Consider the following 144,179-nt stretch of genomic DNA (forward strand, 5'->3'; position numbering starts at 1 on the left):
CACCAACGTTAATAGTCACTTTGTTGCCAGTTCCCGGAACTATTTTAGAAATTCCGATGGAATGTTATCTATCCATTTTGTCTTATGTGATGTTAAGTCGTCCAAAGTTCTTCTAACTTCCTATTTTAATACACGGTCCCATGTTTTTTTTTTAATCTGTTGACTCCTGTTTCTTCTTCCATTACGTCATTAGACAAGGCTTTCTGCACGATGAGACCTTCAGTATGCTCTTTCCACCTATATGCGATGACCGTTTTTCCCGCCCTGGAGACTTTACCACACTTTCCTCTACCGATCCGAAAATTAATTGGTATTCTACAAAAACTAGTATGTTACATTAATTAATAACAGTAATTACAAAATGAGATACGATCACAGATGCTTACCAAATGATTTGAATACCATTCTTGTTCTACTCATTGCATTCTATTAAAGCAGCCTTAATTTGAGTTCATGTTATTTACTATAAACACCTCCTGATGCACCATATTCGAATATGACCGTCTGCATATTGCGCGTTCACGAATCCACGTTACTTCCAAATGACTTTTATGCCGTAGCAGCTGATCGGTAAGAGTTGCGCATGTTCGTGATTTGTCAGCATTGGAAGACAAACAATAAAATATTCCCCCTCTCACTTCTACTATCCACTCGCAGTGGCCGCCCTGCTTACAGGACTGCCCTTGAAGTAGGTGGCAAGTTGCAATAAGCATATCATTGTAAAATACAGCTGTGAACCGCAGTTCGCAGGAATGCTTGATTAGGGTTGCATGTGGCTCTCGGACCGCATTTTGACGACCACTGTATTAGACAGTGGTTAAGGGCAACAGGTCCGTGTTAACGGCTTACGGTGTTGCCACATTTACTGAATCCAGGATGTGTGCGGTAGTGGGTGTGTCAGCGCTGGACAGCTGCGGGAACTGCTTCTGCATACAGTGGTCGCACGTACGAGTCTGTCTGCTTCACAAAGTGCTAAGCACGTGTTAGGAGTCACGCCACACACCAGACATCTGTGATTGTTCAGGTGTTGTTACTGGAATGATGTTCATTCAAGCAGTACACGTGGCACATGTGCCACAATGTGGAACTACGTTAAGTAAAACAACGAGTAGTTGACTGAAGGACTGTTTGAACAGATACCAGTGCCAAAACCGGTAGCGCAGTGGAACACAAGTCACGCAACACACGTAACTGCGCAGATAGTGTGACGAAAATAGGTAAATCACAGTACATAAATCACATTCTCTTCTAATTTTTTTCAGCATTTGAGAGTTCATCAGAAGTATTTCTGCTAACTTCTGCTCCTTACATCGTTCTATGTTCGTTATTTCCGATTTATTTGGAAGAAAATATGCATCACTGAACAATATCAGTCCAATAGCAAACGTTTTATTGCCAAGCAAGGAGCTACAGGGCACAATAAAATAGTGGCATGCAATCTCAACTTATTCTTTTTTTTAGGAATTTTAAAACGTTTCACCTAGGAACTCAGCAAGAAGTTAGTTTCGATAAACCTTAAGAAATTTAGTCATACAGATAGAGGATCACAGAAATGTCGGATGCTTTCTTGGGAGACGCTACGTCCAGTTTACATCTAAATTCAGATGAACTAATTTGTGTCAGGTACTTATTATTGTAGTGTATAATAACGTTTCCTCTGTCCAACCTATTACTCATTTCATTTTGTGGCATAGCAGTACGTAGGTCAGTCTTAAATGGAATTCTGAGCCTCTGTAGGTGCGATCTGGAGAAGTGTGCTGGTGGCTTCTTCCAACACTACTCAAAGGCTCGTCCAGTGTGCTGTAATACACGCATATATAGAGACAAACTAAATCATATATCAGCCTGTGATTCCTCTTTAATTAATTAATATGGTTCATTACTACAATTGTACAGCTGCACTATACAAATACTCGTATGTAGAAATATCAATTCACCATACAAATTTCAAGCCAACGTGTTTCATTGTTCTGGAGGTACAGAAGTTTTCTTCACACACAAATTATTTAAGAGATAAATATAATTACAATTGCCATTTTATTAGAATGTGTGTGAACTGAGTGCCAATCGTGCATGAAGACTGCATCTTCGGTTTGTGTGCAACTGAGAATGTCTTTGTGTGTGAAAAAACGTTGTGCAATTGTGAAGTGAGTCACGTACACCAACTCAAAGGCAAAATGTGAAAACAGCCGGTAATTATATTGGAGAAATAATAATTTACGCCGGTCCATAACAAAAGTCAGAATTTAAGTGTTACAAGTTCATCAGACATTTTGGAATTAATATTTTGACTACTGGCATAAATTCTGTGTAAGAGATATAATTAGTCAGTTATGGGGATTGTCTTAGTTACATGAGAACAAGTACAATTCTCACAGGCCATATCTAGAGCCAGAAAATCGGAGAAGCACACGTTACAGTATTTTGAAGGGAGGCGGTTTACTGCTCAGGCTGAAATCGGAGATAAACAGTGCTTAAAATTGTAACTCTTCCGGCTTTCCCGGCGAGATCTTGACATGTGTAGTAATCGGGTCTACAGCCGGATGTTTGTGTCGCTCTGGCACAATATTTCGGCCACATAACTTGTTGCCTTCTTCAGGTGCTACCTGAGACTGCCGTGTTGGAGGATCTTGTCCAGTATTTATGCCCAGAGGGCGCGGGCGTCCGTCGGAGCACCAGGGGTGTGCCAACACCTCGGGAGCAGCGCCAAGGGGGCGCGGACCACGAACGGAACGCCACATGCGGGTCCGGCCCCAGACAACTGCCACGACCACAGATGGTGGACGAGCCGGGCGCGGACGTCCGAGGGAACACCGGGGAAGAGACAACACATTACAAGCAGCGCCAGGCGGGCGCGGACGGCAAAGAGAGCACCCAGCGCCCTCTGGGCATAAATACTGGACAAGATCCTCCAACACGGCAGTCTCAGGTAGCACCTGAAGAAGGCAACGAGTTACGTGGCCGAAATATTGTGCCAGAGCGACACATACATCCGGCAGTAGACCCGGACACATGTCAGTGCTTAAAATGGTTTCCACAGTGGCTACCGTGATTTCGTTAAGTCTCTCTAAGGACGTTTTGAAGAGAACCAAAAGAAATCTAACAGTGAAAGTTGAAGATATTTTGGATAACCAATTTCAGTAACAGTTCGGGTAAGTTCATTTGATGAAGTGTTTCAGTACACGTCGTAGCTTCTCGTGACGTGTTACGAAGAAGTTGCTTTTAAGTTAAGTTAGAGGTTATGTGGTATCTTTGGCAAGCCTAATTAAAAATTGAATGTTGAGTGAAACAAAGGCAGTTTGTAAACTGATTACTTTGACGTTTAGTAACAGAATGTCGTCGGTTCGATGTAACTATTTGCTGTTACTTTGAATGTCACATGTGAAATTACAACTGAAACTTAAATAGAAACAGTGCATCAGAGATTTGGAGTTGGACTCAGGGTTGGACTTTTTCTTTTGTGAACCTGGCTATTCAGATAATATATGCAATTTTTTCTTTAAAACACTAAATTCATTATTAGCAAACGAAATTCTGAACTGTAAAATTAGCGCAGCATTGTCGTAGTTTTTCACAGCTTTCCATGGCTAAGTAGCAGAGTGTATCGCCCTAGATCAGACAGCTAGATGTGTGGAGCTTACAAGGGCGCCGCCATACCACAACCCCCCAATCTACACGATAGTTACGAATGTTATGTAGGGAGTGGAAGGATACGAATGGAGTTGGCTCTTAAAGATGTTTCTTAAAGTTTTTTGTTAGGTTCGTCTTAGTTAAGTACTGCGAGGATCCTCCACGTAAGATTCTTCGTTATTTCTGCTTTTCTCCCTCATCAGTCAGTAAAGAACGTGACCATTAATAACGCTGTAATTTGTAAACTATTCATCGTACCTGTCAGTACCATCATATATAGTTCCAATATAACTGAGCTGTTTTCAAGTATGAGTCGCACAGGAGTTTAGTATGCAGTGTCCTTCATGAGAACATTCTACATCTGTAGGAACAGGAATAGCTCTTTGAGGCGGTAAGTTCGTTTTTTCTGTCAGTACTGCTGTATGTGCTCAATAAAAGTATTTTCATTGTGATGTGTTAGTTCTTATCATGACATGAAGGCTTTCATGGCCGGGCTAAGAGGCCGTGGTCGAACAGTAGAAATTCTTTCTCCTGACGTTACGTTCCCAACTGGGGGCAACATCTTTCGAGATGGGTCAACGTTTACTCACCTCGGAAGATGTTGCCCGCAGTCATGAACGAAACGTCAGGAGGAAGAATTCCTACTATTCGACCATGGCCTCTTACTGCGGAAGTTCTAATTAATCTGTTTGTTCTTGTTAACGACTCTGCTGTTGTAAGTGGTACTTGATGAGAGATACTATGCGACATAGTTTTATAGAGTAGTGACATCGGCGTCTCTCCAGTAAGGCTGTGAATACGTATACAGTCTAAGAGCAAAAAAAAAAAAAAAATTCAGACAAAGAAAGGATTAAAATTTCAAAATTTCTGATAAATTCTAAATTCTATCATTTATTCAAGCCAATCAACTTCAAAAACAGAGCAAGTCAATAACACATTGGTTGACCTTTGGCCCTTATGCAAGCAGTAATTCTGTTTGGAATTGATTGACAGAGTTGTTGGATTCCTCCTAAGAGATATCGTGCCAAATTCTGTCCAGTTGGTGTTTTAGATAGTCAAAATCCCGATTTGGTTGGAGTGCCCTGCTTATAATGGTTCAAATGGCTCTGACCACTATGGGACTTAACATCTGAGGTCATCATCGATCCTGCTTGTCGGGCGGTACAGCAGAATGCAGGCCGCTTAGAATTGAGCAACGATGACCAACGAATATGTGTCTGGAAACGTCCCGTACAGCCCTTCATGCCAAGCCATCCTCGGCTTACATTTCAATACGATAAAACCTGCTCCCATATGGTGCGACTCCCTACTGCTTGTTTTCGTGCTTTCCAAACCCTACCTTGGCAGCAAGTTCGCCAGGCCTTTCCCCAATTCCCAACAGCGAAAGTCTGGAATATTATGGGCAGGATCCTCAAACCATCTAGGGATTTTGACGATATTACGCGACAGCTGTACAGAATGTAGTACGATATCCCTCAGAAGGACACCAAAAACTCTGCATATCAATCCCAAGCCGAATTAGTGCTTACATAAGGCCAAGGCTGGGCCAATGCGTTATTGATTTGGCCGGTTTGTGGATTTCTTTCTCTTGAATAAATCGTTCACTTTTTCTGAAACTGTAATTATTGTTCGTGTCTACATGTACATCACATCTACAGATTTCCACCCCCATTCGGATAAGTCCTTCGCGGTACCACTTAGAGTATACTAGCTTTTCTTACAGACCGCACTGTCAGACTACTAACAAATGTATTAATTAGATTAGTGAGATGCACATTAGGTATCCAGCAGTGAACTGAAATGATCGTACGGCACCGATGGCCGGGATGCCCCACCTGGAGAAGTTCGGCCACCTAGTTGGAAATCTTCGCAGTTCACGCCACATGTGGCAGCTTTCGTGTCGATGATGGCGCAGTACCACTCAGCTAAGGAGACGGACATCCAGTAGGGATTTCGAGAGACGCATTGTAAGGAGGAGGAGGAGGAGGAGGAGGAGAGGGAGATTAGTGTTTAATGTCCCGTCGACAACGATGTCATTATAGACGGAGCACCAGCTCGTATTAGGGAAGCATGGGGAAGGAAGTCGGCCATGACCTTTCAAATGAACCATCCTGGCATTTGCCTGAAGCGATTTAGGGAAATCACGGAAAACCTAAATCAGGATGGCCGGAACAGGATTTGAACCGACGTCCTCCCGAATGCGAGTCCAGTGTGATAACCTTTGCACCACCTCGCTCGGTAGACACAGTGTAGGATACGACCAAAATTTGTAAAGGGATTCGACATAATCGCTAAAGACCACAGCTGGGATGAAATGGAGTGCTTTGGTCGGTACAGTCCAGCACTGGTTTGAAAACAACGTAACTCTAGAGAACATGGGCAAAAACAATTGAAAAATAGAGGACACAGCCTACAGACGACGCCACAGTCGCATAAAGAGTGTTTTGGCACTTTTCACAAAGTGAACAGCAATATGACGGAAGCCGTTAAGGCTTCATTCCTAATCAAGGTGGTGGAAATTTATGTCAATCCGCCGCTTATTTTACAGCAAGTCACTAAAACACTAAAAAATTGAGGCTGCGTACTAGAAAACAACGTCAAACAGGCAGTCAAGACCGTCAGGGCACCTCGTATTTAATACGGCAAACAGCAGTGTGTTTACATTTTGCGGCGTGCACTGCAGCTGTAGCGGTTATAAGCTAAGTACTGACAAACTTATTTGTGCTCTGTAATACAGTTATTAAATTTAATAGATTTCAGCGGTGTTGCGTGCCGTTTGTGGCGAAATAACGACTTAATAAACTTTTGTAATCGTTCGCTCGCTGTGTTTTAGAGAGTTTTCAGTGTTTTGAAGTCGTTAGTAATTTTCGTGCTTTAGTTTTCAACTGACGTTTATTATTCTTTCTAGTGAAATATTTCAGTAAAATCTTCATATAGTGTTTTAACTTCGCTTAGTGTTACAGTGGTAGTTTTAATTTTTTGGTTGTAGCTAATAATTTTGTGAAGTTTTGCTGGTATTGGTATCGGCTGTGTTGTAGCAGTATTAATACAATTAGCTGCTTTCTTAGTAGGCAGAGAATTTCGAGACCATTATTGTTAGTTCTTAAATAGTTCTACTGGTGTAACTGAACTTTGGTAACGTAGACGTATAGTTTTTTTTCAGTAACTGTAAAATTTACCATGAGTGAAAAGTGTGGGCTCTGTCGTAGGTTTGTGAGGATTACGGTGTTGGATTTGTTCAAAGTATTTTCATTGGGGGGAATGCAGTGGGGAAGCCAGTTGTCATTTTAGGGAGATCCTCTCCTGGGAATCTGTAGTAGAAACAAGTTAATAGAGGAGCAGGAGCGTAAGATCTGTGCCCTTCAGGTGCAGTTACAATGCGCAAAGGAGGAACTAGATAGGTTGAGGAGGGTGAAGGGTGGTGGGGAATGGGAACTGGCAGTTGGCAAGAAGGTAGCTAGGAAGAGGAGGTACTCAGACAGTTTCACTTTGCATACATGCAGCAGATACGACCAACTGTCAGAGTTGAGTGGAGAGGAGCCTCGTGTAGCCGTAGATGTAGGTAACTTGCAGCAGTCCTCAGCAATTAGGAGGCCTAGGTTAGTTGCAAAGTCTAGCAGAATGAAAGTTCTGCTGCTAGGTAGTTCCCACGGTAGAGGTGTGGGCCAGCAGTTGCAGGAAGTGTTGGGGAGTGAGTACCAGATCACCGGCATTGTGAAGCCTAGTGCAGGGTTGGCTCAGGTGACTGAAAGCATAGGGGAGTTATGTAAGAATTTTACGAAAGAGGATCAGGTAGCGATAGTGGGTGGGGCAGGGAACAGTCTCGATAGGGACGGGGAATATGATGTCAGTGGTGACTTGGTTAAGATAGCTACTCAAACTGGTGGTACCAATGTGCATTTCGTGCAACTGTTTCAGCGTCATGATCGGCCTCACCTTAATGCGGCTGTTAGGCGCGTTAATGTGGGGCTGGGGAGGGCACTGATGGCGGAGGACATGGATCACATCTCAGTGGCGCCAGTTGGGTCTGTCAGTAGATGGGGTTTCACTAAGCATGACCTGCACCTTAATAGGTATGGGAAGGGGAGGCTGGCTAAGCTTATAGGTGACAGTGTAGTGGGTGGTGGTGGTAGTGGTATCACTCATGGAAAAATTCCTATAGTAGTTGGTGTTAGAGCTGCACCTTTTTTAGACTGAAGTCAGCTGATAGGTATACCTGCTTAAAGGAAGTGCCTCTAACTAAGGGCTCACCTCCAGAGGATGTAATGTTTCCAAGTAGAGAAGGAATTAGCATATTTCATCAAAATATAAGAGGTATTAGAGATAAAGTTAGTGAACTGCTAATAGATGCTAACTCTGAAATTATTGGTATATCAGAGCACCACTTAAATAATTTGATAATTCAGAGGCTTCCTTTACCAGGCTACAGATTAGCTGGCTGTTTCTCAAGGAGTTCCTTGCGGGGTGGGGGAGTGGCTCTGTACGTAAAAAACAGTATTTCATTTGAGTCCATAGACGTATCACGACACTGCACTGAACAGGTATTTGAAAGTTGTGCAGCATTAGTTGAATTTAGTGAAACTAAACCTCTAATTGCTGTTGTTTATAGGTCCCCTAAATCCGACTTCAGAGCATTTTTGCTTAAGCTAGACAGGGTTCTTGATTCACTTTGTAGGAAGTACCAGAAAGTAGTTCTATGTGGTGACTTCAATATTAATTTTGTACATGATTGTGCAAGAAAAAGGATGTTGGTAGATGTCCTAAATTCATATGATCTGATGCAAACTGTGTTTTTTCCAACTAGGGTGCAGGGGTACAGTAGCGCAGTCATAGCCAATATTTCTATTCATTCTTCATTACTAGATGGGCGTTCTGTTAGTAAATGGCCTTTCAGACCATGATGCACAAATTTTAACACTAAAAGGTTTTTGTACTCTAACCAATGTCGTATTTAAATACAAACTATGTAGGAAAGTTAATCCAACAGCAATAGAGAGTTTTTCAAAACTTGTCAGGGAACAAGAGTGGCAAGATGTTCCAACTCCAATTACAGTTATAAAAATAGTTTTAAAAGAACAATAATCAAAACGTCACTGACAGAATACAATTGTATAATCACAATTTTAAGACAAGTAACACTCACAGCTGAAGGTCTTAGTGAAAACAAATTCAAACCATTTCTCGGCTGAAGGCCCCAATAGTAATAATTTAAAACCGTTCCACGGCTGAAGGCGTGAATAGAAATGTTTTAAGAACCAGTTAAACAACTTCAAACTTGAAATTAAAGTTATCAACATTTTTTTAAACAAGCCTCAAATCCGACAAAACCAAGGAGTAGGGGGGGGGGGGTGGGGGGGGACGACGACATGGGAAAGTCCCTCAAAACTTTGCAAGCGATGAGACAGGCAGCGAAGCTTTGAATTCACTTCAAGAGATGGTAACTCAGACTAGTGGCAGTTTAAACGCATGAACAGTAATCATTTGCCGAATCTAACTAACGTCCGATGACCAACTGACCAATGCAACGATGGAATAGCACACTCAAGCCGGAACCGGCGGCCAGCACTACGTCTTCAGATTCCGATGTTTAGAGCATCCGGAAGCAGAAAGAAACCACTATTATCACAGTAGGGAAAAAAAGCACACCACCCGGCCGACAAACCAAGGAAGCTGTCGAACTACACGCCTTACCGGACAGCAGTGGCAAGGCGGGGAAAAGTACACTGCCGTAACATACACTAAGCTCCAGGGCAGGTAACTGGGGCGTTAGCGGCCACTAGGCAGGAAAAATACCACTGCTTGAACTTCACAAGTAATAACATATAGAATCCAACAATTAATAACAAGAAGTGGAGGAAGGCTGATTGGGTTCGCCTCCCCAAACGCTCCACTCGCTGATCTTCGTCTCGGCGACACTGCGAGCGGCAACACGAAATGGTGGAGGTTTCACTTCTTGAATTAAGGTCCACTCAACTTGCTGGGTCCGGTTGACAACGAGGTTATACTCCTCGCGACTACAGCCCTTCCATCCGGCAGTGCATGCGTGCCGCCGGTGGTCCTGGTGTGTTCGCGCGCTGTGCGGACCTGGCTGCTCGTCCGTCCCCAACCCGAACTGCCGACTCACACCAGCCGGAAACACCACAACGTCACCCCAAAGACAGTACCACCGTTACTAGATATCGATAACAGCCGCTGCTGACACTAGCGGACAGACAGCGCTTGCAAACCGAGTAGCGCCAATGAAGACAAGAAGAAGACAACAGCCGTAACTATACCAACTAAACGATGCGAACCTAGCAACGACACCAATGGGAGCCGCAGCACGGGTCAGTGGCATCACTGCATTTTTTACCTCACAGTATTTTCTCATACAATATAGTCCACAGTCAACGAAAAGTTGGAGAGTGTTACTTATACTACTTCCTAACTCACTAACGTATGACATAAACAACAACAACCCCATTACGCTCCCTTGAAGGTACATATGCTCCACGTTTGTAGATGAACCTCCATCCCGGGCAACGTTTTGTCCAGCCCGTCAGGATATTTCTAATATAGTTGCATCCTATGGGAATGTATTTGCTATGGTAGATTTAGACCTATATCTGAATCAAATCCTTCTCAAAAGTCTACAATATCAACCTGGTTACTTGTACCCTTGGTTCTGAGGATATCTTGCGAGAAGTATGCAGTTTGCAATTCACAACTTCAACTTTCCTCTTTATCTTTCTCCCAGTAATGCAAGTCTAACACCTGCGTGGAGCTTATACACTGAGGCGAGAAAAGACATTATACAGGGTGTTACAAAAAGGTACGGCCAAACTTTCAGGAAACATTCCTCACACGCAAAGAAAGAAAATACGTTTGTGGACATGTGTCCGGAAACGCTTACTTTCCATGTTAGAGCTCATTTTATTACTTCTCTTCAAATCACATTAATCATGAAATGGAAACACACAGCAACAGAACGTACCAGCGTGACTTCAAACACCTTGTTACAGGAAATGTTCAAAATGTCCTCCGTTAGCGAGGATACATGTATCCACCCTCAGTCGCATGGAATCCCTCATGCGCTGATGCCGCCCTGGAGAATGGCGTATTGTAGCACAGCCGTCTACAATACGAGCACGAACAGTCTCTACATTTGGTACCGGGGTTGCGTAGACAAGAGCTTTCAAATGCCCCCATAAATGAAAGTCAAGAGGGTTGAGGTCAGGAGAGCGTGGAGGCCATGGAATTGGTCCGCCTCTACCAATCCATCGGTCACCGAATCTGTTGTTGAGAAGCGTACGAACAGTTCGACTGAAATGTGCAGGAGCTCCATCGTGCATGAACCACATGTTGTGTCGTACTTGTAAAGTCACATGTTCTAGCAGCACAGGTAGAGTATCCCGTATGAAATCATGATAACGTGCTCCATTGAGCTTAGGTGGAAGAACATGGGGCCCAATCACGACATCACCAACAATGCCTGCCCAAAAGTTCACAGAAAATCTGTGTTGATGACGTGATTGCACAATTGCGTGCGGATTCACGTCAGCCCACACATGTTGATTGTGAAAATTTGTGATTTGATCACGGTGGAATGAAGCCTCATCCGTAAAAGAACATTTGCAGTGAAATGAGGATTGACACATTGTTGGATGAACCATTCGCAGAAGTGTAACCGTGGAGGCCAATCAGCTGCTGATAGTGCCTGCACACGCTGTACATGGCACGAAAACAACTGGTTCTCCCGTAGCACTCTCCATACAGTGACGTTGTCAACGTTACCCTGTACAGCAGCAACTTCTCTGACACTGACATTAGGGTTATCGTCAACTGCACGAAGAATTGCCTCGTCCATTGCAGGTGTCCTCGTCGTTCTAGGTCTTCCGCAGTCGCGAGTCATAGGCTGGAATGTTCCGTGCTCCCTACGACGCCGATCAATTGCTTCGAACGTCTTCCTGTCGAGACACCTTCGTTCTGGAAATCAGTCTCGATACAAACGTACCGCGCCCCGTGCTAATCCATACATCAAATGGGCATCTGTCACCTCCGCATTTGTAAACATTGCACTAACTGCAAAACCACGATCGTGATGAACACTAACCTGTTGATGCTACGTACTGATGTGCGTGATGCTAGTACTGTAGAGCAATGAGTCGCATGTCAACACAAGCACCAAAGTCAACATTACCTTCCTTCAATTGGGCCAACTGGTGGGGAATCGAGGAAGTACAGTACATACCGACGAAACTAAAATGAGCTCTAACATGGAAATTAAGCGTTTCCGGACACATGTCCACATAACATCTTTTCTTTATTTGTGCGTGAGGAATGTTTCCTGAAAGTTTGTCCGTACCTCTTTGTAACACCCTGTATAGATAGCGTGGTCCATTGATAGTGACCGGGCCTAATGTCTCACGAAACAAGCATCGAACGAAATAACTAAAAAGAACGAAACTGTCTAGCTTGAGGAGAAAACCAGATGGCGCTATGGTTGGCCAGCTGCCATAGGTCAAGCGGAAATCAACTGTTTTTTTTGTTTTTTTTTTGTTTTTCTTTTAATAAGAACCCCCATTTTTATTACATATTCGTGTAGTAAGTAAAGAAATATGAATGTTTTAGTTGGACAACTTTTTTCGCTTTGTGATACATGGCGCTGTAATAGTCACAAACGTAAAAGTACGTGGTATCACGTAACATTCCGCCAGTGCAAACGGTTTTGCTTCGTGGTACATTTCCCGTCGCCAGTACGGACAGTATTTGCTTCGCAATACATTACCCGTCTTAAAATGAACCGTTTACCAATTGCGGAAAAGGTCGATATCGTGTGATCAAAGTGTCCAACGGGCGTGTGCTAGTATGCTGCTTGGTATCCTGGACGACATCATCAAAGTGTCCGGGGCGTTCACCGGATAGTTACGTTATTTAAGGACACAGGAAGTGTTCAGCCACATGTGAAACGTCACCCACGACCTGCAACAAATGCTGATGCCCAAGCAGGTGTTTTAGCTGCTGTCCCGGCTAATCCGCACGTCAGTAGCAGACAAACTGCGTGAGAATCAGGAATCTCAAAAACGTCGGTGTTGAGAATGCTACATGAACATCGATTGCACCCGTACCATATTTCTATGCACCAGGAATTTTATGGCGACCACTTTGAACGTCGTATACAGTTCTGCCACTGGGCACAAGAGAAATTACGGGACGATGACAGATTTTTTGCCCGCGGTCTATTTAGCGACGAAGCCTCATTCACTAACAGCGGTAACGTAAACCGACATAATATGCACTATTGGGCAACGGAAAACCCACGATGGTTGCGACAAGTGGAACATCAGCGACCTTGGCGGGTTAATGTACGGTGCGACATTTCGGGTGGAAGGAAAATTGGCTCCCATTTCATCGATGGAAATCGAAATGGTGCTGATTTCCTACGTAATGTTTTCCCGAAGTTACTACAAGGTGTTTCACTGCATGAGAGAATGGCGATGTACTTCCAAAATGATGGATGTCCGGCACATAGCTCGCGTGCGGTTGAAGCGGTATTGAATAGCATATTTCATGACAGGTGGATTGGTCGTCGAAGCACCATACCATGCCCCGCACGTTCACCGTATCTGACTTCCCCGGATTTCTTTCTGTGGGGAACGTTAAAGGATATTTGCTATCGTGATTCACCGACAACGCCTGATAACTTGCGTCAGCGCATTGTCAATGCATGTGCGAACAATACGGAAGGCGAACTATTCGCTGTTGAGAGGAATGTCGTTACACGTATTGCCAAATGCATTGAGGTTGACGGTCATCATTTGGGGATTTATTGCATTAATGTGGTACTTAGAGGTAACCACGCTGTAACAGCATGCGTTCTCAGAAATGATAAGTTCACAAAGGTACGTGTATCACATTGGAACATTCGAAATAAAATGTTCAAACGTACCTACGTTCTGTATGTTAATTTAAAAAACCTCCCTGTTACCAACTGTTCGTCTATAATTGTGAGCCATGTGTTTGTGACTATTACAGCGCCATCTATCACAAAGCGAAAAAAATGGTCCAACTAAAACATTCATATTTCTTTACGTACTACACGAATATGTAATAAAAAATGAGGGTTCCCATTAAAAAAAAAACGCAGTTGATATCCGTTTGACCTATGGCAGCGCCATCTAGTGGGCCAACCGTAGCGCCATCTGGTTTCCCCCTTCAAGCTAGACAAGTTTCGTTGTTTGTAGTTTTTTCGGTTGACGCTTATTTTGTGAGATATTTGACCCGGTCACGATCAATGGACCACTCTGTATATATTATCACATGCAGTAATGTATATTACTCCTTAGTTCTATTGTCGTTAGTTTCACAAGTGGAGGACAAAATACGACATTGTTCAGTTCTTAAATTCTGATAACTACATTTGTTGAGTTACTCCATCGGATTCCCAGAAGCAGGTAATTTATAACCCGAGTTCACGATAATTCATCAGTGGGACGACTGCGATTTATTTCTGTTGTAGGTAAAATATTACTTTTTTTATCTATTCCTGGAAAGTACAAGCACAGCTGTAAACATTTGTGGTATGTTTTAAAATATAAATATCATAACGTGATGTTTTTAATAATATTCATGAATAAATATAGTTACACTACTATCCATTAAAATGATAAACGGGTGTTCATCGGAAAATATATTATACTAGAACTGACATGTGATTACATTTTCACGCAATGTGGGTACATAGATCCTGAGAAATCAGTACCCAGGCCGGCCGAAGTGGCCTTGCGGTTCTAGGCGCTGCAGTATGGAACCGCAAGACCACTACGGTCGCAGGTTAGAATCCTGCCTCGGGCATGGATGTGTGTGATGTCCTTAGGTTAGTTAGGTTTACCTAGTTCTAAGTTCTAGGGGACTAATGAGCTGAGAAGTTGAGTCCCATTGTGCTCAGAGCCATTTGAACCATTTTTTTTCAGTACCCAGAACAACCACCTCTGGCCGTAATAACGGCCTTGATACGCCTGGGCATTGAGTTAAACAGAGCTTGAATGGTGTGTACAGGTACAGGTGCCCATGCAGCTTCAACACAATACCACAGTTTATCAATAGAAGTGACTGGCGTATTGTGACGAGCCAGTTGCTCGGCCAACATTGACCAGACGTTTTCAGTTGGTGAGACATCTGGAGAATGTGCTGGCCAGGGCAGCAGTTGAACATTTTCTGTATCCAGAAAGGCCCGTACAGGACCTGCAACATGCGTTCGTGTATTATCCTGCTGAAATGTAGGGTTTCGCGGGGATCGAATGAAGGATAGAGTAACGGGTCCTAGCACATCTGAAATGTAACGTTCACTGTTCAAAGTGCCGTCAATACGAACAAGAGGTGACCGAGACGTGTAACCAATGGCACCCCATACCATCACGCCGGGTGATACGCCAGAATGGCGAAGACGAATACACGTTTGCAATGTGCGTTCAGCGCGATGTCGCCAAACACGGATGCGACCATCATGATGCTGTAAACAGAACCTGGATTCATCCGAAAAAATGACGTTTTGGCCTTCGTGCACCCAGGTTCGTCGTTGAGTACACCATCGCAGGCGCTCCTGTCTGTGATGCAGTGTCAAGGGTAACTGCAGCCATGGTCTCCGATCTGTTAGTCCATGCTGCTGCAAACGTCGTCGAACTGTTCGTGCACATGGTTGTTGTCTTGCAAGCGTCCCCATCTGTTGGCTCAGGGATCGAGACGTGGCTGCACGATCCGTTACAGCCATGCGGATAAGATGCCTGTCATCTCGACTGGTAGTGACACGAGGCCGTTGGGATCCAGCACGGCATTCTGTATTACCCTCCTGAACCCACCGATTCCATATTCTGCTCACAGTCATTGGATCTCGACCAACGCGAGCAGCAATGTCGCGATTCCATAAACCGCAATCGCGATAGGCTACAATCCGACCTTTATCAAAGTCGGAAACGTGATGGTACGCATTTCTCCTCCAACACGAGGCATCACAATAACGTTTCACAAGGCAACGCCGGTCAACTGCTGTTTGTGTATGAGAAATCGGTTGGAAACTTTCCTCATGTCAGCACGTTGTAGGTTTCGCCACCGGCGCCATCCTTGTGTTAATGGTCTGAAAAGCTAATCATTTGCATATCACAGCATCTTCTTCCTGTCGGTTAAATTTCGAGTCTGTAGCACGTCATCTTCGTGGTGTAGCAATTTTAATGGCCAGTAGTGTATAAATATCATAGTGTATAAATATCATAGCGTGATCGTTTTAATAATATTCATAAATAAATATTGTTATTTATACTATTAAACGATCAAAATTTTTATGATTACATCTGAGATTTCGAAGACGGGCTGGGAGCAGACGCCGAGGCGAGCGGACCCGCCGGCAGCGGTAGCAGCGGCAGCATTTGCCTGACACACAGTAATTTGGTTCAGTTTCGGTTTTTTTTTTTCGTCTCGTGCTTATGCAAAGGAGTGGACTGTACCTCTGTGTAGACCAGTGGTTAGCAAATTACTGTCTTTGTTTTTGCGTGCATATCCTTGTGCGAGGCGGCTTCCTAGTGGAACTTTTCCGCCTCGTCACACGTCACGCAACTCAGTTTGAATCAGGGGCCGTGGACTACAGGGCTCCCGCGGTCACTGTCCCGGCAGACGCCGAGCCGTGCGGACGCGCCAGCAGCAGCAGCAGCAGCAGCAGAATTTGCCTGATACACAGTAATGTAGTTCAGTTTCTGTCTTTTTTTCACATGTTTCTGCAAAGGAGTGATCTGTACCTGCGATTTTACTGCGTAGCCTAGGGTTTAGCAAATTAGGCAGCTTCCTAGTGTAATTACCGTCACGTCACACCACTAAGTTTAAATCTCATGTTAGTACACAGCATCTAGTTTAGAACAGTGCATTCTAGTTTGTATACTTATTTCGTGCAGTAGCTTTCTGGTAAGCAGAGTTTATAATAACAGATAACTGTAAATACACCCACTTCAGTAGAGTAATTTATTTCTGTTTAGGAGTTTGCCGTCTCAGGGCGTAGTGAGAAATCTGCAGAGCAGGTTTTAGTGTTGCTTTATTCTCCTCGTTATATTTTGTGTACATTCCGAACTCAGTACCGTCATTTGAGACCTTGTATCTATCTTTAGACACCATAAGATGACTATGAACTGTACTTGCCGTGAGTAGACACAAAGAGAATTGGCCGCTGTTCGTAAACAGCTGGAACCATCGTCAGCTACCGTCGACATGCTTCTGGCTAATGTCCAGAGTTGTGACGGCATCGGGGCTTTGGGTACGAGACCTGGTGCCTTTGGAATCCCCTGGTGACCCAGATGTCGCTGCATCTTCTGATTCGCAACATCTGACCGGTCTGTCTTCACAAGAACAGACCACAGTCTGCCACTCGAGAGTGGATCGCAGACTGTGATGGTTTCGTGTGTCACTCAAACGAAGGCGAAAGAGGGAGCAGATCGCTCGGCTGGCTCCCTACTCTTCGCAACAGATACGCAGGGATGATGATAACCCTGAACCAGCACGGGATTCCTCTCCTGTTGGGCCAGCAGCCGATTTTCCTGCGCTGTCCGAACAAGTTCAGAGGGTGGGTATGCTTGTCACTGAGGCTCCACTCTTAGGCGTGTGATGGACCCCTCAGGGAAATAGCAGGCGAAAAAGAATACCAGCGGGCACTGGGTATGTTTTGCCACGGTGTTTCGTCCCTGATGTCGAAGAGTCCATGCCGGCACTTATCGAGCGCACTGGGTGCTTACGTCGCCTGCGCTTGGGTTCTGAGGCGTTCTCGGTTCCTTTTGGCCGGGTGGCTGATTTGGTGAAGGCAACTAGCACCACACACTGGGTGCAGACTAAGCTCTTTATTTGCAGCATCGTCCTCAGAGTTGATCGCGGTCCTCTGCTTTGGAGCAGAGTGGAAGTTCTGAACTAGACGCTCACTCGACTCTGCGACGGTGTCGGATGCGAATTTCTCTATCTCCGCTATCGGGTACAGAAATTTTCAAGATTCCCCTTAGTAAGTCAGGCACGCACTAGACGCAGGAAGCGGTTACTAGAACAGCGGAGCAGGTGTGGCGTGCACACGGGCTTTTTTAGGTTAGGGAAACCCTCCCCTGGGTTCAAAAACGATTTGTTTGAAGAATTAGTCACAATGTCCTCAGAGAAAGTTCGTCGCCGCAGATCAGAGACAGAAATGATTTATGTGACTTTTTTAGTAAACTGCAGGAACATCCAAGGAAAGGTCCCGGAGTTAATAGCCCTCACTGAAGGTTATAAAGCACGTATAGCATTAGGAACAGAAAGTTGGTTCAAACCGGACGTTAATGACAACGAAACCCTAAGTTCTGATTGGAATATTTATCGTGAGAATAGGTTGGTCGCCAATGGTGGCGGCGTGTTTATTGCAGTAATGAATTCGACAAAATCTGTGGAGGTTATCACGGATTACGATTACGAATTAATCAGGGTGGAGTTAAGTATCAAAGATTAGTCAAAAATAGTAATCAGATCCTTTTATAGACGGGCTGGGTCAGGAAATCTAGTGGGAGAGCGCTTTAGACAGAACTTGCAGAATATCGTTAGTAATTTTCCTGATAAGGGGGTGACTTCATCTTGCCAGGTGTAGATTGGGAGGGTCATGGTATCAAAACTGCTGCCAGGAACAGGGATTCGTGTGACACTGATCTGCATGTGTTGTTCGAAAATTACTTTGAGCAGATAGTTAGAGAACGAACTCGTGAGGTTAACGTCTTAGACCTCCTGGCAAAAAACAGACCAGAACTTCTCGAATCCTTTAACGTATAGGAAGTTATCAGTGATCATAAGGCTGTGATAGCATCTATGGCTACTGGTGTGGCAAAGAATGTTAAGAAGGAAGATATTTCTGCTTAGCAGGAGTAACACTATACAAATTTCAGAGTACCGGAGCAGTCAGCATCAAATATTCGCTGATGAGGACAGATGGAAAAAAATTAATATGTTCCGAGTAAGGTCTTAAGGAATGGGAAAGACCCACCAGGGTATAATAGCCGTGATAGAAAACTGCTACGTAAACAAAGATAACTTCACCTAAGAATGAAGAGAAGTAAAAACCTAGCTGACAAACAAAAGCTGAACGAAACGAAAGGAGCGTAAGGACGGCAATGAGAGAAGCGTAAATGACTTTCAAAGTAAAACTTTGTCAACCGATCTCAGTAAAAATCCTAAGTAGTTTTGGTCGCATGTAAAATCAGTAAGTGGGTCGAAATCATCTATTCATTCACTCAGTGACAACACTAGCATCGAAGCGGAAGATGACCGAGAGAGAGCCGAAATACTGAATTAGGTCTTCCAAAACTGTTTCCCGCCGAAGATCGCAACACGGTCCCTCCTTACAGTCTACATCTACATCTACATTTATACTCCGCAAGCCACCCAACGGTGTGTGGCGGAGGGCACTTTACGTGCCACTGTCAATATCTCCCTTTCCTGTTCCAGTCGCGTATGGTTCGCGGGAAGAACGACTGTCTGAAAGCCTCTGTGCGCGCTCTAATCTCTCTAATTTTACATTCGTGATCTCCTCGGGAGGTATAAGTAGGGGGAAGCAATATATTCGATACCTCATCCAGAAACGCACCCTCTCGAAACCTGGCGAGCAAGCTACACCGCGATGCAGAGCGCCTCTCTTGCAGAGTCTGCCACTTGAGTTTGTTAAACATCTCCGTAACGCTATCACGGTTACCAAATAACCCTGTGACGAAACGCGCCGCTCTTCTTTGGATCTTCTCTATCTCCTCCGTCAACCCGATCTGGTACGGATCCCACACTGATGAGCAATACTCAAGTATAGGTCGAACGAGTGTTTTGTAAGCCACCTCCTTTGTTGATGGACTACATTTTCTAAGGACTCTCCCAATGAATCTCAACCTGGTACCCGCCTTACCAACAATTAATTTTATATGATCATTCCACTTCAAATCGTTCCGCACGCATACTCCCAGATATTTTACAGAAGTAACTGCTACCAGTGTTTGTTCCGCTATCATATAATCATACAATAAAGGATCCTTCTTTCTATGTATTCGCAATACATTACATTTGTCTATGTTAAGGGTCAGTTGCCACTCCCTGCACCAAGTGCCTATCCGCTGCAGATCTTCCTGCATTTCGCTACAATTTTCTAATGCTGCAACTTCTCTGTATACTACAGCATCATCCGCGAAAAGCCGCATGGAACTTCCGACACTATCTACTAGGTCATTTATATATATTGTGAAAAGCAATGGTCCCATAACACTCCCCTGTGGCACGCCAGAGGTTACTTTAACGTCTGTAGATGTCTCTCCATTGAGAACAACATGCTGTGTTCTGTTTGCTAAAAACTCTTCAATCCAGCCACACAGCTGGTCTGATATTCCGTAGGCTCTTACTTTGTTTATCAGACGACAGTGCGGAACTGTATCGAACGCCTTCCGGAAGTCAAGGAAAATGGCATCTACCTGGGAGCCTGTATCTAATATTTTCTGGGTTTCATGAACAAATAATGCGAGTTGGGTTTCACACGATCGCTGTTTCCGGAATCCATGTTGATTCCTACATAGTAGATTCTGAGTTTCCAAAAACGACATGATACTCGAGCAAAAGACATGTTCTAAAATTCTACAACAGATCGACGTCAGAGAGATAGGTCTATAGTTTTGCGCATCTGCTCGACGACCCTTCTTGAAGACTGGGACTACCTGTGCTCTTTTCCAATCATTTGGAACCTTCTGTTCCTCTAGAGACTTGCGGTACACGGCTGTTAGAAGGGGGGCAAGTTCTTTCGCGTACTCTGTGTAGAATCGAATTGGTATCCCGTCAGGTCCAGTGGACTTTCCTCTGTTGAGTGATTCCAATTGCTTTTCTATTCCTTGGACACTTATTTCAATGTCAGCCATTTTTTCGTTGGTGCGAGGATTTAGAGAAGGAACTGCAGTGCGGTCTTCCTCTGTGAAACAGCTTTGGAAAAAGGTGTTTAGTATTTCAGCTTTACGCTTGTCATCCTCTGTTTCAATGCCATCATCATCCCAGAGTGTCTGGACATGATGTTTCGAGCCACTTACTGATTTAACGTAAGACCAGAACTTCCTAGGATTTTCTGTCAAGTCGGTACCTAGTATTTTACTTTCGAATTCACTGAACGCTTCACGCATAGCCCTCCTTACGCTAACTTTGACATCGTTTAGCTTCTGTTTGTCTGAGAGGTTTTGGCTGCGTTTAAACTTGGAGTGAAGCTCTCTTTGCTTTCGCAGTAGTTTCCTAACTTTGTTGTTGTACCACGGTGGGTTTTTCCCGTCCCTCACAGTTTTGCTCGGCACGTACCTGTCTAAAACGCATTTAACGCTTGCCTTGAACTTTTTCCATAAACACTCAACATTGTCAGTGTCGGAACAGAAATTTTCGTTTTGATCTGTTAGGTAGTCTGAAATCTGCCTTCTATTACTCTTGCTAAACAGATAAACCTTCCTCCCTTTTTTTATATTCCTATTAACTTCCATATTCAGGGATGCTGCAACGGCCTTATGATCACTGATTCCCTGTTCTGCACTTACAGAGTCGAAAAGTTCGGGTCTGTTTGTTATCAGTAGGTCCAAGATGTTATCTCCACGAGTCGGTTCTCTGTTTAATTGCTCGAGGTAATTTTCGGATAGTGCACTCAGTATAATGTCACTCGATGCTCTGTCCCTACCACCCGTCCTAAACATCTGAGTGTCCCAGTCTATATCTGGTAAATTAAAATCTCCACCTAAGACCATAACATGCTGAGAAAATTTATGTGAAATGTATTCCAAATTTTCTCTCAGTTGTTCTGCCACTAATGCTGCTGAGTCGGGGGTTTGTAAAAGGAGCCAATTATTAACCTTGCTCGGTTGTTGAGTGTAACCTCCACCCATAATAATTCACAGGAACTATCCACTTCTACTTCACTACAGGATAAACTACTACTAACAGCGACGAACACTCCGCCACCGGTTGCATGCAATCTATCCTTTCTAAACACCGTCTGTGCCTTTGTAAAAATTTCGGCAGAATTTATCTCTGGCTTCAGCTATAACGATTTCAGCTTCGGTGCTTTCTATCAGCGCTTGAAGTTCCGGTACTTTACCAACGCAGCTTCGACAGTTTACAATTACAATACCGATTGCTGCTTGGTCCCCGCATGTCCTGACTTTGCCCCGCACCCGTTGAGGCTGTTGCCCTTTCTGCACTTGCCCGAAGCCATCTAACCTAAAAAACCGCCCAGCCCACGCCACACAACCCCTGCTACCCGTGTAGCCGCTTGTTGCGTGTAGTGGACTCCTGACCTATCCAGCGGAACCCGAAACCCCACCACCCTATGGCGCAAGTCGAGGAATCTGCAGCCCACATGGTCGCAGAACCGTCTCAACCTCTGATTCAGACCCTCCACTCGGCTCTGTACCAAAGGTCCGCAGTCAGTCCTGTCGACGATGCTGCAGATGGTGAGCTCTGCTTTCATCCCGCTAGCGAGACTGGCAGTCTTCACCAAATCAGATAGCCGCCGGAAGCCAGAGAGGATTTCCTCCGATCCATAGCGACACACATCATTGGTGCCGACATGAGCGACCACCCGCAGATGGGTGCACCCTGTACCCTTCATGGCATCCGGAAGGACCCTTTCCACATCTGGAATGACTCCCCCCGGTATGCACACGGAGTGCACTTTGGTTTTCTTCCCCTCCCTTGCTGCCATATCCCTAAGGGGCCCCATTACGCGCCTGACGTTGGAGCTCCCAACTACCAGTAAGCCCACCCTCTGCGACTGCCCGGATCTTGCAGACTGAGAGGCAACCTCTGGAACAGGACAAGCAGCCATGTCAGGCTGAAGATCAGTATCAGCCTGAGACAGAGCCTGAAACCGGTTCGTCAGACAAACTGGAGAGGCCTTCCGTTCAGCCCTCCGGAATGTCTTTCGCCCCCTGCCACACCTTGAGACGACCTCCCACTCTACCACAGGTGAGGGATCAGCCTCAATGCGGGCAGTATCCCGGGCAACCACAGTCGTAGTCCGATCGGGGGATGCGTGGGACGAGCTGGCCGTCCCCGACAAACCCCCATCCGGACCCCCACAGTGATGCCCATTGGCAACAGCCTCAAGCTGTGTGACCGAAGCCAACACTGCCTGAAGCTGGGAGCGAAGGGATGCCAACTCAGCCTGCATCCGAACACAGCAGTTGCAGTCCCTATCCATGCTAAAAACTGTGCAAAGAACGTCTGAACTAATCTACAGAGAGCGCAAACAAAACGACACAAAATTGAAGCGGTTATTAAAATACAAGATTGCCTAGTAAATGCAGTAATGCTGCCACTTGTGCACTGCTGACACACTGCTCGGCGGAAGGAGACTACGCGATTTAACACTATTCGAGTACTAAAACGCCGAAATGACGGCCATGGAGGTAACCGATAGCGAAATAGGAATACAACTGCAACTGCTTAGTAGTGGAAAGGCGTCAGGGCCAGACGAGGAACTTACAAGATTTCACAATGGTTTTCAGAAAGGATTTTCTCTCTTTGTAGCAGTAATGTATCGTAGATCGCTTGACCAACGATGGGTAACTATCGACTGGAAGAAAGCGCAGGTCATTCCTGTTTTTAAGAAGGTCCATGGGACAGATCCACCCAATTATAAACCTATATCGTTGACGTCAATCTGGTAGAATAATGGAACATGTTTTATACTCAAGAATTATTGCATTCCTGAAGAAGTCTCCACTATAAAAGTCAACATGGATTGCTCAAACACACATCCTACGAAAATCAGCTTGCTCTGTACCTCCATGAGATCCACGGGGCCTTAGACAATGGTGCACAGTTCGACACCGTGTTCCTTGACTTCAGGAAGGCATTTGACACCGTCCCGCAATGCCGTTTAGTGAAAGAAATACCAGTTTATCGAGTACTGCAACAGAGTTGACACTGGCTTCAAGACTTCATTGCAGGCAGAACTCAACACGTCCCTCTTATCGAAACAAATTCGACAGATATAAAGGTGATTTCCGGTGTACCCCAAGGAAATGTGATAGGACCGTTACTGTCTACAATATTCATATAAATGTAGAAAGTATCGGATGCTCTATAAGGCTACTCGCAGATTACGCGGTAGACTACAACAAAGTACCAACGCCAGAGGATAGTAACGATTTGCAGAATGACCTCCAGAGATTGCATGGATGATGCAGGGTTTGGCTGTTGACAGTGAACGTAAATAAATGTAATATATTGTGCATACACAGGAAAAGAAATCCACTACTCTACAGCTACAGTATTAATGACAAATCGCTGCAAACAGTATCTGCCGTAAAATATTTAGGAATAACTGTCCGGAGCGACCTTAAGTGAAATGACCATATAAAACAAATAGTGGGAAAGCAGATTCCAGACACAGACTCATAGGAAGAATCTTAAGAAAACGTAACTCATCCACGAAGTAAGTGACTTATACGGCACTTGTTCGACCCATTATCGATTATTGTTCAACTATGTGGGATCCCTACCAGGTAGGACCGATAAAGAGATACAGATGATCCAACGAAGAGCAACACGTTTCGTCATAGGGTCGTTTAGCGGGCACGAGAGCCTTATGGAGATGCTAAACAAACTCCAATGGCAGAAGTTAAAAGAGAGACGTTCTGAATCACGGAGATATTTACCACTGAAATTTCGAAAGAGCACTTTGCGGGAAGAGTCGGGCAACATATTACTTCCCCCCTACACACGTGAGGAGAAAATTCTGCCGATTCGACTGACGAAATGTGTTATTAACGGAGTTCGTGAAATAACGCACCCTTGGTGGCCGGCCGCTGTGGACGAGCGGTTCTAGGCGCTTCAGCCCTTAGGTTAGTTAGGTTTAAGTAGTTCTAGGTGTAGGGGACTGATGACCTCAGATGTTAAGTCCCATAGTGCTTAGAGCCATTTGACCCATTTTTTAGAAAATTCGGGAAATTAAAGCCAATATAGAGGCTTACCGAAAATCATTCTTCTCGCGCGCTATTCGCAACAGGGTTGGAGGTCTCAGAGGTACAGAAAGTACCATTCGCCACACCCCATTAGGTGGCACGCGTAATATGATGTTGATGCAGATGTAGACGTGGAGCTAATGTGTGTAATAGTCTTCCTATAATATTCTTACTTCTGTATTGTATGAGTAAAGCATGTTACCGACATTCATCACATTGTAATATTACTTCATTCCTCTGCTTTAGTTTCTGCTACCTGTATACTATGTTATATCTTAGGTTGTGTTTTTACTTGCATGCAGTATTAATAAAAAACTTGTTTTTTCTAAAGGAGAAATGGAGTCTCATCACCCGCTTGTGTTTTGAGTGCATTGTTTGTTATCATCATACATAAATTTTTTATGTTTCATTGCGCAAACCAACGAGGTATAGAGACTGTGGATATGATATGTAAGAGAAATTGTATTCTGACACTATGACGAGAAAGGAAATTAACAGTTAGTGGTCCTGCAAAGTCTCGAATTGGAAACTACTTCCAGCTTTCCTTGGATGTCCAAACACGTGTTTTAATACCTAAGAGGCAATAGTCTGAACATGCTCTTGTCAATTACAACTATCGAGTCAGATTACAATTGCCACCGACGTTGTACACCTTGGCAATAACATCGTTTAACTAGTAATACTGTCAAGAGGTGTCGACGATTGTTACAATTGAGTCGTATGACTGGAAAAGTCTCATAATTGCATCACAAAGTGCTGTTAAGTGATGCGTTCACATTTGTATCCATATGTAAACAGTAAAAAAGTCTACTATTTAAAGCCGCGTAGGATTAGCCGAGCGGTCTAGGGCGCTGCAGTCATGGACTGCCGGCCGCGGTGGCTGTGCGGTTCTGGCGCTGCAGTCCGGAACCGCGGGACTGCTACGGTCGCAGGTTCGAATCCTGCCTCGGGCATGGGTGTGTGTGATGCCCTTAGGTTAGCTAGGTTTAAGTAGTTCTAAGTTCTAGGGGACTTATGACCTAAGATGTTGAGTCCCATAGTGCTCAGTGCCATTTGAACCATTTTTGAAGTCATGGACTGTACGGCTGGTCCCGGCGGAGGTTCGAGTCGTCCGTCGGGCATGGGTGTGTGTGTGTGTGTGTGTGTTTTTGTGCTTAGGATAATTTAGGTTAAGTAGTGTGTAAGCTTAGGGACTGATGACTTTGGCAGTTAAGTCCCATAAAATTTCACACACATTTGAACATTTTTTACTATTTAAAGTATTTAAAGTAAGTAACTGAGTTCAGCTTGTTGCATAGTGTGAAAGAATTCAGTAAATAACTACTTTGTTCTTTTGTCTTCATTTAGCTTTATCAACGTATAAACGTGCTAAATTTCAGAGACGTATTTCAAAAGCGTTGTGAATGCTACACCGCTACACTAAACTCATCACGAAAAAAAAATGAAAGAAGGGAAAGAAAAGATTGGCGCTTCAGCCAAAACAGGTTTTCATACATGAATTTATCTCACACATTTGCTTCAAGAAACTATATATCCCAAACTACGTCGCGATCATAATATCCTTCCTAAAAACGATGCCGATTTCATGATAAACAAAGTGTTTATCCAAGAGTGAACTGAAAATGCGGTTCAGCAGTCATTACTCGATTTGCCAAAGGAGACTTCTGCAGAGACACTTCAGCATAGCTGTGGCGTTACAAGGTATAATGAGATATCTAGAACTTTTGGAAGGTTTGTGTTAATAAATACAGATTCGAGTAATATGATAAGCTACCTTAAATATTAGAAAATTCAGCTTGATAGTGTTCGTATGTTAACCAGGGAAATATTAATATTCATCCGAAACGTGATAAATCCTTCACTTTTATATTTGCATTTTATGAACACTGTAATATACAGATTTATAGGGTTTTGTGCCCCCCCCATGAACCATGGACCTTGCCGTTGGTGGGGAGGCTTGCGTGCCTCAGCGATACAGATAGCCGTACCGTAGGTACAACCACAACAGAGGGGTATATGTTGAGAGGCCAGACAAACGTGTGGTTCCTGAAGAGGGGCAGCAGCCTTTTCAGTAGTTGCAAGGGCAACAGTCTGGATGATTGACTGATCTGGCCTTGTAACAATAACCAAAACGGCCTTGCTGTGCTGGTACTGCGAACGGCTGAAAGCAAGGGGAAACTACGGCCGTAATTTTTCCCGAGGGCATGCAGCTTTACTGTATGATTAAATGATGATGGCGTCCTCTTGGGTAAAATATTCCGGAGGTAAAATAGTCCCCCATTCGGATCTCCGGGCGGGGACTACTCAAGAGGATGTCGTTATTAGGAGAAAGAAAACTGGCGTTCTACGGATCGGAGCGTGGAATGTCAGATCCCTTAATCGGGCAGGTAGGTTAGAAAATTTAAAAAGGGAAATGGATAGGTTAAAGTTAGATATAGTGGGAATTAGTGAAGTTCGGTGGCAGGAGGAACAAGACTTCTTGTCAGGTGATTACAGGGTTATAAACACAAAGTCAAATAGGGGTAATGCAGGAGTAGGTTTAATAATGAATAGGAAAATAGGAATGCGGGTAAGCTACTACAAACAGCATAGTGAACGCATTATTGTGGCCAAGATAGATACGAAGCCCACACCTACTACAGTAGTACAAGTTTATATGCCAACTAGCTCTGCAGATGACGAAGAAATTGAAGAAATGTATGATGAAATAAAAGAAATTATTCAGATAGTGAAGGGAGACGAAAATTTAATAGTCATGGGTGACTGGAATTCGAGTGTAGGAAAAGGGAGAGAAGGAATCGTAGTAGGTGAATATGGATTGGGGCTAAGAAATGAAAGAGGAAGCCGCCTGATAGAATTTTGCACAGAGCACAACTTAATCATAGCTAACACTTGGTTTAAGAATCATGATAGAAGGTTGTATACATGGAAGAACCCTGGAGATACTAAAAGGTATCAGATAGATTATATACTGGTAAGACAGAGATTTAGGAACCAGGTTTTAAATTATAAGACATTTCCAGGGGCAGATGTGGACTCGGACCACAATCTATTGGTTATGACCTGTAGATTAAAACTGAAGAAACTGCAAAAAGGTGGGAATTTAAGGGGATGGGACCTGGATAAACAGAAAGAACCAGAGGTTGTACAGAGTTTCAGGGAGAGCATAAGGGAACAATTGACAGGAATGGGGGAAAGAAATACAGTAGAAGACGAATGGGTAGCTCTGAGGGATGAGGTAGTGAAGGCAGCAGAGGATCAAGTAGGTAAAAAGAAGAGGGTTAGTAGAAATCCTTGGGTAACAGAAGAAACATTGAATTTAATTGATGAAAGGAGAAAATATAAAAATGCAGTAAATGAAGCAGGCAAAAAGGAATACAAACGTCTCAAAAATGAGATCGACAGGAAGTGCAAAATGGCTAAGCAGGGATGGCTAGAGGACAAATGTAAGGATGTAGAGGCTTATCTCACTAGGGGTAAGATAGATACAGCCTACAGGAAAATTAAAGAGACCTTTGGAGATAAGAGAACCACATGTATGAACATCATGAGCTCAGATGGAAACCCAGTTCTAAGCAAAGAAGGGAAAGCAGAAAGGTGGAAGGGCGATGTTCTTGAGGACAATATTATGGAAATGATGTAGATGAAGATGAAATGGGAGATACGATACTGCGTGAAGAGTTTGACAGAGTACTGAAAGACCTGAGTCGAAACAAGGCCCCTGGAGTAGACAACATTCCATTGGAATTACTGACGGCCTTGGGAGAGCCAGTCCTGACAAAACTATACCACCTGGTGAGCAAGAAAGATTAAGGAAAGGCAAACCTACGATTCTAGCATTTGTAGACTTAGAGAAAGCTTTTGACAATGTTGACTGGAATACTCTCTTTCAAATTCTAAAGGTGGCAGGGGTAAAATACAGGGAGCGAAAGGCTATTTACAACTTGTACAGAAACCAGATGGCAGTTATAAGAGTTGAAGGACATGAAAGGGAAGCATTGGTTGGGAAGGGAGTAAGACAGGGTTGTACCCTCTCCCCGATGTTATTCAATCTCTATATTGAGCAAGCAGTAAAGGAAACAAAAGAAAAATTTGGAGTAGGTATTAAAATCCATGGAGAAGAAATAAAATCTTTGAGGTTCGCCGATGACATTGTAATTCTGTCAGAGGCAGCAAAGGACTTGGAAGAGCAGTTGAACGGAATGGACAGTGTCTTGAAGGGAGGATATAAGATGAACATCAACAAAAGCAAAACGAGGATAATGGAATGTAGTCAAATTAATTCGGGTGATGCTGAGGGAATTAGATTAGGAAATGAGACACTTAAAATAGTAAAGGAGTTTTGCTATTTGGGGAGCAAAATAACTGATGATGGTCGAAGTAATGAGGATATAAAATGTGGACTGGCAATGGCAAGGAAAGCGTTTCTGAAGAAGAGAAATTTGTTAACATCGAGTATAGATTTAAGTGTCAGGAAGTCATTTCTGAAAGTATTTGTATGGAGTGTAGCCATGTATGGAAGTGAAACATGGACGGTAAATAGTTTGGACAAGAAGAGAATAGAAGCTTTTGAAATGTGGTGCTATAGAAGAATGCTGAAGATTAGATGGGTAGATCACATAACTAATGAGGGAGTATTGAATAGGATTGGGGAGAAGAGAAGTTTGTGGCACAACTTGACCAGAAGAAGGGATCGGTTGGTAGGACATGTTCTGAGGCATCAAGGGATCACCAATTTAGTATTGGAGGGCAGCGTGGAGGGTAAAAATCGTAGAAGGAGACCAAGAGATGAATACACTAAGCAGATTCAGAAGGATGTAGGTTGCAGTAGGTACTGGGAGATGAAGAAGCTTGCACAGGATAGAGTAGCATGGAGAGCTGCATCAAACCAGTCTCAGGACTGAAGACCACAACAACAACAACAGGGTTTTGTGTTCCGCATCCTGTGCGAAGAATTTGACCATACAGCGTTCCTTCTTCATTTTGTGTGCAGGGTTTTAGTGTGTTGTTGTATCACACATCTACAGCCATAATAACTCAATAAAACAATGTTGTGTGTCTGTTTGAACACACTTCTCCGAAACCGCTAAAAGGATTTTCACGGGGTTTCCGCCGTTAACTCGAGGATATCTTGGGGCAACAGTATAGGCTTTATTTCATCAAAATCAGATATCGAAAAAGATACCGGGATTTAAATTTATATATGAAACCATCGTGTCTCTCTGTTCCAACACGCCAGTCTATTTCAAGTTAGTTTCGTCTTGGGCGTAGTCTGGGATACCTACAGTCTTTCTATCATCAAAATCTGATCGTGGGAGAAACTACACAGTAATTGAAAGTTTTATCCCTACTAATATCATAAATCTGAAAGTAACTCTGTTGCGTTTCCAGACTAGCTCGCTGAACCGAATCTGATGAAATTTGCTGTGGGTAGCCTGAACCGTGAGGAACAACACAGGCTACTTCAGAGTCTGTATAAAACTATACTCTATAGAAATCATTAAACCTGGTTAACAATGACATTTTCATAATTATTAGCACAGAACTGGAATTCATCACTAATATAATGGGAAAAAGTGGGATATTCACAGATTATGTGTCAAAAGCACCAACACTAGAATTAAGGCCACACTGAAATTCAATATAAAATGTATTAGTGAATTCCATTCGCCACTTACGTATGCGCCAAAATAGTGGAAACTTACAAGATACACACTGCCCCGAGGAATATCACGCTAACTGTGAAAAAATAATTATTCTTTTAGAAAGCTGTATTTATTTTTGGCTTTCCGTCTTTATTACATTTACGAAACTACATTCGTTGGTTGATACATTCCACGTGATACGATTAAAGGAAATTAATACGATGCTTACACAATCTTCGTTGTGTTGAATCCACACTTCGACAATATTTGTTGCGTAATATTGACATTGTATATTGTATAGCTGAGGATATAAAATGTAGACGCAGTGGCAAGGAAAGCGTTTCTGAAGAAACGAAATCTGTTAACATCGAATATAGATTTAAATGTCAGGAAGTCGTTTCTGAATGTATTTGTATGGAGTGTGGCCATGTATAGCTGAGAATATAAAATGTAGACTGGCAGTGGCAAGGAAAGCGATTCTGAAGAAAGGAAATTTGTTAACATCGAGTATAGATTTGTCAGGCAGTCGTTGCTGAAAGTATTTGTATGGAGTGTAGCCATGTATGGAAGTGAAACGTGGACGATAAATAGTTTAGACAAGAAGAGTATAGAAGCATTTGAAATGTGGTGCTACAGAAGAATGCTGAAGATTAGATGGGTAGAGCACATAACTAATGAGGAGGTATTGAATAGAATTGGAGAGAAGAGAAATTTGTGGCACAACTTGACTTGAAGAAGGGATCGCTTGATAGGACATATTCTGAGGCATCAAGGGATCACCAGTTTAGTACTGGAGGGCAACGTCGAGGGTAAAAATCGTAGAAGGAGACCAAGAAATGAATACACTAAACAGATTCAGAAGGATTAGGATGCACTAGGTACTGGGAAATGAAGAAGCTTACACAAGATAGAGTAGCATGGAGAGCTGCATCAAACCAGTTTCTGGACTGAAGACCACAACAACAACAACATTGTACACCTTCTTCAGTAGCGCGATACATAGATGTGTGTTCCTGGCCATATTCGTCTGTATACACTGCTCTTATGTGACGCTTCACATGCCGATGCAGTATGTGTTGGGACATATTAGGACGGAGAAAGGCGGGGGGCACATTATGAGGTAAAGCCCTAACAGGCAGTCACGTGAGGGCAGATGGTATTATTGGACGTACAGTTACTATACTTACTCACCACCACTTACCGTAACAAAACCCCTGATATGCAAGCACAGCCGACGCTACCAGCTAGACAATAATAAATTCGTTAACTTGCTTAGCAGAAATCGCTGATCTCGATACTTTCAAGGAGTTTTGAAATCGCCCCCTGCCGTCTGCGGCCTTGCTACCTTAGCGCAAATTATAAAAGGAATTTTCCACCGTTATGGAAACCTACTGTTGTACTCGACCTGATACTCTCGTTGATCGACTCTTTGCATAAATTACAGCTTCGAATGGGGGCATGTGTATTAACTGATCTCAGTTATCGACTTGAAAGACGAAAAAAGTTCATATCACTTTGTTCACAGTACTTTGTCAAGTTGATTCTCATTTATAGGTATATGTTAGCTGTGCCACGACTTATGGACAAACCTAGTACGTCTCTGAGGCAAAGATTCTGGTGCGCAAAACGGATCAGCGAATGGGAGCGCATGTGCTGGAAATGGCGATCAGTGCTGGAGCCACTCCTGTTCCTTTTTTATATAAAGTACATGCCCTCTAGTATTAGTGGTAACTCTAAAATATTTCTGTTTGCTGATGACACTGGCCTGGCTGTAAAAGATGTCGTAAGCAACTTTGACACTGTTTCAAATAGTGCAGTTCATGACATACCTTCATGGCTTTTAGAAAGTAAACTAACGCTAAATCACAGTAAACTAACTTTTTATAGTTTCTAACACGCAATTCAACAAAACACAGAATGGGCATATGATAAGTGAAACTGAGCAGTTCGAATTTTTAGGTGTTCAGATAGACAGTAAACTGTCGTGGAAAACCCACGTTCAGGATCTTGTTCAAAGACTTAATGCTGCCATTTTTACTATTCGAACGGTATCTGATGTAAGTGATAGTTCGACACGAAAAGTAGTCTACTTTGCTTATTTTCATTCGATTGTGACATATGGTATTTTAGTTCGGGCAACTCTTCCAATTCTCAAAGGATAATTTTGGCTCAGAAATGGGCGCATCGGGCAGTGAGTGGTGTAAGTTCACGAACTTCTTGTCAACCCCTGTTCACTAGTCTGGGTGTTCTGACATTGGCCTCTCAATATTTATATTCTTTACTATGGTTTCTTGATAACAACATCAGGTTATTCCCAAAAATTGGCAGCTGTCGCTCAGTTAATACCAGGCAGATATCGAATCTGCATTTGGATCGCACTTCCTTGACCCTCGTGCAGAAAAGTGTGCAGTATACTGCTCTATCCGTTTTCAGTAAACTTGTACCAGAATTCAAAAATTTTAGAGTTTCGTCATGGGTCACTCCTTCTATTCTGTCGAGGACTTCCTTAAAAAATTAAGCTGATTCCTGTGTTGTTGGTTGCGTTTAATCAAACTTATGGCCTGTGTTTTTTTTTTGGGGGGGGGGGGTTCATAAACATTTTATTTTATCTGTTATTACTTTTATGTTGTTATTTCATGTACGTTCCATTACCTAGGAATTTGCTTCTCAATTTGATCCTACGGAACTAGACGGGTAAGATAACTAAAAAATTAATAAATACATTACGGGGAGGGGGTGCGGTGGGATGTTCCGGGGGGGGGGGGGCGGAGCTGCCAGGGGTGGGTGAATTATGAATTATCTCAGAGCCCTCTGGCTTGCAACGCTCCCGGGCCCTATAGAGCATCCGTCTTAGGTTATTTGCAGATGACGCTGCCGTTTGCCGACAAAGTCATCAGAAGATCCAAAAAATTGCAAAACGATTTAGAAAAGATATCTGAATGGTGCAGAAAGGGGCAGTTGACCCTAAATAACGAAAAGTGCGAGGTCATCCACACCAGTGCTAAAAGGAATCCGTTAAACTTCAGTTACATGATAAATCAGTCAAATCTAAAGGCTGGTAATTGAACTAAATACCTAGGAATTACAAATATGAACAACTTGAGTTGGAAGGAACACATAGAAGATATTGTGGGGAAGGCTAACCAAAGACTGCATTTTACTGACAGAACACTTGGAAAATGTAACAGAGCTGCTAAGGAGGCTGCCTACATTACGCTTGTCCATCCTCTTTTAGAATACTGCTGCGCGGTGTGGGATCCTTACCAGATAGGAGTGACGGAAAACAACGAAAAAATTCAAAGAGGGGCAGCACGTTTTGTATTATCGCAAAATATGAGAAAGAGTGTCATTGAAATGATTCAGAATTAGGGCTGGACAGCATTAAAGCAAAGGCGTCTTTCGTTGCGGTGGAATCTTCTCACTAAATTCCAATCACCAACTTTCTCCTCCGAATGCAAAAATATTTTGTTGACACCGACCATCATAGGAAGAAACAATCAGCACGATAAAATAAGGGAAATCAGAGCTCGTACGGAACGATATATGCGTTCGTTCTTTCCTCGCGCTATACGAGGTTGGAATAATAGAAAATTGTGAAGGTGGTTCAATGAACCTTCCACCAGGCACTTAAATGTGATTTGCAGAGTGTCCATGTAGATATAGATGTAGTGGTAGCAGACGTCGTAGTTAGACAAGACGCAGGACGTGGAGAGTGTGACACTGGTTTGGACGTCAGACTGGAACTCAGCAGAGTGGTCCGAAGGGTCTGGTCTGTTTGCAGTAGGATCGGGTGTTGGGAAGTGTGACATGTTGGAATTGCGCCCGCTGACTTTCGTGCTGCCGCTACCCAGATCGGCTGTCTTCAACATCAACCAAGAATCCACTCGGTGTGGAATCTTTCAAATACTCTTCCGTTCCTGTGGTGCATTTAAGTGGTGGTTGATAAAGATTAGTTCCAACTACTAGTCCGTGGTTCCGCAGAAACGGTCCTGCTGGAATCACAGCGTCGCCAGCTGTACTGCCGAAAGCCGATAGTTTGCCTAGTCCTATAGAGTGGGGCTGCTCAGTGGCCCTGTGTTAACTGTTCCCGGGTTAGAGGTACTTGTGTCCAGTTTGAGATATTCCGTGTATGATAGAACACAATGCCCGGGCCTTCATGGACGTTAACCTGCGGATGCCGTTAGTGTTACCGTTGCTGATTATTTTCTGTGTAAGGCATTAATGCCATGGATATCGATTTTGATGTTCCAATTGTGCATCTTAAACTGTGAAAACGAAAGGTCTTATTTGATCGTGGGTACTGAATTGTGTAAACTACTTCTTTTTCGCGGGAGGATTAAAGTGCAAATCAGCCGGTAGAATAGTATTGCATTCGTCCCGGGGTTTGCTTGTTCAATTTTAGCAGCAGTGTGAACGAGCATACTTATACAATCCTGGAAATGGAAAAAAGAACACATTGACACCGGTGTGTCAGACACACCATACTTGCTCCGGACACTGCGAGAGGGCTGTACAAGCAATGATCACACGCACGGCACAGGGGACACACCAGGAACCGCGGTGTTGGCCGTCGAATGGCGCTAGCTGCGCAGCATTTGTGCACCGCCGCCGTCAGTGTCAGCCAGTTTGCCGTGGCATACGGAGCTCCATCGCAGTCTTTAACACTGGTAGCATGCCGCGACAGCGTGGACGTGAACCGTATGTGCAGTTGACGGACTTTGAGCGAGGGCGTATAGTGGGCATGCGGGAGGCCGGGTGGACGTACCGCCGAATTGCTCAACACGTGGGGCGTGAGGTCTCCACAGTACATCGATGTTGTCGCCAGTGGTCGGCGGAAGGTGCACGTGCCCGTCGACCTGGGACCGGACCGCAGCGACGCACGGATGCACGCCAAGACCGTAGGATCCTACGCAGTGCCGTAGGGGACCGCACCGCCACTTCCCAGCAAATTAGGGACACTGTTGCTCCTGGGGTATCGGCGAGGACCATTCGCAACCGTCTCCATGAAGCTGGGCTACGGTCCCGCACACCGTTAGGCCGTCTTCCACTCACGCCCCAACATCGTGCAGCCCGCCTCCAGTGGTGTCGCGACAGGCGTGAATGGAGGGACGATTGGAGACGTGTCGTCTTCAGCGATGAGAGTCGCTTCTGCCTTGGTGCCAATGATGGTCGTATGCGTGTTTGGCGCCGTGCAGGTGAGCGCCACAATCAGGACTGCATACGACCGAGGCACACAGGGCCAACACCCGGCATTATGGTGTGGGGAGCGATCTCCTACACTGGCCGTACACCACTGGTGATCGTCGAGGGGACACTGAATAGCGCACGGTACATCCAAACCGTCATCGAACCCATCGTTCTACCATTCCTAGACCGGCAATGGAACTTGCTGTTCCAACGGGACAATGCACGTCCGCATGTATCCCGTGCCACCCAACGTGCTCTAGAAGGTGTAAGTCAACTACCCTGGCCAGCAAGATCTCCGGATCTGTCCCCCATTGAGCATGCTTGAGACTGGATGAAGCGTCGTCTCACGCGGTCTGCACGTCCAGCACGAACGCTGGTCCAACTGAGGCGCCAGGTGGAAATGGCATGGCAAGCCGTTCCACAGGACTACATCCAGCATCTCTACGATCGTCTCCATGGGAGAATAGCAGCCTGCATTGCTGCGAAGGTTGGATATACACTGTACTAGTGCCGACATTTTGCATGCTCTGTTGCCTGTGTCTATGTGCCTGTGGTTCTGCCAGTGTGATCATGTGATGTATCTGACCCCAGGAATGTGTCAATAAAGTTTCCCCTTCCTGGGACAATGAATTCACGGTGTTCTTATTTCAATTTCCAGGAGTGTATTTTCTGGCGCTTCCCGCTACTTTTGTGCGCTGTCTTGTCCAGTGTTAAATTTTGTCATTAGCTTAACCTGACTTCTTTCTTCAGCTCCTCGCGATTTGTTCACTATTACAGGGCAAGGAGAGGCACATATCATCTTAACACTAACTATTCTTTGCGTTATTACGTCGCTCACCTGAAGTTTTTGTTTCATCGATCTGCTCTAAGTTGAACTCACACTTGATATTGCGGTCGGAGACTTGCATTGGTAATTAATTTTTATGTGTGTTTCTAACAGAATGTTTCGTGAGTTAGAGACATGGCCTGCTTCTGTGGGAAGCCTAAATGTCAGTGTGGCGGGTCGGCTGGCCAGTGGGAGTCGGACGTGATAGTGTATTCCCGCCTGGGCGGCTAAGACAGTTTGCACTAATTCTGATGTTCCTGTATTTATGATGCCGCTGTTATTCAGTTAATGCCCTTGTTGGCAAAATTTTACTTTAACTTTGCTACGTCGCTTGGAGCACTTGTTGTTTCTGTGGTGTCCACCACTATTAAATCTCCTCTCCGAGCACTGGCGTGCTATTACGCGCGGCCGAGAAATGCAATGCCGGCCTCACTTCTCCTTGCACAGGTCGCTGCTTGCACCGCAGTCCTCCTTCGCGCGCTTCGAAAGACAGCGACTGGCCGCCCAGAATATACAGCGACACCAGCCGTCGGCTCCATTAACTGTAGAGCCTTGTTTAACGCCGCTGTTGACGTCTACAAGCCAGTTTTCATAGTGCTGTGTTCTGCTCCACAAGTCGGAACTGCTACGCTGCGGGGGACCTGCTGTTCGACGTTGATTCAGCTGCGCTATGGCTTAGAATCTGAATGCTATAGTAGAACTTCAACGTTCACTTGGCTTAGTATCTCAACGAACTTGTGATTCCCGCCGGAATTCTGCATTTCACTTGCATTTCCTGCACACTGGTATAGCTACTACCAATGTACACAATTTCCACATAATGTTCATCTACGAATTGGCGCCTGGTAACAGAATTATTTTGTTTCAGTGTTTTGTCAATAAACCGTAGAACGGTGATATATTTACTGTGTTACTCCTGATCATAATACAATAAAAATGGCGTCGAGCCAGCATCCACCTGCAGTGGAAGCTCTACCCATGCAACCTATTCATCAGCAGGGCGAGAACCAGAAGCTGCTGCTGAACACCCTCCAACCATTTCTTGAAGGCGTACTGCAGACGAAAGCAACTAAGCAAGTGCCCACTTTTCCTTCCTTTCGTTCAAATGGTTCAAATGGCTCTGAGCACTATGGGACTTAACTGCTAAGGTCATCAGTCCCCTAGAACTTAGAACTACTTAAACCTAACTAACCTAAGGACATCACACATACCCATGCCCGAGGCAGAATTCGAACCTGCGAGCGTAGCGGCCGCGCGGTTCCAGCCTGTAGCGCCTAGAACCGCTCGGCCAATCTGGCCGGTCTTCCTTCCTTTGATGAGACCTTAGAGGATAGGGAAACCTACGGATAAATATTACTTTGACATTTCCAAACGTTCAAGGTATCGGACTCCAGCCATATGAAACCTTTGTTTCCGTCTTGGTCAAAACCTGAGTTTTACAGGCTACTGTGCAAATTGCCTCCCTTATTTTAACCTTCAGAGCTCACCTTTCCAAATGTTCGTCCGTTACTGACAAAATATTACCAGTAGCATACCCATTTTATTAGCTTCCGGATAGCATTTTACCAGTGCAAGAAACAGTCAAACCAGACTCATAGAGATGGGCCGCCGAGTTGCAAGTATTAGGCAGAAAATATTTTGCTACCCCTGAAAGTAAGGAATCTTACGCAGAAGAAATGATCAGGAATATGATTATCCAGGGTAATCCCCACAGGGCTTTCCGGCACGAGACACTTTAGCTCGAAGGTCCGTCATTAGGCGAAGTTTTGCACTTAACACAAAGCTTCGAAGTAAGCCGAGCAGCGGGCATGGAACTAGTCGTAGATCGACATAGCAGCCGTTACCGTAACCGCATCCGAGCCAGCAGCCAACAGCCACACTAGTGGCGATTTGGACGTAGCAACAGTACAGGACGGACGCCGTAGCATCAGCCAACAACGTCCTCCACCCTGCTCGAGACGATCAACCCGGTGTTGCGTTCCGAAACGATTGCTTTCTTGTCCGGATTGCTTAAAAAAATCAACGTAAATTCTCTCCTGACAGATGGGCCTATTGCCAACACTACACTTACAACGGCAATTTAGTTTCTGCGTATCTTAAGTCTAGTCAGGCAAGACAGCCTCCTGCCCAACAGATGGATGTTAATCTGGCAGCCACTATAGACCATCAAGAGATCTCCAATAAGTTTTTCGTAGAAGTGCAAATTGCATAAAAACCACTTCAATTACAAGTCGACACTGACGCAGCCTTGTAAGAAGGAAAGAGTTGTCTAATATTATATATTAAACATACTATCCCATTATGCGATCAGGTCGAACTGCCAACGACATATCATAACGTCATCCGCCACACTATCTCCGCAGTTGATCACAGTGATTCCGCTGAGAACTTGATGGGACTGGACTCTTTTCAGAAATTTCGATTTTGAGTAGACGACTCTGAGAATTTGGTATCTAAAGATGTTCCGTACTCGATCCTAGAGATACTTTGCCAGGATTATAAGGACCTCTTAACTCCAGAACTCATCACCGTAAAGGATTTTTGAGGCGCACATCGCACTGAAACATAATGCACAGCCATCGGGGAAGATTTTAAAGTAACTGTCAACGGCCAATCAGAGATTGAGACATATGCTATTCCTAAGCCGAAAGAATTATTGTCAAAATTAAAAGGTGGAAATTTCTCAGCTAAAATATCTTCCCCTTGATGCAGACTAACTTGTATTATGAAATAATGACCATGAGTGCTCAAATAGGATGGCTCCAAACACTATGGGACTTAACATCTGATGTCATCAGTCCCCTAGACTTAGAACTACTTAAACCTAACTAGCCTAAGGACATCACACGCATCCATGCCCGAGGCAGCATTCGAACCAGCGATCACAGCAGCAGCGCGGTTCCGGACTGAACCGCCCAGAACATCCCGGCCACAGCGGCAGGCCACCATGGGTGCGTTATTTCACGAAGTCCGTTAATAGCACCTTTCATCAGTCGAATATCCTTGACAATTCTATTTCATTACAGTGAACTGAATTTCATCACCATAAAACTCCATCAACAGTGGCCTTATTAGACCTTGGACTCTTGCTCTCACAGTATTATCACAGAGGTGTTAGAGTGCCCCTACTTTCGCCTGGTGCGGCAACCAAGAAAGCTGCGCGGCTTTCGAAGTTGCATACCCGAAGGCGTTAGAGCCAATCACTTATGGAGATTACTTTCGTCACGGTTTTAAAAAGAATTTATACCCCTCAGAGAGCAATAATTGCATCTGAAATGATTTCTCTACTGAGAAAAGAAATAACATTTTAGCTCGATGCAGGATCTCAACAATTTCTTACACTTAACGCGCCTCACGAATTTATCGTTTGAAACGCTTAATGTTTGGTACAGCAAGTGTCCGTGCCATTTACCAACGGCTTTTGGAACATTTGGTACTCGAATTGGATGGATGGATTAACTGGTTAGACGACATCATTGTAACAGGGGGAACCACTGAGGAACACCTCCGCGATCTAAACTCTTTATTCAGCGTCTTAAGGGAGGCTGGTCTAAAATGCACAAAAGTAAAATGATTTTTCCAGCCGGAGATTGAGTACCTAGGCCACATCATTTCCAGCTGAGGCATTCATCCACTGGATAAACATGTCGAAGCCATAATCAAACTTCCCAGAACCACAACGCTTAAGAAACTTCATACTACCGAAAGTTCTTGCCCGCAGCCACAATAGAAAACGCTCCCTTGTCCCAGTTATGTAAAAAAGGACTGCCTTGTGAGCGCCCCTTGCATAGACTGAAATCCCAGTAGTTGACGGAGCCGTGCCTCGCACATTTTGACCCAAAAAACAGGTAGTTATTACAACCCGACGCATCTGATAGAGGCGTTGGAGCGGTCCTGGCACCGAGGAAGGCGGATGGCTCCGAGCACCCTGTGGTCTATGGATCGAAAACATTGTCTGACAAACGACGCAGGTATTCCCAAGCGCTGGCCATCATCTTCGCATTAAAAAAATCCAACGTTTCAGTTTAAGGCGCAAAGTTTCACCTCGGCAGAGACCATATACCACTGATCTCCTTATTCTGTCCAACAGCAAAGATTCCAAGCCGGACTGTTCACCGCCTCCAGCGCTGGGCTTTATTTTTGGCGCGCTACCAGTGTGATTTAATAATGAATAAAAAAATAGGAGTGCGGGTAAGCTACTACAAACAGCATAGTGAACGTATTATAGTGGCCAAGATAGACACGAAGCCCATGCCTAATACAGTAGTACAAGTTTATATGCCAACTAGCTCTGCAGATGACGAAGAAATTCAAGAAATGTATGATGAGTAAAAGAAATTATTCAGGTAGTGAAGGGAGACGAAAATTTAATAGTCATGGGTGACTGGAGTTCGACAGTAGGAAAAGGGAGAGAAGGAAACATAGTAGGTGAATAGGGATTGGGGCTAATAAATGAAAGAGGAAGCCGTCTGTTAGAATTTTGCACAGAGCATAACTTATTCATAGCTAACACTTGGTTCAAGAATCATAAAAGAAGGTATTGTACATGGATGAATCCAGGAGATCCTGAAAGGTATCAGATAGATTATATAATGGTAAGACCAAAATTTAGGAACCAGGTTTTAAATTGTAGAACATTTCCAGGGGCAGATGTGAAATCTGACCACAATCTATTGGTTATGAACTGTAGATTAAAACTGAAGAAATTGCAAAAAGGTGGGAATTTAAGGAGATGGGACCTGGATAAACTGACTAAACCAGAGGTTGTACAGAGTTTCAGGGACAACATAAGGGAACAATTGACAGGAATGGGGGAAAGAAATACAGTAGAAGAAGAATGGGTAGCTCTGAGGGATGAAGTAGTGAAGGAAGCAGAGGATCAAGTAGGTAAAAAGACGAGGGCTAAGAGAAATCCTTGGATAACAGAAGAAAAATTGAATTTAATTGATGAAAGGAGAAAATATAAAAATGCAGTAAATAAAGCAGGCAAAAAGGACGTCTCAAAAATGAGATCCAAAGCAAGTGCAAAATCGCTAAGCAGGCATGGCTAGAGGAAAAATGTAAGGATGTAGAGGCTTATCTCACTAGGGGTAAGATAGATACAGCCTACAGGAAAATTAAATAGACCTTTGGAGAAAAGAGAGCCACTTGTATGAATATCAGGAGCTCAGATGGAAACCCAGTTCTAAGCAAAGAGAGGAAAGCAGAAAGGTGGAAGAAGTATATAGAGGGTCTATAAAAGGGCGATGTACTTGAGGACAATATTATGGAAATGGAAGAGGATGTAGAAGAAGATGAAATGGGAGATACGATACTGCGTGAAGAGTTTGACAGAGCACTGAAAGACCTGAGTCAAAACAAGGCCCCGGGAGTAGACAACATTCCATTAGAACTACTGACGGCCTTGGGAGAGCCAGTCCTGAAAAAACTCTATCATCTGGTGAGCAAGATGTACGAGACAGGCGAAATACCCTCAGACTTAAAGAAGAATATAATAATTGCAATCCCAAAGAAAGAAGGTGTTGACAGATGTGAAAATTACCGAACTATCAGTTTAATAAGTCACTGCTGCAAAATACTAACGCGAATTATTTACAGACGAATGGAAAAACTGGTAGAATCCGACCTCGGGGAAGATCAGTTTGGATTCCGTAGAAATGTTGGAACACGTGAGGCAATACTGACCTTACGACTTATCTTAGAAGAAAGATTAAGGAAAGGCAAACTTACGTTTCTAGCATTTGTAGACTTAGAGAAAGCCTTTGACAATGTTGACTGGAATATTCTCTTTCAAATTCTAAAGGTGGCAGGGGTAAAATACAGGGAGCGAAAGGCTATTTACAATTTGTACAGAAACCAGATGGCAGTTATAAGAGTCGAGGGGCATGAAAGGGAAGCAGTGGTTGGGAAGGGAGTGGGACAGGGTTGTAGCCTGTCCCCGATGTTATTCAATCTGTATATGGAGCAAGCAGTGAAGGAAACAAAAGAAAAGTTTGGAGCAGGTATTAAAATCCAGGGAGAAGAAATAAAAACTTTGAGGTTCGCAGATGACATTGTAATCCTGTCGGAGACAGCAAAGGACTTGGAAGAGCAGTTGAGCGGAATGGACAGTGTCTTGAAAGGAGGATATAAGATGAACATCAACAAAAGGAAAACGAGGATAATGGAATGTAGTCGAATTAAGTCGGGTGATGCTGAGGGAATTAGATTAGGAAATGAGACACTCAAAGTAGTAAAGGAGTTTTGTTATTTGGGGAGCAAAATAACTGATTATGGTCGAAGTAGAGGGGATATAAAATGTAGACAGGCAATGGCAAGGAAAGCGTTTCTGAAGAAGAGAAATTTGTTAACATCGAGTATAGATTTAAGTGTCAGGAAGTCGTTTCTGAAAGTATTTGTATGGAGTGTAGCCATGTATGGAAGTGAAACATGGACAATAACTAGTTTGGACAAGAAGAGAATAGAAGCTTTCGAAATGTGGTGTAACAGAAGAATGTTGAAGATTAGGTGGGTAGATCACGTGACTAAAGAGGAGGTATTGTATAGGATTGGGGAGAAGAGAAGTTTGTGGCACAACTTGACTAGAAGAAGGGATCGGTTGGTAGGACGTATCCTGAAGCATCAAGGAATCACCAATTTAGAATTGGAGGGCAGCACGGAGGGTAAAAATTGTAGAGTAGACTGTAACCTCCCCCTCACTTACCGACCTTAATGACAGTGAAAAATGAAACCGCGTGTACCTAATGGGAGTTTTGGAAAAGGAATCGTCACCGAAGTTAACCTGTCGGTAAAGAGGGAGGAAAGGGTTACATCTAAATGAAAGGAAATGTGCTAATGAAACTGGTGGAAATTAATTTTGAAAAGTGGTAAAGTTAATAAAGAAAGTAAATGTGCAGCCGTTACGTTAACAATTAACTAGCGGTAATTAGGTATTTGAGATTTGGGGGAAATCACGGTCGCCAGTAGTAAGGACAATTAGTATAGTAACTGAAAAAGAAAGGTTATTACACATATAATTAGCACTAGAAGCGTGGCAACTGAAGGTTGACACGTGTAGTGTGAAAACTGAAAGTTTGTCAGAAGTAATAAATTTCGCTACACCCTGACTTAATTTAGCAAAAGAATTAATAAAATCAGAAAATCGAAAGTTAATTTAGTGACTGAAGTTAATAGTGAGCTTTCTTTCTGAAGCACATCGAAATTCAGTAAAATACGGTTAGTCTTGGACTACCTCAACAATCATTTCAAGAACTACTTGAATCTACGCAATTTAGAAATAAGAGATTTAACTTTGAACTTGAATTAAATGATTCCGAACAATTAACAATAGTAAAATTTAGTACGTACCAAGCTGAGCTGCAGTCACAGGTAAGCTAAAATATGGTAACAAAACTCGCACTCTTAATTTGTGCTTGTGTAATCTAAATAGTGTAGCCAGCTATAAATACTTTAACCGAATTTTGAAATTAAATCAGTGAAAACGAGTTAGCTATATTACTTTAATGCTGGCGTTTGAATTTCAACGACACTCGGGTTCATTTCGGAAAAGGAAGGGACTCTGCTTGGTAATGCAATTGGGACAATGAGCAACAAACGTTCATGCTAAGTTGCTGTAATTATAGTGACAAAAATGGAACAGTTTGAAAAGCTGAGGTCTGCCATACAGTTCTAAAACTTTACGTGCGTCCAGTCTTCCTTGTCGGTTGATTGAAGGTTTGAAGCCGTCGGTCGAGGAGGTGGCGACAGTCACTCATTGTCGGCCGTCGCTGTTGCAGAAGCTGGATGTTGGCGCGCCTTCTTCTCGACACGGTCACCAGACGAAACGGGCTCTTGATGTGCGCTAGTTAATGTTTCCCGTCGGCGACACCATGTCAGAAACTATCATCGCAAGTCGAGCGCAATTACATGCTGCCAAACCCCGAAAGCGCGGCAACTCGCGGGAGCTTCGCACAACACACCTGCTCCACTCGCTACTCCAGCCAGACCCCCTCTGCCTCTGCCCGCGCTCCACGCGACAGAGTTAACACTACCAAAGATCCTACACACTTTGATTCTTCACACGACCTATCGACGTAATCGTTCGATAGCAGTTTTCCCTAGGCAAGACCCAGCGTAAAAATACAAATAATATTTACGAAACAAACCAATTATACATCGACATAAATGCATAAATATACAAATAGTAAAACAATTACAATATACAAAGAGACAGAAATGTCATATCTTGAGGTAACAAAGCAAGGAAAGAAAATAATAGCACAATAGATGGAAATAGGAGGATATGCATTTCCGGCGTTACAAGACCAAGAGATGAATACACTAAATAGATTCAGAAGGATGTAGGTTTGCGGTAGGTACTGGGAGATGAAGAATCTTGCACAGGATAGAGTAGCATGGAGAGCTGCATCAAACCAGTCTCAGTACTGAAGACCACAAAAACAACAACCTGTGTGATTCAGTTCCACGACACGACTGAGCATGCCAACGCTGACGCACTCTCCCGTTTCCATGAGGACCCGATCCAGAATTTTCAAAGAAGAAATTCTGTGTTTTCACATCTACGAACAATCAGAAGAAGCCAAAATTAATTTCCCATTACCAGCTCGCGTTTCGCAGACGCAGTCGGTAACAACGGTACTCCAACAATTCCAGAGTCACATACTTCATGGATGGCCAGAACGACAGTCTCCAAAGGCTTCTGCTGCATTCCGTCAGTTCCTTAATGCCCACCATCAGCACATGCTGATCGACGGAGTAATTCTATTCGTTTCCGACGAGGGTCACTCCCAAGTAGTAATTGCTTTTCTTTACGTCTGCACGTCCTACATATATTGCACCAAGGTCACTGGTTTGTACCCCGAACTAAACTTCTGGCTTGCAGATTCACTTACTGGCCGGACATGAATCAGGATATTGAAAGAATCACCGGAGCGTTTCCGTCGTGTCAAAGCCAGCCGGCAGCCAAATGACTTTCATTTGCTTCTTTGTCACCATGTGCGTGCCCTTGGGTGCGGGTACACATAGATTTTACCTGGCCAGTATTTAACACCACTTTCTTGATAGTGGTTTAAGCTTACTCCAGATTTCCGCACATTGTCCGATGCTATGTCATGTCAACCACTGACATAATCCCAGCCTTAGAAAAAAAAATTTGCAATTGGATGTCTGCCGGAAGTTCTCGTAATTGATAACGTCCACAATTCCGTAGGAGAAGTTTCGCGCTTTCTGTGCCCAGCGTGTCATTCACCACATTCCAGCGCGCCCTTCGATCCACATCTAATTGAGGAGCCGAGAGGATGGTTCGCACTTTCAAAACTCAGATGAAGAAATACTTCCAGGATCACTCCACACCGATGCAACTCTTTTTTGAGCAATTATAGTTCCACCCCCTATGGGGACAAAACTCCAGCGGAACTTATCCACGGATGCCAGCCCCGGATCCTCTAGAGCCTATTCTTGCCAACGACACACCCAGCACCACCATTGCCTACTTCCAAGTTCCACCCTGGGACCTTGGTGTGAGCGAAAGGATTTGGCCAGCAACCAGCCTGGATTCCGGAAACAATCGTCCAGCGTCGGGGTCAGAAAGTTTTCAGGGTGCATCTTCCGGACCGGGAAGGTCTGCGACATGACAATCAATATCGTCTCCAAACAGTTACCGAACAATTTCTTCCATACTCCTCACCACACCATCGTTACCAGCCCCCTATTTCCCATCCTGCCCCAAGCCACCCAAACACTTTATCGGTAACACCAGACTTTTGTATGGCTTTTGCCCACAGCTAGCTGACCAACACCACACCCCGACAAGAGCGACTTACCTCAGATGTTCCTCAGCCCCACAGGACTACGAAATGTCACCCTTATCAGACGAAAACAAGCTGCTGGCTCTTCCTGCTCCACGCCGACGTCCACACCTTACAATCATCGTCTCGTTCCACGGCGTTTCCGTCCGTATCCACCCATGTGCCGAGTAACTAACAACGTTGATGACTCGGAGGAGGATCCCAGGGATGTGGCGTTAATTCGCAGCAAATACTTCCCCGCTTACATAAGCGGGAAGGGGTGTGGTGTTGATCAGTATTAGTAAATCTCCGCACCGAGCAGAGCCGCGCCACTACGCACGGCCAAGAAACATATCGTTGGCCGAACTTCCGCGTACGCGGCACGCAGCTAGCATCGGAAGGCCGCGATCGTGCTCGCGCTCTTCAGACCACAGCGATTGGCCACCCATAATAATCACGACTGGCCACCCAGAATATACAGTCATCCCAACCGACGGCTTCATGAACTATACAGTTTTATTTAACGCCGTTACTGACGCTTACAAGCCAGTTCTTATAGTGGTATATTCTATTCCAGAACTAGGAAGTGCTGCGCTGCGTTGGGCATGCTGTTCGATGTTGATTTGGCTGCGCTCTGGGCTTAGAAACCGTGCGCTATACTTAGACTTCAGTGTTCACTAGGCTTAGTATGTCAATGGGCTTGTGATTTCTGCCAGAATTTTGCATTTCACTTGCACTTCCTGAACATTGGCGTAACCACCATCGATTCATATAATTTCAAATAATTCTTCATCTGCAACTTGGTGCTTCGTAACTGAATTATTTGTATCAGTGTCAATAAACCGTAGAACGGAGATATAGGCAAAATATACACAAAATATACAGAAAATTGGAATAGAGATAAACATAAACATCATTTCCGCCCTTTTTATTGCTCATGAAGACCACACATCGCCTGTTGTACCACAATACAGCGAGACCTTCAGAGGTGGTGGTCCAGATTGCTGTACACATCGGTACCTCAAATACCCAGTAGCTCGTCCTCTTGCATCGATGCAAGCCTGTATTCGTCGTGACATGCTAGCCCCATTTTTGTCGAGGCACTGTTGGTCCAGATTGCCCCACTAGTCAACGGCGATTCGGCGTAAATGCCTCAGAGTGGTTGGTGGGTCACGTCGTCCATAAACAGCATGTTCGATAGGGTTCATGTCTGGTGAACATGCTGGCCTTTCTAGTCGAGTGATGTCGTTATCCTGAAGGAAGTCGTTCACAAGATGTGCACGATGAAGGCGCGAATGCCTCGCCAATGTGCTGCTGATATGATTGTGAAATGTCCCCTTAGAACAATTTTAGAATTACTGTGCTGATAAACCTCTTACATTATATGCTTTTCAAACAGCTGAGCAAAACTAAACGTACTCAAATATTCACTAAAGTGACACACAATATTTTTAGCGCAACGCAATCTGACTTTCAAAAATCCCTACAAAAGAATGGCCCCGACTAACATTAACCTATACCCTTCACAAACCACTTACCTCACAAAAATCTTCGTTACTCAAGCTACAACAATACAGCGAGCGCCACTACTGCCAGCTAAATAACAGATTCAAACTACGCAAGGCACTAACTACTGATAGGCATAGTTAGCAAATGAAAGATTTTAATAGATAACAAACATTGTATTTACCTTAATAGTCATAATATATATAGCAGTTTATGACATCCATTCTTACAAATATCAAAACTCCGCCATTTCTCTCCCCACATCCGCCACTGCTGGCGGCTCACCTCCAACTGCGCAACGCTACGCGCTGTTCACATCCAGCTGCCCAACACTACAATGGCAGACAACAATGCAAACTAGCCACAGACTGCACACAGAACAGCCAGTGATTTTCATACAGAGCGCTACGTGGCGTTACCAATAAGAAAACCTAAACAGCCTACTTACAGTTGCACTATCGGTATCGGTATCGGTATCGTAGAGCCATTACGGCGCCTTCCATGACTACCAGCGGCGTACGTCGGCCCCACATAATGTCACCCCAAAACAGCAGGGAACCTCCTACCTGCTGCACTCGCTGGACAGTATGTCTAAGGAGTTCAGCCTGACCCGGTTGCCTCCAAACACGTCTCCGACGATTGTCCGGTTGAAGGCGTATGCCACGCTCATCGGTGAAGAGAACATGATGCCAATCCTGAGCAGTCCATTTGGCATGTTGTTTGGTCCATCTGTACAGCTGTGCATGGTGTCTTGGTTGCAAAGATGGACCTCGCCGTGGACGTTGGGAATGACGCTACACATCATGCAGCCTATTGCTCGAAGTTTGAGGCGTAACACGACGTCCTGTGGCTGCATGAAAAGCTTTATTCAACATGATGGCGTTGCTGTCAGTGTTCCTCCGAGCCATAATCTGTAGGTAGCCGTCATCCACTGCAGTAGTAGTCATTGGGGGGCCTGAGCGAGGCAGGTCATCGACCCTGTCTTTCTGTACCTCCTCCAAGTCCGAATGTTGTTGTTTGGTTCACTACGAGACCCTGGACACTTCCGTTGTTGATAGCCCTTTCCGTCATACATGGTTGTTTCCATCTTTGGGCGGGTTTAGTGACATCTCTGAACAGTCGAAGAGACTGTCTGTGATACAACATTCACAGTCATAAGTTTTGCCATCCGTGGACATACAAAACTTTTTTTGATGTGTGTATTTATTGTGTTATTCCTGATTATAATAATTTCCACTTTTGGGTTCCTGGGTGGTAAAGTTAATTATCATTCCAGTAAAGTCCAAAAAGCGCTTAATAATCCTTGTTAAATTACATTAAATTTGGGAGTTGATTTCTCATTAACACTGTAGAATAGTTGTCCAGTTTTTATTTCAACACTCTAACGAAGCCCAAAAGATTTTGTTCTGCGTTAATCGAAATGTTATCACTACTAAAATTGTTTTAAATATTCTCTGAAGATAGCTTTTCAGGCTTATTATGCAGTTTTAAGTAAGTTGTATTATGTATTTTTCGAATCTTCATTTGGGTGCAGCCCTTGAATAATCAATAGATTGCAGGAGTCGTACGAATATATTTTAAAGAATCTGCTGATATTTTAATCAATTTTTACGCCGCTAACATTATTTTCTATTTTTCATTATCAGATTCAATAGAATCAGTCATGAATACGTTTACTAACTTGTACTGTGAATTAGTGACCATGTGTGCACTATTTCACGAATTCCAATAACAACCTCTTTCATCAGTCGAATATCCTTAATAATTGTATTTCTTTACAGTGAACTGAATTTCATCAGCATAAAACTCCATCGACATTAGTAATACTTTCCCTGTAGCTAAGACTAACTCTTTGTCTCACTATTATCACAGTGGTGTCAGACTGCCCCTACATTCGCGTGGTACGGCAACCGACAAAGCAGCGCAGCTATTCAGTTTGCATTGTCCAAGGCGTTAAAGCCAGTCACTTCCCGAGATTACTGTCGTCACGGTGTGTGTGTGTGTGTGTGTGTGTGTGTGTGTGTGTGTGTGCGTGTATCCCTGACGAAGCAATAATGAAATCTAAAATGGTTTCGCTATTAAGAATAGCAATAACAATTTAATTTCTCTTGCAACGTGTGCATTCAAACGCATTTCAAAATATACGACGGATCTTTATTTAACAACCCGAACGTGATTCACTCTTATTTTTACTGTCAATAGTCATATTGACATTTAATGTTACATTTTAACGCCTAAATTAATAGCAGTTAATTATTGTTGTGTGTTCTACCATCAACATGATAGTGTAGGTCCTCAGGGCATGATAATTGAGTAAAGTTATAAGAAGCGATCGTTTTGCGCTTGATTGTAAAGTAAGATTTTTAGCAGCGTCCATTAAACAAAACCAACGAATTTTTTTAATGCTCAAGCTTGGGTCATTCTTTGCCTCTTCCTCTTTTTCTTGTAACTTTAATTACTGGCTATACAAATTTATCTGTCTGAGACTTAAATACAGTAAATGAATTCAGTCCTACGAAATGGTGCACCTCGACTATCCTTTAGTATTAATTTGTTCTTATTAATTATGGCTGAGATCTGTGGCTGTAGAGTGAATTACACGAAGAAATTAACCAAGCAGAGGACGCGTAAAAGATTGTACCTAAATGAAATCTTATTTTTCTCTCGGAAACTGCGGCATTTGAAATACATTCAAGTCAAAATAATTTCCGGTGATGAAAAAAAAAAGTTACGCACCTGTTTGTGCAAAGCTGTCTTATTTTCTAATATCCTTTATATTTCTACAAACTCTGATTCTTCCTACATGTCACTACAAACATCTCTCATTTTTCGGCTGCAAAAGGACGGATCCTTTGCCTATGTATGCTAACTTCCAATAGTTAGCCCAAAGGGAAATTCCCTTACCTTATTTACTGCGTTATTATCACATCATCGAGCTCCTTTTTCCGTTTTGAACATCATAGTAGAAATGAAACAAGCAGTTACTTCACTCAAAGAATATAGATGTCTTACTTAAAGCCATACAATAGGTTTCTATTAACTTCTCGTGATACATATAAGGAAAGTTGTCCGTTGATTTACAATCACCGCTGAATACTTTCCCGTAAGTGTGCAAACAAAGGCATTTCTGAGACAACACATGGCCGCAGCCTGAATAGCTGTAGAACGAATCCCACAACTTTATGTTCCACAAAATCTCTAATCACCAGTTTACTTTTCAATCGCTAATTCATTAGAAGATGGTATAATTTATAGAGCAGATGGGTGTGATTGTCATTTAATTGAGATAGATCTCTAACTATACGTGTACATTCAGATGAGAACAGTAGCATTTGACCTGATTCAGATCCGCATCTGCAGGTACTATCATGCTCAAAGGATTCTAGACATTTTTACTTGCTTTCTACCGGACTTTCAAGCGACCCGCGTATCGAACTTCCTTACATTTTCTGTAATCTCTTTCCGGTACCGTCATTTGATGACAAAAAATGGTTGCTGCAAGTGAGCTCTAATGACACAGCGCTTTATGCCTGTCAGTGCAGATACATATTAATGCCACGATAACACAAATATCAGGAAATACGTTAAAAGAGAGGGCACAGTATAAAATACTTGTAAAATAAACTTTTACAACATACGACATTTCGAAACAGAAGTTTCAACTTGAACTCACATGAAGCAAATTTTTCCACTGTCCTGGAACACGGGACTTCCATCCAACTACTACTTCCCTGTTAACTAACCTCTAAATATCTTAAATGTGCCGCGCGGGGTAGCCGTCCGGTCTAGGTCGTCTTGTCACGGTTCGCGCGGCTTCCCCCGTCGGAGGTTAGAGTCCTCCCTCGGGCATGGGTGTGTGTGTTGCACTTAACGTAAGTTAGTTTAAGTCAGATTAAGTAATGTGTAAGCTTAGGGACCGATGGCATCAGCAGCATAGTCCCACAGGCTATTAAAAAAAAAAAAAAAACCAACTTAAATGTGGTTACCAATCACATGTAATAAAATATATGAATGTTTTAACTCACAATTACATGGGAAAGTTTTTTTGTTGGATTGGGGATTCGAACCCAGAACTCAATCGGACTTTTAATTAAACACAAACACATATTAGGTATCCCAAATTTTTACCAATGATGAATTGACTGAATCCGTAATGGCGAGATGGAAATCTTTCACTTTACCGGGATATACTGTAACACATCACCTTCCTTCGTCAGCTTTCATTCAGGAATAAATGTTAAACATCGATTTATTCACCAGTAGCGAGGTGTGCGCATATATCAACTGGAAATAAAGTGACGAAAATTTTTGGGCTTAATGAGACTCGAACCTCACATATGATACCGTTGTTGATTATACAGGAAAGTATGTTAATTATCGAAATATATTTCGCTAGTAGTTATGAGTGGCATGTCTGAACCTAAAATGATGAGATGAAAAGTGTCTTACTGGGAGTTGGAAAAGGTACCAATCGATAAGACATTAAATACAATTGCTTTTCACCTGTAGTTCTTGTGCAATTTCATTTGAATAACTATTCTGTCAAGTCGAAAGTATGAACTGTGTAATGGAGGCAGTTGGTGAATGGTGGTTCCATTAGTGTTACCAGAGGTAAAGATTAGCTGTGTGACCTTGCTAAAATCGTTGCCCGAAGTATGAATCAAACCCAGACCTTAAACAGACCATGCTAGATGCGTTCGAAAAACCAACCGAACTACAAATATGCCTACTCCAGATTTTGTCGTAATGAACCATGCTGGATGGTAATTATGACTTCGCGGAGGTGAATTACAGCCTTCCAAAAACGTAAATTGCCATATCACCATTCACCAACTGCCTCCATTACACTTTCGACTTGAATCAATAATAAATCAAATGAATTCACATAACGGCCATTACACAAAGTAACACCGTGGTAGGATGCGAAAAATTCTTCAGGATCCATTGCGTTCCACATAGGTTGCTGTGTTGGTATGTGTATTTGTATTAGAGCGCTGAACATTTCTCTCTGGTTTACTGAACATAAGAGAAAAACGTAAAACAGAAATTAACCATCAATATATCCCCTCACATTCTCTGATGAATCTCAGGCACCTAAGTGATTCCAGCCTGGCTGCTGAATGGTCTCTTTTGTGCAATCATCGTACTGCGCATTGGCGTCCCCTTAAAGTAGCAGCCCTTTGTGCAGTTCATTGGTCGGTTTTCTTATTTCGGGACCGCAATGGGTCTTCGTTCTTGGCATCGGATGGCAACAGCTTTGGACACATCCTTGGGATGTAGTTCGTAACATAAAACACCTGTTTCGTGCAAGCAGATTCATAACGCTACGTTTTGTGGACACGCACTGGCCTTTCCTTCAGATATTTTTGGTAGGGCAACAACTATTTTCTGTCCATGAAAATTACACACCGTGATTCTAACGTCTATCTTGTCATCTTGATTTGTAGTTTTCTATTGTCTACTTAAATCGATTAAGGCAAATGCTGGGATCATTCCCTTGAAAGTACAGAGTTGATTTTCTTCGCCCCCTTCACAGTTATAATTCTCCATCTCCATTCACCTCTACTACTATAAACGAGGAAACCATTTTCTCACGTGATTTCTTCGATGCGTGTTTCTAGCTGCATCTCGCTTTTAATTCCAAAGAGAACAAAATGTCACACGTGTTAGACTTTCTTGTCCACTTCACTCTCTGTTTTCAAATGGTTGAACAACGATCTTCTTAACTTTCTGCTACGCCACTTTCGATAATTTACTACAAGAACAATTGTTCTACAACTTGGCGTATATATCAACCTGAGTGTCAACATTCCAAACAAAACCACTAAGAACTAATGCACCAATATACCTTTGCAAGAAAATTTGCTTGCATGTTCTGTAAAAATTTCCGCTCTCTGTGATGTGTCAGTTCGTGCAAGTGGCCCTTTTGTGATATTATATCAGTGATCACAAAATCAGGTCGGAACTGCGCACTGCATTGCCAAGGCTGCTGATGAATGGCGATACGACAGCAAAAGGCAATGAATGTTTTTGAAACGCTATAATTAACCTCCAGAAGCCACAATTGTCATCCAGTGTGGACCATCCTTCGTTACGACAAAATGATGAGCCAGACATAGTCCGGCGTTCTTTTCGAATGCTTCTAGCACCGTATCTTTCAGATCTTGATTCGATTGACATTTTGGGCAACAGTCTGTAACAAGAATATAGACTCTCTTCATCTCTGGTGATACCAGTGACGAACAATGTGATGTTGTACCCATAGTTCCAAATCCACTTAATACGTTATAACCTTTCCCCGTTGACTGGATGAGAGTTGGTGTAGGTTAAACGATAACAGTGGAGAGGTCGTGGAAAGTCGGCATTCTGTAACCAGTAAGCGCTCTTACAGCACAAATTTTACTTTATTAACGCATTAATCGATATACATGGTCACAAGACCCACATTTCTTATCTTACTTGAGATGATGAAAACATTGTTGCTGGACTGGGATTCGAAATCAGAATGAACCGTGCCGGAGAATGGAGCTCCGTATCTTCCCAAGATTAAGAGCAATTGAATATCCTCACAAATGGTTTGTGTCTAGTGTAGAATCTTGGTCGGACACAAAAAAATTATCGTGTCATTTCAAACTGTAATGTACGCAAACATAACGACAGACGAAAAAAATTATTATATTATTGTCAAGAATAACGATTGGTACGTCTTCCAACGTCAGGTAAGATACAAACTTTTAATCTTCTCATTTTGGAATCCAGACATACTACTCCGAACCACAAGTAAAAAATAATTCAATAATTAACATCATGTGCATTCAACTACGATGATCATGTGTGTTGTCGATTAGCTCTCAGTACAGAACTTCTCGTCGCGTCATTTTCGGTTCATAGAGGGGCTCACTTCGATACTGTTGAAATAAACCGATATTTCACAACCATTCGTGGTTATGAATCTTCACCGAGAAGTTTCTTTTTCGAACTGCAATGGAGCAAAAGTTTTCATGTCACCATTACGGTTCCCTTCACCTCACGACTGGTGAAAAAACGCGATATATATCATTTTCTTAAATTTAGTTAACAATCGGGTTAGGTTCTGGTTTCGAATCCTTTCCAACGAAAATAATCTCACGTTATTTCAGGCTGAAATAAGCACACTTTTTATTACTTGTAATTTAAACCACATTTGAGATCTTTCATGACTGTTAACACAACCAGTATTTGTAGGATAAAGGTACCCGGTTCCATACCAGTAGGAAAATTGTGGTTGTATAATTTCAAGTTTGAAACTTGACTTTTGAAATGTCATTTATTGTAATGAACTAAAGTTGATAAGCACTGAAGACTACGTCATTTCTAATAATTTATTTCCAGAGATCCGCAGTTATCGTGGTATCAATTTCCATCTGGACTGATAACCACACAGAGCAGTCATCTCTTTAAGTCTCCTGTAGTAACAGTTTTGTATAGTCAAACGACTCAACCGAGAAGAGACATGATGTCTTGGAAGAAACTTATGTTATGTGGCTTACAAATGCGGTGGAATAGAGTTCGGATGGTTTGGATACTTTTGAGTACGATAGTTCACGTAGATGCAGAAGTGAGTCAGGCCAAATGCCGAATATGAATAGTACTTAGAAATCAATTTCAACAAATGAGACAATAAAAATAAGTTTTACATATTAATATAAATGAGTTCTTCCAAAGGCTACTAATTAATTACCGATTAGACAGTCTATTGGTGATCCACGTTTTTGCAACACATGTAGTCGCTGTGGCGATTGCGATCAAATGCAGCATCAAAACTGGCTTTATTTGAAAATCAATGTAGAGATATTATCCTGTACACAAGACGCTACAGATAGCTCTCCTTCTGAATCATTAGAGACTAATAGAAACCAATTGCTTGCTTTTATATAATACAACCACATTCTTTCCGCCTTTTGACTGAAGAGACGGTTCGATGCAATTGGCTACGAACCTCGTAATGGAAACAGGATGTTCATCCTGTCAAAATACGACAGCTAAGAAAGGGAAATGCCACGTTGGCATAGATAGATAGAGGGGGCTACATTTTGTAGCCGAAAAATTAGTGGAATCTGCAGTGATTGCCACAGACATACAGAGCAGATGAGATCTTAAGACGTTGTTAAGGCCTCGACAATTGTGAGAAACTGGTGAAGTTGCATAACTGTACCTGTGAGAGAATAATGCGATTCATTGTCGGAAGTTAACCAGGTAGACAGAGAGTCAGAGAGAGAGGGGGGAGGGGATAGAGAAAGAACAAGCGCCTATGGAAAACTAATCGGATGAAATATTACAATGTGGCAATGACTGATTGGTTTATTGGTATATTTTATGGCTGAAACTGATGATGTGTCTCCTCTTACGAGATAAAACTAAAGATGATATAACCAGCTAAGCAGTCGAAAGTTTCGCTTGGTTTCCTTCCCCACAGTTGAAAGTACACTCCTGGAAATTGAAATAAGAACACCGTGAATTCATTGTCCCAGGAAGGGGAAACTTTATTGACACATTCCTGGGGTCAGATACATCACATGATCACACTGACAGAACCACAGGCACATAGACACAGGCAACAGAGCATGCACAATGTCGGCACTAGTACAGTGTATATCCACATTTCGCAGCAATGCAGGCTGCTATTCTCCCATGGAGACGATCGTAGAGATGCTGGATGTAGTCCTGTGGAACGGCTTGCCATGCCATTTCCACCTGGCGCCTCAGTTGGACCAGCGTTCGTGCTGGACGTGCAGACCGCGTGAATCGACGCTTCATCCAGTCCCAAACATGCTCAGTGGGGGACAGATCCGGAGATCTTGCTGGCCAGGGTAGTTGACTTACACCTTCTAGAGCACGTTGGGTGGCACGGGATACATGCGGACGTGCAGTGTCCTGTTGGAACAGCAAGTTCCCTTGCCGGTCTAGGAATGGTAGAACGATGGGTTCGATGACGGTTTGGATGTACCGTGCACTATTCAGTGTCCCCTCGACGATCACCAGTGGTGTACGGCCAGTGTAGGAGATCGCTCCCCACACCATGATGCCGGGTGTTGGCCCTGTGTGCCTCGGTCGTATGCAGTCCTGATTGTGGCGCTCACCTGCACGGCGCCAAACACGCATACGACCATCATTGGCACCAAGGCAGAAGCGACTCTCATCGCTGAAGACGACACGTCTCCATTCGTCCCTCCATTCACGCCTGTCGCGACACCACTGGAGGCGGGCTGCACGATGTTGGGGCGTGAGCGGAAGACGGCCTAACGGTGTGCGGGACCGTAGCCCAGCTTCATGGAGACGGTTGCGAATGGTCCTCGCCGATACCCCAGGAGCAACAGTGTCCCTAATTTGCTGGGAAGTGGCGGTGCGGTCCCCTACGGTACTGCGTAGGATCCTACGGTCTTGGCGTGCATCCGTGCGTCGCTGCGGTCCGGTCCCAGGTCGACGGGCACGTGCACCTTCCGCCGACCACTGGCGACAACATCGATGTACTGTGGAGACCTCACGCCCCACGTGTTGAGCAATTCGGCGGTACGTCCACCCGGCCTCCCGCATGCCCACTATACGCCCTCGCTCAAAGTCCGTCAACTGCACATACGGTTCACGTCCACGCTGTCGCGGCATGCTACCAGTGATAAGACTGCGATGGAGCTCCGTATGCCACGGCAAACTGACTGACACTGACGGCGGCGGTGCACAAATGGTGCGCAGCTAGCGCCATTCGACGGCCAACACCGCGGTTCCTGGTGTGTCCGCTGTGCCGTGCGTGTGATCATTGCTTGTACAGCCCTCTCGCAGTGTCCGGAGCAAGTATGGTGTGTCTGACACACCGGTGTCAATGTGTTCTTTTTTCCATTTAGAGGAGTGTATATTAAGATAAGTAAAATACACCAGAAGAAGGAGAGTGTATTTCTTTCTTTTTGAGATCGTTAGGGACTTTATACGTTATTTTGTCAACATTAGTGCTTAGGCATATTGGGGATTCTCTGCAGGTAAATGGGTTTAGCTGTTTGATAGCGCAGATAAGAAAGAAGTGTTTAGTTGAAAGTTATATGATTAGAACTCGCTTTTGAAGGATTGTTCTTTATTTTATGAAAGTACGTACTTCAGGATTTTATCAATCTTCAGCTTCAGTAATACTTTTATAGCGTCGTCAGTTTAACATCTAATCTTGGTTGCATCTTGAATACTGCAACTGTGCAGTAAAAAACAAGATTTAATGTAACTAACATGTTCTGCGAGTTGCCTGATTGGTATATTTTTCAAGTAACTCAAGCACACAACATAATCACCATTACTACAGATCAATAAACGTAAAAATATAATAGTAGTGTACCATTTGTAGAATCGAATTCATTCCCTCTATTATATTCTCAGGCAGATTTCATTTGATAAAATTACATTTTCACTAGTTAACGTTATAAAAAGCAGAGGAAAAGCTAAGGAAAGATCCAACCTTCAGCATTTGAAAAAAAAACAGTGATTTTCAGTATATGACACTACTGAAGTATTTAGTTCACAATCAGGGGCAAAAAAATGCCTTATTACAATCTCTTTCATTTACATTACCCTGAAAACCTGCACTGTGACATCTAATATAGGACTGACAACAACAAAAATTAACCACTACTAATTTACATATTCAGATTTCATAATCAATGTGAGTACTGAAAAATATTGAGATGGCAGAGAAGTATGTACGAGTTGTGAAAAGACGTTTTTTCGATCGCTACACTTCTGACTGCATACATTTAGAGGCAGCATGAAATATTATTGCTAGTTTTAATTGAAGAGACATTTACAATTGCATTGTAAATGTTACGAAGTTTTCCTGCAGTTATATACTACATCTACATCTACGTCATAATCTACAACACACCTTTTTGTACCATTAACTGAGCCATCCTACTCCTACCCTGTTCCACTCTCGAATAGCGCGTGGGAAGAATGACTGTCAGCAAGCCACTTTATTGGCTCTAATTTCTCGAATTTTCTCCTCGTGGTCATTACGTGAGAAGCATGTGGGGGAAAGTAATATGTAACCCGACTCTTCGCGGGAATCGCTCTTGAGAAACTTCAATAATAAATCTCTCTGTGAATCATAACACCTGTCTTGTAACGTCTGCCAATGGAGTTTTTTGAGCATCTCCGTAACGCTCTGGCGCCGGATAAACGATTACATGACGAAACGCGCCGCTCTTCGTGGGATCTTCTCTATCTCTTCCATTATTCCTACCTGGTGGGAACCCCATACAGATTTCAGATAGATGAACTATACTCAAGAATCGGTCGAACGAGCACCTTTGAGCCACTTCCTTCTTCGATGAGTTACATTTCCTTAAGAGTCTTTCTGAGAACCTGAATCTAGCGTCTGATTTCCACCTGTTGGTTTTATGTAGTCATTCCAATTCTTCCCCCCCCCCCCCTCCCCAAGAACCATGGACCTTGCCGTTGGTAGGGAGGCTTGCGTACCTCAGCGATACAGATAGCCGTACCGTACCGTAGGTGCAACCACAACGGAGGAGTATCTGTTGAGAGGCCTGACAAACGTGTGGTTCCTGAAGAGGGGCAGCAGCCTTTTCGGTAGTTGCAGGGGCATCCGTCTGGATGATTGGATGATCTGGCCTTGTAACACTAGCCAAATCGGCCTTGCTGTGCTGGTACTGTGAACAGCTGGAAAAAAGGGGAAAATGCAGCCGTAATTTTTCCCGAGATCATGCAGCTTTACTGTATAGTTTAATGATGATGGCGTCCTCTAGGGTAAAATATTCCGGAGATAAAATAGTCCCCCATTCGGAACTCCGGGCGGGGACTACTCAGGAGGACGTAGTTATCAGGGGAAAGAAAACAGGCGTACTACGGATCGGAGCGTGGAATGTCAGATCCCTTAATCGAGCAGGTAGGTTAGAAAATTTAATAAGCGAAATGAATAGGTCAAAGTTAGATATAGTAGGAATTAGTGAAGTTCGCTGGCAGAAGGAACAAAACTTTTGGTCAGGCGAATACAGGGATATAAATACAAAATCAAAAAGGGGTAATGCATGAGTCGGTTTAATAATGAATAAAAAATAGGAGTGTGGGTAACCTACTACAAACAGCATAGTGATCGCATTATTGTGGCCAAGATAGATACGAAGCACACTCCTACTACAGTAGTACAAGTTTATATGCCAACTAGCTCTGCAGATGACAAAGAAATGTATGATGAAATAAAAGAAATTATTCAGATAGTGAAGGGAGACAAAAATAGTTGGGGCTAAGAAATGAAAGAGGAAGCCGCCTGGTAGAATATTGCACAGAGCATAACATAATCATAGCTAACACTTGGTTCAAGAATCATGAAAGAAGGTTGTATACATGGAAGAATCCTGGAGATACTGACAGGTTTCAGATAGATTATATAATGGTAAGACAGAGATTTAGGAACCAGGTTTTAAATTGTAAGACATTTCCAGGTGCAGATGTGGACTCTGACCAAAATCTATTGTTTATGAACTGTAGATTAAAACTGAATAAACTCAAAAGGTGAGAGTTTAAGGATATGGGACCTGGATAAACTGACTAAACCAGAGGTTGTACAGCGTTTCAGGGAGCATAAGGAAACAATTTACAGGAGTGGTGGAAAGAAACGCAGTAGAAGAAGAATGGGTAGCTTTGAGGGATGAAGTAGTGAAGGCGGCAGAGGATCAAGTAGGTAAAAAGACGAGGGCTAGTAGAAATAATTGGATAACAGAAGAAATATTGAATGTAATTGATGAAAGGAGAAAATATAAAAATGCAAAAAGGAATACAAACGTCTCAAAAATGAGATCGACAGTAATTGCAAAATAGCTAAGCAGGGATGGCTAGAGGACAAATGTAAGAATGTAGAGGCTTATCTCACTAGGGGTAAGATAGATACTGCCTACAGGAAAATTAGAGAGACCTTTGGAGAAAAGAGAACCACTTGTATGAAAATCAAGAGCTCAGATGGAAACCCAGTTCTAAGCAAACAAGGGCAAGCAGAAAGGTGGAAGGAGTATACAGAGGGTCGATACAAGGGTGATGTACATGAGGACAATATTATGGAAATGGAAGGGGATGTAGATGAATAGTAAATGGGAGATACGATACTGTGTGAAGAGTTTGATAGAGCACTGAAAGACCTAAGTCGAAACAAGGCCCCGGGAGTAGACAACATTCCATTAGAACTACTGACGGCCTTGGGAGAGCCAGTCCTGACAAAAGTCTACCATGTAGTGAGGAAGTTGTATGAGACAGGCGAAGTACCCTCAGACTTCAAGAAGAATATAATAATTCCAATCACAAAGAAAGCAGGTGCTGACAGATGTGAAAATTACCGAACTATCAGTTTAATAAGACACGGATGCAAAATACTAACGAAAATTCTTTACAGACGAATGGGAAAACTGGTAGAAGCCGACCTCGGGGAAGATCAGTTTGCATTCCGTAAAAATATAGGAAAACGTGAGGCAATACTGACCCTAAGACTTATTTTAGAAGCTAGAATAAGCAAAGGCAAACCTACGTTTCTAGCATTTGTCAACTTGGAGAAAGCTTTTGACAATGTTGACTGGAATACTCTCTTTCAAATTCTGAAGGTGGCAAGGCTAAATTACAGGGAGCGAAAGGCTATTTACAATTTGTACAGAAACCAGATGGCAGTTATAAGAGTCGAGGGACATGAAAGGGAAGCAGTGGTGGGGAAGGGAGTGAGACAGGGTTGTAGCCTCTCCCCGGTGTTTTTCAATCTGTATATTGAGCAAGCAGTGAAGGAAAGAAAAGAAAAATTCGGAGTAGGTATTAAAATCCATGGTGAAGAAATAAAAACTTTGAGGTTCACCGATGACATTGTAATTCTGTCAGAGACAGCAAAGGACTTAGAAGAGCCGTGGAACGGAATGGATAGTGTCTTGAAAGGAGGATATAAGACGAACATCAACAAAAGCGAAACGAGGATAATGGAATGTAGTCGAATTAAGTCGGGTGATGCTGAGGGAATCAGATTAGGAAATGAGACACTTATAGTAGTAAAGGAGTTTTGCTATTTGGGGAGCAAAATAACTGATGATGGTCGGAGTAGGGAGGATACAAAATGTAGACTGGCAATGGCAAGGAAAGCGTTTCTGAAGAAGAGAAATTTGTTAACATCGAGTATAGATTTAAGTGTCACGAAGTTGTTTCTGAAAGTCTTTGTATGGAGTGTAGCCATGTATGGAAGTGAAACATGGACGATAACTAGTTTGGACAAGAACAGAATTGAAGCTTTCAAAAAGTGGTGCTACAGAAGAATGCTGAAGATAAGATGGGTAGATCACATAACTAATGAGGAGGTATTGAATAGATTGGGAAGAAGAGGAGTTTGTGGCACAACTTGACTAGAAGAAGGGATCGGTTGGTAGGACATGTTCTGAGGCATCAAGAGATCTCCAATTTCGTATTAAAGGGCAGCGTGGACGGTAAAAATCGTAGAGAGAGATCAAGAGATGAATACACTAAGCAGATTCAGAAAGATGTAGGTTGCAGTTGGTACTGGGAGATGAAGAAGCTTTCACAGGATAGAGTAGCATGGAGAACTGTATCAAACCAGTCTCAGGACTGAAGACCACAACAAACAACACATCCAATTCTGGTCGCTCTGAATAGCTACTCCTAGATATTTTACGGTAGATACTATTACAAACGATTTGTCATCAATAGTGTAGCTGTACGGTAAAATTGAAACACGTGAGCCCTTGGTCACCATTTTTTATTTACCAGGTTTCAACACTTCCAAGAGTACTTTCATCAGAATTTAGACATTTATAGTGATCTGTAACATAATTACAAATTTATGGGAAGAAAAGATTTTTTATATAAAAAAGTGTAAATATTTACTAACAATACAAAGCAGAGACCATACATACATGTCGCATATAAAATAAATAACAGGCCAGAAGGGCTTTAGATAAAAAATATTTAAAAGGAATGTATGACGGCGTGCCTCTAAGGGTTGCTCAAACCTGTACAGTCACAGGTTGCATCTGTTCTACGGCCCTTCTTAAAAATGGGAATGACCTTCGCTTTCTTCCAGTCGCTAGGTTTCCTTCTTTGCTCAAGCGATGTACGATGAACTACTGCTATTAGGGAGCAAATTCTTTTGAATAACCTTTGTAAAAACGTATAATTATCTGATCTGGTCCTGACACCTTTTCACTACTTAGCAGTTGCGGTTGTTTATCTATTCCATGATAGTTTATCTCAATGGCCCCCATTTTGACGCTAGTATGACTATTGATCTGAGGGACCGTGTCACAGTCATCCTCGGTGAAACAATTTCAGAAGACCGAATTCAGTATTTCGGCCTTCTCTCTGTTATCTTCCGTTTCGATGCCAGCATGGTCACTGAGTGAATGAATAAATGATTTTGTCCCACTTACTGATTTTACCTACGACCTAAACCTCTTAGGGTTTTTACACACATTGGATGACAAAGTTTTGCTTTAAAAGTCAATGAACGCTTCTCTCATTGTTTTTCTTACGCTCATTTTCGCTTCGTTCACCCTTTATGTCTAGTGGGTGTTTTACTTATCTTTGTTTATGTAGCAATTTTCCAACATGTGCATTGAACCATGGTGGCTCCTATCCTTACTCGGAACGTACTTTGCTAAAGGATATCGCACCACGGCTCTGAATTTTTCCATTTGTTTCTCGGCATCTTCGTCCTCATCAGAATATTTAATGCTGACTGCTCAGATAACCAGAAATTTGTATCCCGTCACTCTTGCTACTCAAAAATACACTCCTGGAAATTGAAATAAGAACACCGTGAATTCATTGTCCCAGGAAGGGGAAACTTTATTGACACATTCCTGGGGTCAGATACATCACATGATCACACTGACAGAACCACAGGCACATAGACACAGGCAACAGAGCATGCACAATGTCGGCACTAGTACAGTGTATATCCACCTTTCGCAGCAATGCAGGCTGCTATTCTCCCATGGAGACGATCGTAGAGATGCTGGATGTAGTCCTGTGGAACGGCTTGCCATGCCATTTCCACCTGGCGCCTCAGTTAGACCAGCGTTCGTGCTGGACGTGCAGACCGCGTGAGACGACGCTTCATCCAGTCCCAAACATGCTCAATGGGGGACAGATCCGGAGATCTTGCTGGCCAGGGTAGTTGACTTACACCTTCTAGAGCACGTTGGGTGGCACGGGATACATGCGGACGTGCATTGTCCTGTTGGAACAGCAAGTTCCCTTGCCGGTCTAGGAATGGTAGAACGATGGGTTCGATGACGGTTTGGATGTACCGTGCACTATTCAGTGTCCCCTCGACGATCACCAGTGGTGTACGGCCAGTGTAGGAGATCGCTCCCCACACCATGATGCCGGGTGTTGGCCCTGTGTGCCTCGGTCGTATGCAGTCCTGATTGTGGCGCTCACCTGCACGGCGCCAAACACGCATACGACCATCATTGGCACCAAGGCAGAAGCGACTCTCATCACTGAAGACGACACGTCTCCATTCGTCCCTCCATTCACGCCTGTCGCGACACCACTGGAGGCGGGCTGCACGATGTTTGGGCTTGATCGGAAGACGGCCTAACGGTGTGCGCGACCGTAGCCCAGCTTCATGGAGACGGTTGCGAATGGTCCTCGCCGATACCCCAGAAGCAACAGTGTCCATAATTTGCTGGGAAGTGGCGGTGCGGTCCCCTACGGCACTGCGTAGGATCCTACGGTCTTGGCGTGCATCCGTGCGTCGCTGCGGTCCGGTCCCAGGTCGACGGGCACGTGCACCTTCCGCCGACCACTGGCGACAACATCGATGTACTGTGGAGACCTCACGCCCCACGCGTTGAGCAATTCGGCGGTACGTCCACCCGGCCTCCCGCATGCCCACTATACGCCCTCGCTCAAAGACCGTCAACTGCACATACGGTTCACGTCCACGCTGTCGCGGCATGCTACCAGTGTTAAAGACTGCGATGGAGCTCCGTATGCTACGGCAAACTGGCTGACACTGACGGCGGCGGTGCACAAATGCTGCGCAGCTAGCGCCATTCGAAGGCCAACACCGCGGTTCCTGGTGTGTCCGCTGTGCCGTGCGTGTGATCATTGCTTGTACAGCCCTCTCGCAGTGTCCGGAGCAAGTATGGTGGGTCTGACACACCGGTGTCAATGTGTTTTTTTTTTGCATTTCCAGGAGTGTATCTTCCTACATTTCTTAACATTCTTGGTCAGAGATGCTATCACAGCCTTATGATCTCTGATACATTTCTCTACGTTAACTGATTCGATAAGTTGAGATTAGTTTGTTGCGAAGAGGTCTAAGACGTTATCTGTCTACTCAAAGTATTTTTCGGAAAAGGCTTCCGGAACAACATCATACGAATCCCTGTCTGTGGCAGCAATTTTGATAGCAGAACACTCCAAAAAATACGTGGCAAGATGAAGTCATCATCTATTACGACAGCTTGATCAGGAAAATAACCAACGATATTCTGTAAGTTGTGTCTCTATGACTGGAGCTTCTGATCTAGGCGGTCTATAAAAGCATCCTATTACAATTTTTGACCGATCTTTGATACTTAACTTTACCCATGTTAATTCACAATCACTAGAATTGCACCAAATTCTTTACTACAATACGCCGCTACCATCGGCGACTACTCTATCCTTACGATAAATATCCAAAATCGAACTTAGGATTTCGTCGTCAATAACGTCTGGTTTCAACCAGCTTTCTCTTCCTGATACTATATTTACAGTATAACCTTCAGTAAGAAATACTAATTCTGAAAACAATACTGAGTAACGTTCCCCTAGCTGAAAAGCGAGTCATGTTGACGTAGACAACTGCACTCTATAAAATAGTGGATGTATAGTGGTCTCAGAATGTGACTAGTTTTAATGCCTCCGACCATGCAATCTCAAAAGCAGCATAGCTTTGTCGGTTGTCGAACCGTGCGAATGTGGAGGCACTCTCATAACAGTGTTGTAATGCTACCGGAAGAGAGAGTGTAAGCCTAAACTCCGTGGAACAGAGAGGTGAAATTTTTAGGTGATGAAGTTCAATGTACAGTAATGCAATATAGTTATAGAAGATATAAGACGGAACAAATATGTTATTAATGCGTTTTATGTAAGAATGCACTCACCGTCGTTAATTTTTAGTGTAAGCTTGCATTTATATTTGTAATTACTTGTACTGAATATAAAACATGAAGAATAAAAAAGAATATTAACCGCGTAAATACTGATGAAACATCAGTGAAATGTAAATGTTAATCTTTGAATCGGAACTCGAGTTATTTCGTGCAGCATGTTTGATGCACATAAGTGAGAATCTGAAAGATAAAACAATACGAGCATGTAGCGCGTCCTCTTATTTTATTACGTTTTGCTATTGTTGTTGTTAGAAAAATCTTTATTCAGTCAGTCGTCGAAATTTTGAAATAAAAGTTATTGTGGATGTCGCGTAATAAATATTTCGCGTGAAGCGCTGTTGCGACACAGGCAAAGATCAGTTATGGAAACTAAGCCACTGAATGGCTCTGAGCACTATGGGACTTAACATCTATGGTCATCAGTCCCCTAGAACTTAGAACTACTTAAACCTAAATAACCTAACGACATCACACACATCCATGCCCGAGGCAGGATTCGAACCTGCGACCGTAGAAGTCGCGCGGCGCCGGACTGAGCGCCTAGAACCGCTAGACCACCGCGGCCGGCTAAGCCACTAAATATTACAAATAATGTTATTAAAGAATACAGCAGACTGACTACATCAAATAAGAGGGCACGTACATTCGTGAATGAGTGGTCAAAAGAAAGTAAGCGTTAACATTGTATAGGAAATATAGTTACGCTTGTACACACTCAAATGTATGCGAACATGCGAACGGGATAGAGGCACGTACATTTTGAGTGTAATCATCCCCCGTGGCCTGGATAAAAAGAATTACAATTAAATGCATTTATTCGTCTTAGAACGTAAATCCGTGGACTTCGAAATTAAATGAAAAGAAAGACTGCGGGTTCTGAATATCGCGGCAAATATATTGAAATTGACGGTAGCGGCCATGAAAGGAAAAGGATGAACAAATTGACGTACCTCTATTGTTGAGCACCGTCGCCGTGAAGATCGTCGCCTCCATCTAAGTTCTCTGCATAAAATTAAAATAATAGTAATAATTTTCCAGAATTTCAGGAGCTGGGACTCATGGTATCACAAAAGACGAAATCGCCCTGCTTCAGAATCACTTTCATTATTTAACCCAATGTTATCAGTAAGAAATGGCACTACACTTCTTAACACTAAGACAGGATGACAGGGAAAGGTAACTTATTCTAAAACTAATAAACGAAGAGCGTAAAGCCTCCTTTGTTCAGCAAATGCTTTACGCGTTAATCTCTGGTAGTTGAACTAGTGTCTATATATTCATAAATTTTTTATATATAATTCCTTTACAAGCATTATGAGGTTACGGCGAAAGCCTTTCGTCTTTGCGATTGATAACTGAGATAAACTACTCCACACTTCATCAATGGAAATCGTAATCTTGGTAAAGAGACGATCAGCATAACTACATTTCCAAGGATAACAGTAGGCTTAAATAACGGTTTGTAATTTCTTCTTTAATTTACAATAAAGTAGGTCGATGCTGTCAACATGCGACTGTAAAAAAGGTAAGTACAGGTCCATATTGGCTGATTGAGGAAACTGTGTAAACGCAGGCTGGGAAGTCTTAATTCTATAGCCGATGAATGGTAGAATCTGCAGTGAGTCTTAAGAGGAGGCAAAAAATATGGAGATACAGAGGACACAAGAACTTAGGACTTTGTTACGGCCTCGATAATCCATGTGTTGCACCAACTCGTAGGGCTGCAGCATTTTTTCCGTAAGAGAGAAATGTGAGACAGTTTCTAAAGTTTTCACAACTGGATAGAGAGAGAGAGAGAGAGAGAGAGAGAGAGAGAGAGAGAGAGAGAGAGAGAGAGGCCATATACAGGTAGCTACGAACAACGAAATGAAAATGCTGTTAGAATGCGGCAACGGCTGAGAGATTTATAACTGTGACTGTTGAAGCTGACGTGGGAAATGTAGTGAGACCAGGACAACAGACCTGAAGAAGGAGACTGTATTGCTTTGGAGCATGGTCTGTTATTTTGTCGACGTTAAGGTTTAGGCATAATAGGGATTCTCATCACATAAATCGACGGTGTGTAATAGTTCATATATGAAAGAGGTTGTTCCTCAAAATTTGTATAGCTAAAACATGTACTTGAAAAATAATACTTGACAAAGGACGTGATCCTGTCAACTTTGGTAGAGCTCTTCTTTCAGCAGAAACAGGGAAGTGGAAGGGCTCTTTAACTGGATCGATTTTTCTTTATAACATATATTGAATCAAATAAATGAGAACAAAACTTCATCACTGCCATTGTGCACAGTTAAAAACGTATCTAAGGTAGTTGTGCCCAGTGTCCACTTTTAAGGAAACAAGAAACAAGAGGGTTGTCCCCAGTTAGCAAAATTTTAACAAAACCCTCACAAACTAGTCCCAACGGTCTGAAATGTAAGACTTCACCAAAACCGCACCAATACGAAACTAAGAAACAGTTTTAAATCCAAATATGCTTAATCAGTACACAGAAATGCAAATTCCGAGGATGCATTCGGCACTTTATACTACAGAAATTCTAGTATCCTCTTGAGTAATGAGCCGTTATCTCAAGACTCTCGTTGACATGGCCTTGTAGGACAGTCCCACTAACTGGGCAAGACTTTCGCAACCTCTAGAGTAATTTTTTTATATCACCAATAATATGTACGAGTAGTCAAAAGAAGACCCGTCGGTTCGATAGACTCGCATGTGACTGCACACAGTTCGAGGTAGTATATAATATTGTTGCTAGTTGAAACGGAAGAATCATGTAAACTGCATTATTGCTCAGTCAGAGCTAAGAGCGTTGTGAAAACCGTACAGGTTACGAAGATTTCCTTCCGTGATATATTGAATCATGTTAACGAAGCTGGTGAGCAAGTCATGTCGGCGTAGACAACTGTACTGTATAAAAATTCGGCATGTGAGGAAAATGAAAGCGGAATGTGATCGTTTTAACGCCTGCGACCGTGCAACCTCAACAGCCGCACTGCTTTGTCGGTTGCCGAAACATGTCAGTGAAGGGGTACTCTAACAGCGTTGGCATATCACCAGGGCGAGGGTCCAAGACCTGAGTGACCTGGGAAAATACGGTCACTGTTGGTGGAGTTCCTAGGTGATGGAATTTATTTTATTGTGCAGCAAGATAAATACAAAGGACATAAGACAGAACAGAGATATTGTTAATGCAGTTAATTGAAACAGCGAACAAACGGTCGCCAGTGTTTAATACAAGGTTCTATAACAATGTAATTGGATATGAGAACACACATATAAAAATGGTTTTACTTATGCCAGCTATCAAAGCCACTGGCTCCTTCTTCCAGCAGAATATTTGAAGAGGAAGGAAGGGGGTTGAAGTGAACTGGAGAGGTTTAGGAATAGGGGTAGCGCAAAACTCACCCTGAACCCCGGGTCAGGGGAGAGTTACGTCTACATCTACGTGATTACTCTGCTATTCACAATAAATAAGTACCGCGCGGGATGAGAAGGAAACACTCTGGCTGTTATCGTATGAGTTCGTATATAATATTGTTTAGAGATAAAAAATTTAAGGGAGTCCACGTGTTGGATGAAGTGTTATACGCATCCAACGTCATACTTAGTACAGGTTCGATAATGATAGGAACATTATCACCAGGAATGATTTGTTCAGAATTGGAAAAACTGTCTAATTCTAATATTTAAGGTAGCTGGTAATGTTAAAACAAACCAGATGCACCACATATTTCCTGTAACGGCACGAGGACGAAGAACTGTTAATGAAATGTGCTCACTACAGAAAATTTCTTTGGCTAATAGAGAAGTGGTATTCTCTGATAAATAGCAATTACCGTTTGCCTATTTATTAAACAGCTTGCTAGTCAGCAGATCAGCACCTTTATTAGCTAGTATATTGTGATCACTACATCCTTTGGAATGAATAGTTTCTTGAAGCAGACGCTTACGTCAGTGAAGTAGAAATAACATATAGTTAACTACTACCCAAAACGAACTGGTTTTTGTCGTGATTGCCGAAGCCCCAATCTTTTTGATTTATGGTAAATTTTGTGTTACATTAATTGCAGTGTTGGAAAACGCTTTGCGAATTTGACACGTTTATATGATGATAAAGCTAACTGTGGACGTAAGCACATGGTGGCTCTGGGTAAGTTTCTCATAACGCAACAAATTGAACCCATTTATCCACCACATTTAAATTGTAGGCATTTATCGCTATTTACAAATGGATTCACTTTTGAGACAACATTCCCTCACGAGGAACAACACCTAGGTGCAATTATGTGACATTACAATTTACAAGACAGAATTATTAACTTCATTCCAAGATGCTGATAGTAATTACTCGTAATTACCCGTTAGACTACGGTAATCCTAAACTGGATAACGATGGCGGAATTTACAAACTGTTAGGATGGATGTAATTGACGGGAGCATGTATGGACAATTCCCTCACAGGAATGAAAGCAGCTGGTTAGACATCCTAGTAACGTTAGAAGTAGTCTGCAATCCGTGAATTTGCGGGACGAATGACGGTCGACTTCCTTTTTCGTCATAGTATGGGAACATTGTTTTTCTTGAATGACGCATCTTCAGTCACAATGCCCCATTGCTTTGCGCAATGAAAAATACAAGTTTTTATGAGTGGTGATAACGAACAGTGAGCTTCGAACGCAAGCGGGTAATGGGAAGTTCCGTATCATCCTTACGAAAATGGGGTTATTTATATACCTTAAGCAAGTGCTGATACGGCAAGATGTAGATAAGTTAAATATCGTTTGGCTAGAAAAGTTCAAGTAACTCTGAGAGTTTTTTTTTTTGTCATCAGTCTACTGACTGGTTTGATGCGGCCCGCCACGAATTCCTTTCCTGTGCTAACCTCTTCATCTCAGAGTAGCACTTACAACCTACGTCCTCAATTATTTGCTTGACGTATTCCAATCTCTATCTTCCTCTACAGTTTTTGCCCTCTACAGCTCCCTCTAGTACCATGGAAGTCATTCCTTCATGTCTTAGCAGATGTCCTATCATCCTGTCCCTTCTCCTTATCAGTGTTTTCCACATATTCCTTTCCTCTCCGATTCTGCGTAGAACCTCCTCATTCCTTACCTTATCAGTCCACCTAATTTTAAACATTCGTCTATAGCATCACATCTCAAATGCTTCGATTCTCTTCTGTTCCGGTTTTCCCACAGTCCATGTTTCACTACCATACAATGCTGTACTCCAGACGTACATCCTCAGAAATTTCTTCCTCAAATTACGTCCGGTATTTGATATTAGTAGACTTCTCTTGGCCAGAAATGCCTTTTTTGCCTTAGCGAGTCTGCTTTTGATGTCCTCCTTGCTCCGTCCGTCATTGGTTATTTTACTGCGTAGGTAGCAGAATTCCTTAACTTCATTGACTTCGTGACCATCAATCCTGATGTTAAGTTTCTCGCTGTTCTCATTTCTACTACTTCTCATTACCTTCGTCTTTCTCCGATTTACTCTCAAACCATACTGTGTACTCATTAGACTGTTCATTCCGTTCAGCAGATCATTTAATTCTTCTTCACTTTCACTCATGATAGCAATGTCATCAGCGAATCGTATCATTGATATCCTTTCACCTTGTATTTTAATTCCACTCCTGAACCTTTCTTTTATTTCCACCATTGCTTCCTCGATATACAGATTGAAGAGCAGGGGCGAAAGGCTACAGCCTTGTCTTACACCCTTCTTAATACGAGCACTTCGTTCTTGATCGTCCACTCTTATTATTCCCTCTTGGTTGTTGTACATATTGTATATGACCCGTCTCTCCTTACAGCTTAGCCCTACTTTTTTCAGAATCTCGAACAGCTTGCACCATTTTATATTGTCGAACGCTTTTTCCAGGTCGACAAATCCTATAAAAGTGTCTTGATTTTTCTTTAGCCTTGCTTCCATTATTAGCCGTAACGTCAGAATTGCCTCTCTCGTCCCTTTATTTTTCCTAAAACCAAACTGATCGTCACCTAGCGCATTCTCAATTTTCTTTTCCATTCTTCTGTATATTATTCTTGTAAGCAGCTTCGATGCATGAGCTGTTAAGCTGATTGTGCGATAATTCTCGCACTTGTCAGCTCTTGCCGTCTTCGGAATTGTGTGGATGATGCTTCTCCGAAAGTCAGATGATATATGGCCAGACTCATATATTCTACACACCAACGTGAATAGTCGTTTTGTTGCCACTTCCCCCAATGATTTTAGAAATTCTGATGGAATGTTATCCATCCCTTCTGCCTTATTTGACCGTAAGTCCTGCAAAGCTCTTTTAAATTCCGATTCTAATACTGGATCCCCTATCTCTTCTACATCGACTCCTGTTTCTTCTTCTATCACATCAGACAAATCCTCACCCTCATAGAGGCTTTCAATGTATTCTTTCCACCTATCTGCTCTCTCCTCTGCATTTAACAGTGGAATTCCCGTTGCACTCTTAATGTTACCACCGTTGCTTTTAATGTCACCAAAGGTTGTTTTGACTTTCCTGTATGCTGAGTCTGTCCTTCCGACAATCATATCTTTTTCGATGTCTTCACATTTTTCCTGCAGCCATTTCGTCTTAGCTTCCCTGCACTTCCTATTTATTTCATTCCTCAGCGACTTGTATTTCTGTATTCCTGATTTTCCCGGAACATGTTTGTACTTGCTCCTTTCATCAATCAACTGAAGTATTTCTTCTGTTACCCATGGTTTCTTCGCAACTACCTTCTTTGTGCCTATGTTTTCCTTCCCAACCTCTGTGATGGCCCTTTTTAGAGATGTCCATTCCTCTTCATCTGTACTGCCTACTGCGATATTCCTTATTGCTGTATTTATAGCGTTAGAGAACTTCAAACGTATCTCGTCATTCCTTAGTACTTCCGTATCCCACTTCTTTGCGTATTGAATCTTCCTGACTAATGTCTTGAACTTCAGCCTACTCTTCACCACTACTATATTGTGATCTGAGTCTATATCTGCTCCTGGGTACGCCTTGCAATCCAGTATCTGATTTCGGAATCTCTGTCTGCCCATGATATAATCTAATTGAAATCTTCCCGTATCTCCCGGCCTTTTCCAAGCATACCTCCTCCTCTTGTGATTCTTGAACAGGGTATTCGCTATTACTAGCTGAAACTTGTTACAGAACTCAATTAGTCTTTCTCCTGTTTCATTCCTTGTCCCAAGCCCATATTCTCCTGTAACCTTTTCTTCTACTCCTTCCCCTACAACTACATTCCAGTCGCCCATGACTATTAGATTTCCGTCCCCCTTTACATACTGCATTACCCTTTCAATATCCTCATACACTTTCTCTATCTGTTCGTCTTCAGCTTGCGACGTCGGCATGTATACTGGGAGAGTGTAGAACTGAATATCAACGAGATAAAAGTCTTCAGTTCTAGGATTAACGGTATGGTTCTGGCATACCGGCAGTCTAAAGTTGCTTACACTTGTGACATTTAATCCTATGCTTATACACAGTCTTGCACTAATTTTGCTGTAGAATACAGAATGCCTGACGATGAACAAGAACGACCTCACGACACGCTGGAAGGCGAGGAAAGATATACATTAAAGATCTTAGTCCCAGCAAGAAGATGTGGTTACTTTGGAAAATTGGAAATTTGTGTTAAGTTCTGTGGGACCAAACTGCTGAGGTCATCGGGCCCTAGCCTTGCACGCTACTTAATCTAACTTAAACTAACTTACGCTAAGGACAGCACACACGCGCGTGCCCGAGGGAGGACTCGAACCTACGACGGAGGGAGCTGCGCAAACCGTGGAAAGATGCCCTAGACCGTGCGGATACCCCGCGCGGCCGGTTATTTTAGAAGACATCGTCACAAAAATACAGTATTCGCACATCGATAAGGCTAAAGACCAACTCTGTGAAAGAAGTTTGCGTTATGTTACCACATAACACAAATGACGTCGAATACACTGAACAAGTGCATATTTACCAATTCTCAGGTGAAAACTCTAGGGATCCTGATGGCTCTGAGCACTATGGGACTTAACATCTGTGGTCATCAGTCACCTAGAACTTAGAACTACTTAAACATAAGGACATCACACACATCCATGCCCGAGGCAGGATTCGAACCTGCGACCGTAGCAGTCGCGCAATTCCGGACTGCGCGCCTAGAACCGCTAGACCACCGCGGCCGGCGTAGGGATCCTGATCCTTCTAGGTTAAGAGGCATCTTCAAGAACATGGGATCAAAAGACATTGACATCCTAGCGATTGACAAAGAAACATAAAACATACTATTATTCTCAAGAAAAGCCTTAAGTAGAAAACGCCTGAAATCACGCCATTAATACAATTAGAATCAGATTATATTGTGTGCAAGTTAAAATAGAACCATACATGGACGAAAAACGTAATATACAGCTGTCAGATGTTGTAAGGGGAGAGTGAAGTGCTATTATAGTGAGGTTACTGTTTGTAATATTATTTATTCATATAATATAGAATTAACAGTACTGGAGATGAAGATGATTATATACTGCAGCACCCACCATCAACCTATAAATATGTACTGTGAAGTGTAAAAATATATTTTCAATGTTGCATAGTATCAAGTATCAGATTTTTCCTTGAATACTATTGATAGGAATAAACCACTTAATGAAATTAATATTTTTAATACATATGCCAAATGTTTTACAGTTGTGCTTGTTCTTCCTGGTACGAGATAAAAGTATTTGCTAGTTTACCTGAAACAGGAATAAATCAGTCGGCCGGCTGGCGAATGGGAACATCACATTTTCTCTGACATAGAATTTATAACTTCTCACCATTGTTCACACCTATGACATAGCACTCTGCGCCCATAAGTTCAATTAAAATTCATCTGCACCACATCTATAACCTTTGCCCCGACGATTCCTGTCAATAAACATACTTTCTATTCGAAGGCACTACTTCTTTCTGTCAAACAAATACTACATGTGCACTTGTTACGTGCCAGGCGCGATATGGTTGCACTGATCTAATCGAAAAAAACATAAAAAATGACAAATGAAATAAATCAGACGCTATCCACTGAACTTAGGCAACAATAAGCAATGTTTCTCTTTATACTTTACAAGAATACCAGTAAAAGGCTCCTCCTTTCTTAACATATGTTTTTTCTGGAATAGATAAAAGGCTACTCCTATTTCATTAAGATGAAAAGGGACTATGTTTTCCCTTTACAGTAATGCCAGACATTTTTACATACTCAGTTCAGCTTCCTTATTCATTCATATTCTCCTATATAATTAACAACACTCCGTAATCCAGCCCTTATGTACGCTATCTTGGAGAATTTTCCCTATTCCCTGCGGTTTCATGAGTAGGCTTTATCGAACTTCCATCTATACTATTATTCCCCTGAATTGTAATCTTCCGTTTATCACTACTATACCATACTGCTAAACACCACGTTGCCTGTATGTACTTTCTGATGTTCATAATTAGTTTTCTGACTAAAGACCTGTGCTTACCGGCCGGCCGCGGTGGTCTAGCGATTCTGGCGCTGCAGTCCGGAACCGCGGGACTGCTACGGTCGCAGGTTCGAATCCTGCCTCGGGCATGGGTGTGTGTGATGTCCTTAGGTTAGTTAGGTTTAAGTAGTTCTAAGTTCTAGGGGACTTATGACCTAAGATGTTGAGTCCCATAGTGCTCAGAGCCATTTTTTTGTGGTTACCGCAGGTTCAGGCCAGTTCTTTGTTTTGCAGATATTACGGAGAAATTGGTATAATGAGCAACGGAGACTGCACAGTAATTGTAACTGTGGGGTTCTGCAGGAGTAATGCGTTTATTAACGACACATCTAATGAATACATCCACTAAACTATAACTAAAATGTTCCTTAAACAATTATTTAAAAAAAAACGCAATAATGTAAGCTTAATTGTACTGGTTCAACGCCAATAAAAATAATTCCCAAAATAAAAATACTAAAATGACGTGTTAGAGAAATAGCGTTATCAGTAGTTGACTGACTGTGGAATTTAGCACACAGCAGGTATGTTATGACTCTCGCAGTGCATAAGTGGATAGTTAATAATAGTCGTAACATCCTAGTCAGACTACGGTCGCAGGTTCGAATCCTGCCTCGGGCATGGGTGTGTGTGATGTCCTTAAGTTAGTTAGGTTTAAGTAGTTCTACGTTCTAGGGAACTTATGACCTAAGATGTTGAGTCCCATAGTGCTCAGAGCCATTTGAACCATTTGAATCCTAGTCAGAGAGTAATCAACAAGTTAACACTAAATCCATAACATAAAAGGCATAACATAATGTTAAAACTACATTACACGGATAAACACAACACAGCCAGCAAGGTACACCATACACGTCATTCGACAATATGAATAACATCAGATCGTAGCAGCATTACAAGCTCTTAACATAGCCATACAAAAGACTGATAGGTATTGTGATATCAAACACAAACTTTACAGAAATGTTTTTGGAGGGGATTTACCTTGCGGAAAACACAATTTTATTTTTTCTCCATTTCCCTGGCATGTCTCGTTGAATTTTCAACATCATCAGCGGGTTTTTATTTTCTTTCTGTTAAACAAGGATATTGCTCTTTACTACGTGTACACATGTAAACTTGAGTTTTTGACGTGTAAGATTTGAGAAACAAAAATTTGTGTGTGCACCTTGTTACCACATGCTGCGATTTTCCTCTTTCAGTTTATGTAATTGCACTTGTTTCCTTTCACAGTTCGTCATCTGCAGTCATATAGAACTTAATGAAGAAATATACTTCGAAATTTTTCGACTGGGAATGTTATTAGCTCTACTTAATTCTTTGTGGTAGATCGTGTGCTTTTGGTGTGTGTTTATGTATGTATGTGTGTGCGCGCTTGTGTGTGTGTGTGTGTGTGTGTGTGTATGTGTGTGTGTGTACGTGTATGTGTACGTGTATGCGCGCGCACGTATGTGCTATTGAGTATGAACTACAAGAGCCCTCACAACGTTACTGCTTAGAAATCCCATCTTCCTCACCACTATTTGAGTAAACGACCTTCCAAATGCTAGCTTTCTTCCTTTGAATACAGACGCTCTGTAGAATGCATCAGGTACCCCCTTTATCTTCCGCAAACATTACCAACCGGCTTCCGACAGTCTGCGCTCTCTTTACATCACTGATTCCTCTAACTCCAGTTTTCGTGCCTCTGATGCTTTGTGTGACCATCAAGGCCCGAAAAAAGAGAACTACTACTCGCATTTCGGAACCTCTGTTCCTCATTTCCCTGTTTCTATGTGTTTAAACAGCTGTTAATTACTCGAAGAATGGCACTCACGCACCAGTAAATATACAAATATAATATTTTATACGTAAACTTAGATAAGATGTGTTACACAGGCGGCATTGATGAAAATGAAAACAACAAAAAAAGCAATTACGATTCCGTTACTGGACTCGAAATTACCCATTTTCTACATACGTAATTATTAGCCTTCCTTAAAGTCGTCTTTAAACGCATGTGCTACTTTAAAGTAATATCTATGCACTCAAAAACGAAGGTATAATTTGTACTACAGCTGTTCTTCGGAACAATGCTGGTAAGCAGGCAAAGCAAATAGATAGTTCGAAAAAATCGCGCATCTGCCAAATACGTTGCAAGCAATACGGTCGGCGACTGTTTAAAACGCTTTATAGAGCCACAACAGTTACAATTTTAGCAGATGGTCAGAAAACCGAGAAAAGGAAAAATAGCAGCTGAATTTTTAGCGTGGATTTTACTTACAGTGAAATTCACTTGGACCTTTTTATAAGTAACTGTAGATAGCCTGCCATTTCCTCTTATAAACGTCAGTGATAGTATCAATTTTTGACACGGTTTCTTAATCTGGATATCAATTTTCTGTGTCAGCGGAAAAAAGGGTATAGTATATGCACTTCTACAAATTCAGTGAAATTATAGTCACGGATGAAGCCGTCCCTATGTGAGGGCACTGAACTTGATTACAATACATGCTTGTATAAACTTCTTAAACAAACTAACAAAAACAGCATTAACCCATGTAGTATGAAATAAATTAACAGGAATTGTACTACAGGCATTACAGCATTAAAATACCCCATATGGTAAATCTGTCCTAAAATTCTTCAATGTGCATATTTACTGATGCGATTTTATTGCTGCAGACTATTCTCAGAAAGCTGTTTTAGAAACTGAAAACGTTTCTTTAGAGGAAGAGAGCTGAGCGTTAAGCAGGAAGTGGCAAAATAAAGATTGTGGTATAAATATTTGGCGATTAGTATTATACGTATGGCTATGATTTTGTCAAAGGGAAGAGTATTCCGATTTGTTAAAGATGACCTTAAAAGACTCATGTTTTCATTTATTCTGAAAATTTCCACAAAGGACGATAAATCATTTTATTCGCCAATGATCTCGAAGTTTTCCCGAACCGGAGATACAATCTAGTTACTTAGGAGTGGTGTGTGTTGGCAAACCACTGAGAAACAGTCATGCTCGTATCTGCCTTCACCCTCCAAGGCCAGTTTGTACTCCTCCTCTTTTAGTCTGAATTGAGCTGAGGAAGTGATCAAGAATAGACGTTAGTCTCACTATTACCGAGAAGGCTGTTGCGATAAGGATATCTCTGTTCGACAGAGAAGATAGGAAGAACAATTTTTGCTGTCGAAAATGCCAAGGATCTGGGTCTATTCAACCTTACACTTCCTCAGATTTTCTCATTTAAGTATGCATCTGTCACTTCTTGCAATTCAAGAAAGATTATTTTTTGCATTAGAAAATGTCCTGGTAGACAAATGCATGAGCTTAAATGAGGAGAATTAGGATTATTATTTATTTATTTATCACAGGGTTCTCGCGCCGGGACTCACCGAAGAGATGGTGGGCTCGCCTCCGATAGTACTCTTTTTCATTTAAGCAGAGTGGCTGCATCTTCAAGGGGATTGGTATACATCGGGAAAGATAGGCATTCAGAAGGAACTGGCTGTCGCTAATAGCAAAGGACCAACGCCGGCATTTACAAATGAGAAACTACAGAAAATCATTTTCAAGATTGTCGGCGGACGGGCTGAAACCATTTTGCCTCCCGAATACAGGGATTGCCAGCTCAGCGGCTCAACACGCAGAGCTACCCAAGTCGGTGGAGAAACTAAAAAGACTGGTTGTTGTACATTGTTTTAAAATAACATAAAACGCATCAAAACAACAGATTGAATTCTGACGTTGTATGTTTTTTCCTGTAATCGTGCATCTTTAGTTATGGAATGGATGCATATCTTAAGATTTAATTGTGTGTGTAACTGCTAGCTTCAGTTATTATAGTATTCCAAGAACGTACATTGATTTTCAGCGAAAGAAGGGAGGACGAGGGATGCAGGGTGCAATTGGCTCGGAGGAATTCAAGTAGACAGAGGCAAAAAGATCATTTACAAACGAACGATCTACAGAATGTGCTGGCATAAATTATGTCTTCCGCTCTCCACAAACCCCTCGCCATCGTTCCGTATCGAAAATGGTTTTCATATCTGAGTACCGCCCGAGTGACCAGGTTGAGCGATTTTTGGTCATTTGGGTTGCTAATGATAGAAAATTGAGAAAATTTGGCAAAGAAATGCAACCGTCGACATTTGGGCGATATTTTTGTTGACTTAAGTGATTTTTGAGCGACACAAACATATATAAGTGTATTTTTAGGCACTTATTTCAAATTAACGATTTTCCTATGATATTTACCGCTCCGTCGCCTTTTGAAATACTTAAATACTGCGACATCAATGATCAAGCAGCCTCCAAATAACGACTCCAACGCTGCTACAGGTAAATTTATGTATTATTAGGCGATTATAATGCTTAGTTCCTGTCGTTGTTTCTGGTACATAGGGAGGCGATTATAGTAGTGCATACATATTTTTAACTTACAGTAACGCTAGCGTGAGAATCGAAATCGAGTTTCCTTACTGCAAGTACAAACCGAACTGAGTGAAAAAAATTGAGCTCAAGCAAGGCCACCAACTAATCTTGCCTAAAACAGGATGGGCGATAGCCGACAGTGCTATGGATGCATAGATAGTTTAAGCCTGTCGTTGACCTTGCTGACTATAGATAGTGCGTTTCCCTTTATCGTCGTATGACTGAAAATCAAAATATCTTTCAATTTCACTACTCGTCAGCTAGTTCGTGTGTAGTGGTGGGTGAACGGACCGCCTGGACACACCTCCTCCTCCCCCCCCCCCTAACTTTTGCTATCCCCTTGAGACACCTTCTTGTTGCAGGTAACAGAGATTGTTCTATTACTGATTCATGGCACAGAGCTTGTCTGAATACATATCTTTATTCCACGGCAGGTTTCCTGCACAAGTTTCGGGATTGCGTCACAACTTCATGCGTTGGTGTATCCAGTTTTGATGATTTGGAATGGGTGCGCTTAAAGATCCTATGAGAAAGAATAACATAGTATGTGAGTGTAGATATAATGGGATATGCATGTTTCGGAGTCGCAGCGTCGTATACCTAACAGTTTATACACATATACACTCATCAAAAAAAATTTTGCATCACCCCGGTTCCCTGAACTGCTGAAGACAGACGTTTATTGTGGATATTGTATCACAGACACAGGCTCTTTGACTGTCAGAGATGTCACTAAATCCTCCCAAAGATGGAAACTGTGGTGTCACCGCCAGACACCACACTGGCTAGGTGGTAGCCTTTAAATCGGCCGCGGTCCGCTAGTATACGTCGGACCCGCGTGTCGCCACTGTCAGTGATTGCAGACCGAGCGCCGCCACACGGCAGGTCTAGAGAGACTTCCTAGCACTCGGCCCAATTGTACAGCCGACTTTGCTAGAGATGGAACTCACAAATTACGCTCTCATTTGCCGAGACGATAGTTAGCATAGCCTTCAGCTACGTCATTTGCTACGACCTAGCAAGGCGCCATTTATCCTTTGCTATGTATCTTGTGAAGCATGTACCATCAGACCGATGTACACCAATTATGGATTAAAGTTAAGTATTCCAGCAGCAACGTACCTTATTGGCTATATTAATTACATTGTCACGCCAGCCTGCGTGAGCTTAAACGCGTGCCTTTCGGCATCCTCGCATAGTGACTTGGCTGTCTTGCCAAGTCACAACAGAAACAAACATGCATGAGCAGCGCCTATTAGACGGAGGGGGTCCGACAGCCGATGACTTCCAGTCATTCCACCAGGGAGGAGTTATATGGCTCGTGCTGTCTGTAGTTCAACCATGCCTAGACGGTCAATACCTCGGTTCGATCGTGTCCACATTGTTACTTTATGCCAGGAAGGGCTCTCAACAAGGGAAGTGCCCAGGCGTCTCGGAGTGAACCAAGGCGATGTTGTTCGGACATGGAGGAGATACAGAGAGATACAGAGAGACATGAACTGTCGATAACATGCCTCGCTCAGGCCGCCCAACGGTTACTACTGCAGTAGATGACCGCTACCTATGGGTTATGGCTCGGAGGAACCGTGACAGCAACGCCACCACGTTGAATAATGCTTTTCGTGCAGCCACATGTCGTCGTGTTACGACTCAAAGTGCGCGCAATGGGCTGCATGATGCGCGACTTCACTCTCGACGTCCATGGTGAGGTCCATCTTCGCAACCACAACACCATGCAGCGCTGTAGAGATGGGCCCAACGACATGTAGAATGTACCTCTAAGAATTGGCACCACGTTCTCTTCACTGATGAGTGTCGCATATACCTTCAACCAGACAATCGTCGCAGACGTGTTTGGAGGCAACCCGGTCAGGCTAAACGTCTCTGACACACTTTCCAGAGAGTGCACCAAGGTGGAGGTTCTCTGATATTTTGGGGTGGCATTATGTGGGGCCGGCGTACGCCGCTGGTGATCACGGAAGGTGCCGTAACGGCTGTACGATACGTGCATGCTATCCTCCGACCGATAGTTCAACCATATCGGCAGCATATTGGCGAGGCATTCGTCTTCATGGACGACAATTGGCACCCCCCATGGTGCACATTTTGTGAATGACTTCCTTCAGGATAACGGCATCTCTCGATTAGAGTGGCCAGCATGTTCTCCATACAAGAACCTTATCGAACACGCCTGGGATAGATTGAAAAGGTTTATGGACGACGTGACCCACCAACCACTCTGATAGATCTACGCCGAATCGTCGTTGAGGAACGGGACAATCTGGACTAACAGTGCCTTGATGAGTTTGTGGATAGTATGCCACGACGAATACAGGCATGCATCAATGCAAGAGGACGTGTTACTGGGTATCAAAGGTACCGGTGTGTACAGCAATCTCGACCACCACCCCTGAAGATCTTGCTGTATGGTGATACAACATGCAATGTGTGGTTTTCATTACCAATAAAAAGGACGGATATGATGATTATGTTGATCTCTACTCCAATTTTCTGTACAGGTTCCGGATCTCTCGGAACCGAAGTGATGCAAAACGTTTTTTGATGCCTGTAGTTTATTACGTTGGAATGTTCAGTAAGACGAAAAACAATATGTAATGTATTAAAAGACAACACATAAGTAAACTTGACGGGTCAGGCAAACGAAAAACAATGTGATTATGAACAATGTTTCAAAACTGATTCTGATATGTGTTTGAAAGTGACCATGAGACACTTTTGCTCCCACAAATATGTGTGAATACTTCTCGATAGTTCTGACACTCTGTTACACATGGGTGAGCTGAAACATTGCGACCACTTTTCATCGCAAGAATGAATGCTTCTGGCGGCACTGAAAGCATTCGATACGGTAACAAAAGTATAGACGTCGAGCAGAGACGAATAGAGAATCATTCGGGCGTCAAACAGGGATACAGATGGAGATATTATTAGCTACGTAAGCGACTTCTATACAGAAAAGGGAGGGAGAAGCTTGACGGATTTTCCAGTGTTATTGTGAGCAGTTAGCGAAAGTGCCTGTAGGACCGTAAACCAATGACCACGCTACAAGATGTTGGACGCCCACGTCTCATCACAGAACGTTGGGGTAGGAGGCTCTCCCACTCTGGAAGGCGAGACAGGTGGCAACATGAGTAAGACCTGACCACGGAGTACGGAGCCTGTGCGGACACAAGTGTCCGGAGCACACCGTTCCGTGCACATTACTGAACATGAAACCCCACATCAGTAAACTCCTACATGTCCCCATGCCCATTCAAGGACGTCGTCAATTATGATTTCTGTGGGCATGAGGTCCTTGTTGTTGGATTTTGGGTTAACGAGAACATATTCAGTGCTTAGTTTTAGATATTTGAAAAATTTTGCTAAAACGTACAATGAGGAATCAATTTTACAATACACTGTTCTGAAATTCAGGTTTGTAGAATATAAATTTCTTATAATCAATACAATAAAACCACAAGAATTAATATAAGTAACAGATGGTACCCTCTGTTCCCATGGCAGTGTCACTTTGCTCCGTAGTTTTGCTCGACACGTATCTGCACAAGTCGGTCTTTGTCACCATAACGTCACATTTTAAACTGCTGCCACCTACTACATCCAGACAGTTGCATTGTAGCTGCTCGTTGTACCTGTGCCCAGTAAGTAAGCATCCGCAAAAGAGGGGGGAGGGGGGGGGGCAGGTCGGGGGAGACAAGACGGAGTACTCGCCCTCTCCTGGAATCTGAGAACACGCTTTTTATTTATTACAAAATTCTCTCACTTTTCAGCAATGATTTCCAGCTGAATTCTTTCACTTCCTAGTAACGACTGCCAGATAATATACTAAACTTTAGGTTTAGCACTTCACAAATAAAACAGTGTCTGTGTCAGTCACTTGTTTATTTTGCCACTACGCTTTTCAATGGTTCACACCATCATCTCCAGGTGGACAACTGTTCATTTTCAGGTTTGGAGTTGGTGAAGAGCACAGAAGTCTTTTTACAGTCGCAGACCAGGGCAGTCTAGGTTATTTTACGTCTTTTCCTAATGATAAAAATGTAGTGCATTGTACTTACAGGGACGGTAGTGTTCTGCATACTGTTGCTTGTGTGTCCTCTCCACTGCACATTACATCTGCAGTATGATCTTTGAAGTGACAATGTAAATGTAATGTGCAATGGAGGAGACACACATCAATCAACAATACCGAATTAGAGTTAATTTAGGGACATCACTACAATAATTATTCCTGTTGTGTCTAGACAAGGCAGCCTAGACACCATGAGAGGAAGCCGAAAGGCACGCGCTTAAACTCACGCAGGCTGGCGTGAGGTCTGAAACAGGATACGTAATGAATGCTATAAAGAAAAGTACGTAGCTTCTGGAATACTTAACTTTAATCCACATTTGTAGAACATCGCTCTTGATGATACATTAATAGAATCTCAATATAAATTGAATACGGCGCCTTGCTAGGTCGTAGCAAATGTAGCTGAAGGCTATGCTAACTATCGTCTCGGCAAATGAGAGAGTAGTTGTCAGTGAACCGTTCCTTGCAAAGTCGGCTGTACAACTGGGGCGAGTGCTAGTACGTCTCTCTCAGACCTGCCGTGTGGTGGCGCTCGGTCTGCAATTACTGACAGTGGCGACACGCGGGTCCGTCGTATACTAGCGGACCGCGGCCGATTTAAAAGCTACCACCTAGCAAGTGTGGTGTCTGGCGGTGACACCACAATTTCCATGCGCCATTCTTGAGTGGAACAGACAAGGGGGGGGGGGGATCAGTTAGTGGTTCCAGAAATTCCGTCCCCCCCCCCCCCCCCACACACACCGTAGGACCACTTGCGGAGTATTGATGTACATGTATATGTTCACTGGAAATTATGACGATTATAGGCATCCGGGGTACGGGGGAGTGGGGGTGGGTTGGAGGGGGGAGGTGAATTAGGGGCAATTGACCCCCCATAATCGGGAGTACAGAATTTTTCTTGATCACAGAGTTCTCATGCGCTTATTGAAGTAAGATCCGGTATTCCGAAAAACCTCTCCTTTAGCCAGGTATAGCATTATGTGGCTCATGGTAATGGGATAATTACCATCTTCTCTACGGGGTGATTTTTTTCCATTTTCTAAGGATTGATCATAGAAAGAGCACTGAACATAAAATGTCTAATGAACTTATGTCCGGAAATGCATAATTTCCATGCTACAGACCACTTATTCATACTTTGTTACAGAGACTGCGGTCTGTTAACGCGCTGTGCCATGCAGCTACATTTACAGTACGCACGGTTTCCTCCTAGAGGGTGATACTGTCCCTCATGTGTCACGCACTTCCGCCCTTTTCTGCCATTGTAACTGGTAATATTGTATCTGATACACTTCTCTTGCTGACCCACCCTATAGTGAATGTGATACAGCGTTGTACACAGTGGTTCCGTATTCGAATCGGGTGCTTGCCGACATGATGTTTACTTACGGAATTGCAAATGGAAACGAGCGGCGGGCACCAAGGAGGCCTATCCCCGCAGACAACAACCACAGCATTCGATGTTTGCAGCCGTGTTTCGCCGTTTGTCTGAGACAGAGTCGATTCAGGAAGCCGAAAATCATGAAGGACGTACGCGAAATGTTCGGACACCAGACTTAGAGGAAAATGTGAACAACACTGTGGAAGGCAACCGCCGTGACAGTATCAGACAGTTGGCCCGCCAGTACATGGTAAGCCAAAGGATAGTTTGGAACATTCTGCTTTACAATTCTTACTATCCTTATCACTTACCGCGTGTGCAGGCCTTAGTAGCCACAGACTTTTCACATCGGTAGCAGTTTTGTCACTGGTTTCTTCACCAGGCAAACACGATACCGGTCTCTGTGTCAATCATCTTGTTCACAGATGAGGCCACCTTTACAGTGAGTGGTATCTTCCACTTACGTAACAGTCATCTGTGGGATAGTAAGCAGAACCTCCTTATTGTGGTGACAACGAATCATCAGAATCGGTGCAGCGGGAACGTGTGGGTCGGGATAGTTGGCGACCATGTTTTGGGACCAGTCTTCCTTCCACGTCGCCTAACGGGTCGGAACTATTGGCGTTGTTTTTGGGTCCATCTCAAAAGTATCCTGTATGCGGAGCCCGTTCCAGCTATGGAGACAATGAATCAGCATATTCGTGCTGCGGCCGGCCGAAGTGGCCGTGCGGTTAAAGGCGCTGCAGTCTGGAACCGCAAGACCGCTACAGTCGCAGGTTCGAATCCTGCCTCGGGCATGGATGTTTGTGATGTCCTTAGGTTTGTTAGGTTTACATAGTTCTACGTTCTATGGGACTAATGACCTCAGCAGTTGAGTCCCATAGTGCTCAGAGCCATTTGAACCATTTTTTATTCGTGCTGCCTTTGACACTGGTCGATGTGGAATATGCTAAATCGCATACAAGCATGCCTTGAGGCACACAGAAACCATTTTCTGCACGTACAATAATTGTGGCTGCGTGGTACAGCGCATATTAGACAGCAGTTCTGTAACAATGTATGACTGATTAAATGGTCTCTAACATGGAAACCATGCATTTCCGGACATAGGTTCAACACACGTTTCTTGTTCAGTATTTCCTCATTAGTTAGTCCTTAGAGTTGGTACAAAAATCACACTGTATAGAAAATCTAACACCAGACGTTCGATTACAAAGCACTGGCTCCGTTTGTACGTCGCTCTGATTTTCATTAACTCCATTAAGCGGTCCAGTACAGCAACCGTATGTGGAAACTTTGAATTAAAAAAAAAGTATTGTTTGCAATTTTTTTAATCAAAATTGCGTTTCGCATTCGTAGGGCATCTTCACATTATCTAAACATATTCCTTTTACAACATATTAAAACTAATAACCTGCGCTAGGCTACACTGAAGCACGTGGCGACCATATGGACCGGGCGAGACCATTTTCTTTCCCTACATTATAAAAACCGTGAAACCACTCTGTGCTAGTTTGAAGCACGCGTCGAATGAGATGATCCCCATATGAATATGGGTAGAAGTTTTTTGCGTGTGTTTGTGTGTGTGTGTGTGTGTGTGTGTGTGTGTGTGTGTGTGTGTTCCGCAGAACACACTTAATAGGTTCACAGTAATATATGGACCATGGACTTGATTTTGGGTAAGAATACCATGTGTAACGTCATTTCCATGAGAACATTTTTAAATATTACGTCAAGTATACGGATATTAGTAAGCAGGAGTAGTTTTGGCTCTCAGTAGGAAGTATTAGTGTAAACAAGTGCTCAAGGAACAGTAATGTTTCCTCAAGAAAAGATTTAGTTTACAAACATAAAAAATTCTAAACTGGAAAAGATAATTACTACATTCTGTGTTTAGTGAATTTGAATAAAATATTTCAGTGGCCTGTTACTTCTGCACATACAGTAGAATACGTTAACAGGTGTAGTTGACAGAGCTTGATCTTCATCCAGGCTGCATTTAAGTATGGAAGTAGCAAACGTGTCACAAGAGTTGTGCCAAGTTTTTGAAATTATTTCGGTAATAAAGACAGTCTATATGGGCTTAAAGTGTTGTCCTATTTATAAATTATCGTTTGCTAATGCTTAGATGATTAATCTGATATTTTAGAGAATAGGAATAGAAAGTGTTTCCATATAATGGCTGTTTTCAGAAATGAATAATTTCTAGCTAATGTTCAAAAATACCTCGAAATGACTTCAATAATATCTGATTACTAGATTACAGATAGTCCTGTGGAACCTGTCAGAGAATGTGTATTGTAAGTGTCTCTAGGTTCTACTCACTTCACCACATATCTGGTGAAGGGATATTAAGAACGAAATAAGAAAGACTACATGACACAAAGACGAACTACGTATGGTAATTTCTCCCTTCCGCCCAGGAGAAAAAGAAAAAAAGGCTGTTATTAAATGCGGTCTATATATGTAGATTGTATATATAGGGGTAAGTGAAAGCATACTGCCAGTGTAGAGTAAGAAGTGAATGATCTGTGGTATAAGCGTTACGTCTATACTCTGTCATGGGTCATTGATCATATGCTCTCCTTTAGCGGGTTTGTGGCTGCACAGTGTTGTTTTCCTTTTCCTCCTACGGACTATCCAAGCCCGGTGCAAGGCCAGCCATTTCACTTACATTTATCCTTTCTGAGATTTAATGTGCCAGCGCTGCTGAGGCTCTTACACTGATATGATATTTACATACAGATCTTGATAAGCTTGCATTATTTTCTGTTTTACATGACATCTCCGCTTCTAGAGATATAACATTTCATCATGTCGGCTGCAGACGTGAAGCTTCTAAGATTAGTTTAATATATCGATACAAAAAGCCGCAAATCGGAGGCCCTCAATTACGTTTTCCCTTCATCGGCAACAACCGCTAAACGAGCACTTTCCACAGAAGACACAAACGTAGTGTTATCAAATTACAGCATCTTTTACTTCAGTGGTTTTAGATTGTTAGTGAATAACACCTATAAAACGTTGTCTTCAGAGTGTCATTACAGAAGACAGAATGTACGTGACCTTGTGGCACAAGAAATCGTTCAAAACATTTTTCCCCGTGTTTCCTCACTACTAGCACAGCATGTTACAAATCTAGTCGCTTGTTAATATTAAATAAGCAAATGGCTGTTGTACCATAAATGAAAAAGACTTTTTAGCAACTCACTACTTTCTTCTTATGTACATACCAGCTTTATTTTCATGATTATTTCATATCCACTAATTTACTGAATTTGCCGTCTCCGCGCAGCTAGTCCTCAGTAGTGTATGTAACAGCTTTAATATTCGTTTGCTTTTACAAGTTTCCTGATGCTATTCCGCCTCCTAGTCTCGTGTTAACTACTCCTGGAAGACGCAAATAACGTCACACACACCGAGCGAAGTGGCGCATTGGTTAGACACTGGACTCGCATTCGTGAGGACGACGGTTCAATCCCGCGTCCGGCCATCCTGATTTAGGTTTTCCGTGATTTCCCTAAATCGCTCCAGGCAAATGCCGGGATGATTCCTTTCAAAGGGCACGGCCGACTTTCTTCCCCCTACTTCCCTAATCCGATGAGACCGATGACCTCGCTGTCTGGTCTCCTTCCCCAAAACAACCAACCAACCGACCGACGTCACACACTCTAGCCCATTCTTGTAGAGTTGGAGTTAGACACTCCTTTTTTCTCTCGTGTTCTTTCTGACCACTCAGTTTGTAATACATTTCCATTCATCAGAATTCTTAATACTCCCTATTTCTGCTCTGGTTTTATACATCTGTGTATCACTTCCATAGAAACCTGCGTATTAGGAACCTTTTTTCTCAGTCCCGTATAATTATATCATTCCTGTCAATTTCTTTTTTGAACTGATTTATGTGAGTCACTCCACCTCGGATTACCTGCTTAACTTGCTCATACTGAGTAATGTTTCCTATGTGAACAATCGTTAAAATTTTTATTCCCTGTGATATCCGGTTTCGTGGCTTTCGACCACAGGCTACTGCAGGCATCTGAACATTTGTTCTGTTCTGTCAACGTTCCAGCAGAATTTAAGGTCCACTACTGTCTTATTTCGTCTATCTTATTATCGTGGGTGCCTTTGTGTAGTGGATAATGATTAATACATTTCCGGAGAGTTAACGTATTCTTGGACAATTCCTTCGTTAAATGGGGAAATAATTACTATCTTTGTGCTGCCATTTAAGTTTACTTTAGAGCCACATTTCAACTGTTAGAATTGTTGGAAAATTAGTATTGTAGTTACTCATGTATGAATGTATCTGAAATAAAATCTAAGGGAAGTTCAAGTTCCATTTTCCACATCGAAACGACCTCCATGTGCCCAAATCATATCCGCGAAGGTGCAGCAATACTCTTCGCCAAATGAGGACAGCGAGGTCCTAGGCGCCTTGTCACGGTCCGCACGGCTCGGAGGTTCGAGTCCTCCCTCGGGCATGGATGTGGGTGTCGTCCTTAGCGTAAGTTAGTTTATAGTGGATTAAGTAGTGCGTAAGCTTAGGGGCCGATGACCTCAGCAGTTTCGTCCGATAAGACCTTACCACAAATTTCTACTTTCCAAATCAGGACCACTAAGTCAACGAAACATGCCATCAGTGGCGTGAGCGACAGTTATTCGTCTTTATCTGACTGAAAAAATTCGCCTCATGTGTAGCTCTCGGTACTTCAATGAAGGACTTCGATTTATTTCTTTCTGACATTTGTAACTGTTTAAGATGTCAAATTAAAATTCTATCCGGCATAATCATTGAACTAGGACGGAACAATCGTTCATACATTGTTCACCAATGAAGTGAATACAGAGATATCTAGACACGTTGGCTTCCTGTCACAGTAATTAGACTGGGAAGTGCACTTACAGCTACGGAAGGGCAGCACCGAAGTCGCCACGCTTTTTCAGTTTTCTGTGGAATACAACTGTTTGAGAATATAGGAAGCTGAGCCATAGAAATGTCTCATTCCGCGTACAGGATGAGACAAATGACTAGCGCTCCGTTACATTTACGTCTAGGATATTTACAAATAAAGTATTTTTACGCTAAGACAGAAATCCGTTCATTGTAAAATTACTCATTTCGTTCCCCATAGCAACAACATCTGCTTGCTTGAATGGGATTTTCACTCTGCAGCGGAGTGTGCGCTGATATGAAGCTTCCTGGCAGATAAAAACTGTGTACCAGACCGAGACTCGAACTCGGGACCTTTGCCTTTCGCTGGCAAGTGCTCTACCAACTGAGCTACCCAAGCACGACTCACGCCACGTCCTCACAGCTTTACTTCTGCAAGTACCTCGTCTCCTTCCTCCCAAACTTAACAGAAGCTCTCCTGCGAAGCTAGCAGAACTAGAACTCCTGAAAGCAAGGATATTGCGGGGACATGGCTTTGCCACAGCCTGGGGGATGTTTCCAGAATGAGATTTTCACTCTGCAGCGGAGTGTGCGCTGATATGAAACTTCCTGCCAGGAGAGCTTCTGTTAAGTTTGGAAGGTAAGAGACGAGGTACTGGCAGAAGTAAAGCTGTGAGGAGGGGGCGTGAGTCGTGCGTGGGTAGCTCAGATGGTAGAGCACTTGCCCGCGAAAGGCAAACGTCCCGAGTTCGAGTCTCGGTCCGCCACACAGTTTTAATCTGCCAGGAAGTTTCATCTGCTTGCTTGTCTCATATATTTTTCAGTAATGTTTTTATTTGCTTTCTTAATGCGATTATGTTCACTTTATACTGTTTTTGATATTACACACTGCGATACTTCACAGGAACTAGAAGTCTTCAATCCCGTTTTACATTTTTTTTTAAAGAATATGCATTTCAGACCTCGATTGTAATGCATGTAATGACTTCCGAAGTTGTTTCATGGCGGAAGATCGTAACACTGTCCCTCCTTTCAATCTTTGTGCGGACGTCGAAATGGCAGATATTGAGATAACCGATCGCGGAACTGAAAAGCAGTTACAATCGCTTAGTAGTGGAAAGGCGTCAGGACCGGATGAGATACCTATAAAGTTCTATAAAGATTACGCGAAAGAGCTTGCTCTCCGTCTAGCAATAATTTATCGTAGATCGCTTGAGCAACAAAAAGTACCTAACGACTGGAAAAAAGTGCAAGTCATCCTCGTTTTTTTGAAAGACTGTAAGACAGATCTACACATTTATAGCGCTATATCGTTGACGTCAATTTGTTGTAGAATTATGGAACATGTTTTACGCTCGAGAATTATGACGGTTTTTGGAAAATGAACTTCTCCTCTATGAAAATCAACATTGGTTTCGCAAACAGAGATCCTTCACACTCAGCTCGCTCTATTCCTCCATGAGATCCACAGCGCAGTGGACAGCGGCGCTCAGGTTGATGCCGTGTTACTTGATTTCACTAAGGCATCTGACACTGTGCCGCATTCCCGTTTAATGAAAACAAATACGAGCTTACGGAGTATCGGAGCAGAGTTGCGATTGGATTCAAGACTTTCTTGCAGATAGAACTTAACACGTCGCTCTTAACAGAAAAAAAATCGATGGTTCTAAAAGTAACTTCTGGAGTACCACAGGGAAGTGTGATAGGACCTTTGTTGTTTACAATATTTACAGGGTGGTCCATTGATAGTGACCGGGCCAAATATCTCACGAAATAAGCGTCAAACGAAAAAACTACAAACAACGAAACTTGTCTAGCTTGAAGGGGGAAACCAGACGGCGCAATGGTTGGCCCGCTAGATGGCGTTCCCACAGGTCAAACGGATATCAACTGCGTTTTTTTTTATAAATAGGAACCCTCATTTTCCATTACATATTCGTGTAGTACGTAAAGAAATATCAATGTTTCAGTTGGACCACTTTTTTCGCTTTGTGGTAGATGGCGCTATAATAGTCACAAACATATGGTTCACAGTTTTAGACGAACAGTTGGTAACAGATAGGTTTTTTTAAATTAAAATACAGAACGTAGGTACGTTTGAACATTTTATTTCGGTTGTTCTAATGTGGTTCAAATGGCTCTGAGCACTATGGGACTCAACTGCTGTGGTCATCAGTCCCCTAGAACTTAGAACTACTTAAACCTAACTAACCTAAGGACATCACACACATTCATGCCCGAGGCAGGATTCGAACCTGCGACCGTAGCAGCAGCGCGGCTCCGGACTGGAGCGCCTAGAACCGCACGACCACCGCGGCCGGCTGTTCTAATGTGACACATGTACCTTTGTGAGCTTATCATTTCTGAGAACGCATGCTGTTACAGCGTGATTACCTGTAAATACCACATTAATGCAATAAATTATGTCCGTCAACCTCAATGCATTTGGCAATACGTGTAACGACATTCCTCTGAACAGCGAGTAGTTCGCCTTCCGTAATGTTCGCACATGCATTGGCAATGCGCTGACACATGTTACCAGGCGTTGTCGGTGGATCATGATATCAAATATTCTTCAACTTTCCCCACAGAAAGAAATCCGGGGACGTCACATCCGGTGAACGTGCGGGCCATGGTATGGTGCTTCGACGACCAATCCGCCTGTCATGAAATATGCTATTCAATACCGCTTCAACCGCACGCGAGCTATGTTCCGGAAATCCATCATGTTGGAAGTACATCGCCATTCTGTCATGCAGTGAAACATCTTGTAGTAACATCGGCAGAGCATTACGTAGGAAATCAGAATACATTGCATCATTTAGATTGCCATCGATAAAATGAGAGATAATTATCCTTCCTCCCATAATGCGGCACCTTACATTAACCCTCCAAGGCCCCTATGTTCCACTTGTCGCAACCATCGTGGATTTTCCGTTGCCCAATAGTGCATATTACGCCGGTTTACGTTACCGCTGTTGGTGAATGACGCTTCATAGAATGCGTGCAAAAAATCTGTCATCGTCCCGTTATTTCTCTTGTGCCCAGTGCCAGAACTGTACACGACGTTTACGTCGTCGCCATGAAATTCCTGGTGCATAGAAAAATGATACGGGTGCAATCGATGTTGATGCAGCATTCTCAACACCGACGTTTTTGACGTTCCCGATTCTCGCGCAATTTGTCTGCTACTGGTTTAAGTACGCTGTTTAGGTTCTTATATTGGTAACGCCACCGCCACGTAGCGCTCTATATGAAAATCACTGACTGTGCTGTGTGCAGTATGAGGCTGGTTGGCATTGTTGTAATAGTCGCCATTGTAGTGTTGGGCAGTTGGATGTGAACAGCGCGTAGCGTTGCGCAGTTGGAGGTGACCCGCCCGCAGTGGTGGAGGTGGGGAAGTGAGATGGTGGATTTTTGAGAGCGGATGATCTGGACGTGTGTCCATCAGAAACAGTACATTTGTAAGATTGGATGTCATGAACTGCTATATATATTATGACTTTTGAACACTATTAAGGTAAATACGTTGTTTGTTCTCTATCAAAATTTTTCATTTGCTAACTATGTCTATCAGTAGTTAGTGCCTTCAGTAGTTTGAATCTTTTATTTAGCTGGTAGTAGTGGCGCTCGCTGTATTGCAGTAGTTCGAGTAACGAAGATTTTTGTGAGGTAAGTGGTTTGTGAAAGGTATAGGTTAATGTTAGTCAGGGCCATTCTTTTGTAGGGATTATTGAAAGTCAGATTGCGTTGCGCTAAAAATATTGTGTGTCAGTTTATGTTGATCAGAATAGGTAAAGAGCGAAATGTCTGAGTACGTTCAGTTTTGCTCAGCTGTTTGAAAATCAAATAATGTAAGAGATTTATCAGCACAGTAATTCAATAATTTTTCAAAGGGAACGTTTCACTGGTATGCGGATTAGTCGCGACAGCAGCTGAAACACCTACTTTGGCATCATCATTTGTTGCAGGTTGCGGTTGACGTTTCACACGTGGCTGAATATTTCCTGTTTCCATAAATAGCGTAACTATCCGGCGAACGGTCCCGACACTTGAATGTTGTCGTGCACGATACTGAGCAGCATACATAGTACATGCCCATTGGACATTTGGATCACAATATCCATACATCAACACGATATCGACCTTTTCCGCAATTGGTAAACGGTCCATTTTAACACGGGTAATGTGTCACAAAGCAAGTACCGTCCGCACGTAGTTATACGTTTGTGACTATTACAGCGCCATCTATCACAAAGCGAAAAAAGTGGTACAACTAAAACATTCATATTTCTTTGCGTACTACACGTATATGTAATTAAAAATGGGCTTTCCTACTTAAAAAAACACAGTTGATATCCGTTTGGCCTATGGCAGCGCCATCTAGCGGGCCAACCATAGCGCCATCAGGTTTCCCCCTTCAAGCTAGACGAGTTTCGTTCTTTGTAGATTTTTCGTTTGATGCTTATTTCGAGAGATATTTGGCCAGGTCAGTATCAATGGACGACCCTGTTTAAATGATCTAGTAGAAACCGACGAATGCTCTTTCAGGCAGGCTATTCGCAGATGATGCAGTTGGCTATATCAAAGTAGCAACGCCTGAAGGTAGTATGAATTTTCAGAACGACCTGCAGAGAATTGATTAATGGTGCAGGCTCTGGTAGTTGACCCTGAACGTAAATAAATGAAACATATTGCGTATACATAGGAAAAGAAATCCACTACTGTACAGCTATACTATTGATGGCAGACAGCTGGAAACAGCGTCTGCTGTAGAATATCTAGGCGTGTCTATCCAGAGCGACCATAAGTCGAATGACCATATAAAGCAGATACTGGAAAAATCAGACACCAGACTCAGTTTTATCGGAAGAATTTTAAGGAAATGTAACTCGCCCACGAAAGACGTGGCTTATAAGGCGCTTATTCGCCAGGTTCTGGAATATTGTTCATTTATCTGGGATCCCTGTCATGTAGGACTGATAGAGGAGATAAAGCAGATCCAACAAAGAACGGTGCGTTTCGTCACGGAATCGTTTAGCTGGCAAGAGAACGTTACACGGATGCTACACAAACTCCACTGGCAGACTTTACAAGGGAGACGTTGTGCATCACGGAGAGTCACTGTTGACATTTCGGGACAGCACTTTTCAGGATTAGTCGGATAACATATTACTTCCCCCCACAAACACCTCGTGTATTGACCATGAGAATTCGATACATTAGAGCCAATACAGAGGCTTACAGACAATCATTCTTCCTACGCTCTATTCGCTATTGGAACAAGGTTGCAGGGATCAGATACTGGTACCATAAGTACCCTCCACCACACACCATTATGTGGCTTGCGGAGTATGATGTAGATGTAGATGAACCGTACCAGAAGGGTTTTCGGCCTAAGTCTGGATAAAGGGAGGCTTAGTAAGTAAGTTTCAATGCACATAAGAACGTTTGTGAATGAAATATTGAATTCTGGAACTGCATTCATTCGAAACAGACGTTCGTTTACGCAACATGTAACTGAGCCCTTTAACGTAGAACCGAAGACAGTTTCATGTGCCAATGTAATAGAACAGGTAGTCATTCTCTATGCGTCACTGGCACAAAGCTTTGGAAATGTCTCCTCTAAGCGTCGTTCTGTTCACTACATATTCGTAGTCTTACTAAAATAATGCGAGGGTCCAGAATGAGATTTTCACTCTGCGGCGGAGTGTGCGCTGATATGAAACTTCCTGGCAGATTAAAACTGTGTGCCGGACCGAGACTCGAACTCGGGACCTTTGCCTTTCGCGGGAAAGTGCTCTACCAACTGAGCTACCCAAGCACGACTCACGAATAACCACGGACGATACTTTATAAATAAAAGCGAAATGCGTCTGGTGTATTCCTTTATCATTAAATTGCAGTCAGTCCAAGACGGATAACCAACAGGAAGGTATCAGTTTGAGGGAACAGCCGAATAGAAAGTTATAACCAAAACTAGTTCCGTTACCTCTGACTGTGAAATACATGTAACGGCGCTGTTGTTTCTAAGATTGTAGTGTGGCAAGAATGTGATATGGTAGTCAGGGCCAAAACAAGAAAATAATTGTGTAGTAAATATGGGCTCTAAAATTCGTACCTCAAGAGCTGAGGCACATTTCTTCTACTGCAAGCTCATTGGTTTTCGTATTTTTAGAGGACGTAGTATGGGCCAAAACAAGGAAGTCTTCTAAACATGGGCTTTAAAATGCATCTCTTAAGATCACTTTTTCAACAGAAGATATGTATTTCGTAGTGTCGAAGACGAACAACCGATCATAGCCCTTACGGTATGTACTTTACAGTCCTTCTTTCCCCGACATTTGTTTTGGTTCATACTACCACCTCTGAAATTTTCGTTTCCGCCAGTGTTAGCACGAGCATTGACTTTACATGTGTTACAGTTAGTGATATGATAGCGATTTGCGCTTATAACTTTCGCTTCGGTCGTTTCCAGAGTATGAGCCCTAACCTCAGATTTATACATTTATCTTCTTCCATCATCCCTAAAAGTTTGTAACATGATCACGGTGTCATCATGTACAAACAAAGGAAACAGAGGTATACGCTTTAAACTTCATTCAACTTCGCGGTAGTAACTATCTCTACGACTGTATAAGAAACTTTCTCCTCACGTAATGATTCACTCATAGAACATGCTTTGAAATCGATCGAATTTAATTGTCAGAATATGGCCAACGCAGACAATGTGTTGTGTCTCTGAAAAGCATCATGGGATGTTGTTGACAACTATGTTCGAAAAGTAATCAGTAAAATCCTTTCAGGATACAAATGACAGCTATGGTACAGGAGTACCTCGACATGAGGTACCAGTGGTCGGAAGAGAGAATATTTAGGTTTTTATAGATATGAACAACTTGCTTCCTATAGCATCACCTTAACATCATGGGAGCTGCTGAATGTGATGACTTCAACTCTCAGGGCATACATTATAATAACGCATAAAACATTTCCGCACTCTCTGTAATATTCCTGTTACCCACAATGTAATGAGGGGTGCTGTCAGAACTCAGTTAACCTGTTCCTCTCCTTTTTCTACTGATATTGTTACGCCTAAGACTTTAGGCAATGTCATATGAACAAACCCGTTGTGGACACATCACAATCGATTATGCATTGGTTTTCAACGTTTCATCGCCAGTGATTATGCAGAGATAAGGCCAGTTCACTAGCAGGTACTTCACATTCATTGTTTTGTCAAGTTCTTATCCAACTTTCGCTTGTGATCGTCTTTCCTTATGCCAAAAGATGAGTTTCTGATCGCAGACAGTCTGTACTGCATTGACCTAATTGTTTGTAGTAGTCTCTAGAACTGAGCCGGAGTAAGAAAATCAAAATAATTAATTACAGTGATGAGTAATAAACAGGAATAATGCGTAAGTCAACAGAGTGAACATTCAAATTTTTTCACGAATCTTTTTACAGTAACTCAATCCTCGCCCAGAATCTAATTCTTAGTTGAGAATGTATGGCTGTGAGTTAATTGCAACATTTTCAGCTCTGGAAAACTAAATGGTTTATCATAAATCGAATGTCAATTTCTGCGCAAATTTCACTGAAGAATTCTTCTCAGCTCATGATCAAAATTTTACCTTGTTAAGGTTACTCGGTTGATATCCCGAGAAAAATTCATAAATAATAACAGACCTTAAATTTTTAAGGAAATAGTATAAAATCATAATTGTTCCACGTAACGACGAGTGTATCAAGACTTTAAGGAAATATTTTATTTATTGCTTTTAAAGTTAGCACTTCAACTAGATGTGTTTAGTTTTCATTCTCTTTAGATGAACAATGATTGAAATACTGTGTAAGTCTGAATAGAACTTTTAATGTAAATGCACATAATTTGACTTTTAGTTTTCAGAATGCTAATATAACAAAAGAGTAATTTCTAATAACACTTTAACAGTAAACACTCAGTACTTCAAAAACTAATTTTTAGCCATTTTATTTAGTGTATTATTTATTTTCAAAACATAATGGATATACGAGGGAGCAGAGCGAGGATCAACGTTGGCTTCGAGCTACATAGCCTGCAAGAAAATCTTGGAAGACTTGAGAGAAAATCAATTGTTTAAGAACCTTGTGTATCCTACCATAACTTCTGTCTCGATCTCTGTCCACTACACCTGGTCAAATTAAACAATTTTGAAAGCCTTAATGAACGATGAAGAATGTTTCAAGTAACCTTCCGATAATATTCCTCATATATCAAGGACAAGACCGAAATACGGCATGTTTGTTGATTACTTTGTAAGAACAGTGCTCGAATTCACATCTGAATCAAAAGTGATGAAGCAGAACGGAGGCTCTGGAATTATTCAGTAACGTTCTTACTAAGTACTTGGGCAATAGAAGGAACCCACACTGTAATTCAGAGGTAGTCAACATTGTGCAAAAATTCGAGAAGGTAATATGTTTGAGCGCCTTGAACAGTCAGATTCATTTTTTCTCCAAATGTTTTGGTGATGTGATTTGAGGACATCGATCAGGACATCTGAGTGATGCTAAGAAGATATCAGGTCCCCTGGAATTCTAGTTTGGTGGTAAAGTACTATTGGTCGCTTCATTAAAACATACAATCGGCAATTGACCGGAAAGAAAGCTGTACTAGATGATATTCAGGCTGTCGCAGTCGTTGTTTACATCCTTGATGGTTACTGTATTATTAGTATAAAACTGTGGTGTATGGGAGGTGTCACGGTCAAACATTTTGTCTACTAGAAACTTCATCTGAGGCTATAAAGACGAAAGCAGTTGATTTTCTATCTTAAAAAAAGGTCAGAAAACCGTGATGTTCACTAACTACGTGACAGTCGAGTTGTAGCCTGATACGACCGCTGTCAAAGATCTCCGAGAAGCATAAGGTCTCAGAGTAGCACAGACGTGTGTTATGGAACTTGTACTGTAGAAGAGTTAGACTTGCGTCATTTAATAGTAAAGCCAACAACACATCAAATTTCAAATTTTATGTTCTGTTGAAGCTCGGCTGATTGAGTTCCTTAAAGTCTGAAAACCATCTAGAATCGTGGTTGTAGTCCCTGAGGATGCTATCCAGAATTAGCAGACGGAACGTTAGTCACTGAAATATGCCCTACACAACGTCCTAACTGTATTCAAATAGATATCACTAAGAATCTATTTTAGACTAAAAAGGCGGTGAGAAAGAAAATATAAGCAAATGGACTCATAATTCCTGTGCAATAAAGAGATTTTTTAATCTTGAATAAAAAATTTGTTTTTTGGGAAAACTACATTGGTAACCACTCAAACTACATATGTTTTACTAATTTTCAGTTACACAAAAAATTCTGATTAAATGTATTTTGTCGTTGGAATGTGAAATTCATTAACGTGCCGTGCGACTCACATTCGTATTCGAATTTCACATGTGCGATTCTAAGAAAGCTGCCAGAGGCGTCACATGTCGTTGAGTGTTCAGCACATTATCAGCTGGTTCTGCATATTGAGAAGTAATTAGGTATCACTTTGTGTACTGCCTTCACGGTGTACATAGGTGCCTCTGATACTAGACCACTCACAGAGAATCTTGAACAGAAGATTCCTGGCAGATTAAAACTGTGAGCCGGACGGAGACTCGAACTCGGGACCTCTTCCTTTCGTGGACATGTGCCTCAACATGAAAGCTACCCAAGCACGCCTGACTAGCCGTCCTTCCGCCAGTACCTCGTCTCCTACCTTCCAAACTTCACAGAAACTGGGGTCTCGGTCCGGCAAACAGTTTTTATCTGCCAGGGAAGTTTCATATCAGCGCACATTACGCTGCTGAGTGAAAATTTCATTCTAGTAACCTTTAACAGAATCGTATTTAAGGGAGAAGCAGTCCGTGGTTGCCACATAACGACGTCTTACACCGAACAACCTATGAAACCAAACATATATTCCTTTGATATTTACAGTAATAGCATTTACTCCTCCCTCCGTGTAAACTGTAAAATAATTACTAGTTAGATACAGAGAAGGCTACCTGTTACCTAGAACAGTAAACTCCAATAATTTGTTTATACTTACCGTGCGATAGTTATGGTTGGCAAGGAGAACAATACGCAGCTAGTAGACCCCCACACCAGAGTATTAAAACAATCGAATGCCTATACATAAATTGTCATATCTCCTGAACAATAACTCGCATAATGATACAACTTGTCAGATACATTCCGTGGTATATGTGGAAATCATCCGCAAAATGTGTTGCCAGTAAATGTAGTGGTAAAGAAGCAAAAAAATAAAACGTCATGCCTGAGGCTGCAAATTCACTACATGGGCAGCGAAAATGTAGAAAACGTAAAACTTTTTTGCTTTCTTCATTTTGTAGGGAGTGTCAGCGAGAAAAAGTTTCGTGAGGTTTGAAACTATACATGAAGTATGTTAGAAGTAGCCAAGAGTTCTGACAATACAAATATTGCATCAATGTGGTCTGGATATTTTACGCACCGTGCGTTACCTCGAGTCAAGACCTATCCCCATTTTATAACTTTAATATTTGACACGTTAACCATTTAATGCAAGATTATACCTCTTATACGGAGATTATAACAGCATTTTTAAACTTTTAACTCGGTCAATAAATTTTTTTTGCCCCAGGAAGCCGTTAGATAGACAACCCGGAAGTGATGTTTGCCGCCGGTTAATCATTTAGTAATACCGATACTGCAGATTCGAATCCTGCCTCGGGCATGGATGTGTGTGATGTCCTTAGGTTAGTTAGGTTTAAGTAGTTCTAGGTTCTAGGGGACTGATGACCACAGCAGTTAAGTCCCATAGTGCTCAGAGCCATTTGAACCATTTGAACAGATACTGCAATAATTACGAACGATAACCAACCAACACGTGAGTCAAAATATGTAACCTGAATTAAGTTTAAAATTTAAAGGTGTCAGACTCATGTTCGATACAGTGTGAGGCTTTTTATTCCAGGATTTTAGCTTTTCAGATTTAAGTTTATTCTTGTTACTGTTCGAAAATGTAAAATAAAAAAATCAACAGAAAAACACTTGGCTACGGCTGAAAATAGAAGGCAGGAATCGACAAGAATTAACTAATAAAGGAGTCCAGTTCTTTTCCTGAGGCTCCAATCAGCGGCCAGAGTTCAAGTCCCTCTGATCGGTAATCGCAACTGAAAAACGTCAGGCATGGACACAAATAAGGAGTCTTGCAACATTCATCCATTTTTTCTTGTTACTGCACAGCATATTAGCCACGTTGTTGCCAGAGGACAGTGACGGACAAGATGTCATTCAGCTACGTCCCAGGTAAATTCGATGGGCTATAGGTCAAGAGAATGAGCGTAATATGAAGGTGGCAGACGCTGTTCTTGGAAGTAGGTTTGCACAGTCTTCATCAAGTGGACTGGTCATTGTCTGGACGTGTGGAATCGCTGTGTGTGGACAGAGCCTCATGAATTAAAACCTCCGCTGATCAGTCCGCAATCTTAGCTGAGTAGTTACGTGCTTGCCTGCCCTACAGCGGCAGGGTTGGAGATTTTCAGCGTTCGTGGACTGAGTCTGCTAATCAGACTGCCTTCAGTACAAGGCAATCGATACATGTTCACTGACACGGAAAGTGGCTAGAATGAAATATTCTGGTATGAAATGATATAAACAAAGAGTGTTCAGAAAACATTGAACTCTAGTACAGTGAACATATCGTAGCTAATGAAAATCGTGTCTAGCCAATACTCAAACCTGGGATGTCTGTTTATCCTCAGAATTTCTGAACGATTGCCGGTGTGTATTGCGTATTGTGTATTGAACCGGAGACCTAGAAACGAAGGAGAGGCTTCGTCCCGCCTTGGCCCTCAGTGGTTCACAACTCCACAGCAGGCCACAGCAGTACACCCTCCCCACCGCCGCCCCACACCAAACCCAGCGTTATACGACTGCCGGTGCTTTAATTTCATCTCATTACACCTTGACAGCTTTCAGTTTTAGTAAGTTCATTTATTTCAGTTCAATGAAATTAATTCAGTTTATTTGTATCCCTAATCCAGCCACAGTTCTCTACCATAACCTTTTCTCCAGAGGTGCTAACATTACACATCCACTGTACGAATCTCTGGGTTCAGATTACGAAGATTCAGTGATAATTAAGATCTTATTCGAAGCCGGAGGCATGCTCAGATAGCGTAAGTTTAAGTCTACTGCTCGTGAAACGCGAGGTATCTAGGTTTAGAGTTGGTCTGCAACAGCTTTCCATTAGCCACAACATATGCCTTCGAGGACACCGTGAAGTGTGACTAAATCTGTAACACAAAAGATCGCCTCTCTCCACGCTATTGAGGGCATTTAACGGCCTGTGGCGTTTGTAGTTTGTGGAGAGTGGACGACTATGGAGTGAATTGCGTGCCATCCGTCCATCCCCCCCCCCCCCCTCCCGGAAGACGCCGTTGAACTGTCGACACAGACAGGTCCACAAACAATGCAAAGTTCCGTTGTCGATTCGTCTTACATACAACGAGTACTGATGTTTAATGCTATAGGAATACGAAAGAGACGTTCCAATAACCCGCTCAGATAACCCTCATGTGCAGTGGATCCACAGACGCAATACGCCACCTGAAATCTCACGTGCTGAATATGTAGTGAATTTTACCAGCATGCTGGCTCTTGTTGTGTCTTCTCAGTTTCACTTTCTAGCTCGTTACTGATTTAGCAGGGCGTTCCCTTGTCGCATATAAGACGGCACTACTCTGTTCCGTCTCGACCTTCTTCCTCTAGCGTTAATTACATGTTGCGGGTGCACTGTCATCCACGTCCTCCAGTATGGATTTTGTCGAAAGGTTGTTTCTGGGTATTCCAATCATCGTAAACTCTAGTGTCTGGTTTAGATGGAGCGACGAAGAACTTCTTTTCATTAGCTACGATATGTTTGTTACGTAATAAAGAATCGCTGATGACGACGTACACAGGGAGATTTCAGCTGCCCCTATTAACGGGTCTTATGTAAAGTGCAACACACTCAAATACCACGTGCCGCTTTTCATATTCTTTCGCTCGCTACGTGCAAACTAGAGTCCTGTATAAATAAAGACATGACTTTTTTGTACGAAAATTTTGCACTGCGATTCTATCTGCTAGAAGCTTTAGTTTTCGAATTATTCAAGAAATATGTACAAAAGTGATGTCCAAAAGTATTTTTCTTGTTTAACTCGAAAACTCTGGCCTCCAGCGGGTGCGTATCCCAGTACAACATTTATGTTCATTAAATTTTGTAAAAGCGATCTGTTCAACTTTTTCATCGGACTAATAGCTTGCAAGTATCGAGCGAGGGAATATGAAAATCTAGCACGTGGTTTTTGAAGGCCTTGTGGGTTGCGTTAAACCCATAGGTAGGGGCATCTCAGTCACCCTGTATATCTTATATTCCACTAACTTCGATAAACAGTGAGCGTTGTCTTTGTCGACAGATGTTTTCTCTGCTACTCCTGGTGCTGCCCTTGCTGGCGGAGGGTGCTTCCTCTGACAGTGTGGGCTGTGTACTGCAAGATGCCTCCACGGAGTTATTCTACATCACTACGGTAAGTTAGTAGCAGTACAGGAAAGGTATTATACAAGCCCACATTACTTTTATGATTAAACAATATTACAAGCAATTTTTCAATGTATTTATGACAGAAGGAAATAAGATTCATAGTTTATGTAAGACAGCAAAAAAGTAATTGGAAGAAATTGTCACACAAAACGCATTCTTTGAAATCTTTTCCGTAACAGAAGTCAGTAAAACCTGAAGTCTGGAACTCCCTGAGTTGACAGCAATATCTAAAGGAAAATAACATTTTTAATACATGTGACACTTTAGACTGCTCCATTTTCTACGTTGTATTGGCTGTATATCTAATTCAATTGTACTTATGTAGTTAAATCCTTTCCTGGGTTCGTCCGTTGAGTTCGTATTGGGTTCTCGTGAACTTGTTAGAGAATTTAGTCTTTAACATAAAACCTATACACTTTCACTTGATCAGTGTATTAACACTCCAACTTGTAAGCTGGAATAGTTCATATCACATGCTGTGATTATTGTACTTACAAGCTGTGCCGTGGATCCACAGGAGGAGAAGCCCTGGTACCAGCAATACCAGTACAAGGTACCCGGCCTGTTTGACCTGGGCTGTGTTACTTACGTCCAGTCGCCTGGGGAGACCATGATCGAGATGAACCTTACTGGGAACTTCAGCAAGGTGCCTTTGTAAGTCTCTGAAATAACCTGCTTTATGTGAGGCTCCACATGTTCAGTTATTACAATGGCTAGATACTGGTGGACAGCAGACAAATACGTGATAATTTATTTATTTTCTTAAGAAGGCTACATTCCTCACTGAGTTAACATAATGCATTCCCCTGTCAGCAACGGAAACACAATTCTGTACCAATGTAAATAAAGTAAGTAAGAGAAGAGATATTCAACCACATGTTGATAGTGATCTCCTAGTGTTTCATCACAATAAAATCTTTTCCAATACAAAAAGGATTTTGTAGACACTTCCGAAATACACATTTACCCAGAAGGATTGGCCAAATATTATTGTTTCTTGATCAATGCGATAATATCAGAACAGTCCATACAATTTCTAGAATCTGTGGCTTAGTACACTTTTGTGTATTAACAGTTTTAATCTGCCAGTAAGTCTCAGTCTGTGTGTTTAATTTTCTTGCTCACTCAATGAATAGAATTTATATAAAAAGAATATGCTGCTAACTGCAAGTTAAACATCAAATAATAAAAATGTTAATCCGTTCACAAGGACATTGCGTATAGATATTTAACAAGCTTTCTGTTTGTCAGCTCTTGCCATTATGTTCCTATGGGACAGCTGGTACTATAAGTAGTTCTTTTAAGAGACTGGTTGTCACTTATAGCTTACGAAGTATAAGTTGCTATAAGGACTACTGCATCCGTTGATTGCGGAACGCTTCTAAAAATATTTCGAACTGTGTGCAGTCTTGAGAGACACAGGTCTTTTCCGGAATTTTCAATGTTTGCAACACCTCTAAAGCAGCTGTCTGTAACTTCAACCGAACATTGAATGATGGCTGATAATAACGAGGACGACTAAATTTTTCTAATACAGTGTCCTCATTCTTGTGTTGTGTTTTGTTTTGTTTATGTAAGTCCTTCACTTTGTAATACTTTCCTGTCCTTATTACTTTAGATTTTCTTAATAAGAATCAAACTGCGAACGACTTGACTGCATCTTACAACGATTGAAAGTACTTCGATCCGGTGATTGTACAGATAAATTCACACTGAGAAGCATTCTGAACGTGGATCACAGTTATGCAGGAGCCATGATGTTACACAGCAAATATATCACCAAAATAGGGCCTCTTCTTCTATATTTTTTAAACTTACAGGTTGTACAGCCGATAAACATGGTGTATCAGTCAACTAAAACACGCCATTAAGTTCACCATTCAGAGATACAGCAGGCGATAACTCAATGTATGTTACAATTACAGAATGAATCTAAAAGTCAGCGGTGGAGTGACCACAGTTCTGAAATTCGAAAGATATCAAACCTGCATGCAGGACAGCTTTTTATCCGTTCGTCCAGGTATGTGACACAAGTATGGCTTGTTAGGAGTGATTCTGTGAATTTGCAGTAGGACAGATATTGGCATAACCTGCTGTCCTGCTCTGACGATATTCGGGTTTCGGTGCAGTGTGCCATTTTAAGCTGCAACATCTTGAAAACTACATATGAGATGATGTAATTCTTGATTCGGTTCCTAAATTCATAAACACTTATAAAGAATCACATAAAATAAAATAAAACACCAGTTGTTTGCAGCACTGTCTGGAAGGACTTCGGAAAACGTTAGAGCCAATTTCAACGAGAAGGCTGCACCCTAGCAATAATTTCAGAATTTACCACAGAGGATATCAGTATATTGCACATGAGTGAGGTATATACATTTAAACTTACTAGTATTGTTCTCTTTTTTTTCAGCTTTCCCCTTAACTGCGTTGCGTCAGCCACTGGAAATGGAAACAGGATAGACAAGGTCTACGAAGGCGTATGTAAGGGCAAATTCATACTTTCATAAATGTAAGCTAGTTTTCTATCGATAGAACTGCAGAGCCTTTTTTGTGGTTGGTAGAACAGGACACGCGTGTTACTCTTAGAACGTAACAATCTCATTTATTTTTGAGTTACCTTATTCTTCTGGAGGAGCTAGACATACACATTTATATCTACTTCTCTTTCCAGGGAAATCTCTACTGAGCGGACCGTATAACATAGTGTACTCACACGAGGATTTCATCATGGACCGCTACTGTTTTCTGGGATATGGTTAGTCTCTCTCATCATCTTCCACTAATCATTTCTACTGTGTTGTGTATGTCGTGAGCGAACTATTACGGTGGTTTTTCGATATGGAAGACATGGAAGATCTCAAATCACTGACACTAACACCCCCACAATATTGCTGCAGGGATTCTCACCATCTAGTGTTTTAACTCCTATGTTTCATTAGAGGTCTCTTTTCATTAAAACGCAAAGTTTTCGCAGTTCCTTTTACTTTAAAAGACAGTTTTCGCAGTTCCATTAAGACGCACACAACCATAAGAAAAAGTCATTGAATTTTTTTATCCCTAATCAGCCAAATTTCTATCCTTTTCGTTGCCTACTGGATCTCTTCCCCTTTAAGCATAGTATAGTAGTAACACTATTTCCAGAGTTACCATATTCATGTTTATTCCAAACGATGGAACCATTTTCAGAACTTCATATTTATTCAACTACAAATACAAAATGAAAAGAGGAAGTTTCAAATTTTTTTCGTAATGTTCGATATAAATTTAAAACTTTCATCCTCTGACACACGCGGTCGGCCTATGCTTCTTCCTTTGCACACACTCCCAGTCTGTGGAAATTGCTTAAACCAACGGCTAATGCTTTTGTGAGTTGGAGGTCGAACACCAAATCTGGTGCGAAATGCTCGCTGCACTGCTGTTTGCGGCTCACTTTTCGCAAACTCAAGGACGCAGAAAACCGTGTGCTCCACAGTCGCCATCCCACTCGCAACTGACAGTGGAACGTATCGACGGCCCTATTGCCCCGTGAACTCCACCGGCCGCCGCTCGCCACAGACTTTGAAACTTCCGCTTTTCATTGGCATAAAGCTTGTTCGTTTTGGATTTGTACCTGAATACAAACGAATTTTTGAAAGTGGTTCCATCATTTAGAATAATCCTGTACATCGATAGAAGCACCTCTTGCCACATGATGTTAACACTTCCACATGACTTTCGGCATCGATCTGCAGACCAGTTTCACTGACAGAGAGGAGTATTGGAAATACGATGGGCACTCATTTGGTAGTAAGCTGGCTCAAACCGGCATCCAGCTATTCATGTTTTGGACATTTACATCTCCCTAAATCTCTTAAAACAAATTCCGGAATAATTCATTCGTAACAGTCTCTGCCGGTTAGCTTTCCTGTTCTTCTCCAGTCCGAACCTATGGCACGTTCGAAAAGACGTTAAATTTAATTTTTATTTGTTATCTCCTAACGCCTCTCTCCAGTAGCATGAGATAATTTAGATTAGATTTGGGAAACGTTATTCTATTATTCTAGTCAGTTCACCCTGGCAGTAACTTCAGTCTGAAAGAGCATTCATTACATCAGTAGCTGTAAGGAAATCTACAATAATCTGCAACATCTGCACATGCTATAAGGATACATGACACATTTAATCCTGTCCGGCAATTAACCAGTTCATAACTGTATAAAGTGAATGTTTCTGTTACAGAAGTGGCTCAAATCTTCACAACTGTCAAGGAACCCAGCGACAAGTTGATGGAGATGATATGGGAAATTGTCAGTAATCACACTGAAGTGGACAGGTCTAAGTTTCATAAAGTGGTCTGTTAATGCTGTACTCATGGTAAAAACTATTAACGTAGCACATTTTGATATCGTTTTTATTTCTCATCCTAAAGTTAAATTTCATTTTCCGTAGAAACAGCTAATTAATGTTGTTAAATAGGAAGTATATTTATTTACTATTGAAAGGATATGTTAATAAAGACAATTTCTCCCTTAATATATTTCAGACGCGTATGAGGTTTGAGAAAAAGATTAAAACAAGTGGCATTCAGTACACGGTCTGGATAATTTATTTCTACGTACAGATAAAGGAAACGAACGCCAAAACGAACAACTTAAGATACTGTGGTATCTGCTGTAAATGTGTAATATTTTTAGTATGTTATGGTTTCTATGTTACTAGCCTTAGTCAGTTTAATCTATGGTCCAATCTAAGACGTTAACGTATGACAAACCTGTTGGCACAAAGAAAGGTTGTGTATCCGCTTTGGGGAACCTTTCGAAACTGTCTTCCATCTTCCAGAAACCTTTGGTCAAGTGTAACAGTCCTTTCAAAACAAACCCACTTCCTGCTTCAGTGAACAAATTTCGAACTATGGCAGTTGTAACAAAGTTTCAGGAATTAAATATATGGAAAATGTACTTCGTAGCGTTGTCATTTCTCTTTCCCCTACCATGCTGAGACTAAGGCACATATTGAGGAAACGAGGATTTAACGGTTCCTACTTTGTGATGGGAAGTACTTCCTATCAATGTACTTAATCTTTTACTATTGGTCTACGACATAAAGCTGATTTTTGCAACGTGTTAACTTCTGTGTCTCAAAAACTGAGCTATACATACTGATTTAACGAGGTCACCAAAAACTTTTTAACTGCTGAACTTTGCAGTAACCGCACTCTGCACACATCTGTAGCTCCATCATGTCTCAATATAGCAAAGGGATCTCACCTCTCACCGGAGCTTATCCTCACTGCAGTTGCACAGCACTTTAATTCGCGCCAACGAAGGCATAAACATTTTTATACATCCAACAGGACAAAATATAATACAGAATCGTTATCGAAATTGCTATTCTCAGGCTGCGACATTGATCAGAGACCGTAGAAAAAACACGTGTGCCCTTGTCAGAGGAACGATGGCCTTAGATGCACTGCAGATGGCGACCAGACACTCGAGAGCGCGGTTGGGTTCTTCAGAGGCGTTACGCATTCTTCCAGCGATTAGCCGTTACATGACACTAAAAACACACTTTTGCAACGTGTTAACTTCTGTGTCTCAAAAACTGAGCTATACATACTGATTATTTGCGATCATATATTTCAACACAAAATAAAACTTGTTAAACGATGAGTACTTACTTTTCGTCTACGGTTGCAAAGAATTGGTGTCACGACTGGGATTGTAAGCCTATATATCGCTTACTGATTAACACATTATATCAAAACGACTCTCTTCCGTCACCCAAAACTACAGTTACAACTGAACTTACTAATTATAGTTGTGATCAAACAATTTTTTTTTCAGTGTGTTCTGCAAAACATACTTCATAATTTTACAATGCTGTATGAGGCAGCATGTAGTACAGTGCACGTGAGCTTGATTTTGGTTCAGAATGTTGCGTGTAACGTCATTCGTATTTGATGAGGATGTTAATTAAGTATTACGTCAGGAGTATCAATAACTGTGCGGCGGGAATCTCGTTGTCTCTCAGTACTGAACAAGTGCTTAACGAACAGCCATATTTTCCGAAGAAATGATTCAGTGTACCAACATAAGTATTCTCTATTGGGAAAGACAATTAGTACTCTGCGTCTTCAGTGATTTTGTATGACAAACTTTAGCTGTCCGATAGTTTTGTACATATGGTAAGAAAACGTTAAGATGTGTCATAGAACTTGATCGCTACCCAGGCAGCCTTTAAATAGGGAAGTAGCAAAAGTGTCATGAAGCTGGTACTAAGTTTTTAAAGGTTTTCCAGGCAATTTCAAACATAAATTCGGAGACAATGCCCAAAACATCCCCAGGCAAAATTAGTAAAAGCAATGTACACAAAAGTAATTAAGACAGTCCATATATTCTATAAAAAATCAGCGTCATTATGAATAAGCAACTGATAAGATTTGGATAATAAGTCTGACATTTTATAGAATAGAGTTATAAAGTGTTTCTATATAATGGACTAAGTCGTAGCTCTTTTTGCAAGTGAATATTATTAGATAATGTCCAAAGAAAACTGGAAGCGGCCTCAATCACATCTGATTACTAGATTAGTGACAATCTTGTGGAACCTATCAGGGAAAGTCTATTGCAGATGTACTGCAGGTCCTACGTAATTCATCATATGGCCTACATCCTTCACCATATAACCGCCAAAGACATAGTAAAAACGAAATAAAAAAGACTTGAAGCACGAAGACGACCTATAGATAGTACACTACCGGCCATTAAAATTGCTACACCAAGAAGAAATGCAGATGATAAACGGGTATTCATTGGACAAATATATTGTGCTAGAACTGACATGTGATTACATTTCCACGCAGTTTGGGTGCATAGATCCTGAGAAATCAGTACCCAGAACAACCAACTCTGGCCGTAATAACGGCCTTGATACGCCTGGGCATTAAGTCAAATAGGACTTGGATGGCGTGTACGGGTACAGCTGCCCATGCAGCTTCAACACAATACCACAGTTCATCAAGAATAGTGACTGGCGCATTGTGACGAGCCAGTTGCTCGGCCACCATTGACCAGACGTTTTCAGTTGGTGAGAGATCCGGAGAATGTTCTGGCCAGGGCAGTAGTCGAACATTTTCTGTATCCAGAAAGGCCCGTACAGGACCTGCAACATGCGGTCGTGCGTTATCCTGCTGAAATGTAGGGTTTCGCAGGAATCGAATGAAGTGAAGAGCCACGGGCCGTAACACATCTGAAATGTAACGTCCACTGTTCAAAGTGCCGTCAATTCGAACAAGAGGTGACCGAGACGTGTAACCAGTGGCACCCCATACCATTACGCCGGGTGATACGCTAGTATGGCGATGACGAATGCACGCTTCCAATGCTCGTTCACCACGATGTCGCCAAACACGGATGCGACCATCATGATGCTGTAAACAGAACCTGGATTCATCCGAAAAAATGACGTTTTGCCATTCGTGCACCCACATTCGTCGTTGAGTACACCATCGCAGGCGCTCCTGTCTGTGATGCAGCGTCAAGGGTAACCGCAGACATGGTCTCCGAGCTGATAGTCCATGCTGCTGCAAACGTCGTCGAACTATTCGTGCGGATGGTTGTTGTCTTGCAACGTGCCCATCTGTTGAGTCACGGATCGAGACATGGCTGCACGATCCGTTACAGCCATGCGGATAAGATGCCTGGCATCTCGGCTGTTAGTGATACGAGGCCGTTGAGATCCATCACGGCGTTCCGGATTACCCTCCTGAACCCACCGATTCCATATTCTGCTAACAGTCAATTGATCACGACCAACGCGAGCAGCAATGACGCGATACGATAAACCGCAATCGCGATAGGCTACAATGCGACGTTTATCAAAGTCGGAAACGGGAAGGTACGCATTTCTACTCCTTACACGAGGCATCACAACAAGTTACGAGATATTTCCATTCAACAGAATTCTTAATGCTTGGCATTTCTACTCTGCTTTTATACCACATATGTATCACTTCCACAGAAACCTGCGCTCTAAGAAATTTTTTCTCAATTCTATATCATTATTTCATTCCTGTCAATTTCTTTTTCCAATTGATTTACGTGAGTCACTCCCCCTCCTGCTCCGTGCTTACCTTGTTCATACTGAGTACTGTTTCCTCTTGAAGTAACCATTAAAATTTGAATTTCGTTCAATATCTTGTTTAGTTGCTTTCCACCACAAGCTACTGAAGGGATCTGTAAACTTGTTCTGTGCTAGTCTACGAGGCTTTAAGGTCTACAACTAATTTATTTCAACTACATCATTACGGTCGGTTTCGTTGTGTAATGCGTAATGATTAATACATTTCCAGATAGTTAACGTATTCTTGGACAACCGCTCGTTAAATGGGGAAATAAATATCATCTTTGAGCTGCTATTTTAGTTTACTTTAGAGCGACATTTTAATTGTTAGAAAGAAGGTTTGAACGAACACTACAAAAGCTGGATACTTAGAACAGGAGACTCCACTGTTGCAGGTCACGTACATAAAAAAGGCCGTAGGTACAAGGCGCAACAAGAAGTATTACACCACCTCTATAAAAGAAGACAGATGAACTATCTTGCAGTAATAGAAATTAATGCACATATGTGCATATGACCAAAGTTAGTACTATACGACCAACCACAGTTGCTAACTTGCCACTGCAAACTGCAGCACTACTCATAACCCCATCCACGCCGTGTTGTAAATTACCCCTCACACTCACATATCCCATTTTTCTCCGTATTTCATTTACTATAATTTCTCTTATCATGTTAAAAATTTTACTTTGTATAATCATATTTGCTTCACTTACTTGCTTAATTTCACTATTGTATCTAATCTGCTGATTATTTTGGACCTGTTACGGACAAGAGTATTTTATTCAGCGCCAGGCTTGGAAATGTCACCAACATTTATTGTTCAATTTATTTTTTTCTAAGAACAATTATCATAATTTGTTGTATTTTTAATTTGTAAATGTATCAAATAACTTATTTAAACAATTTTCGTCTCGTTTTATTCCTACATCTAACATTAATGTTTTTCATCTTGGGAAACAAAGATAGACACTAGATGCACCAGGTTAAAATCTTTGATGCTACGAAAAATTCACGCAATCACATATTTATCTTTGTACCTGATGAAGACGTAACAGCCAAAAACCGGTTTCTGAAAGAAATAATAAATGTTGTAGGATGTTACATCACTTTCGCGTGGGTTTCCGTCATAATGTATAAAATATTCTACCAAGAACTGACGGAACAGTCAGACAGAGCAATATCATAATTGCGTATTTCGTACAAATCTGAAAACATGGTATAGAGGCTCGTCGAAAACACGAAAAACACAAAAGGGAAAGAAAGAGGAGACAAGAAAAGAGTAGGGATATGTCACGTGAGTCTTCTTTTACGGCGAAATCAATAAAACACTGCTGTTACATTGGTGGAAATGCAAAAAAGAACCAAAGAAGGGATCGAAGCCAAATGCCTCCACTTCAGTTTTTACTGTAGAATTACCGAATAGTAGTAACAGATTTTCAGTTAACACCATCTATGCTCATATTGTATTATAAGAGATTACAGAATACTTGTAAAAGTAAATGTTATCACACTTCTGAAATGAAACAACCTGGAAGTTGCAACACATCATTAATTCACTTTATGGTCACAGTAAGAGGACATAGAGAGGTAAGTGAATGCTTTCATTGTTTCTCGACTCGAATACTGAAAGTTGGTATGTACCTGTCGTGTCTTCATTGCTAATGTTTGTAATAATTATAGTGTGTTGCAGTGTTCCTGTACATATTGCGTCAATACAAAAAGCACAAGCAGATAGTGCCTAGAATGACACACGCTTATTGTTATTAACTTAATATCATTTTGTGTCAGTCTAAACGGCTTCACTGGCGATTCACGTTGTAACGTACCTAGAAGAACTGCACAAGCAAACTTAAGGTCAGCTGTGTATAAGTAATGTACAGCTGTGCTAATGAGCCGTCTACACGTGTCACATGTGTTACGTTTCTGTATATGTGTCATGCTGAGGTGTCCGCCGCTGCACACAAAGTTCTAAGTAACAGCAACGAACGTAGGCCACGAAGCCGTTGACGGAAAGGTGTACGAGGAAGTACGAATATCCACCGTATTTTGTTACCAGGAGTCTGAAACTCTTCACATAACATCACGCGTTATACTTTAATTCTCATTGATTTATAGTGAACAACTTACACTCACTTGAACGAAGCATTACCAACTAAGTACACAGTTAAGTACGAAGTGGAGCAGCAGTAAGAATGGAATACGCTCTGAGTAGTCTGAAAATTGTGACCGCCGACCTGTTATCGATATAAGCTTGTCCAGGCAATAGCAGTGTCACCTGGCGAGGAGTAACTGCTGGTCATTCACACGCACAGTGCTTGTAGCAGCAGAGAGCGCGCTGTCTGTGTGTACAATGGAGGAGAAGTGTGATCTGCCTGAGTCTGACGGAGGGCACACTGTGGTGGCCCGGAGGGTCGGCACCAGCATTTCGGAAACTGCTCGATCTGTTTGGTGTTCGAAGGGTGCTGTGATGATTGTCTTCAACACGAGGCGAAACCAAGGTGAAACCTCGTCCAGACATCTCGGGACTGAGCGGCCACACGTCGATACACTCTGTCGAACCATTGTGGACCCGACTGTCGTACGCTGGGAAGACTGGTAAAACAGGACAGGTGGCGAATAGTGGCGGAACTAACAGCAGGCTTTAATGCTGGGCGGAGTACAAGTGCGTCTGAACACACAGTGCAGCGGCACTGCACCCTGGCGAATGGCAGAGCGTTGCGTGGTCTGATGAATCCTGATACCTTCTTCTCATGACGATGGGAGGGCGCGAGTCTATCATCTTTCAAGGAACAGCTCATTGACACCTCTACATCATACAACACCCAGTCCTTGAGCGGAGAAAATCGATCATGTTCATCCCCATCGACGCACAGGTCGCCGAGGTGGCGTCAACTCGAAAGACCTGCACCAGGCGAAAGGTCTACCCGACGGGAGGTCCTAGCCACACGACATTTCATTTCAGCACGTCGGAGACAAGCTGGCTGTGGGTCTCTTATTTTCTGGGGAACATTCACGCGGGCCTCCATGGATCCAGTGGATCCCGTGGAAAACACCATGATGATCAACATGTATCGTACACAGGTTGCAGACAAAGTACACCCTTTCATATCGATCATGTTCCCGACGGCAGTGGCATTCTTCAACAAGGTAACGCGCTATGTCACAAGCTCTGAAGCGTAGTGGTATGGTTCGAAGAACCCAGTGGCCATTTCTAATTGATACGCTTTCCCTAAGTCGCCAGATCTGAATGCGATCGAACACATATGGGATGTGGTTGAACGTGGTGTCAGAGCTCATCACCCCCCATCCCCGGAAATTAGGTGACTTGTGCGTGCAGATGTGGTTCCAACTCTCTCCAGCGACCTGCCAAAACCTCACTGCTTCCATGCCACGACGCGTCGCTGCTGTTAACCTTGCCAAAGGTAGGTACACCGGCTATTAGGTATGGGTCATAATGTTCTGGCTAATGAGTGTACAAAGGTAATAATTTGTATTATTACACAGTAAACATCCGTTTACATCATGCAGTTTTTTTATTACATGTTTAAGACCCAAACATCGAGAAACTAGTTGTACTATGAGTGGATTTAGAGAAAAACAAGAAAATACATACTACAGTCATAGAATTGGTGTAGGCTTTAGACTGTGAGGTTCTTTTTGCAAAAGAACGGCTAATGGAAGTTACAGGTTGGTAGGACATCAAGTAGTGGTTAAGTTGTAGATGAAGGGATGCATGGAACAAAAATTGTACACTAAGACAAGGCTTTATTAATAGAAACGGGTTCAATGTAGCTAAGTGGTGTTAAATTCAATATGGCAACGGGAGAAATGTGTCATAACAAATGAACATATTCTACTGAGTTAACATTTACCAAATAAATTTAAAACTTGCCATCCTCGAAGACCTGTATGTAACTGTCAATAATTTATAAAGGAACTGATACAGTAAACAAACAGAAGCAATCATGTCACTGTTCTGAAGCAAAGCGAGGGTAAGGCTAAAATGTAACAGCTAACTTTGACAGAATATAATTTTTTGTTTGATCTTCACCGTTTCGAGCATTCTGATGACTTCCTTCCACCGTTTCTTCACTGGTTCTTATCTTTCCATCATGACATTTCAACTACAGTCAGCACCGAGCGTCGTGGTACTGTATGCCCTAAACTCTGTCTATTCCCACAATGTTTCCATTTGCAGTTCCTACTGTCTCTAATTTAGCACTACCTTGGCAGCGTAGGAGGATTCGTACGAAAGTGTCTGCTTTCCTGGGAATATTTCTTCGTAGATCTCTTTCCTCGATTCACTATTTTACATTTTGTCTCCTAATTAATTTATTCAAATTACACTACGTCACCAAATTTAAAACGCCACCAGTTTCTCCTTTTATGATCGTCTACAAAACTTCATCACTTCCATGTCTGTATTTAACGGTAGAACAGCCCTTGTCTCAGAAACGATATCGATCTGCTTCTTCCACCTCTCTCGCTTAAGCCATCGTGTGTATTCTTGCTATAGAGATTCTGTCTTCCTGTCTTATATCACTTCTTCTCTCCCTGAGACTTTCGAAATATTCATGCTACACAAATTCGTGTTATGTTTAGGCGAGTCTCTCTTTTGTCTCTGGTCTGATACCACACATACACAACGTATAACAAAACATTCCAGCTAGATAACCAGTCCCCTAAGGATTGTCAACTGCATGATGTTAGTCCTCCGTGTTGGCACGCCACTTGAAACCAACTCACAAAAAGGAACTGTTAGGACAGAAATTATTGGGACAGCCCTGACAGTTGAAATGCACATTTCCGAATACGAGAACGTACCGAGCGAGGCGATGCAAACTACACTGCTGTGAGTAGGGACAGACGGTGTCCTAAGAGGGGGCAGTGTCTTTTGGGTATGACTCCTTAGCGCTCTGACAAGTTTCTGTCCAGAATAATCTTCTTCCATTTAGGTGGCGCCTGGAACCAGTCCACCCTTTAGTCGGTCTCTAGCGGAAGCGTCGTCAAGACTTGCGATTGCACTAGTGGGCATGCCTTAGTTGGAATCTGCGGCAACCGGTATGAGGCGGCAGCATGCGCTGGCTGCAACTACAGCAGCTGTGGGCTATACCAGTAACATAGCTATCGACAGTCAGTTCGTACAGCTATTTACGAAATTTCAGTCACCAACTTTATCTTCCGAATGCGAAAATATTTTGTTGAGCCCAACCTACATAGGTAGGAATGATCATCAAAATAAAATAAGAGAAAACACAGCTCGAACAGAAAGGTTTAGGTGTTCGTTTTTCCCGCGCGCTGTTCGGGAGTGGAATGGTAGAGAGATAGTATGATTGTGGTTCGATGAACCATTTGCCAAGCACTTAAATGTGAATTGTTTTTTTTTTCTTTATTGTAATTTTAAGCACCTCATACAAGGCGGGCTGGCAGCAGCATATTACGCCGCTCTTCAGCCTTGAGTGTTACAATAACAGAAAATCACAGTCTATGTGATTGCCGTAAGCTTAGTGACAACAGTGCACCCTAATTTAAGTTATACAATATAGCACTGAAGATGGTCACTCAGTGACAGAAAATCGATTTTGCGATAGTAAAAAATATACGACCAATGCTGTCTCTTTTTTCAAATATAGGTGGCACAGATAATACAATAAAAACGGCGGGCAAAAAATGTAGATACGAAAAACAATAAACAGGAAGCCGTTCACGCTGGACGAGAAAAAACTCTAACACTTGTGGACACGGCGCACGCAACATGGATGACTGCGACGGCACACGTGAACAGTGGTGGCGTGACGGCGAAAAACACACTAAACACAAAACGAAGGCACACACACGAGTCACTGATGGCGATGATCTCCGGCGCGCGAACGTTCACTGAGCGTGTGCGGGTCCGGGGACCTGCCAAGAGAGGAGGAGGAGGAAGGGCAGTGGGAGAGGGAGAGGGGTTAAATGTGAATTGCAGATTAATCATGTAGATGTAGATGTAGACCCAAACTATACGAGATGTAGTAATAAAGTTTTGATATTCACCTGAAAAATGTAGTTAATTATTGTTTGTTTGTTTGCTGGTATACACGGTAATGCATTGGTAGTGATCGGGCCAAATATCTCACGAAATAAGCGTCAACCGAAAAAACTACAAAGAACGAAACTTGTCTAGCTTGAAGAGGGACACCAGATGGCGCTATGGTTGGCGCGCTAGATGGCACTGCCATAGATCAAATGGATATCAACTGCGTTTTTTTTAATAAGAACCCCCATCTTTTATTACGTATTTGTGTATTACGTGAAGAAATATAACGTTTTAGTTGGACCACATTTTTTGCTTCGTGATAGATGGCGCTGTAATAGTCACAAACGTGTAAGTACGTGATATCACGTAACATTCCGCCAGTGCGGACGGTATTTGCTTTGTTATGCACTACCCGTGTTAAAATGGACCGTTTACCAATTTCAGAAAAGGTCGATATCAAGTTCATGTATGGCTATTGTGATCAAAATGCCCAATGCTGCTTGGTATCCTGGACGACATCATCCAAGTGTCCGGACCGTTCGCCGGATAGTTACGTTATTTAAGTAAACAGTAAGTGTTCAGCCACAAGTGAAACGTCAACCTCGACCTGCAACAAATAATGATGCCCAAGTAGATGTTTTAGCGGCTGTCGCGGCTAATCCGCACATCAATAGCAGACAAACTGCGCGAGAACCTGGAATCTCAAAAATTTCGGTGTTGAGAATGCTACATCAACATCGATTGCACCCGTACCATATTTCTATTCACCAGGAATTCCATGGCGACGACGTTGAACGTCGTATACAGTTCTGCCACTGGGCACAAGAGAAATTACGGGACGATGACAGATATTTTGCACGTGTTATATTTAGCGACGAAGCGTCTTTCACCAACAGCGGTAACGTAAACCAGCATAGTATGCACTATTGAGCAACGGAAATCCACTAGTATGCACTATTGAGCAACGGAAATCCACTATGGAAGCGGCAAGTGGAACATCAGCGACCTTGGCGGCTTAATGTATGGTGCGGCGTTATGGGAGGAACGATAATTGGCCCCCATTTTATCGATGGCAGTCTAAATGGTGCAATGTATGCTGATTTCCTACGTAATGTTCTACCGATATTACTACAAGATGTTTCACTGCATCACAGAATGGCGATGTACTTCCAACATGATGCATGTCCGACACATAGCTCGCGTGCGGTTGAAGCGGTATTGAATAGCTGGAAATTGAAATAAGAACACAGTGAATTCATTGTCCCAGGAAGGAGAAACTTTATTGACACATTCCTGGGGTCAGATACATCACATGATCACACTGACAGAACCACAGGCACATAGACACAGGCAACAGAGCATGCACAATGTCGGCACTAGTACAGTGTATATCCACCTTTCGCAGCAATGCAGGCTGCTATTCTCCCATGGAGACGATCGTAGAGATTCTGGATGTAGTCCTGTGGAACGGCTTGCCATGCCATTTCCACCTGGCGCCTCAGTTGGACCAGCGTTCGTGCTGGACGTGCAGACCGCGTGAGACGACGCTTCATCCAGTCCCAAACATGCTCAATGGGGGACAGATCCGGAGATCTTGCTGGCCAGGGTAGTTGACTTACACCTTCTAGAGCACGTTGGGTGGCACGGGATACATGCGGACGTGCATTGTCCTGTTGGAACAGCAAGTTCCCTTGCCGGTCTAGGAATGGTAGAACGATGGGTTCGATGACGGTTTGGATGTACCGTGCACTATTCAGTGTCTCCTCGACGATCACCAGTGGTGTACGGCCAGTGTAGGAGATCGCTCCCCACACCATGATGCCGGGTGTTGGCCCTGTGTGCCTCGGTCGTATGCAGTCCTGATTGTGGCGCTCACCTGCACGGCGCCAAACACGCATACGACCATCATTGGCACCAAGGCAGAAGCGACTCTCATCGCTGAAGACGACACGTCTCCATTCGTCCCTCCATTCACGCCTGTCGCGACACCACTGGAGGCGGGCTGCACGATGTTGGGGCGTGAGCGGAAGACGGCCTAACGGTGTGCGGGACCGTAGCCCAGCTTCATGGAGACGGTTGCGAATGGTCCTCGCCGATACCCCAGGAGCAACTGTGTCCCTAATTTGCTGGGAAGTGGCGGTGCGGTCCCCTACGGCACTGCGTAGGATCCTACGGTCTTGGCGTGCATCCGTGCGCCGCTGCGGTCCGGTCCCAGGTCGACGGGCACGTGCACCTTCCGCCGACCACTGGCGACAACATCGATGTACTGTGGAGACCTCACGCCCCACGTGTTGAGCAATTCGGCGGTACGTCCACCCGGCCACCCGCATGCACACTACACGCCCTCGCTCAAAGTCCGTCAACTGCACATACGGTTCACGTCCACGCTGTCGCGGCATGCTACCAGTGTTAAAGACTGCGATGGAGCTCCGTATGCCACGGCAAACTGGCTGACACTGACGGCGGCGGTGCACAAATGCTGCGCAGCTAGCGGCATTCGACGGCCAACACCGCGGTTCCTGGTGTGTCCGCTGTGCCGTGCGTGTGATCATTGCTTGTACAGCCCTCTCGCAGTGTCCGGAGCAAGTATGGTGGGTCTGACACACCGGTGTCAATGTGTTCTTTTTTCCATTTCCAGGAGTGTATTTAATGACAGGTGGATTGGTCGTCGAAGCACCGACAACGCCTGACAACCTGCGTCAGCGCATTGTCAATGTATGTGCGAACATTACGGAAGGCAAACTAATCGCTGTTTAGAGGAATGTCGTTAGAAGTATTGCGAAACGCATTGAGGTTGACGGACATCATTTTGAGCATTTATTGCATTAATGCGGTATTTACAGGTAATCACGCTGTAACAGCATGCGTTCTCAGAAATGATAAGTTCACAAAGGTTTTTTAATTTAAAAAACCTTCCTGTTACCAACTGTTCGTCTAAAATTGTGAGCCACATGTTTGTGACTATTACAGCGCCATCTATCACAAAGCGAAAAATGTGGTCCAACTAAAACATTCATATTTCTCTACGTACTACACGAATATGTAATAAAAATGGGTGTTCCTATTTTAAAAAAAACGCAGTTGATATCCGTTTGACCTATGGGAGCGCCATCTAGCGGGCCAACCATAGCGCCATCTGGTTTCCCCCTTCAAGCTAGACAAGTTTCCTTCTTTGTAGTTTTTTCATTGACGCATATTTCATGAGATATTTGGCCCGGTCACGATCAATGGACCACCCTGTATATCTGCAATCGTGCTATGCAGTAATATCCCCGTGCCACAGTACCAACGCGACTGTTAGAAAAGCGAAACCGAAAAGGCACAGCCCAGTGATAATGCGGAGAATGTGGTGGAATTAGGTTTCTTGTGTTTGAAAGAGAACTGCTCTGCAACAATCCACACCGTTGTGGTGGAGCTTTACGCTAACAGCGACTCATAACATGACGCATTGGTTAGGAGTACGGACACTTCTGGTATGATCTAACAAGTCCAAAGTCCAACAAGTCTCTCCAGGATAAACTGGGATTTACCAAAGATGTGGAGGCTCTGGCGCTCCAAGATCAGATTCTCACAATCGTTGCGATCACAGAAAGAAGGTATATATGTCATAGATAATTTTCAACATCTATAACGACATTTTGTATATAACAAAGTTCGCCGCATGCTGGATTCCGCTATTGCTCACAGCCGTTGAAAAATCCCACAGAACCGAGGCAGCAACGGCAATGTTGCAGCTGTTCAGACTCGTCATTCACAAATTCTGGGTGTCCCAAAGCGACACGGACACAAGGGATGAATGTAAGCAATGGAAGCACGTGGATTCGTCACGGCTGAAAAAGGTGAAGATCCATCCATCACTGGGAAAAGTGGTGCTGAATGGTGTTTGGACCTATCATGGTGTATGTGTCACAGATTATGCTCGTAAGAGGCCAACCGTAACTGGAGCGTACTACTGAAAACTCCTGATGAGATCTAGAGGAACTGTCGCGAGAAGCTGTCCAAGGCGTCACAGCAGAATTCCACCTCATTCATCATAGGGTGCTTTCAAATATGCTGCTTCTTTGAGTTGTCAAAGTTTGCCCCAATCTCGTATTCTTCTGAGATGGGATGCAAGTGATTTCTTCCTCAGATGAAGAAAGCATTGCGTGACAGGCATTTCCATAATGACGACTTTCATAGTGAAACGTTTTCTCAACAGACTTCTACAACCAAGTTCTCCTGCAAGACATCAACAATTGGCAAAAAATTGCCATATTGAAAGGCGAATATACAGAGAATAGTTAAGACTTATGTACAGGTTTCATGTTCGGAGCGTGAATGTGTCGAGGGGATAATTAAAGTTTCGTGACTACCCACCGTACATCTCCATGGTGCAGTAAATATCACTACGACACACTGTTGACTGCTTCTGTTTTCTACAGATTACTACTATCTCCCTTTAACTTTAGAGCTGTGTGTACTAAAATATAAATCTTTTGCTTTCTTTTTATAACTGACATAGAGCGGCTGGTATCAGATGTCACTCGCATAAAATTTTCAGATCAAAGTAATTGTCAATCTCTTGTATCACCGTCCGAATGATTAGGCTTCTGGCTTTAGGCGTCACATACGATGATTACATACGCATTCAAATACAAGATGATTGCTTGATGATGTTACAAACTTTCAGGGATGATGGAGAAACGTAAAGGTATCAGTTTGAGGAAACGACCGAGTCGAAGGTTACAGCCGAAACTCGTTCCGACACATCGAATTGTGAAATACATGCACCGGTACTGTCGCTGCTAAGATTGTAGGGTGAGCCACATTCACAGGTGGTAGTCAGAACCAAAAGAAGAAAAAAGAATTTTCTAATAAATACGGACACTAAAATTCGTATCTTACGAGTTATGAGCAATCCTTCATCTTCGATACTCCGAGAGATTCCTTCTACTGCAAGCTCTATGATTTCCGTATTTTTAGAGAACGTAGTACGGGCCAAAACAAGAAAGTCTATTAAATATGGGATTTAAAATGCCTATATTAAGAGCTATGGGCACTTGTTCAGTAGAAGATACATGTTTCATAGCATCGAAGATGAACAAGTGATCATAGCCCTTAAGGTATGTAGAGTTCTCGTTTACCGGACATTGTTTCCCTGTTTTTGTTCATACTACCACGTCTGAAATTTCCGTTTCCGCCAATGTTAGTACGAACAATGCCTTTACGTCTATTCCAGTCAGTGATATGACAACGATTTTCGCTTATAAGTTTCGCTTCGGTCGTTTCCAGACTAGAAGCCCTAAGCTCAGACATATACATTTATCTCCCTCCATCGTCCCTAAATGTCTGTAACATCATCACGGAGTCATCAAGTATAATCAAAGATAAGGGAGGTGTACGCTTTAACCTTCATTCAGTTTCGCAATTGTAAAGACATCTACAACTGCATAAGGTTTCTACATCTTAAATAGTGAGTCATTGGTGAGCATGGTTTGGAATTGAATTAATGATACTACCAGAGTTTTGACAACGCAGACAGTGCATCCTCTTTCAAAAAAGCATCATGGGAAGTTGTTTACGGCTATGTTTGAAAAATAATTGATATAACACTTTTGGGATACAAATGACAGAGATGGAAGAGGCGTAGCCTATTTCGACGTAAGGTAATAGTGGTCGGAAGAGAATATTTAGTTTTTTGTAGATATTAACAATTCACTTCTTGTAGCTTAATATCCTGGCAGCTGTTGAAACTGACGACGTCAAGTTTCAGTGCATGCGTTACAACACCGCACTACCTAACATTCCTGCTGTCTATAATAGCATGAGGGATGAAGTTACAACACAATTAACCTGTTCGTCTTCTTTCTCTACTTTTTCGACTTCAAGCAACGCCATACGAACTAATCTACCGCGGATACAATGCAGTGGACTTTGCATTTATTTTAAAGATTTTATTATCAGTGTCAATGCACTGACACTGTCACTTCAGGAACACGTATCTAACTTCCCTTGTTTAGTCAAGATCTCATGCAGTGTGCATTTCGGACCACCCTTCCTTATATCAAACAAAGAGGCTCTCTTCGTGAACAGCCTGTACAGTTTTCACCCTCTATAACTGAGCCAGCGTATTATTACAGTGGCAAGTAATGGACAGAAGCAATGCATATCTCAGTAGCCACTAAAGTAATGAATATTTCCACGAATCTTACTACACTAACACGCTCGTCGCCTAGACTGTTCTAATTACTTGATACAGTATGGGTGTGAGTTAATTCCAACATATTTTAAGCTTTGTAAAACTAAATTCTTTATCATAAATCTAACGTGAGTGAAAGCTTTCTAGAAATTTCACTGAAGAGTTCTTCTCGCCACATGAGCCGGATTTAGTATAGTTTAAGTTACTCGGTTGATATCCTAAGAATAATGCATAAATTACACCAGATATTAAATTATAGAAGAAAGAGTATAAAATCGTAATCATTCAAGGAAACGACTAATGTATCAAGACATTGCAGAAGAACTGGTATTTATTGAGTTTAAAGTGTGTATCTGAGGGACGTATGCTAAGTTACCGTTCACTAAGTCTTAGATGAACGATAAATGAAACACTGTGTATGCATGAAATGCAATTTACATAAAAAGGCACAATATTTGGCTTTTAGTTTACTGAATCCTAATATAACAATACAACCATTCCAGACCCCATTTTTACTATTAACATTCAATACTTCAGAAACTAATTTGTAGCCATTCTAATTGGAATACTATTTGTTTTAATAATACAACGAACACACGAGATAATAGATCAAGGAATCAAAGTTAGCTTCAAGCTGACTAGCCTGCCTGAAAATCTAGGAAATGTTGAGAGAAAACAAGTTGTTCAAGAACCTTGTGTATAGCACAGTAAATTCTATTTCAATTTCTGCCCATTACATCTGGTAAAATAAAAAAAATTTCTGATATCTTTAACAAACGACTAAAAATGTTTCAAGTAACTCTCGGATAAAATCCATCATCTGTCAAGGACAAAACCGAAATATGGCATGTTTGTTGATATGACATTGAAAACACGATACTCGGTTTTACCATTGAGTCGAAAGTGATGGACCGAGAGCGAGACTCAGGAATTATTCAAAGACGTTCTTACTAAGTAAGTGGACTAAGAAATGACCCACTCTGCAATTCAGTTGTAGCCAATATATTGAAAAACTGAAGGCGATATTCCGTTGGAGCATCTTGAACATTCGCATTAATTTTTCTCAAAATATTGTAGTCATGTTATTTGAGCTCATTGATCAGGATATCCAAGAGATGCTAAGAAGGTATCCGGGAAGCTGGAATGCTAGTATTGTGGGAGGCTACTATACTATTGGTCACTTCACCAATACATACGATAGGTAATTCACCGGAGAGAACTTTGTAATATAGGATATTATTCAGGCTTTCACAGTTCCTGTATTATTGACTTTCAGTTGCGGTATGTGGCATGCGTTGGTGTCCAACATCTTGTCTTACATTTTGTTTTACTGGAGACTTTATCTCAGGCTTTAAAGACGAAATTTTTTTTTATTTTCTGGCTTAAAAAGCTCAGCTAAGCGAACTGTTCGTGCGTAGCTTTGGCGAGGTCGAGTCGCGACGTAATACGACTATTTGCGTTATTTATCACTGAGGCGCACTACATGTCAATTTCAATTTTTCTGCTCTTTATAAGTTTGGCTAATTGTGTTTGTTAAAGTCGGAAGACCATCTAACATCGTCTTTGTGGTCTCTAAACAAAGTCTTAATTGTTATGAAATAGAACTCATCTCAAGGATCAATTTTAGACTAAAAAGAAGTGATAAAAGGGAATATAAGACGATTGACCCATAATTCCTGTGAAATTAAGTTTTTTTGTTTTTTTTTTTTTGTTTTTTCTACTTCAGTAAAACCTTCATTTATTGGAAGAACTACATTGCTCACCTTTCAGATTGTATATGTTTTACTAATTTGGAATTATGTAAGAAAAACTTTTCAAAAGTATTTTGTCGTTGGCCTGTGAAATTACTTAACATGCCCTGTGAATCACTTTTGTATTCGACCTTCAGCCGTTGTATCTAAGAAAGCAGCCAGAGATATCACATGTCGTGTGTTGAGCACATGAGCAATTGGTTCTACGTATTAAGAAGTTCCAAAGTGTTCATAGGTGCCTCTGATACAAGACCACTCCGAGGCAGCCTTGAACAGAGTTGTCTATAAGGGAGACGCAGTACCTGGTTGCCACGTAAGGACATCTCACACGGAGCAACTGTAAGTAACCAAACATCTAAAGCATATTTCTCGGATTTTTGAAAAAAATAGCATTTATTGTGCTCTCTGTAAAAACTGAAAATTAATTACTATTTAGATACAGAGAAGGCTACCTGTCACCTCGAATTGTAAACTCCAACAATTTATTTATATGTGTACCGTGTGATAGTTAACGGTTGGAAAGATGAACAGTTCACTACTAGTAAACCCCCACCTGCGTCTGCTTAAGGAATCTAACTTATATACATAAATTGTCATCTCCTGAATCATGTATCGCATAATGATATAACGTGTCAGGTACATTCACTGGTATATGTGGAAACCATCGGCAAAATATGTTACGAGTAGAGCTAGTTGTAAACAAGTAAAGAAAATAAAACGTCATGCCTGAGGGTACAATTTTAGTACATGACCGGTGGAAATGTAGAAAGTGTAAAAAAATTTTTTCTTTCATCATTTTGTAGGGAGTGTCAGCGAGAAAAATTTTCGTGAGGGTTTGAAATTATAGACAAGGTTTGTTGGATGTCCCCAGGTATTATGATATCATAATCAGCGAGAAAAATTTTCGTGAAGGTTTGAAATTATACATAAGGTATGCTGGAAGTACCCAGGTATTATGATATCATAAATACTGAATAAATGTGGTCTGGTTAATTTATGCGTCGTCATTTACCTCGCCTCAAGACACATACACATTTTATAACTTTAATACTTGACTTATATTTCTTATAAGTAGATTATGACAACATTTTAAACTTTTCAAATTGGTCAATAAATTTTAGTTGCCTTGGAAACCGTTAGAGAGGCAATACGCAAATGGGACTGTGGCCCGAGTAACACGGATATTGTAATAATTACGAACGATAATCAACCAGCACATGAGTCAAATTATGTAACCTGAATTAGGTGTAAAACTTACTGGAGTCTGAACACGTTCAGTATGGTGGAAGCCGATTTCTTCCAGAATTCTTGTTTTTCGGATTTAAGATTATTCTTGTTAGGAATCTAAAACGTAAAATTAAAAAAAAAAGAATCAACAGGAAAACACTTTGCTACGAGTATCCATGCGACATGCAGCATATTAAAATGAAAGTCAGGAATAATCAGGAATTATATAATAAAGCCGTCCAGCTCTATTCCTGAGGAGCAGATTGTTAAGCAAGATAGCAGTGTTCAGGAAATTGAAACAAATAAGGAGTCTTGTTCCTGTTTTTCTTTTTTTTTATATGTGATTCCACAGCGGATTTTCAATGTTTCCCAGAGAACAGTTACGGACAAGATGTGGCCTACAGATCAACCATATGAGCCTAATAGGAAGGTGACAGGCACTGTTCTTGGATGTAGGCTTGCACAGCCTTCATCAAGTGTGCCTGGTCATTGTCTGGACTGGCGGAACTCCTGAGTGTGGACAGAATATCGTGTAGTAAAATCTCAGCTGATCATACCGTCTTCAGTACTACGGAATCGAGACCTACTGTCATATAAGTTTTGTCAATAACGTCACACTTGACTGAACTTGCAGCTTGAAGTGTGACTAATTCTGTATCACGAAACGTTGTCCCTCTCCACGCCAGCGAGGGCTGGTCTGCAGGGTATGTACTTTGCGGGGAGTAGACAGTTATGGAATGACCTGTGAGGAATCCGTCCACGCCTACGCAGATGACTGCGAGATTAGGGTTTCTTGCTGTAGTGTCTAACCAATACCACCGAATCAGGACACACGAATCATTGACACGAAAAATGGATAGAACGAAATCCTCTGGTATGAAATGATATAAGTAAAGAGAGTTCAGAAAATACTGAACATATCATAAATAATGAAAATCGACTCAAGTCGGTACTCAAACCCGAGGTTTCTGCTTATCCCAGCATTTATGAACGATTGCCAGAGCTTTTACGTCATTACACATTCACAGCTTTCGGTTCCAGTGGCTGCGTTCATTTTGTCTCAGTCAAATTAATTCAGTTTATTTGTGTCCCTAGTGTAGGGAAAGCCAAAGTTCTCTACCACAACTTTTTTCCCAGTGGTGTTGTTGTTACATATTCACTGTGAGAACCTCTGGCGATAGTTTATGAAAGTTCAGTGATAATTAATGCATTTTTGCGAGATGGAGGCATGCTCAGATAGCCTAACTGTTAAGGCTGCTGATCGTGATACGCAGGATATCAAGGTTTAGCCCTGATTTGCATCAGATTTTCGTTATTCTCGACATTTTCCCTCCGGGGCAGCTTGAAGTTGACTAATTCCGTAACACGTAACGTTGTCTCCCTCCATGCTAGCGAGGGAATTTGACGGTCTGCAGGTTATGTAGTTTGCTGGGAGTGGACAGTTGTGGAATGACTTGTGAGTAATCCGTCCATCCCGACGCAGACGCCGTTCTATTGTCGATACAGATAGGCCCACAACCAATGCAACGGTGCAGCGTCGATCCACCACACATATGACGAGATCAGACGTTTGAGGCTATATGGACAAGAAAGGGATATTAACAATACCCGCTCGGATAACCCTCGTGTGTCAAGTCGGTCAACAGACTCAGAATTCGGTTTGAAATCATACATGCTGAAGACATAGTGACTGACATTTACCAGCATACTGGCTCTTGTTATGACTTCTGAGTTTCGCTTTCTAGTTAGGCACTGATTTATCATGGCATACCGTAGTTGCATTCTTCCTCTAATCTGTTATCCACGTCTTCAAAGTATGGATTTATACGAGACGTTATTTCTAGGTATTCCAATTATTATAATCTCTAGTGCGTGTTTTTAGCTGGAGCAACGAACAGCTTCTTTTGTTTCATAACGACAAACGCTAAAATGACGTCGTATCCGTACATGGTGATTTAGCTGCCCCTACTTGTGGGTTTCATGTAACCTGCAATGCCTTCAAATACCACATGCCACTTTTCATATTCTTTCGCTTGCTTCGTGAAAACTATTACTCCTACATAAGATAAGACTGGACATTTCTGTAGGAAATTTAGTGTAGCTAAATTCTGCAATGGCATATGTTCCCGCTGCAGGCCGTAATTTAGGAATTATTCAAGAAATACGTACAAAAGCGACAATCACACGCGTTTTTCTCGAGCAGCTCGAAACGGTTGCCTCCAGTGGATGCGTATCCCAGTACAAAATTTAACTACACTAAATTTCGTACAGAAATTTCATCTTGAGTTTCCTCCATAGGACTAATAGTTCACTCGTAGCGTGCAGGAGAATACACAAACCTCGCTCGTGGCTTTCGTATGCATTGTGGGTTGCATAAAACCCATTATTACGGGCAGATGAGTCTCCTTGTACATATTATATTCCACTAATTACTATAAAAAGTGAGCGTTGTGTTTGCCAACAGATGTTTTTGCTGGTCTTCTCGTTCTGCCCTTGGTGGCGGAGCGTGCTTCCTCAGACAGTGTGGGCTGTATACGCCCGCAGCCTCCATGGAGATGTTCTGCATGACTACCGTAAGTTATGTCCATTATAATTATCCGGGCTGTTATGCCGTGGTCGGTTGATGAATGCTGTGGTGATTCCCAACGTTTCGTCTCCGACTGCGGGAGACATCTTCAAGGGGGTCCGTAGCTTGATGGAAGATCCAACACACACACTGGCTCGCTACTGACTGCCGCTACATTCCGTGTCCGCGCGCCCCCGCGCCGCGGCGTGACGTCACGTGTTTTGAAAACGTCAGTGCAATTGGCCGCTGTCCGTCGCCGTCGATCGCCGTTGCCATCACCCAGTAGTGGACGAGTGGTACACATCTTCTTTAACACCGGCATCCATATACCGTTTAATTTGACGCCCTCCTCCTTTCTGTTGAAATTATTTGGGTGTTTAGCGATTTCGATCGCCTCCCTGTAGAGCCTTTCGTAATATCCGCTCGTGGCCGCTAGTACTTGCGTCTCCTCGAAACGAATATTGTGGTTCCCCGGCTGGAAAGCATGCTCCGCAACAGCTGATCGTTCTGTTTCTCCTCTTCTACAGTTTCCCTTGTGCTCTTCCAAACGTTTAGAAACAGTTCTTTTAGTGGTACCCACATAAACCTCACCACAGCTGCATGGGATCCTATACACTCCAGATTTTTCCAATGGTTTGCGAGCGTCCTTGGCAGGCCTAAGGTATTCGTGTATCTTCCTGGTGGGCTTGTAAATTACGGTAATATTCCGCTTCGTCAAGATCCTCCCTATTCTTTCCGTTACATTTTTAACAAACGGCAGGAAAACCTTAGATTTTGCAGTAGCCTGTACGTCAGTATGATTTCTGCGTGGCTGCCTCAACGCACGTTTTATTTCGGCGGACGAATATCCGTTCTTCGTTAGTGCATTGTGGAGATGTTCCATCTCAGCGTCGAGCAACTCAGGTTCACAAATATTTCTAGCTCTGTCCGCTAACGTCTTGATAACACCCCGCTTCTGTTGTGGGTGGTGGTTCGAATCCCGGTGCAAATAACGGTCCGTGTGCGTGGGTTTGCGGTACACTGAGTGGCCCAGTCTACCATTTTCGTTTCTAAACACAAGCACATCGAGGAAATGTAGTTTGCCGTCTACCTCCTCCTCCATAGTAAACTGAATTCTTGGGTTTATACTGTTCAGATGTTCGTGGAACCGGCTTAGTTCCTCCCTACCATGTCTCCACAACACAAACGTGTCATCCACGTATCGGAACCATACATTTGGTTTCTTGCTGGCAGTACCTAAGGCCTGTTCTTCGAATTTCTCCATAAAGAAGTTTGCAATTACGGGACTTAGGGGGCTTCCCATAGCCACGCCATCCGTTTGCTCATAAAACTGTTCATTCCACTTGAAGTATGTGGTCGTCAAACAACACTTAAACAGCTCTAAAATATCGGCAGGAAAAATTCGATCCAGCTGTTCCAATACATCATTAAGTGGAACCATGGTAAACAGCGATACCACATCGAAGCTGACCAATATGTCCTCCGGCTGGACCACTATGCCATTCAATCTGCTGATGAAATGTGTCGAATTCTTTATATAAGAGTCCGAACGGCCCACATGTGGTTTTAACAGCGTAGTCAAAAACTTGGCTAACGAGTAGGTGGGCGAACCAATGGCACTTAGTATCGGTCTTAACGGAATATTTTCTTTATGAATTTTGGGCAATCCATAAAGCCTCGGTGGTAGCGCAACCGAATTGCAGAGACCTTTCTGTACACTCTCTTCAATGGAGGACTTTTTTATTAACCGCGACACAGTTCTGAGAACGTTGTTAGTGGGGTCCTTATTCAGCTTCCTATATGCTTGCGGATCCAGTAGATCCGTAATTTTTCTCTGATAGTCGGCCACATCCATAACTACCGTTGCGCTTCCTTTGTCAGCTGGGAGAACCAAAATACTACCGTCGTCATTCAGGAGTTTTAAAGCTCTTCTCTCACCCACAGTTATATTACTTTTCGGCGGTTTTGCATTGGCTAATATTCTCACTGTTTCTATACGGATTTCTTCAGCTGTTACAGAATCTACACCGCGAATTCCTGCTTCTACATTGGCTATAATTTCTTCCGTGGGCACAAAACGCGGACTAACAGCAAAATTTCCTCCCTTGGCAAGCACAGATGTCTCATCGTCAGATAACGAACGTTTGGACAAATTGATAACGGTCCGGGAAACGTCTAAATGCCGAACAGTCTGATTAGGTAGCAAATTATCAAACTTCTTCTTCTGTCTACTAGACGTCGTCAACATACGCTTCCCCATGGTATCATGCAGTAGTCTATCAATTTTATCCCAGTCACCGCTGCACAGTTTATTACTGATCGTAATATGGAGAGACATTAACTTACAGTTTGTGCTTGCCAAGTCCCGTCGGGTCTGCTGAATGCGCTCTCGTAGTAAGGCCTCCTCAGTCCGTTTGAAAATGCGTTGTGCCTTTCCCGAATAGAACAGTCGCTTTATCTTCAGAAACTTCGGTATAACGCCGACGGCTCTGCAACGGGACAGGAATGTGAGGGAACACAAAAGCTGCACTCTCTTCTTCTGGAGTCCTTCCAGGCGTCGCACTTCTCTTGACATCTCCTCCCCGTAGAGGCGTCTGATACTAAAATGTAAACTTTCACGGCCGGAAATATCATGTCCATTATAATTATCCGGGCTGTTATGCCGTGGTCGGTTGATGAATGCTGTGGTGATTCCCAACGTTTCGTCTCCGACTGCGGGAGACATCTTCAAGGGGGTCCGTAGCTTGATGGAAGATCCAACACACACACTGGCTCGCTACTGACTGCCGCTACATTCCGTGTCCGCGCGCCCCCGCGCCGCGGCGTGACGTCACGTGTTTTGAAAACGTCAGTGCAATTGGCCGCTGTCCGTCGCCGTCGATCGCCGTTGCCATCACCCAGTAGTGGACGAGTGGTACACATCTTCTTTAACACCGGCATCCATATACCGTTTAATTTGACGCCCTCCTCCTTTCTGTTGAAATTATTTGGGTGTTTAGCGATTTCGATCGCCTCCCTGTAGAGCCTTTCGTAATATCCGCTCGTGGCCGCTAGTACTTGCGTCTCCTCGAAACGAATATTGTGGTTCCCCGGCTGGAAAGCATGCTCCGCAACAGCTGATCGTTCTGTTTCTCCTCTTCTACAGTTTCCCTTGTGCTCTTCCAAACGTTTAGAAACAGTTCTTTTAGTGGTACCCACATAAACCTCACCACAGCTGCATGGGATCCTATACACTCCAGATTTTTCCAATGGTTTGCGAGCGTCCTTGGCAGGCCTAAGGTATTCGTGTATCTTCCTGGTGGGCTTGTAAATTACGGTAATATTCCGCTTCGTCAAGATCCTCCCTATTCTTTCCGTTACATTTTTAACAAACGGCAGGAAAACCTTAGATTTTGCAGTAGCCTGTACGTCAGTATGATTTCTGCGTGGCTGCCTCAACGCACGTTTTATTTCGGCGGACGAATATCCGTTCTTCGTTAGTGCATTGTGGAGATGTTCCATCTCAGCGTCGAGCAACTCAGGTTCACAAATATTTCTAGCTCTGTCCGCTAACGTCTTGATAACACCCCGCTTCTGTTGTGGGTGGTGGTTCGAATCCCGGTGCAAATAACGGTCCGTGTGCGTGGGTTTGCGGTACACTGAGTGGCCCAGTCTACCATTTTCGTTTCTAAACACAAGCACATCGAGGAAATGTAGTTTGCCGTCTACCTCCTCCTCCATAGTAAACTGAATTCTTGGGTTTATACTGTTCAGATGTTCGTGGAACCGGCTTAGTTCCTCCCTACCATGTCTCCACAACACAAACGTGTCATCCACGTATCGGAACCATACATTTGGTTTCTTGCTGGCAGTACCTAAGGCCTGTTCTTCGAATTTCTCCATAAAGAAGTTTGCAATTACGGGACTTAGGGGGCTTCCCATAGCCACGCCATCCGTTTGCTCATAAAACTGTTCATTCCACTTGAAGTATGTGGTCGTCAAACAACACTTAAACAGCTCTAAAATATCGGCAGGAAAAATTCGATCCAGCTGTTCCAATACATCATTAAGTGGAACCATGGTAAACAGCGATACCACATCGAAGCTGACCAATATGTCCTCCGGCTGGACCACTATGCCATTCAATCTGCTGATGAAATGTGTCGAATTCTTTATATAAGAGTCCGAACGGCCCACATGTGGTTTTAACAGCGTAGTCAAAAACTTGGCTAACGAGTAGGTGGGCGAACCAATGGCACTTAGTATCGGTCTTAACGGAATATTTTCTTTATGAATTTTGGGCAATCCATAAAGCCTCGGTGGTAGCGCAACCGAATTGCAGAGACCTTTCTGTACACTCTCTTCAATGGAGGACTTTTTTATTAACCGCGACACAGTTCTGAGAACGTTGTTAGTGGGGTCCTTATTCAGCTTCCTATATGCTTGCGGATCCAGTAGATCCGTAATTTTTCTCTGATAGTCGGCCACATCCATAACTACCGTTGCGCTTCCTTTGTCAGCTGGGAGAACCAAAATACTACCGTCGTCATTCAGGAGTTTTAAAGCTCTTCTCTCACCCACAGTTATATTACTTTTCGGCGGTTTTGCATTGGCTAATATTCTCACTGTTTCTATACGGATTTCTTCAGCTGTTACAGAATCTACACCGCGAATTCCTGCTTCTACATTGGCTATAATTTCTTCCGTGGGCACAAAACGCGGACTAACAGCAAAATTTCCTCCCTTGGCAAGCACAGATGTCTCATCGTCAGATAACGAACGTTTGGACAAATTGATAACGGTCCGGGAAACGTCTAAATGCCGAACAGTCTGATTAGGTAGCAAATTATCAAACTTCTTCTTCTGTCTACTAGACGTCGTCAACATACGCTTCCCCATGGTATCATGCAGTAGTCTATCAATTTTATCCCAGTCACCGCTGCACAGTTTATTACTGATCGTAATATGGAGAGACATTAACTTACAGTTTGTGCTTGCCAAGTCCCGTCGGGTCTGCTGAATGCGCTCTCGTAGTAAGGCCTCCTCAGTCCGTTTGAAAATGCGTTGTGCCTTTCCCGAATAGAACAGTCGCTTTATCTTCAGAAACTTCGGTATAACGCCGACGGCTCTGCAACGGGACAGGAATGTGAGGGAACACAAAAGCTGCACTCTCTTCTTCTGGAGTCCTTCCAGGCGTCGCACTTCTCTTGACATCTCCTCCCCGTAGAGGCGTCTGATACTAAAATGTAAACTTTCACGGCCGGAAATATCATGTCCATTATAATTATCCGGGCTGTTATGCCGTGGTCGGTTGATGAATGCTGTGGTGATTCCCAACGTTTCGTCTCCGACTGCGGGAGACATCTTCAAGGGGGTCCGTAGCTTGATGGAAGATCCAACACACACACTGGCTCGCTACTGACTGCCGCTACATTCCGTGTCCGCGCGCCCCCGCGCCGCGGCGTGACGTCACGTGTTTTGAAAACGTCAGTGCAATTGGCCGCTGTCCGTCGCCGTCGATCGCCGTTGCCATCACCCAGTAGTGGACGAGTGGTACACATCTTCTTTAACACCGGTATCCATATACCGTTTAATTTGACGCCCTCCTCCTTTCTGTTTATGTGGGTACCACTAAAAGAACTGTTTCTAAACGTTTGGAAGAGCACAAGGGAAACTGTAGAAGAGGAGAAACAGAACGATCAGCTGTTGCGGAGCATGCTTTCCAGCCGGGGAACCACAATATTCGTTTCGAGGAGACGCAAGTACTAGCGGCCACGAGCGGATATTACGAAAGGCTCTACAGGGAGGCGATCGAAATCGCTAAACACCCAAATAATTTCAACAGAAAGGAGGAGGGCGTCAAATTAAACGGTATATGGATGCCGGTGTTAAAGAAGATGTGTACCACTCGTCCACTACTGGGTGATGGCAACGGCGATCGACGGCGACGGACAGCGGCCAATTGCACTGACGTTTTCAAAACACGTGACGTCACGCCGCGGCGCGGGGGCGCGCGGACACGGAATGTAGCGGCAGTCAGTAGCGAGCCAGTGTGTGTGTTGGATCTTCCATCAAGCTACGGACCCCCTTGAAGATGTCTCCCGCAGTCGGAGACGAAACGTTGGGAATCACCACAGCATTCATCAACCGACCACGGCATAACAGCCCGGATAATTATAATGGACATGATATTTCCGGCCGTGAAAGTTTACATTTTAGTATCAGACGCCTCTACGGGGAGGAGATGTCAAGAGAAGTGCGACGCCTGGAAGGACTCCAGAAGAAGAGAGTGCAGCTTTTGTGTTCCCTCACATTCCTGTCCCGTTGCAGAGCCGTCGGCGTTATACCGAAGTTTCTGAAGATAAAGCGACTGTTCTATTCGGGAAAGGCACAACGCATTTTCAAACGGACTGAGGAGGCCTTACTACGAGAGCGCATTCAGCAGACCCGACGGGACTTGGCAAGCACAAACTGTAAGTTAATGTCTCTCCATATTACGATCAGTAATAAACTGTGCAGCGGTGACTGGGATAAAATTGATAGACTACTGCATGATACCATGGGGAAGCGTATGTTGACGACGTCTAGTAGACAGAAGAAGAAGTTTGATAATTTGCTACCTATTCAGACTGTTCGGCATTTAGACGTTTCCCGGACCGTTATCAATTTGTCCAAACGTTCGTTATCTGACGATGAGACATCTGTGCTTGCCAAGGGAGGAAATTTTGCTGTTAGTCCGCGTTTTGTGCCCACGGAAGAAATTATAGCCAATGTAGAAGCAGGAATTCGCGGTGTAGATTCTGTAACAGCTGAAGAAATCCGTATAGAAACAGTGAGAATATTAGCCAATGCAAAACCGCCGAAAAGTAATATAACTGTGGGTGAGAGAAGAGCTTTAAAACTCCTGAATGACGACGGTAGTATTTTGGTTCTCCCAGCTGACAAAGGAAGCGCAACGGTAGTTATGGATGTGGCCGACTATCAGAGAAAAATTACGGATCTACTGGATCCGCAAGCATATAGGAAGCTGAATAAGGACCCCACTAACAACGTTCTCAGAACTGTGTCGCGGTTAATAAAAAAGTCCTCCATTGAAGAGAGTGTACAGAAAGGTCTCTGCAATTCGGTTGCGCTACCACCGAGGCTTTATGGATTGCCCAAAATTCATAAAGAAAATATTCCGTTAAGACCGATATTAAGTGCCATTGGTTCGCCCACCTACTCGTTAGCCAAGTTTTTGACTACGCTGTTAAAACCACATGTGGGCCGTTCGGACTCTTATATAAAGAATTCGACACATTTCATCAGCAGATTGAATGGCATAGTGGTCCAGCCGGAGGACATATTGGTCAGCTTCGATGTGGTATCGCTGTTTACCATGGTTCCACTTAATGATGTACTGGAACAGCTGGATCGAATTTTTCCTGCCGATATTTTAGAGCTGTTTAAGTGTTGTTTGACGACCACATACTTCAAGTGGAATGAACAGTTTTATGAGCAAACGGATGGCGTGGCTATGGGAAGCCCCCTAAGTCCCGTAATTGCAAACTTCTTTATGGAGAAATTCGAAGAACAGGCCTTAGGTACTGCCAGCAAGAAACCAAATGTATGGTTCCGATACGTGGATGACACGTTTGTGTTGTGGAGACATGGTAGGGAGGAACTAAGCCGGTTCCACGAACATCTGAACAGTATAAACCCAAGAATTCAGTTTACTATGGAGGAGGAGGTAGACGGCAAACTACATTTCCTCGATGTGCTTGTGTTTAGAAACGAAAATGGTAGACTGGGCCACTCAGTGTACCGCAAACCCACGCACACGGACCGTTATTTGCACCGGGATTCGAACCACCACCCACAACAGAAGCGGGGTGTTATCAAGACGTTAGCGGACAGAGCTAGAAATATTTGTGAACCTGAGTTGCTCGACGCTGAGATGGAACATCTCCACAATGCACTAACGAAGAACGGATATTCGTCCGCCGAAATAAAACGTGCGTTGAGGCAGCCACGCAGAAATCATACTGACGTACAGGCTACTGCAAAATCTAAGGTTTTCCTGCCGTTTGTTAAAAATGTAACGGAAAGAATAGGGAGGATCTTGACGAAGCGGAATATTACCGTAATTTACAAGCCCACCAGGAAGATACACGAATACCTTAGGCCTGCCAAGGACGCTCGCAAACCATTGGAAAAATCTGGAGTGTATAGGATCCCATGCAGCTGTGGTGAGGTTTATGTGGGTACCACTAAAAGAACTGTTTCTAAACGTTTGGAAGAGCACAAGGGAAACTGTAGAAGAGGAGAAACAGAACGATCAGCTGTTGCGGAGCATGCTTTCCAGCCGGGGAACCACAATATTCGTTTCGAGGAGACGCAAGTACTAGCGGCCACGAGCGGATATTACGAAAGGCTCTACAGGGAGGCGATCGAAATCGCTAAACACCCAAATAATTTCAACAGAAAGGAGGAGGGCGTCAAATTAAACGGTATATGGATGCCGGTGTTAAAGAAGATGTGTACCACTCGTCCACTACTGGGTGATGGCAACGGCGATCGACGGCGACGGACAGCGGCCAATTGCACTGACGTTTTCAAAACACGTGACGTCACGCCGCGGCGCGGGGGCGCGCGGACACGGAATGTAGCGGCAGTCAGTAGCGAGCCAGTGTGTGTGTTGGATCTTCCATCAAGCTACGGACCCCCTTGAAGATGTCTCCCGCAGTCGGAGACGAAACGTTGGGAATCACCACAGCATTCATCAACCGACCACGGCATAACAGCCCGGATAATTATAATGGACATGATATTTCCGGCCGTGAAAGTTTACATTTTAGTACCGTAAGTTAGTAGCAAACCTACAAAATATGTTTATGGTTACTTAAATAATGTCAGAAACAGTTTTTGAGCTTCTTTAAGATAGAAGAAATAAGGTTCCTAGTACAAAAGAATGATAGTAAACTAGTGTCAAACGAAACTTGTTCTTAGAAATCTTTTCCGTAACAGGACACCTTAAACTTTAAAGCTGACAGCAATATCTTACTTAAATTAATATTTTTTATGTACAGTGTGTTCACACAAAGGTGTAGAATACTTTGAGAGTTGGTAGTCCTGATCAAAACATGAAAAATAACTCTAAACATGGGTCCGGAAATGCATACTTTCCGCTATAAACACGTGTTTATACAAGGTGTTCAACGGGGCGTCCATTCACAACAGTGCATCCTTCGGCCCTCTGGTGTAGGGAATTACGCAGCCTTTGAAGTGTATCGTATCGTTGTGGCACCTGCTGTCACTGAAGACGCCACACTGTAGTGTCCACACATCGTTGATTGGCTTGACGCAGCCCAGTTCCTTCAAGCTTTCACAGAACCAGAAGTCTAAAGGATTGATTTCTGGCGGGCCAACCAATCAAGCGGTCCCGAAATGTCTGTATCAGATGTTCGTGCACATTGGAACGGAAGTGTGCTGGTGCGGCATCATGCATGAACCACATTTGTATTCGTTGTTACAATGGCACAGCCTACCGCAAGGTAGACATACATTAATGAAAAAGTCCAGATAACTCGCCCGCTAAACTTCGTGGTAGCACGTTTTCCACTATTAATCTATCGCCAAATACGCCTGCCCACACGCTGATTGAGAATCGGTGTTAATGCCCTCTTTCCTGAGCTGTTTGGGGCTTTACGTCTGTCCATACATGCTGGTTATGGAAATCCTCAACACTATCTCTTGTGAACCCTGCCTCGTCGGCAAATAAAATCTTGGATGTGATTCGAGGACCAGCTTCACACTTCTGCAACAGCCATTGACAGAGCCATCGTCTTCGATGATGATCCTGCTGTTGCTAATCGCCTCACACTGGTCCCAGGCTATTCTTCATCACGCACCTCTATGTCGGGCGTGTGGACTGTGCAGTGCCTTCCACTGTCAGTCTTCCGCGACGCAAGATTACCTGTGTTCCGTAGACGCTGGACAGGTCTGCCAACAGCTTGTTAGAGGGCACTCTGCGCTGTGAGTATTACTCATCGTAGAGGGCATGGGTACGCAGTAGGATATCAAATCCACCATTTCACTTGTCGAGTAGTAGGCTTCCATTGCTAACAAGTGGTAGAAGAGAGAAAATGTAAATGTATTACTCCAGTTGTACGAACAAACTGCGCAATAACATTAAACACTTAAGTGAATTCGCGTTTGGGAGAAGGTAAAGCACCATGATACGTACCCTTGGGTGACAGTTCTGAACAATAAGCCACACAAACGCGAGGAAAATTAGCCTGCAACACGACTTGATCCTCGACACATCTGATGGAGCGCCAATGCAACGACTGTGCTAATATCCGCAACGAAACGCAGTGCTGCCCTCCCCATAAACACGTGCTTATCTCGGGAAGTATGCGTTTCCGTACACATGGTTACTGGCTATATTTTTCTTGTTTCGATAAGTAATACAACCTAGCAAAGTATTCGATACTATTTTTTGAACATCCTGTATATATGACATCCCAAACTGAGTCTGTAATACGTATACCACAATTTTTTTGTGCATATATCTCCTTCAGTTCCATTGGCGTAGCTTAATCCTTCCCGATGTTCTTCGGAAATTTTAGTCTGTAACATTAACCCTAGATTCTGTGGATTCCTTCATTTGCTTTGTTCCTATTACTCGTTGCGTATCCTAAATTCATACTTAACGTTCTGTGGAGAAACAGCTGCACGTGACGTATTATTTTTCCAACTTTTTCAGGCGAGATGGCATTCATCTTCACCACTGCCGATAATCCGAGTGACGACCTGGTCAACCAGATATGGATTGAGGTCGACTCTCGCCCTGAAATCGACAGATCCAAATTCCAGAAAGTCAGTTTTTAACAGTGTCGATCCTTGAATGTAAATAAAAGAACTTCAATATAAACTACCACAGTGTTTAATTATATACCCTATTACGTAATTTTGTTAGTAGTATGTGGCATTCAAGTGGTTAACTTCTGTTTTCGAGAGAGAATTGTCGATTAAGGAAGTTTTATCATGATCAACATCTCGATATTGTACGTATATTTTAGTATCTCCTACTACTTGACGGAGAGCCAAGTTATTCGTGGTGTGGCCTCAGAGATGCTGCAAATCTGGAAAAGGGTTCCACAGTACAACACCGCTGCAAGGATTCATCATCCTGCCATAAAACGACCAAATATACATACTCTGGTAGCTATCTGTCATTACTATCGTAGGTTGTATGCGATGAATTTGTAAGACCTGGTATCGTAAAGTGTGTAAACGCGGCATTATGTGCTGCTTCTCATGAATTTTAATGGTCTTGAACGCAACACAATGTAATAACAACATGAAGACCAGTCTGCGATGATTAGCAGCCATCCTCAGGTCATGCAAACATGTAACTGGTTCATAAGTTCAGTGTTAAGCACACCAACATCGTGATCACGCGTAACAAAGGATGGTTGCTAGTCAACTAAAACCATTTATTTTCGAGTTGTTATAATTTTATATTACGATCAAGACCACTGCAATTAGTAATGCATTAAGGAAGTTAGTGAAACTATATGGTCACAGAGACGTGACACTTTTCGGAAACATAATACACACTTATATGTGATTTACAAAATAAACGACACGAATATTTAGCCTGGTAAATTTGAGGAACATTATCCTTTCTTTGAAATTATTAACTCAGTTTATTTAGTTATTTCCCAGTGGGTCAGAGCCCCGAGATATAATTTTTTTAAATACAACATTACTTCTTCTGCAGTGTGAACGATTTACTGAAAACGTGGACATATCAATTGAAATGAAATTACTATCAATATATGGAGCTAGATAAGTTCAAACTTTTACAGGTGGTTGCAAGGTTGTAACGTACTGTACGTAACTGGCTTCGTTCAGATATAAGTTCTGGCAGCTGAACAATCGATTAAATAAGGTTTTCAAACGAGTGCCCATTTTCCTGAAAGCACAGCTAAATGCGTCTCCTATCCGAGATGCAGACGAGAGGAAAGTTGCTGGTGTCAGGGAACGAAAAGCTTCTCGAAGCCCTGTTTGACGTCGTCTGGAGTATTGTGCGGTCCTTTTGGGGACCGAATTCTGTCTCTGGATTATCCAGAGGCCACTGACATGGACCTCGATTGCCCGCCGTATGCTCCGGATCCGAACACATGAAACTCCTTTTTGTGGGGCTGTTTTAAAGACAAGGTGTACAGCAATTGCTGAGCTGAAAACAGCCCTTCAGAGGGTAATCGACAACATCGATGTTCCAGCACTTCAGCGAGTCTTGCAGAATTTCACAATTGGCACAATGATGGCAGGCGTATCGAACATGTCATAACCTGAATCCTCATATCTGCACTAACGTTTACATGTCGAATAAAGTGTGAGCACGCCGTAGTTTGTAACTAACTTACGTTTTTCTCCATGTAGTTCAGTAATTGTCACCCTGTATGTTTTACTTTATAATACATTAATTAGTTGAGTGCCTGGTGTTACCTATGTATTTATTTCAACAATCTATTACTACATCTCCTCCATCTCCCTCTCTCCGTAATTCTCCCCCTCCCCCCTCCATTTCCATCTCCCCCTTCCCCTCTCTGTGTCCATCTACTCCACCTCCCACCCCCACCCACTCCTCGTGTGATTCTTCATATTCTGTCCATCACTTCCTCAAGTCAGTCTCAAACACGCCTCCATTTTTTCCTCACTCCCTCTAAGCCATCTCCTCCTACCCATTTCTTTGTCTGTCTCCCCCTTCTCTCTCTGTAAGTCTCGCTCTTTCCCTTTGTCCATCTTCCCTCCGCCATCTCTCTTCCATGTCCCAAATCTCACTGTCCATCACCTCCTCCTCGTCCTCCGCTCTCTGCCCATCTTATCATCTCTTGTTTGTTTATGAGCTTCCCTCCTCATCTTTCCTCTCTCTGTCCGTTTCCTTCTCCCCTCTGTCTGTCCTTTCCTCCTACCTCCTCTCATCGTTCTCAGCCTCCCCCTGTCCCTGTCCATCTCCTCCTCTTTCCTTTCTCTGCCATCTCCCTGTCCCCTGTCTCTGTTCATCTCCTCCTCTTTCCTTTATCTTCTCATTTGCTCCTTCCCTCTCTCTGTCCATCTCCTCCTCCCCCAGCACCCTCATATATTCCTCCCTCTCTAGGTTCGTCACCTTCTCTTCTCTTTCTCTGTTTCCTCGTCTCCCCTCTTTGTTGCATGTCCGCCTCTTCATTTTCTATCCGTTTCCCCTCCCACCTCTGCCTATCTGTTCCTTTCCCTGCCTATGTGCATCTACTCCTTTCCCACATTCTGTCTGTATATCTCTTCCTCATCTCCTCCCTCACGACATTTTCACCCATAACCCAACAGGAAGTTGCTGGTTCTCAGTCCTACAGTATTTCTTTTGAAATAGTAAGTGATATTTCAGACAATAAGTGATATTTTTTACCAATTTAGGTTGTATGGATATAGTACAGAGCTGAAGCATTGTAAATACGACAGGTTATTGTTGCGGTTTAATTATCACCTCGAAAAAATCTGTCTAATTGGCATGTTAGATCGTCAAAATGGCAACCAGGTTTGGTGCCCATTAACAATCCAGACGTTCTCAGAAGACATGCAGTAGAAACCTTGCAGCGTGCAGGCGGGCGTTATCGTGTTGAAATACACTCCTGGAAATTGAAATAACAACACCGTGAATTCATTGTCCCAGGAAGGGGAAACTTTATTGACACATTCCTGGGGTCAGATACATCACATGATCACACTGACAGAACCACAGGCACATAGACACAGGCAACAGAGCATGCACAATGTCGGCACTAGTACAGTGTATATCCACCTTTCGCAGCAATGCAGGCTGCTATTCGCCCATGGAGACGATCGTAGAGATGCTGGATGTAGTCGTGTGGAACGGCTTGCCATGCCATTTCCACCTGGCGCCTCAGCTGGACCAGCGTTCGTGCTGAACGTGCAGACCACGTGAGACGACGCTTCATCCAGTCCCAAACATGCTCAATGGGGGACAGATCCGGAGATCTTGCTGGCCAGGGTAGTTGACTTACACCTTCTAGAGCACGTTGGGTGGCACGGGATACAAGCGGACGTGCATTGTCCTGTTGGAACAGCAAGTTCCCTTGCCGGTCTAGGAATGGTAGAACGATGGGTTCGATGACGGTTTGGATGTACCGTGCACTATTCAGTGTCCCCTCGACGATCACCAGTGGTGTACGGCCAGTGCAGGAGATCGCTCCCCACACCATGATGCCGGGTGTTGGCCCTGTGTGCCTCGGTCGTATGCAGTCCTGATTGTGGCGCTCACCTGCACGGCGCCAAACACGCATACGACCATCATTGGCACCAAGGCAGAAGCGACTCTCATCGCTGAAGACGACACGTCTCCATTCGTCCCTCCATTCACGCCTGTCGCGACACCACTGGAGGCGGGCTGCACGATGTTGGGGCGTGAGCGGAAGACGGCCTAACGGTGTGCGGGACCGTAGCCCAGCTTCATGGAGGCGGTTGCGAATGGTCCTCGCCGATACCCCAGGAGCAACAGTGTCCCTAATTTGCTGGGAAGTGGCGGTGCGGTCCCCTACGGCACTGCGTAGGATCCTACGGTCTTGGCGTGCATCCGTGCGTCGCTGCGGTCCGGTCCCAGGGCGACGGGCACGTGCACCTTCCGCCGACCACTGTCGACAACATCGATGTACTGTGGAGACCTCACGCCCCACGTGTTGAGC

General features: G+C 42.9%; 1 protein-coding gene across 1 annotated transcript; it reads left to right on the forward strand.

Moving 5' to 3' along the window:
• Positions 1 to 16,278: 16,278 nt before the first annotated feature.
• Positions 16,279 to 108,567, forward strand: LOC126094701 (uncharacterized). Its single transcript, XM_049909229.1, has 6 exons — positions 16,279 to 16,343; positions 103,500 to 103,610; positions 104,142 to 104,278; positions 106,041 to 106,111; positions 106,302 to 106,385; positions 107,849 to 108,567. The coding sequence occupies exons 2-6, from the start codon at positions 103,500 to 103,502 to the stop codon at positions 107,968 to 107,970; spliced, it is 525 nt and encodes a 174-aa protein (XP_049765186.1). The 5' UTR covers positions 16,279 to 16,343; the 3' UTR covers positions 107,971 to 108,567.
• The last annotated feature ends 35,612 nt before the right edge of the window (positions 108,568 to 144,179 follow it).

Source organism: Schistocerca cancellata, chromosome 8, assembly GCF_023864275.1.
Source record: "Schistocerca cancellata isolate TAMUIC-IGC-003103 chromosome 8, iqSchCanc2.1, whole genome shotgun sequence".
NCBI lineage: Eukaryota > Metazoa > Arthropoda > Insecta > Orthoptera > Acrididae > Schistocerca > Schistocerca cancellata.

Bases quoted from the DNA above. Each gene is read 5' to 3' on its own strand.
- LOC126094701 (XM_049909229.1), top strand. From the start codon at position 103,500: ATGTTTTCTCTGCTACTCCTGGTGCTGCCCTTGCTGGCGGAGGGTGCT. The intron at 104,279-106,040 runs GTAAGTCTCTGA...CTTTTTTTTCAG, and splicing joins AACTTCAGCAAGGTGCCTTT to CTTTCCCCTTAACTGCGTTG. The intron at 106,112-106,301 runs GTAAGGGCAAAT...TTCTCTTTCCAG, and splicing joins CAAGGTCTACGAAGGCGTAT to GGAAATCTCTACTGAGCGGA.